Genomic DNA, 144,179 nt, shown 5'->3' on the forward strand with positions numbered 1-144,179 from the left:
CAGAATTAAACAATGTAACACTGGCATTCTGTTGAAAGCTCAGGTTATTATCTCGTTGGCTGTATATAGCACTGAAGGATTAGCAGAGGGTGGATGAAAAAATTCTCTTCCTGTGTGTGTTACAATGTGTCCGGAATGGAAGCAACAGAAATCTCAATGTTAGTACTCAAGAACCATGGGTTCCTGACTCAGAAGCCTGCTAGGCCTCAGCTATAGGCCTCTTCATCAGCAGTCGTAGCTCACCTGAAGCCTGTGCCCCTGCAGACCCAATCTTATTCTATCTCCAGCTTTACTCTTTCTCCTGTTTGTTTCTTGTTGGCAACAAAATTACTCTATGCAGGTTTTGAATACTGTGTCTGATAGGGTAAATTACAACAAAAGGAAAAGAAAATCCACTCTACCACCAGGCCCCCAAAGGAAAAAAGATAAACTTGCAGAATCTACCTTCATCTTATTAAACCAAGTAAACCTTCATCTTCTCTAGATGTCCCCAAACAACATTCCCACATGTTAGATCAGAACTGAACATTGGTGTCATCCTCTACTGGGAAGTGGCCACAGAAGTATTTGAACATGCTTTATTTCACATCTGATACTTTATGCCAGAGTATCGTTATTTTCTGTCAAAGGCTCTGAGAACAATTTGCATGCATAGCTTACGATGTGTCCTCCTTTTCTATAGTTTCTCAAGTAATTCCCAAAGGAAAATTTCCTGACAGAAGTATTTGTATACAATTTGTAGGTACTCAGTAATAAAAGCTAACAGCAAAATGTGAGCTACAGTGGCAATTTCTTGGTGAACATCTCATTTTTCTGACATCCTGCAAATCAAATTACATGTCCATAACCCTCCCCTGTGCAGTAGCATGACTTACTGCTTGCAAATGGTTCACGTTCTTTCATCCTCTCTACATCATACCAGAAAGTTATCATGATTTCCTACAAAACTAAATGTAAACAAATGATTATCTGGTGATTTCTCATGAGGCCGTGTGGTTTCAATGACTGTTTCTTTAACCATTCCAAGACTTAAAAAAGAATGCACATCTCTTTTGATTGTGCAATCAGAAACAATGATGATATATATGCAAAATACCTACAAGTTCAAATGTTCAACCACTAAGAAGAGTTCGCATTTTTTTATTGTTAACTATGTGGCTTTGAGCAATGACTTTTGCAGTAAATACAGATATAATTAAAACTATAAAATATGGACCTATCCCACCGGCAAGTCTTCAGAAAAGTCCAAATAGGTAATATACCACCTTATCTTTTGATTGTTTAAGTTAGAAACTTTGTAAGCCTATGTTATTTTAACAAATAGGTTTCTGACTTTTACCTCTTGCTTTTCTGATTTGTTTGAAGAAGTCATAACTCTTAACTACATTAACTGGGAGACAGCCATTCACAAAATTCAGAAATTATTCAAGGATAACATTTTTGCATCAAGATACCAAGCACTCATTTCTTTTCAGAATGTGGGGAAATGTCTAAGTCAGCAATTCGCTCTATTTTCTGAAGTATTTAGGGAAAGTGCCCATAAAAATTGAGCAATAATTGAGCTGTGTGCTATGTTTTAGCCGATGTCTTCAGATCTTTATAGTTTATGAGCATACATCTATGGGAAAAGGCAAATGGACGAAGTTGCTACAGTCACTGTGACATCATTAAAATTCACTCTATATTTTTGAGTATCCAAAACGAAAGGATGAGTGTAGCACATTGTGGCAGTGAATAATGTCAGACTGACAAGGTCTAGGATCATCCAAGAGACATGCCTAGGACAAGCCTGTGAAATACTGTTTCAGTAAGGTTAAGCAAGAAGAGCTATCCTGAATGCAGCCAGCACCATTCCCCTATGTGATGAGTAAATGTTTGTTGTAAACTGACAAATTCTAGACCCAGACAGGAGGTGGACAACCAGCCTTTCCTTTGGGGAATTCTTTTGGTGACATTAATCGAAGTGGGGATATCTATCCACTGTACGCTGCACCATTTCTCACTAGGATCACAGACTCTATTGATGGGGAAAGAAACTGGGCAGAAGTATGAATTATTCTCTCTCTGCTTCCTGGTGGTAAACACAAGGAGACCAGCTGCTTTGAGCCTCAGCAAACTTGACCTCTGAGCCTCCGAGTGGTCAGAAAAAATCAACTTTTTTCCTTAGTTGGAGAACTTTATTACAGCAATAGGAAAATATAATGGGGTGTTCCTTGGATATATAGGAAAAGATGGGCATAAGCATTTATAATTTTTTTTTCCTTCTAGGCAATGCTCACAATGTGACCACCACCTCCTTCTCCTGCCACTGTGCCTCCTCCACTAAGCTGAATGGAAAATTCAACCATGTGCCAAAATAAAAACTTTTTTAACTTGATTATTCCAGTTATGTTTCATCACAGTGCCAAGTCAATAAACTAAGACACACAATCTATGTATTTCATTGTGCCTAATTTAATAGTTCAATTGAAACATATTAATCAAATGCTAAATTCTATAATTGATAGATCTCATATTTATTTGAACTAGAAACATATACAGAGACCTTGGAAACATAAAATATGAAGCATGAAATACTGGACTGACATAGAAAAGAAAGTCCATGAAGATTTATATAGTTTTTGACTATCCATATGGAACGAAGTTCTTATAACCGGCTAGACAGATTTTTTTTTTCTTCACATTTCATCAAATTCTTGAGTTATTTCTAATCAATAAAATTGTAGCTTGCCATCTGCTTTTAAAAGAAGCAACATAATTTTATTATTGTGCCTGCAAATAATATAAATATTGTCAAACACAATAAGAAAAGTAGCCTTGGAAAATCTCCTCTTAGTCTCTGAGGAATTGATCGTTTCCAACATTTGTTTGCCCAGACAAAGCACTCAGTTGGCCAAACGCCAACATTTGTCCTTTTTCCTTCTTCTCCTAGTGTGAATATTTCCCTTCTTAGCCATAAAAAGAAAAACAAACAGACAAACAAACAAAGCAAATCATCACACAACAGAGGTCTTTGATGGAATCATTTCTTCTTTATGGATAGTTGGTGTCTTCTTGCCTGGGTGCCTCAGAATGTATCTTTGCCTTCCTAGTCCACTGTCCAGTGATCCTCAATCAGATTACAAACTTTCAAAGGACATTTTATATGTTTCCTACCATTATGATATGTAGCACATCATGTATTTTTATATATTTTATATATTTCCTACCATTATGTTATGAAGCAAATGGGTATATTCGTACATAATTTCTGAAATTCAAAAATTACCCTATTCCTCTCATAAAATGTAAATTTAACCTGTATATTGGATACCTGGTCTCCAGGCTCATTTAGCAATTGTCAATGTTATGATTATATGTGTTCGAACTGGTTTGAGTTTATGTCAAGTGTGGCCTCTCCTTTCATTTTCCTGTGATTAGAGATGAACACTTTTTCATGTTCTTGGCTATTTGTGTTTCTCTATTTATTAACTGAATTGTTCACTTTTAACGGTATTTAGTTATAAGTTATAGATATTACTCCTTTTGGGAGAATGGCTTACAAATGTGCCCTATTCTACAGTTTGTCTCCATTCCTCGCTCATTATTTTTTTTTTTTTTTGCTGTGAAGTCGTTGTGTTTCCCATCATCCCATTTGTCCTACTCTTTTTTTTTCTTTTCAGGATACTAATATATTTTATACATTGAACTATCCTTGTATCATATGACCTGGTCATAATATACAATCACTTTACTTCACTGATAACTTAATTTGAGAGGCACTTTGAAGACATTTTCCTCAAATATTCATTGGATATATTGATCAAAAAAAAAAAGTTCATCTTCTGTACCTTGGTGTCAACTTTGATATATTTAGGTCCCATATGAGAACAGTTTATTCTTTTCCTGAAAATTTTGGGAAAATAGTGTTAATCGTTCCTTAAATGTGTGACAGACTTCACCAAGGATTTGACCAGACCCTGTACTTTTCTAGCTCCAATGTTTACCATCTGCTACTTTAAGAGCTCTGGGATAAGATTATCCTGATAATCCAGGAGGTTTTCCATTTTAAAGTGATTTAATAAAGAACATTGGCATTGGTTTTGTTGTGACTACTAATTTTCAAGTCTACCAACGAAAATAATCACAACTTTGACTCCAAAGGATATTTAATTTCACCTAGTTGGTGACTTTATTCTGTAGTATAGATTCTGTAGTAAACCGCATTCTAGAACAAGATTGCTACTGACATTCCTTGGTGCTCCTTGGATTCTGCAAACATCAGTTACACACATCATCTTCTCATAACTTTTGTTTTTGTCAATATGCCACTGTCACCTTTATGAAGATGATTTAGTGGATTTAATGCCCACTGTAACGCAGCAATACTCATACTTACCTTAACTACATATACAGACATTCATTTATAAATTAAGATCACATTTTAAGATCCTGTGTGGATGTGGATTTCTAATTTTTTTTTTTTGCCAATTTATTCAATCACAGAGTTTTAGAGGTGTACAACAAAGTATACCATAAAACTTAGCATATGTACATTTTCTGAGAATCAGGATGTGGACATCTTTGGTTGGCTTCCATGTTATGATTATGATGGGTTGTTGCTATGTTCACCTGATTGATAATAGAACTCTGCTCAAAATTATCTTCTAGGTGGCTACATAATCAGGTAGTCCAACCCAATGGAACCCAATTTCTTAGGATGTCTATTACCATGAAGAGACACCATGACCACACTAATTCTTATTAAAGAAAACATAATTGGGACTGGTCTACAGTTTCTGAGGTTTAGTGCAGTATCATCATAGTGAGAAGCATGATGGCTTGTAGGCAGACATGGTGTTGGAGAAGGAGCTGTGAGTTATTCATCTGGATCATCCAACAGCAGTCACATTGACTGGAGCATTCGACACCTCAAAGATTCCTAGTGATGCTCTTCCTCCAACAAAGCCATACCTTATCCAACAAGGCCATACTTCCTAATAGTGACAGTCCCTTTGAGCCTATAGTGGCCATTTTTACTCAAACCACAGCATTCTACTCCCTCGACCCCATAGGTTTGTAGCCATATCATGGTGCAAAATGCATTAATTCAATTTCAAAAGTCTACATAGTTTGTAACAGGCTCAAACTTGTTTAAAAGTCCAAAGTCTCCTCTGAGATTTGTGCAGTCTTATAACAGGAATTCCGTAAAATCAAAATAAAAAAAAAAAAAAAGCAGATCACATGCTTCTGGCATACAATGGCATGGGCTATACATTACCATTCAATGTACATTTATACATTCAAAAATGAGGAAATGGAGAATAATGAGGAATACCAAAGCAAGACGGAAAACTAGCTGGGTGAACTCTAAACTCTGCATCTTCACGTCTGATGTCAAGGTTCTTTTCAGATCTCCAACTCCTTTAGTTTTGTTGACCGAAAACCACTCCTCTCTGCTGGGATGTCTTCATGCTTCATTTGGGCAGCTTTCCTCAGCAGATGCCCCATGACTCTGGCATCCAGAACATCTTGGGGACTCCAACACAACCCAAGCTTCACCTGCACATCTTCGATGGCCTCTCTAGGTTTCCGTGAAGGGACACCCTTGATACATTCCTGGCCATTTCTTTTATTCCCGACTCTAGAGCCAGAATGATATGGTCAAGTCTGCCAAGTTCTGCTGCTTGCTAGGGCTGGAACATGGCCAGTTTATTCAGTGACATCTTCAGCAGCTGTCTGATTTCAATGCTTACCTTCATTGCTCAAGCATATTTGTCCTGTACTTGATCTGTAGACCAGGTTGGATGGTCTTGTCCTAGATCCGCCAGCCTCTGCCTTCCAACTGCTGGGATTAAAGGCGTGTGCCAGCACACCTGGCCCTAAACATTTTACTATTGTTTTCACTTTTCCTTAACTCCTTTTCACAGATTGAACCGCTTACCTGGGTGGAGTCTTTTACCTGGGTGGGGTCTTGCTCTATAGCCACTACTCCCTTTATTTCACTTAGCATCAGGGCTTTCTTTAATCTGTTTGCACTTCCTGGTGCTCATTCTTCCTCAAATTATATATTTTGTATTTTTCTTTGCTAAAATGTCTCCTTTTCATTTAAAATCTGGATATGATTGAACACTAATAGCCACAGGACAGAGTCAACACTAGGCTGTTTGGAGAGCTCTTAGGCCAGCAGAATTAATCCAAAACTCTTTAATTTAGCCTCAAGAAGACTTTTCAGACAAGGGCAAAAATCAGCTACCTTCTTTACCAAAACATCACAGGAAGAGTCTCTAGGCCACATACTAAACGTCTCTGAATCCTCTTGAGCCAGGCCCCTACAGTTCTAATACCCCTCAGCATTTCCCTCAGTCTTTCATGTTCCTACTAGAATGGCCCATTAAGCCCCACTAAAAACACTTAGCTGCTTTTCTCTTCAATACATATGAAATCCACATTCCTCCAAACAGAAGTATGGTCAGGCTTATCACAGCAATATCCAAGTCCCTGGTACCAACTTCTGTTTTAGGGTTTCTATTGCTTTGAAGAGACACCATGACAAAAATTCTTATAAAGGAAAATATTTCTTTGTGGAGGGATTACAGTTTCAGAAACTTAGTCTGTTATCATCATGGCAGGAAGTGTGGTAGCATTCTTGAAGACATGGTCTTCGAGAAAGACCTGAGAGTTCTACATCTTGATCAGCAGGCAGCTGAAAGTGAATGTTACAGTAGAAATGGCTTGAGCAACCACCACACCTGATACGACATAAGGCAACATTTGGAATATTTTTTTTTAATTTCCTCATTTTCTTTTCTCTATTAATACATTCTTTTATTCAACAATCGCCATGGTTTTCCTTTATAGGACCTCAAGAGATTTCTGTTTTTATTTCCCTTAAGTTGTCTTAAACCCTACATAGTATATTCCCCCCCCCCAGAAACATGTCATCACTATACATTTTATGCTATCATGCCATTTTGATAGGGTTACATATGCTTATTTGGTGTAATTCTGCCTCTAGTACACATTTCATTTCTTATTCATTTGGTATGATTAATTGATATCATTAGTATGGGGTACCAAATGTCATGTGAAATGGTCAGGTCATTCAGGTCCCAGCGTACTACATTATGACAGAGATTAAGGGAATCAATCTAACCCTTGTGCAAGCTAATAAATATAAACTTTTGCCATTACAGGTGAATAAGAACTATTTATAGCTTTCATTTTCTGCAGGCACAGAAGAGCAAATTCTTACCAGATCACTGCTTGTGCAAACAACCTAAACTTTGTCAATCTACTCAGGCAAGGAAATCGCACATGGCACAGGAGTTATATATAGGGACTTTCCAATTGTGTGCTTGGAGTTCATATGTAGTTTTACTCAATTAAGCAGAAAATTGCACTCCTATTTTAGCATGGCGGATGAGCGTTTGAGAGACAAGACTATCAGAAGAGAAACTTGTGGTGACAAAAGCAAGGGCTTTCCTGACTGCCTTGTCTGCGTCGGGCAGTTTAGCAGGTGCTACCTGCTCGATCCATTCCCCGTAGAGTGTGCATATCTTTATTATACTTTAGAGTTGTGGCTTCCAACTTTGTTCTGGCTTTCAATTATAGAGCTCAAAATACACTTCCCAGTGTTGGGCTCTCTATCAACCTAGTGGCATTACAACTTATAGGGATGGTACAGGCACCACAGGTCTTAGCCATTATGCAGGTATTAAGAGCCATAAGTCATAATATTACATTTTTGTATAAGACGGTACAAATTTTACATGCAAAAGTTGTATTTCATATCGTATAGCACAAAAGAAAAGTAAGATCAAATACTTGTTTCATTTAGACAGGTGTCTCCATCTTCCCAGAGACTGCTTAAGAATCATGAGGATTATTTTTGTGGGTGAAAATAATTCTAAAGATACCACTGGTCTCTGCGTATGCAATTATTACAATTACCCTTATGATTTTGACCCTGCCCGACAAAGACAGAAGGTTAAGCCTTTTATACAATTATCTCTGATGCAACCATACTCTCACAATTATGTTTGACAGGTTTTGAACTTCAAGAAAACCATGAATTGGCCAATATCTAAACAGACAAATCACCATTAAACAAACTATGAAAATGCTTTGTAGAACTAAAATGATCTGTGAATTAATTAGAAGTAGATGATATTTTATGTGTTGGGAGACCTAAATTAAGAGTAGTATTAACAGGATGAAATTTTATTGTTCTTTCATGTATGAATGTCCCCAAAAAAATCAGTTTTGGAATTATAGGTTAGTTCTTTGTTCTCACCAAAGATCCTGATTCCAGTGTGTTTTTCTTCTATTATTAATTTATTAATTCAAGATAACTTTTAGAGTTTTAGCCATTACCTTCAAACTATTTTTTTCTCTCTCTTATCTCATTACGTAGCCTAATCTGACCTTGAACTCATCATCCTCCTAAATTAGCTTGTCATAGGGTTTTCATCAGTTTCTCTCTTTTCATAAGACTTCCCAGTCTTTAGATTAAGATCTCCCTTGATCCAGGATAACCTTTTTTTAATTTAATTAAATTGTTAAAAGCTTTACTTCCAACCATAGTTATATTCAAAAGAACTGAATATTAAGACTTCAGTATAACTTTGGGAAAAAGACAATGCCAGGACTTGGTCTCTATGGGTTTTTTGAAACTATTTTTCAAGGAAATAGGACTTTACCTTCTGTTCACCTGATGGGATCAAACCTAGAGTCTTGAATATGCTAAACAAATATTCTAAGGCAGAGCTGTGTGCCTACCTAGATCTTATATTAAAGACTACTATGAATAAGATGAATGTATATTACAATTCTGCACGTTTAACACTTCTCTTTTCATAGGCAGAAAGGAGCTGAAATTATAGCTCAGGGATCAAGTGCCTCCCTAGCCTACATGAGAACATAGGTTCAATTCCATTCACTCTAAAAACACCAACGAAAAAGTGGAGAATTAGAATATGCTCTGATACTAAATACTGGGTGGCACCATGTATAAGAAGGTGGTTATACAACAAGAACTGAAGTGGTAGAAAGAGAGTGGAAAGACAAGGCAGATCAGGGACATGAGATTGTGACCAGTTGAAAGAAAATGTGACGCCACGAGCAGCGGAAGATCATCAGCACACAGGATGTGCATAACGATGTTCTAGGCAAAAGTTCAAGTGAGTTTTCACAGGCAGTATGTAAACTTGCATCCAAGGACTCATTTGCATGGCTAAATGAGTTTATTCATCACTGAAATTAATGTGCTCATTCATAGATTAGACTTCTGGGGTACAACACCTGCTGGATATTTAGCAGACATTTTAACATTGTTGATATGCATGCCAAAGGTGTATTAACATCTATTCTGACATATTTTTGGAAAATGAATACAAAATATTTTCTATCTCTGAAGATTTTGAGCATTCCAAGCTTCAGCTTTGGCAGGCAATGTTAATAATTACATTTTTAAAATCCACGTGCCCTTCTGGAAGCCAAGTGTACATCTAAATCAACCTCGGTCAAATGGATTGAAAAGTGGGTGAGGTGCTTCCTAAGAATTCCACGACCAGAGGACTGAAATGGTTCAGGAATTCATGTGTTCTTTCTTCCCATCACTCTCTTCATCTTCATCCCTCTCTCCCTTCTTTCTTGTTCTCCTGTTCCTTCTCCACTCTTTCTCCTCTCTCTTTCTCTCCTTGTCTCTATTGCATTCTTTGATTCATTTAGTTCTAGTAACTGGCCATGTTCTAAAAACGGGAGAATGCCTCAGATAAAATCAAATGAGCAAAATCAGTCCGTGTCTTGTAGAGTATTATCTAATGCAAGATACAGACCCAAGCAAAATGATTTAAGAGAATGTAAAAGCATTCAGTCTGTAAGGATAGCAATGAAGAGGAAGGTTAAGCTTTCTGTATATAGTGTCTGGGTGGCTTTCCAGAAAAAGATATTAAATATATAACATGAAAATTACATAGGAAATAGCCAGGATGAAAAATTTATGAAGAGTTTAATCAAAAGGCAGACTAGAATGTTCAGGAATCATTAGGAGACCACAGCAGTCAAAGAAGAAGCAAATGATTTGCTATGGCTTCTCTCTCTCTGAGTTACTACTAAAGTAAAGTGGGAACTGGATTTCTGGGCATAAGCAGCATCTGCTATGAGTTTAGATTTAGTATTAATGGCAATTGTAAAGTCAATAAGCAAGAGGAAATAAATGGATCTTGTAAAACTACCATAGCAAAGGCAAAAAGCAAGCATTTAAAGTTTTGGGGCATCTCAGTGGTAAAACACTTGCTTAGTGTGCCTGAAGTCCTATGCTTTATAGTCAACACTGACAAAAAGTAATTCAGCAAAGCAGCCAAAAGACCTTACTTAGAAGATTTTTGAAGTAATCTGATAAGGTACTTCATCAATGTCAGGACAGTGGGGAGGAGAAAAGACAGGTAAAAGTTGAAAGAAGTCAGAGAAGATTCTGAAGAGAGACTAAGTATGACATCCTGGAATGAAAATGGCTTTGAGCAATCCTAGAGCCTTTAAAAATGATGCATTTGTACATGGGAATCATTGAGCTAGGACTTTTGAGTATAAAAAATGGATTGCTGAAGTGAGCCAAGCAGCTGATAGATGGGCACTGAAAACTGGTGGTCTTGGATTGTGAAAATACATACAATTCAGTAGCTGAGCAGAAAGAAGCTTGGAGTGACATGGAAAATAGCCAAAGTAGAGAGAAAGCTGAAAATCAGTAAGGCAGATAAGAAGGCCTGGGGTGTGTGTTGAGAGTTGACTTGATCTCAGATACTCATTCACTGTACACACACACACACACACACACACACACACACACACACACACACACACACACCGTCTCTCTTCTTTCCTTATTCTACTTGAAACCACAAGTTTACGTGTAGGAAAGACATTTTGTAAACTCTTTCAGGTATATGATATCAATAAACACTATGGCTTCTTAGTTCCGTCTTTTAGCCATACCATCCGCCAAATTGTGCCAAGAAACAGAAGCATTTGTGCAGACTCCAAATTTTCACCTCCTCTTGTCCTTCCTTATCCTGTCTCTTCCTACTCTCTCCAATTATCTATGTCTGTCTGTCTTTTGCCCTTTCCAACTTACTGCTTTCTTCTTTATAGTCCCTTAATAAAGCAGTTTCACTTTCGAACAAGGAGAAACAGCACCATAACCCTGAGGTGTGGCATTACCGAGGTAAGTAACAAGACATTGTTAACACCGTGTGCAATGACATTGCTGTCATAAAGTTCCTCATCTTGTCCTAGAGGAGAAAAAGAGGATACTGCATCCTGCGTCCTTAGGATCACAGTTGCAAAGACAAATGGGACTAGCAGCACGGGAGACAGATGATCTACATAGAGCATGTGATTTGATTTTTCTTTAATTTCTTTATGAGAAACGCAATTTGATAACAGCAGTGCTAGGAGGTGCAGATGGTGCGTTTCAGCATATCTTATTACCTGCAGCAACAGAGTCCAGCTTGCCTTGGGCAGCTGTAATTGGCCTCTTCCAGTCCCTTTGGAGCTGGAGGAAAAACATTACTTCTGAGTCCTCAGTGTTTCTGCAAGACAAATGGAATGGTTTGCTTTTCCTTTATTGCATGTGACAGGGAACTGAAGAAGAGCCCGCCTAAATTCATGGGAGACAGAAATTCTGAAAGAAGGTCTCACCTCCCAGGAGGACAAGCAGCCATGAAGGTGTGCATAATTCAAAGGTCATTTTGTAGTCATGCCAAGTGCTTGACAGGAGTCAAATGATAAAATTCGTCTAATTGGTCAGTTAAGTGTCTACACACTATGATTTTTTTTCAGATGGCTCTGTGAATACAGAACAGCCACAGGAACACATGGCACCTCTAAGGCCTGCTCTCCTCCATCCAAAGCTTTCGTTGCTGGCAGGGGGATTTAATTAAAATTGAATGTGCTGGCCGGTTCATTGCCTGTTAAGGCTTGTGGCCAGCCCCTGCTATCAGATCTCAGAGTTGTGACAGCTTTTCACCGATGGTGCTGGCTGCTCACATAAGGTCTGAACAAACAGGGATGGATTAGATTAATTCTTTCACCCTTCACTCACACTTCGTTATGCAAAACCTCAAACAGACTTTTTTTTTAAATGTAGATATGAAAAAAGCTAAGTTAGGTTTTGGGCTTCATGTCCACCTGGATTTTAAATAAGGGGATGCAGAAAGTGAAGCATTTAGAAATGGGTTTTATATTATGTTCGTTCGTTTGTTTGTTTGTTTGTTTATATTTGTCTGGTGGGAAATAAGGCCCCACCAACACTTTTTGAAAGAACATGGAGTTTGAATCGCAGAATGTAGATTCCCATGGGGGAAAACCCTTGCCGTCTTACATCAAAAACATCACTCAACTTTCTGTCTCCCATGCTAAAAGCTTTCTTTGCCCAACAGCCTTCCCGTAATTGCATATATAAAGTTGGAAGTTTAAAACTCTAGACCACCAAAGGATGACTCTGCTTATTGCAATTTTTCTGGAATCTGTTTAATGTTCAATTCCATTAATATCTGCTTAATATTTAATGAGGGACTCAGTAGGGTACATGACATTTATCAGCTTCTATCCCATTGGATATATAAATTTGGATCAAATCAGGAGAATAAATGGATCTCGAGAGAAAAGACAAAAGAATATTCCATTTGTCTAAATACAGCCTTCTCCCATCAGAAAGTTCTTTATTAGGAGCCCAACATCATTAGCAGAAACCTGAGAAGAGATTATTGGTGCCTGTGAGACCAAATAAATATAAAACTGTAATCTGTAATTAATTTGGACTTTTATCTTGTGATGAATTCCAGTTCAGTTTGGTTTACTTTAGTTAAATAAAGAGAGCACTTACTTTCTGCTATACATAGACAACCCATATATTATGGAGGTAAATTTAAAAAAAAATGTGTCAAATACAGTTCTTAGGAAGCACAGCTTGACTCATAAAACCTGACGTGGCATTATCAGGCAGCCAATTTACTAGCAGAATTTTTGAATTTCAAGGTCCACATGCATATTGACATGTGTGGCAGCTTAAAATTCTTTTGTACTATGGCTAACTAATAAATTCTTAGCTCAAAGGCCGCTGTAAATAGCTCTTCAGAAAATACAGGTGAAGAACACAGAGTATTGTTGGTCCGTATCATTCCAGCCATACTTTTCTGGGATGTCCTAGGAACAAGTTCCCAGAACACCGTTTATGTCCTTTGGCCTATTTCTAAAGTCTAGTATGGAATTGGCAATAAATGACGGCCGAATCGACCCATGGTTGGGAGAAAGCTGAATAAAGTTTTAGATATGGTATGGCAGGCAAGGTAGAAGATTCTAAACCAGACAATACTCCCGCGCCCAGTTCACATTTCTGTACATTTAGCACATTTCTTAATCTCTCTAAAGTACAAGTTGGCTCATCTGAATATGGAAATAAACTGTAGCGAAGAAGATTGCGTGTTTAAATCATAGAAACACACCCAGCACGGGACCTTGATGTTAGTCAACTGTGACTGTCTGATGGTGGCTGCTACAGGGGTTTTGGCTTGTTTGGTTGTTTTGCTTTTGCTTTATTTTTTTATCAGCAGAGACTGCCCCCCAAATTTTAAATGACTTGTTTTAAAGTGAAGTATATGGAACTCTAGCTTAAAGTGCTCAGGTGGACCAGGTGGTTTTTCATGCAGTCAGAAGAGAAGGCCAGGGAGACATGTTGACACATCTAACACAGTTTTTCCTTCAAAATGTAACCTCTTCAGTAAAGCCAGACAAGGCTTTCACGAGTTAGCTTTGGCCTATGCTTAACGTTTCCCTCCGCGGACTCTGGAGTGCCTCAGTTATATGGCCTTTTCTGGTGCAGACCCCACCCCACCCCCCCCACCCCACCCCCACCCCCACCTCCACCCATGCTTCCTGCCATGGCTTTGTTCACTATAAGTAGACAACACAGGCCGTCCTAAAATAACGGGCCATTTATTTTCCCCCCGAAGATCAATTCTGAGCAAGAACTGGGTCTTTTTATTATGGAATCAGAGTTCAACAATTCCCATTTGTTGACTCAGGTACCTAAAGACCCACTCTTCTCGCTCCTGTGTTTCGTTTCTGAAACTGGCAGTGAGACTTTCTGTCGTAGGTTGGTTCACTCTCTTAAGCTGTGTTCATTATAACAGTACTAAACAGTACTAAAATGACTGCTATTCAATCTGATCATTTATCTTCTCCCGATAATCATTTTATTTTATTATTCATTTTATCAAATCCTCTTATATCTGATATTTTATACCTGTCTGTTTTACTCTGAAACTTGTTTTCTAAGACATTAGCAAACAGAAGAGCCATCCTCTTTATCAGGGGCCACTTGTCCCCCAAGACCCCCTTTTCCATGAGGACATGCTGTCTTGAGGATATTTTGTCTTCTGCATACTACTGTAAGAATCATTTCAGTGCGACAGTCTCTGTTTTCGTCTCCAGACTATCTACTGTTATTAACATTATTTACCTATAGGCTGAACTGGTTAGAATTGGCTAGAACTGGTTAAGACTCTGGAAAGCAGCCTCATCCTCTACTTTCTAATTCTTGGAAAATCGGCACTGGCTTTACTTGCCCATCTGTAGACACATATTACACAGATTGATTTTCTGACTTGTAAGGGAATGTACACTTTGTGTCACTGAAATATGCATGTAAATGTGCACATACAGTGCCACAACCCCCACACAGGCATTAGTGTGAGCTATTACTTTGTGGCACTGTGAAAATTCTCTCCTCTGTTGGTAATATATCTAGTTTGGTATAGGGTTCTTTATTTCTCCCTTCTCCCTCCCTCTCTCCCTTCCTAGAATCCTCCTCCTCCTCCTTCTCTCTCTCTCTCTCTCTCTCTCTCTCAATTTTATTACATGTATCATGTACATTGCTTATAAACAGGATTCGTGAGACTAACTTTCTAACTCTAAATTTGTCACCTAGATTTTTCAACACTAATAACATTCACACATTTTCCCCCATCAGGTAAGATGTGTGGCTAGTCACTACAAAGGCCTATTACATGGCCCTGAAATTCAGGAGTAATATCTACTAGCATATTCCAGGTAATGGGTTGTCATTTCAGTTTATCATGGAAGACCTATTTACAGTACCAGTCTGGTGATCCCCATGAATCTTGTTGCTTCCTGTTCTCTTCTTAATGTGATGGTCATTTTAAAGCTTACTATAAACCAGGAACTGTGCTAGAAGCTTTCCATAAATTAACTCTAATCCTCTTATTAACCAGAGAAGAGAGGAATGTGTTGTTGTTCTGCTTTTTGCTATGTTATGTCCTAGTCTCCGTAAAACCAAAGATCATAGTCCTTACTATACCACGCTACCCTGAAATCCTTTCCTGAGAAGCATGCCAAATCCCCTTAAGGGTTTTGGATTTTAGTGAGCATTCAAAAAGAGAAAAAGAATTGTCCCATGCTCATCGAGACACAATGACAAAACAATTTTGGCGTTAGAATCAGATTAAATTTCTTCTCTTCTGTCGGTTTAGGTTTCTGTATTTTTGTTCACAAAATAAAGATAATTAGTCCTATTTTCTCCCCTCTTTCTACAGTAAGAGAATTTTTGAGAAGCAGATGCACTATGTGGAAAGCTTGCTAAAAATGCATAGCACTGATTTATACAGAATATGTACACACACTGACTCAGTTAGCTCTAATACAAAAATACACCACGGTATATAAGAATAACTCAGATGAGATCTCCATATTATATTGACACATACACACAACTGTGACATGTGGGAAAGTCTCAAATGAGAAACTCTGAAAATAGAAACAGCGGATAATAGAAGTCAACACTAGACGTCCAACATTCATTCACCAAAGCATAATGAATTGGACACATTTGACCAGGAAGAGACAGATTGATGTTTCACATTATTATTTCCGTTAAAAATGGTATTTCAAGTAATGTGATTAAAAATAACAGACTTTGAAAAATATACCAGTTAACACATGAATTTTTTAAACTCTATAATACAAAGAGAGGGATTAAAAATAAATACGAGTCATTTAAGAAAAATAAAACGCTTCAGTTGTTTTGGAAATCTTAGATTGGAAATTATCGAAACTCAAGTGAGTTCATTAGCAACAACCACTCAAGTCAAATAATTTCTCACAACATATATTCAAGCATTGGCTTATTGGATATTTTTCATTAAAAATATTAAAGTGTTACTAAAGTAAGTCTTTTTACCAAAATCTACTTTTATCCCTAAAAAGTACTTAAAGAATTTCAAGATATTAAAGTATTTCAAAAATTAAAGTTGATTGTTCTTTCATTCACCTTTTCTTCATAAAGACATTTTCCTCTATCATAGTGGTGAGTGTGTGTGTGTGTGTGTGTGTGTGTGTGTGTGTGTGTGTGTACAATTAGGAATTTGCATACAGTTCACTAAAAGAGTCCAGATTCAGTTATGGAAACATTTAGCTATGGCTCTGAAACGCCTTAGCTTGCGATCACGTGAGTTATGTGCAGACTACACTCACCTGCACTGGTCATTCTGTGCCAGCTTTGCTGCCTATTCTATACCTTTACTACCAGGTGGGAGTGGGGAGCACAAAAGGTTATCATTTAATTTCTTATATTTTAGCATGAAATGTCGAGTGATGGTGGTGAAATACTACTTATTTAATGAACAAAGGCCAGATTGCTAATATGAGGATGCTTGGTTAGGAAATGCCAATTAAAAGGTGCTCAGCACAATTAGAAGTGTATATACAACCGTTACATGAACACATGACAGGCTAACATAGACTTAGAATAGCATATGAATACTGTCATTAAGCTTTTAATTTGTTTGTGTTTTGACACAGGTTCTCATTATATATTTCTGGGTTACCGGAAATGACAGTATTGTCCTCAGACTCACAGACTCTGCCTCTCATGTGCTGGCTTGTATCACCACATCAAGTCTTATTGAAAATTTTAGTAATGATCATGTGAGCAGTGCTCAAAAGAATGGGCAAACTGGAAAGTTAAAAGGGAAGAAAGGAAGCTGCCAATTTATGACCACAGAAACTACTACAAGATTCGTACACTTGTTATTAAATACCAAAGAATCAAACTTCATAGGTCTACAGAATCTCAGAAGGCATGTGGCATGTCTCACATCTACAGTCTAATTTCTTTTCATTAATAAGACTGAGCCACGTAAAATTAAACATTTTACCAAAATTTATTCTTGAGACCTGAAAATCACTTAAAGCATTCCAAGACAGTAAGTCAGCCTAGACACTTGAGAATTGGAGGCATACTAATAAGTCACCATACAAAGATTGCCTAGGCAAGTAGAAACAGTAGTGAGCCCAGAGCCCATGATAAAACGGTTTATTAACCAAAAAGCACATATTTGCATAACTATATTAAGAGAAAAATAATTAAGTATAATATAGGGAAATTTTCAGTGCCATAAGCTTTCAGCCATTGAATAGGCACACGAGAAAACATTTCTCAGAGATTATGCTTCCTCCTAATTCTCCAAATTCCTTTTGAACACATCTCAGCTCAATGAATATTTCTGTTTTAAAACATTCGCCTATCTTCTCAGATTAGTTTAAATCACTAAGTTATAGGCTCTCCTAATGCCTCTGTGTTTAATCAATCCAATTACTATTTGAATAAGCTCTTTGTTAATTACCTACTTCTGTCACTATATCTTAATCTCCATATGATAGAAAACGTTTCCTAGTGTTGGTTAAGATTCACACCCCAGGGCATCTGATCAACAGACATTTTGCGTGCGCGTGCGCGCGCGCGCATGTGCACACACACTCACACACACACACACACACACACACACATACGAATGTTTTAATCAGTGATAATACAAAATACAAATTGTAGCTATACTGTTTTCTGTGTTTGTGGGGGTAGCAACTATGTTCAGTTGACATTAAATGGGTCAAGAAAAAATCTGCATTCCTTCTATTTCCACCTAAGCAAACTTTGAGCAGTTAAATGTCATTGGAAAGAAAACTAAATCTGTCATTAGAGCAAAATGTCTTTATGATTTCTGTAGAGGACCAAGTGATTTCACTTATGAAGATGACATGTCATAAGCCCAGGAAGAGAACTCGTGGCCTTGTACACTCTAGGCAAGTGCTCTAACAACCGAACTGTAGCCCATCCCCAGAAGCCGACTTTATATGTGGAGAAACGTAAGATAATGCACAATAGCTGTCTTACATCCACATAGTTTCAACTTTTAGACTTTTAACCTGGAGTAAGGCTGGGCATCAGAATTTTCTATGTCACACCGAAGATAGATGATTATTGTGTTTATGTGTGTAAATGAGCCTACCTTGTAGTAATATAGTCTAATATCATATTTATCAGTGCTTAATTGTTCTGTCGTTAATAATTTAATATTTACCTGTTTAAGTACTATTATCACATTACCAATTTCTGAGTTCAGTTCTATTGGCTTTTACTTTATGTATTTGGGGGGGCTCATGACTATGTATATATGAATATATATTTATAATCATTGTATATTACTAATAGAGTCTTTTATCTTTATCCTGTTTACTAAGATCCTCTGTGTTGAAGCTGACATCTTTGATTTTAGTGTAGCCACTCATGCTCTTTCCCTGTTTCTCTCTGCATGACAAGGCTCCCTTACCCATGCCATCACTTACCATACATTTGTGACTCATTCTGAAGCTAAATTGTGTTTCCTGTCTCTATTATATTATAGGAAAATTTAAAACGTAATCTCTCAATCACCCCATTACTATTAAGTGGCATTGTTAGACATAAATTGCTATCTATATATTTGGATTTATGCTTGCCACTTAACTTCTGTCTTCTAGTTGATGACTGTCCTTTTCTTCTTCATAGGCCATTCTGGTTTCCATTAACATTTTCTGATATGACATCTTAATCCATGGTGTTATGTTGTCATTATATTCCCTCACTATTTTTTCTTGGTATTTTTTTTTTCATCTTTTTTGCATTTCTGTTGTCATATATATGCTATAGCTGTGACAGTGGGCTGTTATAAGTTACTTTATGCAATTTCGTATCTTCGTAAAATGGGGAGTTAGAAAAGTTATTCACTATAGTTAGCTCCTGTTTGGCCTTTCTGACCCTTGTCAGTGTTTGTACAGACTCATGTCTTCTTCTGCTGTCACCTCGTCACTCTAAATCTTCCCCTCTTTGCACTAAACGTTTCACAAGTCAAACTGTATCAGCCCAAATTCAGTTACATATGCACTATTTCAGGCACCTGTTTTGTGATATCAGTTAAAAATTTGGAGGAAGAACAGTCCAGAGTTTGACTGTGCAGTCATGTGTTATGACAGGTTACAGAGTCCTCTTACATGATCTCTTTTCTTGATTCTTTTTTCATTAAACTACTGGCTTCTATTGGCAATGTGCCAGCCGATAGGCTACACTAATTGCCAGGTGATTGTTACACAGTTCTCAACAATGCCCTTAGGTATCAACTGCTCTTCAGTCAGATCCAATTAAATCTAGACCACTCTGCAGGGGCAGTTTTGAGTTCAGTCATTGACATTTATCCTAGTAGGGCTTTTAACTCTTCCTTTTCCCTGGATGTCTATTCAAAGACATATATCCTAAGGATTGTTAGCAGGTGGTGGACTGAGTCTTTCTTATCTAAGGTTCCTAGTACCAGTTTGGTCATCAGAATAGCAGGGATCTTTGCCAGGGTAGTGTACAATTCTGTACAATAAAAGAACTTCCAAAAGTATCATCCTCACTGATATCAAGCTCTACTCGAGAGATATTACAATAAAATACACATGATATTGGCATAAATGCAGAAATGTGGATCAGGAATTGAACCAAAGAACATGCAAATCTAGATACCTGATTTTTGACAAACAAGTGAAAAATGTACAATGAGTAAAAAAGCATCTTCAATAAATGACGCTGGTCTAACTGGATGCCAGAATGTAGAAGAATGCAAATAGATCCATATCTATCACCCCGCACAAAACTTAATCCCATGTGCATCAAAGACCTCAACATGAAACCTGATACACTGAACCTGACTGAAGAGAAAATGAGGACCAGCCTTGAATGCATTGGCACAGAGAACAACTTACTGAAAAGAACACCAGTAGCTCAGGTAGTAAGATCTACAACTAATAAGTGGGGCCTCACAAAGCTCAAAATCTTCTATAAGGCAAAGGACACCATCAATAGGATAAAACAAAAACCTACGTAACAGGAAAAGATCTGACAGATGATTAACTTTCAAAATGTACTTAAAATCTCAAGAAAATAGATATCAACAAACCAAATAATCAAAATTTAAAAATGGATCTAAATAAAGATCTAAACAAAGAATTCTCAACAGGGGACTCTCCAGTGTCTGAGAAGCACTTAAAGAAATGTTCAACATCCTTAGCTATCAGAGAAATGAAAATCAAACAACTGCTTGATTCTAGCTTATACCTGTCAGAATGGCTGAGACCCAAAACCAAAGTGACAGCTCATGCTAGTGATGATGTGGAACAAGGGGGACACACCTCCATTGCTGGTGGGAGTGCAAACTTGTACAGTCACTTTGTAAGTCAATATGGTATTTCCTCAGAAAATTGGGACTCCATCTACCTGAAGACCCAAGTATGTCACTCTTAGACATATACACAAAGTATCCTCCATCCTACCACAAGGGCACTTCCTCAATATGTTCATAGAAACTTTATTCTTAATAGCCAGAAACTGGAAACAACATAGATATCCACCAATCAAAGAATGATTAAAGATAACACAATGAAGTATTACTCAACTATTAAAAAAATAGCCTCATGAAATCTGCAGTCAAATAAATGGAATGAGAAAAAAATCCTCAGTGAGGAAACCCAGACCCAGAAAGACAAAGCATGTACTCACTTAAGATAAGATACTAGCTATATAGTAAAGGATAGCCATGCTACAGTCTACAGACCTAGAGAGGCTAAGAGGCAACAAGAGGCGCAGGCGCAAGGAGGGATGAATGAATCTCCCTTAGGAGAAATGGAATAGATACCAGGAATGGAGAAAGAGTCAGGGAAACAGGAGGGATCAGGTTGGGGGAGAGTGAAAGGAGAGAGTACTAGGAGACAATTGGAGTTGTGAACATCTTAGAGACAAACTAGAAACCTGGTGAAATGAAAACTCCCAGGAACCTCTGAGGGCGACCGGAGTCAAGATTCCTATCAATGGTGGATACCAAGTCTGAACTGGCTGTGTCCTATAATCAGGAAAACTTCTAATGGAAAACCTGGAACACCAATTCAACCACAAGATGTGGTAGAGTAAAGGTGGCACAGAAATCATGGGAGCCAAGCAATGACTGATTTAGCTTGAAAACCATGCCAGGAGAGGGAGCCTAACCCTGAAACAGCGTGGAGGGGCAGGAACCAGAGGCCACAGAGCCCAGAGACCTAGGGTAGAACCAAACTTGACTGGGGGAAAAAGTCAATGAAATGATTCTTAATCATACTCTGCTATACGCCTTATCATTAAAGAGGCTTCATGCAGCCACTGATGGAAGAGGATACATAGACCCACAGACAAACATCATGCAGTGCTGGGAGAATCCTGATGAGAAGAGTAGTGAATGGTTGGCAGGAGCCAGAGAGGTCAAGGGCATCACACAAACAAACAAACAACTCCACAGAATCAACTAACCTTGGCTCACAAGAGCTCACATAGACTAAACCTACAACCAGCAAACAGACATGGGATTGAGCTCGGCCCTCTGTACATCTGTCGTAGTTGCATAGCTAGGCCTTCCTGTGGTCCTACTAAATCAGTGGGATCGGCAGGTGTCTCTGACTCTTTTGGGAACCTTTCCTCCTACTGCCCTACCTTCTACAGCTTTAATACTGGGGAAGGCACTTAGTCTTACTGCAATTTTATATGCCTGGCAGGCCTGTCCTTTTCTGAAGAGAAATGGAGGAGGGGTTGGCAGGAGAGACCTCAAAGAGAGGAGAAAGAGGAAACTGTTGTTAGGGTGTAAAAAAACATAAATTAAAAAAAGAAAGTCATATCCTACATTTTCTAACTAATGAGTTAGTAGCCTTATTTTTATTACTTATTCTCAAAATCTCTGCTGTTTTTAAGAGTGATCTGATGACTAACCTTCCTTACAACTACTTCAACAAATTAAGAGTCGGGGAGGAAATTATGTAGCCAGGCTTCATTTACCTACTGACAAAATCTGTGAGCAGGGAGGTCGAGGTCTGCTTCTGGAAGAATGACAGGTTAAGATTATGAGTGAGAAGCTTCAGTGAGAACATTTGGATTCATTGGCTTGCCTCTACCAGGATGAAACTTTACTTAGTGAAAGAGCTGTGGTGGGGGTTATGAAGAAATTAGTATTCTCAGTGTGCCACACACCCTAAGATTGGAGGATAGCTGGAGGAAGAGCATTCCCACTGTCCTGGCCATACTTACAAAAGAAACATTTGTCATACTCGGGCAGGGCCGGGCATGGAGAGTTTGGAGTTCTTGTTTTAAAGACTCATTTTTCTTCCCAAGAAGAATGTTGTCTCTATTTTATTTATGACATAAAGACAATTTCTAGAGACTGAAATTGGTAATTTTCTTAAATAATTTGCCCCGTGAAGGAGCGTGTCCATGGCATTGCAAATGAGGGGGGTCACCTTCCATTAACTCTTCGTTTTAATAACTTTCAGTATTCTATCTTAGAGTTCCTCAGTCTTCTTTTTACAGCAGTGCCTACGTGCTACTCTCTCTGTTGGCATTTTGTTATCAGTTTTAAATTTTTCAAATTCTATAGTTTCCTTGTTGTCGCCATAACTTTTACTTCTCTGCAAATTGAAGTGTGTGGTTTCACTTAGTCTGATTTTATCCTGAAAATGTTTACTGCAGCTGTTAAAAATGTTTTATTCACAGGCTGATACAGAGAGTTAATCTCCATTTCTATTAACTAATTTATTATTTATTACCTTTTTGTTTCTTTTTTATATGAAAAAAATCTGTTACTTTAACTTTGGAGATTGTAGGTTGTGTGTGATTTCTGTGTGTTTCTTTCCATTTTCCTCCAGAATGTCAAAATAAAAGGTCATAAAAGTAAATATGACTTATATACCTTGTGCCTATGTAAGTTACATTCCATAGTTCCCGGGACAGGGACAGCACAGGGGTCACATGTGGGTTCTGGAGATGCTAAAGGAATGATGTTCAGTTACATGCAATTCATACTTGAACACATGCTCTCAGTACACTTTAAAGAAAATGATGTGATATTCTCCTGCAAAGAGGAAACTTGAATGTAGCCAGAACTCTTTGTAAAAGTGTGTTTGAGAATCCACTTTCTGACTGATCACTATTTGTAATCCATAGGGATTGTTTTTCAAACATCATTGTCAGCCAATTTACTACAACAAATTGTTGAGTCACTTAAGATACTCTTCTTTCATCAGCAACAAGTCTCCAAATCATCTCCAAATGTATCCTAATTCTACCTCTGTTTTCCATGTATATTGCCACTTTCCTATGTACCACCATTTCTCATATGGTCCATATGTTACGTCCCAGTTATTCTTGCTACTTTTTATCTTGTCTTATAATCCATTTACTGAAGAACAGACAGAACAATGTTTACATAATGTCATATCTGAAACTCTTTAGTATTTTTAATTCCACAGATATGAAGAGAAAGACCACTGACCTAAATCATCATAGCCAAATTAATTAAAACAAGCTTTTTTCTTTAACATTCATGTTCATGAGGTATCTCTCCCTAAAGGCATGGTTTAAAAGATCAGCATTAGACATGGGGGAAGGTAAATATTTCTTTAGTTCAGAAGTAGCAGGTTTCTAAATGGGGAATTTAATAGGCAAATAGGTGTGGTTACAGAACCAGAACATACATACAGCAAGTTGGTCATAACAACATTCTGAAAAAAAGACATGGTTTCACGGTCTTCATAACAAGATGGTCATAACAAAACAGTCATAGCAACATGGTGCAAAAGTGGTCATAACAAGCTAGTCATGATATATTTTGAAACAACGTCATGGTCGTCATTTCCTGGAATAGGTGGTACAGAACCATTTGGAGTTAAGTTAAAGGTGGAGCATATTACAATCCTTGACGAGCAGAAATTTAATCATAAACAGGAATAAATCTAGTTTGTTTTTATTATAAAATGGCTTTTCAGGCCTACGATGGAATCAGGTTAGTTTGTCAGTATCTTTGAATTACATTAAGAATGAATTATAAATTCAGATCTCATCCTTGAGCCGACAAAGGTCTAAGTCCCACCTCAGTCATCTCTTTGATTCTATTTCACTTCACTCTGGGCTTTCTCATCATGCTTTGGTTCTACTGAGTGTTCCTTTTCCAGTTTCTTTGATTATCAAACATGACAAATTCACTTCTACCTGAAATACCCCTCCTTAGAATTTGGATATATTTTTACTAAACTGCTTGAATTGATTTTCTTTTGCTGTCCTGACTCAATGGATAAAAACAAAGATGATAGTATTATCTTAAAGATCTATTTGTTATATATTTACCAGACCACAGGTCTGTTCTGACTACAGTTAAAGTGTCGGCAGGCAGGCTGTTTTTCTTTCTGAAGTACTGAGGGATAGACTGTTTTCTGGTTCTTTGGTGTGTTGGAAAATGGCAGCTGTTGAACTATTCCTGCTAGCCATGGAATGAGTGCTAATCTCAGCTTCTTCTTCCTCCCCCTCTCGTTCCCCTTCTCCCCTCCTTCTTCCCCTCTCCTCCTCCTCCTCCTCCTCCTCCTCCTCCTCCTCCTCCCCCTCCTCCTCCTCCTCCTCCTCCTCTTCTTCTTCTTCTCCCTCTCTCTGTCTCTCTCTCCCCCTCCCCCTCTCTCTCTGTCTCTCTCTCCCTCCCTCCTCCTCCTCCTCCTCCTCCTCCTCCTCCTCCTCCTCTTCTTCTTCTTCTTCTTCTTCTTCTTCTTCTTCTTCTTCTCCCACAGGAGGGACAAGCTCCAGTCAGAGACAGCAAAACCAACTAACACTAGAGATAACCAGATGGCGAGAGACAAGCACAAAAACCTAAGCAACAGAAACCAGGGCTACTCGGCATCATCAGAACCCGGTATTCCTACCACAGTAAGTCCTAGATACCCCAACACACAGGAAAAGCAAGATTCTGATTTAAAATTACATCTCACTGAAAGCTAGGGAGTGAAGGAGCTTAAAGAGTTTGCAACACCATGGGAAGAACAATATCAACCAACCAAACCACACCAGAGCTCCCAGGGACTAAACTATCAACCAATGAGTATGCATGGAGGGACTCATGACTCCAGCCATATATGTAGCAGAGGATGGCATTGTCCAGCATCAATAGAAGGAAAATCCCTTGGTCCTGTGAAGGCTTACTTCCCAACTGTAGGGTAATGCCTGGGCATTGAAGTTGGAGTGGGTGAGAGGGAGTGGGAGCATCCTCATAGAAGCAGGGGGAGGGGAGAGGTATGTAGGGGGGGGGGGGGATGGGGATACCATTTGAAATGTAAGTACATAAAGTATCCAAGAAAAATAAAAGTTAAAAAAGTGAAAAATGTATTTTAGCAACAACATATTTATAATATAAAAAATAAAATAGAATCACTTCTCATGATGATGATAGAAGACTTTAAGAAGGACATAAGTAACTCCCTTAAAGAAATATGGGATAATACAGATAAACAAGTAGATGTCCTTAAAGGGGAAACATTAAAGTCCCTTAAAGAATTATAGGAAAACACAACCAAGCAAGTTTAGAATTGAACAAAACCATCCAGGATCTAAAAATGGAAATAGAGACAATAAAAAATTACAAAAAGAGAAAACCCTGGAGATAGAAAACCTAGGGAAGAGATCAGGAGTCATAGATGCAAGCATCAGCAACAGAATACAAGAGATAGAAGAGAGAAAGAATCTCAGGTGCAGAAGATACCATAAAAAATATTGACAACTGTCAAAGATAATGCAAAATGCAAGAAGCTCCTAATGAAAAACATCCAGGAAATCCAGGATAAAATGAAAAGACCAAACCTAAGGATAATAGGTATAGAAGAGAACAAAGATTCCAAACATAAAGGGCCAGTAAATATCTTCAACAAAATGATAGAAGAAAACTTCCCTAAACCAAAGAAAGAGATGATCATGAACAAATAAGAAGCCTACAGAACTCCAAATAGATTGGACCAGAAAAGAAACTCCTCCTGTCACATAACAGTCAAAACCCCAAATGCACAAAACAAAGAAAGAATATTAAAAGCAGTAAGGGAAAAAGGTCAAGTAACATATAAAGGCAGACCTATCAGAATTATACCAGACTTCTCACCAGAGACTATGAAAGCCAGAAGATCCTGGACAGATGTCATACAGACCCTAAGAGAACACAAATGCCAGCCCAGGTTACTGTATCCTGCAAAACTCTCAAGTACCATAGATGGAGAAAGCAAGATATTCCACCACAAAACCAAATTTACACAGTATCTTTCCACAAATGCTGGACCTACAAGGATAACAGATGGAAAACTCCAACACAAGGAGGGAAACTATACCCTAGAAAAAGCAAGAAAATAATCTTCTTTCAACAAACCCAAAAGAAGACAGCCACACAAACATAATTCTACCTCTAACAACAAAAATGACAGGAAGCAACAATCACCTTTCTTTAATATCTCTTAGCATGATGGACTCAGTTCCCCAATAAAAGACATGATCTCAGCTTCTAAAGCTTGCTATAACACTGGCCCTGGTTATTTTCCTTAAATTATTAAATTATTTCCAGAAATGGCAGGAAGTTGCTGCTGCTGCCTTCTATCAATGTCCTGTTCTTCTTCTCTTTTCTAAGTTTAATTATCCCTAAGGAGACTGGGTCTCATGCAAATCCAGGTTAATCTCTGGTATTGAAAAGATTACATCCCATCGAGATGATGGAATAAAAAACGAAGTAAGTTAATGATAGAAGACATTTCAGAATTAATGACATTCCCATTCTCTTTTATTAATGGTTTGTAATGTATCCTCCAATTTCCAAGGTTGGGCCTGGGGAACATTACATTCACTATCACACTGTCTCATCCACGTTTTCTTTTGTTTGTTTTATCATCTAAAATATTTCATTCAATATATTTTGATTATGTATCTCCCTTCCCCCAACTCTTCCCAAATCTAATGAGCTACTTGTGTACTCTGTCTCTGTGAACAACCTTCCAAAATAAAATCAAAACATGTAAACAATATGACAGTTAATCAGAAAATGCCAAAACAGAACAAAAAAACTGCCACGCAACAAAATGAAATGAAACAAGAACAAAAATCATGAAGCTCATTCTTACTCTCTGAATACTGGTGGAAGATGTTATGCCCATAAAAATACCGTTTTACCCATTGCCACATTGTATCTCTTTCAAAGTGTTTTGCATTCGTGAAACACGTGTATTTTTTTTTTTTTACTTTTTTTTTCTTTTTTCTTTTTTTTAGGAGCTGGGGACAGAACCCAGGGCCTTGCGCTTGCTAGGCAAGCGCTCTACCACTGAGCTAAATCCCCAACCCGAAACACGTGTATTTTGAGCCATTGTTATCTCACTACATTAGGACAAGATATTTAGAATTATCATAGCAAAGTTTTTTTTTTTGCTTATTCCCACTCATATCTATTATCCCAAACAATGCAATCTATCGATTAGTAGGCCATTCTTATAGAAGAAGAACAAATCAATCTTTTGTTGCCAATTTGAAGAAACCTCAATGAGTGTGACACATACTTCCTACTTGTTTTTCCTTCTTTCTAAGTGTACACTTTTATTTCTTCTAGCTGGTTCAGTTTTTGTCTTTGCAAAAACAAAAAGAGAATTCCCATACTTAATCTGAAAGATAATATAGGTACAGGGAGGTTTACTGAATGACTTTTTTTAATCATTTGCATTGATTTATAAGAATTTTGCATTTCTGTGTATGTTTTATTTTAGTTCCTATTACCAAAAAAGAGCTGGAGGATTCTGTTCTTTGATTTCTGTGTCGTAATGTATAACAACTCTCTTAGCAGACTATTTCAAACCTGCTCCCCTGTCCACAACTTCCCATTGAGTTCTAAAATGATTTTAAGTTCTTGTGTTTAAAAGTCAGTAAGTCAATACACATTGCTATCTTTCACCCTGGCTTAGAAGCAGTCTTGCGATCTTCCTGCCTCTGCCTCCTTCAACAAATCCTACAGGCATGGGCTACCACAACTGACTGAAGAAGTCTCAAAATTGCTCTCACAGCTCATGAAAATAAGAGTAGAGCAAATCTCTGTGGAAATAATCGGTACCTGTTAGGGATAAAGGGTCGCATTATTTCTCTTTATAACTTAAAAATGCATTCTATCTTTGCATGAGAATAATTCTGCTTTTTATAAGTTTTTTATCATTGTTGCTGGATAAACTCAATCTCCCATTCACATTTGCAGTTCTAACTCTCAGTGTGAACACATTTGATAATAACATCTTTGGGAGGTAACTGGGTTCATATGAGGCCAGAAGTTGTTGAGGGTATCCTAAATTTTATAGAAGAATGTTATAGTGGGAAAGTGGCCATCAAATCAGAAAGAGCCCTCAGGAGACAGTGACACTGCTGGCTGCCTGATCCACTTTCATCTTTAAGAACATTAAGAAAGTGAGTATCAATTAATACCACTATATTCTATTTGTTTACATTAAAGGTACAATCTTTGAAATGCAATTTGAAAGTAAGGTCCATGTTCCTCATTTTGTCAATGAAGAATCCTAGGACTTCCAAATTTTAGGATAAGAGTTTAGTAGAAAATCTGAACTAGGACCCAGAAGAGCTGTCATACATTTCTGCCACGCTGCATGAATTCAAAGCAAATCTGTAACCACATGCCTAGCTACAGGCCTTGATTGTAAATAATTAAAAAACAAAAAGAGACTTCCCATACTTATCTGAAAGATAATACAGGTACAGGGAGGTTTACTGAATGACTTTTTTTAAAATCATACAATGACTTTGGCTTTTAAATGCAACCTGTTAAATGCTCAAAGGCCACAAGGTTTTGTTTTTGTTTTTGTTTTTTTGCTTTTTTTTTTAATTTCAGTTGTAATTATAACTTCAGGACTCGTTAGCATTTTCAGCAATAATTACAGGACCGGCTATCTCATGAATGTCATTATGCAAACTTGGATGTTCTGATTTGATGATCCAACATTCGTCACAGCAGGTGAGTATCACAGAGTGGCTGAGGCAGGAAGCCAGACTGTCTGTGTCCAGGTTTAGTTATGTTGGTTCTGTATTGTTAATGTCCTCAACATTTTCACTAGCATACAAACACAGCTTTACTTGTTCTATCCACACTGATAACTTACACGGAACATTCAAAGGGAATGGCAAAACTGGAAATTATTTCAGTGTTGAATTAATATCGTAGTTTTGCCGAACACAAAGTTTGCTATTTCTTTTTCTTTAACTGAAATGGGTATCACCAAAAATCCACTATATGTAAGAAGAAAAACTATTCTCAGTTTGAGATTTCCCTCCACACCAAACAAACAATTTAATAAAAGAATTAAGTTCTTTTGGAAGTGATTTTTTCATCCTTCGATGTACCCCTGCTAGTGTTCAGTTTCTCTTTTCAAGCTCAGTTCAATATTGTTGCCACACAGGACACCAACAACTTCCTATTCTGGATTATTTCTTTGCTCAAGCAGAATTCATATAGCTGTGAATAACACCTTTATATTATCAATTATTAACTCTTTAATCTCATTTCCACTTTCTCTGTTTAGTTCCTTAAAATCCTAAGTATCATGCATATATCCAAGATGTAAACTTTTAAATTATAAAAATTTATTGTAGATTAAATTATATCCTAATCTTCAAAAAATGTTAAATTCCTTACTTTTTTGTGTACAATATCTTGTCTTCTGCACATAGGGATAATTTGACTTCCTTACTTGGCTTTGTACCTGAGAATGGCTTTGAACCCGGATAAAAGGTGTTTATAAGTATTTATAAGAATAGACAAGTCAACATAGCAATCATAAGTGGGCTTCAAATCACAATGGCATCTGTGTAAAAAATGAAAGAAATGTAGACAGACATATCTAGGGTAACATCATCTAATCATTGATGATGCAGACATTGGCATAGGAGTGATAAAGCTTCTAGCAGGTCTGATAAAGATTGGCGACCAACCAATAGGAACAAGAAAAGAAGAAATCTGAAGTCTGAGATGGTTTAGAATGTAATGTCTCTTTTTGCATAGACGGTGGCCTGAGTTTGATATCCACAGCCACATGGCAGAAGGAGATACATGACTTGCATAAGCTATCTTATGAACTCCACATCTCAATCATACTGTGCATCCTCTCATGTTGGGTGTACTATGCACCATTCAACACACACACACACACACACACACACACACACACACACCACTAAATAAATAAAAACGTAAATGTAGAGAGAAAACTTAAAAAGGAAAAGGATTCCGAGTTTCTGAGATAGCCTAGCTTTTTTGATGCCTTGGGTTTAGATTTATAGAATCCAGAACGGAAAGAGAAGAACTTTTCATTATTTTCTTTTTTTTTTTTCGGAGCTGGGGACCGAACTCAGGGCCTTGTGCATGCTAGGCAAGCGCTCTACCACTGAGCTAAATCCCCAACCCTCATTATTTTCTAGGCACTCAGTTTATTGTCCTTCTTGCTGCAGTTTAGGACACTAATAAACTCTTCTTTATGCCATATTCTCCCTCCTACATACAGTCTCTCCACAGCTCCTAAACCATGCATTTTTCTCACAGTCCAACTATCAGCAAAGGTTGTCTCTAATTCCCATTTTCAACCACATTTTATGTCATTCAACTTCCAATTTTCATCCATTAATAAATTTAAATGTGTTATAATAAAAATGGAAGGGAAAAGATTGGAAAAGTTTCACAGTAGTAACGTTTTGTATTGTTTATAAACATTTCTCTCCTGTATTAACCAATGTTCAATTACAGGCCGAGGAGCAATTGTATCATGGTAATATTTTGAAATCACATTTGAAATCATTTATACTGGCTGGGGCAGTCATTTAATAGTTCACAGGAAGTAGACAGAAACTGTTGGATTCCTGAAAGAGCTTTCAAGTCTCAAAGGACAGATTTCTTGATATGAACGTACTACTTAACATTAAAATGTCTATAGATGGCTTATGTGATTATATTTCTTTATAGTTATAAAATTGTATAAGTGAGTCAGGAAAACCCAAATCCAGTTACAGTCTCCGAGTGATGAAAGCCATCAAAATGTGAACAAAACCTAAAGCAAACCCGGAAATGCAACCGGAGCTTCTGGCCATACCTATGCTGATGTCTGTCATCAATGGACTGCAATTGTCTCCATAATCAGATTTGAGATGTTGCTTAATGTTACGTAAATCAGGAAGATTTATTCTAATGGCTAACTCAAAGAAGTCGCAGTGAATGCATCATTTATTTTTAGCAGAATAATGTAACTTAGAGTTACCAGGTATAAAATAAGATTGTCAGCTAACCAAATGATATCCCGGCTGTCTTAAAAACTATATGTTAAGGGCACTATATGTTGAGACCTTCTCAAAAAGAGGTATGGTAGTCCGAAGAAATGGAAAGAAAAATGTATTATTTTTACCATTATGATTTTTTCCTTTTTATTTATTGGTTACTTTATTTATTTACATTTCAAATGTTATCCCTTTCCAGTTTCCCCTCCACAAGCCCCCATGCCCTCCCTCCTGCCTCTATGAGGGTGCTTTCCCACTTGCTTACCCACTGCTGCCTCAGAGCCCTAGCATTCCCCTTCCCTGGGTCATCACAAGCCTTCACAGGAACAAGGGGCTCCCCTCCCAGCGATGCTAGATAAGGCAATCCTTTGCTACATACGCAGCTGGAGCCATGCCCTATCCCTGTGTACACTTTGGGTGGTGGTTTAGTCCCTTGGAGTTTTGGGGGTCTGCTTGGTTGATATTGTTGTTCTTCCTATGGGGTTGCAAACCTCTTCAGCTCCTACAGTCCTTGCCCTAACTTCTCCCCTGGAGTCCCCACGCTCACTCCGACGTTAGGCTGTGCACATCTGTATTGGTTCATTTCTGGCAGAGCCTCTCAGAAGACAACTATACTGGGCTCCTGTCAGCAAGCGCTTCTTGGCATCAGCAATAGTGTCTGGGTTTGGTGTCTGCAGATGGGCTGGATCTCTAGGTGGGGCAGTCTCTAGATGGAATTTCCTTCAGTCTCCGCTCCTCTCTTTTTCCCTGCCTTTTCTTTTTTATTGGTTGGCTCCTGGGCATCTTTAGGGACTCAGCATCCCAAATGCAGAGATTGTTCTGAGTGATCCAGAAAGGATGGCAAAAAGAGTGGGAGTGTCCTGCAGCGGCAGTTCTCTCTCGTAAAGCTAAACCAGGGTATGATTTTTGCATTTCTTCTTATGTAAGGTTCATTGCCAAATGCATGTTAACATGTATTGTGTGGATGACCTGGTTCTTATACAGAAGCATTTCATTGAAAACAATTTAAGTGGCGCAACTCCCGTCCATCAAACACTTTTTAAAATCTTAAAGTATCTTTTGAGGACCTCATCATTTTGAATAATCAGCCTTACAGCTTTTTTCTTCTTACATGCTCAGATACAGTTTAATAGCTAAACATCGGCTGAAAAAGTCATAGAAATAAGAAAAGTAATTTCTGAATATGTAGCACTGCTTGTGCAAAGTTACACTGCCAGGCTGGTATCTGGTTCTCTGTTCAAACTTATACTAGCCTGGCACTGCCGCTGTACACGGCTGCCTCCTTCCCAATACTGTAGGAATTTGGAGAACAGTAGCTGAGTTAGCTCTCAACCCAGTTGAGCAGTGGTAACTTATGCACAGCAAATCTTACATGCAGGGGGATCTGCTTTAGTCAGAATCACAGGGTTGAAACAAATGTGCACAGATATATTCGTTCTACCTGCCTAAACAATTAGGACTTGGGATCCAGTTCTGCTCTGTGGGTTTTAAGTAATCTCCAGGTCATGCTTCAGAGGTTTATGTTAAGAAGAGGATGTGCACATTTACAGAATGCTTGTTCACTATGTGGGAAGGGCTTTCGAATTGAACAGATAAAATTCAACAAAACTAAGGGGCAGCAGATGTGCGAAGCAAATATATGCAACCAAAGTATAAATAGTGAGTACCGTGGATAGATTCCTATCAATATTTATCTTGCCGATCATGGGAGTAGTTTCATTTTAAAAGATTGGGTCAATACGGTAATTAACAATTTGAGTTTAGACCAGAGGAATTAGAAATTATTCTTCCAAATTAAGGCAAATGGAAGCTTCTGCAAAGCATGTCATCAATTTGTCAGATTTTAATACCTGTTCATATGGCTGTAATTCAAACAACTCCAGGTGCTTCTCACCCTGCATTTCCATATGATAAGATTCTATAGTAGTTTTTGCTGCATCTTCATAGTTCTAAGGCTCCAATTGACAAAGATAGGTTCTCTCACTCCTTTCTCCAACCCTCACAAATATACATCTGGAAATGTAAATTATAAAGAAGGTAAACTAACATAATCTGAAATTGGACATCATTCCTCAAGACCCCTTACATCTTGCACCATGGTTTCAAAAGTAGCTTTTAATAGATAGCCAGTCATAATGTTTAGTCCTGGCATCTCTCTTTAATATCCCAAGCCTTTTTGAGCTACTAAAGTTACTGTAAGACTATTTTCCCTTTTTATTAAAAGAATATATATTATAAATTCTTACATTATATAGTAAAAAGAATATATATATGTAAATATATATATACGTATATATATATATATATATATATATGCTTTCCTACATGAAGAGAGAAAAGATGGAAACTTATAAATCAAAAGCTGTGAGATAGCCAAATTTTACAGTGTGATGGTTTGTATCGATTGTCAGTGTAATAAAATACAGAATTTACTGGACAAAGATTTCTGGGCATATTTTTGTTGAATTGAGGTAGAAAGCCACACAATAAATGTGGTGTTATATGGGCTTGGATAACCACATTTTGTAAAAAGGAAAACGGGTGTTGGATACCAGTATTCGTTGATTTCCAAGTCACATCCTGATCGTGTATGCTGGGTGCCAGCAGAGTTACATTTCCGCCGCCATTTTCCTCCCCACGATGGGCTGTGAGCCCTTGATCTATAAGCCCAGATAAGCCTTTCCCTTCTCAGGTTGTCTTTGTTGGGTATTTTCATCACAACAATAATTCATATAGAAAATTAGTAGCCAGAAGTTGAGTTGATGCTGGGATACAACTCTTGATGTGATTCTCAAACAATTGGAACTGAATTGTGGGGCTGATGTGGAAGAGTTGAAGGCTTCAGGCGGGAAATGCCCTAGAGTTCTGTTAATAGAGCTTAATAGGACATTCTGGTGGGAGTTAGGAAGACGGAAATGCTGAGAAATTTTAATTGTGTGGCCGGTTCACAAAATTTCAGAGAAGAGCAAGGGGTCCTTCAGGAGATAAGATAAACTCGGTTTCATTTTCGGGTCTTCCATCTGTGTCACATCATGTCTATGTCCCGAGAGTTCAACTGTTGCAGAATTAGAAAGCAATAAAATGGTTTTGTTTAAGTGAGGAAAAAGTGAATAAGTTTAGAGTTGCAGACAAGTTTAGAATTTCAGGTTGGAAGGAAGCTATACTTGTTAAATAGATTAATGCACCGACTCAGCAGTACAAGACCCAACATGTACCAGACTCTCTCTGTGAAAACGCAAGTTCATTTGAAAGGAGAGAGCCAAACTGGAAGAGAGATTAACTGAAAATGTCATTGAGTAGTTCCTTGATGAAACAAATCAGCTATAAACATGGTCCTATGGGGTCAGTGAAGAAAAGAGAATGGGACTATGGCCCTCGGTGGCCAGCAACCATCCTAAGCTGACAGCCGTTCTAAGCTGGTTGTCCCATTCACTTGTGATTTTTATGTAGTCATGAGAAATACAAGATTTTAGGAATCGTGTAATCTGGCACCTTGGTTCCAGAGGCCTTCTGAAACAGGATTGTGTGACAAAGTCAGATTCTTTCCAAGAGTGCTCTGAGAAGCCACTGTGTGAAGCTCTGTTTAAGATGAAATACATCTCAAGGGAGATGCTAGAAACTCTGGATTTCTAGAGCCAAAGAAAATCTACTAAAGAATGACACACAATGAATAGCACCAGTCCAACAAGCAGGCGTGCTTCCTTTAGGCAGAGAAGTGAGTTTGGGGCTATCCAAGCCCTTTGAATCTCAGATAGGTCTATCACAGCTCCAGTTGACCAACATCTTTTGAATTCATTGTTTAACCCACTAGGCTTCAATATTCCTTTTTTCCCCAGTCCATTAACACTGTTCTGCCATTCCTCCCTTTTATACAAGACTGTTTCCTTTCTGCCATTATACATTGGAAGCATGTAACTTTTTTTTCCCATTTTATTTCTGTAGTTCACAATTAAGAGATTATCTGAGTCTAAAAATTCTTTAAAACAGTGTTGAAATGGTTAAAGACAGTAGGGTGTTTTGAAGTTGGACTGAAGGAATGCTTTTTGGTTATGAAAGGACTCTGAGTCTGTGGAGACAAAATGTGGAAAGCTCTGAACTAAAAGCAATGTGCTTGAGAGTCAGGTTGACAAGGGGAGGAGAAGGAATGGGCTATTCTTTTGTCAACCAGACAGAACGCAGAGCCACTTCGGAAACAAACCTTGGATCTTGTCTCTGAGGTAGTTTTGGACTGGGCTGATTGATGCAGGCAGCACCATCCCATGAGCTGGAGATGCTGGACTGGATTGAAAAGTCGAAAGTGGGTGGGATGTATGCTGTCATTAGTCTGTCCTTCCTCATTGGCAAGCTAAGTGAACTCTTCTTTTAGTTTCTTAAATGAGATATTTTGCCACAGTAATGAAAAACAGGGAGGGGTTCATCCAGTGATGAGAGTTCATGCCTCTCATGCAGGATGAGAAATGAAGAACTGTTGGCCTAACTCTTGCCTCTGCTTTTGGAGCGCTTGGAAGCAGACAATGGTTTTGCAGTTCTATCTTGTTCTATCTCATTGGTTCTCCCAGCCAGTGCTGTTCTGACACTGCGCAGCGAACCAGACTTCCTTCATCTCCTTTGCTACAGTCCTGTTAGAGCTGTTACAAAACCAGGTTGAAAGATAAACGTGGTTATAAAGTAGCTTAGCTCATGTTTTTTTCTCATTTCATGTTTATTATATGTCATAGTTCAAGATGCTATTTAAGTGCTTTCAGATACAAAAGTGATTTTGAAAAAAAAATGACAGTGAATATCCTAAAAAGTTCAAAGGCTTTTGTGAAACATGATAAACGGTGTTATAGCATCAAAATAATACGTAAGTGAAAAGAATGTGGCAAAATTTTGCTCTGATATAGCTTATGTTGCACATCATTGCACACATCATGGTTACCTACTAAACAATGTATCTAAGGGTCAGTGCCGAAGGCTCTGGGTTTTAGTGTGCAGGTAAGTGGTAAAAGCACAGATCTCAAAAGGAGAAAAACGAAGAGACACTTTGGAGATGCTGCATCTCACTTAAGAAACTTAATGCGCAAGTTATTACTGATGTAACCATCCCTATATGCATAAGAACCACTTCATGAATCAGAATAGGGACTGAAAGAGCTTAGTGCTTGTGACTCTGTACAACTGTTGCAGAAAAACCAAGTTCTGTGCTCAGTACCTACCTGGGGGGGGGGCAGTCCAAAGCTGCCTGTAGCGCATGCTCCAGCGAATCAATACTGTCTTCTGTAGGCACCTACACATGCGTGAACCAAACCAGATATATTTAAGCAGAAAATAATATAAATCTTAAAAATAATTTTAAAAGGATTGGCAAAATAATTTTAATTCATTAATTAAATATTAGACAACCTATTAATAAAAACAATTTAATATTTTATATTGGGATCAAAAGGCTCCAAAGTTATCATAGATTTTACTAAAAAAAAAAAAAACACGTTTGTTCGTCAATTGTACTAAGAATGCAGAATGTCTACAAATACTGTTAAAGAAACTGTGATTGACCAGGTACTATTGCCTTGTGCTCACAGTAGTGCATTCTCTCATGTGGTTTTCAGGAATAAAGAAAACTGGGGGGGGGTTATAGAATCTTATGCTACAATTATAGGGAGGTGATGAGGCCAGTCCATACATGATAGAGTTGGAATTTTTCAGCAAGTTTCTTGGTAAATACTGAATGCAGCTAAGGATGTGAAGTCTAAATTATAATGGAATCTCCAGGATGTTGTGGCCATCAGAACTGTGAAATATCCACAGAGCAAGGGAGTGGATATGGATTAGAGCTGTCCTAAGGGAAAACTTGTGTTCACCTTGGGTAGCACAGGTGGTAAATGGGAACACATTTCAATGAAAGGAATTGGATCTCTTTGGAATCAGTCTATCATGGGTATTGAACCACAGAAGAGAGATACAGAATTTTTATTTTTCCCTGCTGGATTTTATTCTTGCTTTTATGGAGGCATTGGCTGTTATGGCCCATATTCTCAATATCTCTATCCTGAAAATTAAATGTTTATTCTGCACCAGTGTGGGTTTTAGAGTCATAATCTGTTTTTTTATTGTACTGAGGCTTATAACTAATAGATCACTTGGGTCTTACAAAAGAGTCTGAAGTTACACCTTTAAACAGAGTTGAAATTGATAAAGACATTAGGGCATTTTGCGTTAAGAAATTGTTATGAATAGAGATATAGGGTAGCAGGTCCTGACACAAAAGTGTTATGTTCAAATGTCAAGATAAAGAAAGGAATCAAACTGATTGAATCTTCTCAACTTGATGGAGTTTACAATTACTTTCAGAACAAATCTCTGGGTGTGCCTATGAAAAAGTTTCTAGATTTACTTAATTGAAGTAATAAATCTTATACAAAATGTGGGTGGTCCCATAGCACAGCCTCAGGTCTCAGACTGAACAAAAAGGCGAAAGCAAGCTGATCACCAGCTTAAAACTTCTTTGCTTCCTAACTGAAAATATAACACGGACAGTTGATGTCCTGCCTTTTCTAACATAGTTGTTATACCCTAAAGTTGCGATCCAGAATAAACCTGTTCTTTCTTATGTTGGTTTTGTTAGTATATCCTCACAACATTGAGAAGTAAATGAGAGAGATGATGATTCTTTCCTTCATTTATATAACTCTTATTCATACTGCTTTCAAAGGGGTACAGGTGATATTAAAGTTGGCATTGGTTAGAATTTCATTCCAATTCATTTCTTCCTTCACTACACAGTCACATTTACTTTCCTGTGTTTTCTTCTATCAATATCATATTCTTTCCAAATCTCTTCATTCCTTCTAATATGTTTCCCAAGCAAAATTACATGCTATTTTAACAGAGTTGTTGTAGAAACTGTGCATTAAATGGAGTTGCAATTCTGAATTACATGCCCCCCTGGTTAGTATTGTATGTGTAGCTCCCACAATTGATAGTAGATGAAAAGAGATAAACCTTGAGTACAAGGTAGTAACCCAGTTCTTAAAATATTTATCGGTGGCCAACTGGATTGCATGCTATGAACTGACTTTTTTTAGGTAGTGCAATTAATTAGGTATCTGAGATATATAAAGTAAATAGTGACTGCCAGACTATTAGAACTTGATGTTATTGCTAAATTTGATGAACTTTGTGAATAAAGTTGTCAGATAAGAGTTACAAATAAGTCATAAAGCTGAGAGAGAATGGCAGAGTCCATCCTTGGTAGTATGCAGCTCTCAGCTTTTTCAGAAAGAGAACAACAGAGAAAGCCGAAAACCAGGCATAAAACTGATCCTCAAAGATAGTCAAGCTTCAGACAATGTTATGTTCCTAGCAATAACATGAGTTATGAAAGAGAAAGAGAGAAATAAAGGAGATCTTTCTTGGAATGCATGGGCAATTAACACATCTAAAAATCTTGAATCTCAAAATTCCCCAGACTCTGTCAAGTTGTAGTTGTCTAATTTGTTTATTAAGATTTACCAATCCATTTTTATGAACATGAATATCACTGCAAGGAGCATGGAAAGAAGAATTTATGAAATATGAGAATGGAACCTGAGTGTGCTCTTCAAAGGGCAAGTGTAGGAAATGTATTTGTTGGTGGTTCTCAGGAATCTATGGTTGAGCATTCTGCACAGAACTCTGGAAATGACCTGGGTTTAGAGTCAGAATGACCTCTACTGGCATGTTGCTCGCTTAGATGCAAATCCAGAGTGAAGACCTCTGTTGAAATTACCATGGAATACAATATAGAAAAACACAGATTTCAAAGATATGACTATGCTCCATGAGGTATATTACTTAGGGTCAGAAATCCAGTATACTGTTATGATTAACATAATATCATTTGCCATGATGTGAATTAACATAAGAATCAAGTCTAGGAGTAAAAGAAAATTCTCATACTAGAGTTACAGCGATGACAAAAATAACATGTTCCCCCAGGGACAATAAGTGAGTAACCTAAAGTATATTTATCTATAAAAATAATATCGAGTAATTAGGAGTTGTAGAATAGACTGCCATACAGATAAAACAATGGTAAAACAGAAAAGCCTACAATCTATCAAACAAAGAAGTACCTCAATCCCACTGAGGAACCCAAATAAAAAATATAAGTGGTGGCTAAAGAGATGGCTCAGTGATTAAGAAAGCGTTATTGTTCTGGCAATTTACCAGAATCTGATGACCCACTGTTCAGTTCCCAGAATCCACATCAAATAGTTCCCAATTAACATAACTCATGATGCTGGAATATGATGTTCTCTTCTTGTGTCTACAAGCACATGCACTCATGCACATAGACATACACATAATTAAAAGCAAATATCAAAATAATCTTTGAAATATATAGGCATATGCAATCAAAAGGATCAGTAGAACATAAAAAGATAAAAGAAAGGACCCAAATAATATGTCATATGTATATCTGATAATTGTCCTCATTGCAAGCATTGGGTTCTTGGCATAGGAGTTAGGGTAGCAACTGTTAATCTCTGGAATTAGTATCTCTTTGTACCTTTCTTAATATACTAAGTATAATATACCATTTATTGGAAGTGAAAATTTCATCTCATCTTTAATCACACAACAGATGTGGCAGTGGCAGTTATAATTTTGTTTCAACTTAATGAATAAGTCTTTCCCCTACAAAACAGCAAAACAGAATGGAGAAAATGAGAGGCTATAATATGGATTACTATAAACTCAAGATAAGAATAGTTCTCGTCATTGCTGTAGAACAGGATGTGGTGTATTTGTTGAATAAATTACGATGACCTCAGAAGCTTAGTAAGCGGCCACTGATTTGATTTGGTGGATTTTTCTTTGGTATCTTTATAGAATGAAAGGGACAGACAACAGAATGTATTTATAGTCTTACTCATGGGCTGTGATAGAGTACTGTCCTTTTTCATATTATGGTTTGAAGAAACCCAGGCCATCTGGACATCTCACAGAACATCAGAATGCACTACTATTGTACAAATGGCATCATTCTAATTAGAGCTGGAATAAATGAGGAAGGAGTGGCTGGCACGGGAAAGCCAAACATATTCTAGAGTATGGGAAATAGATTATTTGAATCCAACATAGTAACATATTTTAGAGATCCATTACTCTGGGCCATTCTTTCCATCTTGTGTTCCTTACCATGGGCAGTGAAACACAAGAGCCAGTTGGCTTGGGGTAGTGTGTTGGAGATTCCATTACTGTGATTAAAATACCAGGGCAGAAAATATCTTGGGGATTATTTCATATTACTATTCTAGATAACAGAACATCCTTGAGAAAAGTCAATGCAAGAACTCAAGGCAGGAACTGTAGAAGCAGTAGCAAGGTTCTCCTTAATAGTTTTTCCAGCCTTACTTCTTATATTTTTTGTTGTGAATCTAGTCTTTATCAGCTAATCCATCTCTCCAGCCCTCATTCTGCTTCCTTATGGAAGCAAGTGGGCTGGGCTACCACAAGTCAATATCAAGGGCATGACTAATAGACTTTATAAGCATTTTTCCATTGAGATTCCTCTTAGCAGATAACTCTGGCTTGGGTAAAATGAGGAAAAACTAACCAGTATAACTGATAGATGTTCAGTTTTACAGATAAACATATCACTTATTAAGTCACCATCTTCTTTCTTGTCCATTCTCAAGATTTCACATTAATATCACATCATCTTCCAAATGTTCCATAGTCTTAAAAAATTCAAAAACTATAAAAATTCAATCTCTTCAAAACATTCAAAGGATCTCTAAAATGTCCAATATTTCATTACTGTGAGAAGAAAACAAGGGAGGGGTCATGGGTGACATTTGAGAAGAGAAGGGCGGGATAAATTAACCCACCCTACTTTTTGTTTGTTGAAGAGAAGGTCTAGATATAAAGAGGCATAATAGATATTATTAAGATAAGTGCAAATATTATTAGATATTAATATTTAAAACTCATGACATAAATGATCATTCGGCCAGATCATTTGGATTAGTGTGATGGTTGTCAATAGGAAAGAAAGTATTTGATAATATTTAAGAAAACATTTTAGCTGAGTATTGGATATTAGGAATTACAGTATGTCAGGGTCTGATAGAAAACCTAGCATTTTGGCTAAAATATGGGATAGATACTCTACAGAAGTAAATCCAATGGGAAGGGAGTGGGATTTGGGGATTTTTCTTTTCTTTTTTTTTTTTTTTTTTTTTTTTTTCTTTTTTTTTTTTTTTTTTTTTTTTTTGGTCTGCTGACCTTTTTTTTTTTTCCTATTTGCGTTTTTCCTGAATATGGAATTGACAGTACAGTTTAATTCTGAACAAATTAAATGTCACCCTGATATGCTCAGTCTTACACAAGTCTTATTCCGTTAATCACAACAGAAACAATTTCATTTGTGTAAGATCTATGATGTGTCGTTGTGAGACTGATGTCATTTTCTTCACTTGTGTGGCCGAAGATGAATTGCGCCATTGAGTAACTTCTCCCCCATACTCTGGTAAGTAACACACTCAATGGCAACGCACAGAAAAGATTGGAAAGTAAGATTAGGACGGTAGTTTCATGACATCAGAAGGACAGAAGGGATGCAGGAGAAGAATAAGGGTGAAACGAACTCAAATGCAGTAGATAAATGTTCAAAACTCCCATCAAACAGCAAAAAATACTTAGAAAATTAAATATCAGTTGTATGGGTGGCATCTAGATAAGCGTACTTCATAGGTATGTGGGTACACAGGCTTCAAGCTTTCATTAAATTAAATCCACTGATATTGAATTGATGGGGTTTACCTTCTAGCGGTTTCAGTGGAAGGTTAAAATCATGGAGCTTAGAATTCCCAGCATCAAGGTATTCAAAAAGAAAGACTCACACTATCCCTGAGGCACTGAATACTGGAAGGACAAAGTCACTAGGTAACAAGGAGGTTGTGTCATATAGACAGCAGAAGGGGAGACATTTAGACTTCTCTTTCTGCCTCACTACTTCAGTTCAACCAGAGATGCAGAGTTGATTCCAGGAACTTGCTTCACCGTCATGAGAGAAGTCAGTTGAATTAAATATAAAAGACTATTCCATTTATGTTTGATATAGGAGCTTAAAATACACAGGATAGGGGTCACGGGGAGAAGTAGAGAACCAGGGTAATCATAAGACAAGGAGGCATGGGTGTTTAACTTGTCGAGTGAATAATGGAGCTGCTTTCCAGCCTCATGAAGTGGTTTTGCTTCAGGAGCAGCTGGTGTACTTCATCATAGACAACACAACCTTGTCTTGGAGTCAGAGAAAATGATCAGAAAACAAGGAGTGATCCCAAGGCTTCCCACTACATGAACCCTAGTGGTGTGAACTGCAAATGACAGACAAGCCTTGAGCTACAAACAAGTCTGTTTATTCTTAGAAAAAAACAAGAGTCTGCTGCAGTTTCCCTCAGACCCTTCAAATATCTTGTAAAAGTTTTTGATTCCCATGTCTCCAGTAATGTGCATAGAATTTTGCAAAATTTGAATTCAATTTAGCCAACCTGGTGTTTTAAAATTGTTTGAATTTGTGTTTTAAGTTGTTAGGTGCATATATGTGTGTGACAGTCCATATGTGTGTGTAAGGGGGCAATTGAAGGAGACTGAACTCTCAGGTCTCCTAGTTCACTAATAGCTGCCTCCATACACCTAGCCATCGATCCAGCCCAAACTTGGACTAGTAAACGCTATTCAAATGGAGTTATATCTTCTGGTCGATGTAAAAGTAGTTACTGTCTGGTTGCTCTTTATTATGTAGCCCATGGAATCTCCAGTCCTACTCTTTGGATGCTGTTTATCTATGCTTTTGCTGAAAAAAAGATATAGTTCCATTTGATGTTCCCCCATATCAGATTTCAATGCTAGGTTGCACCAATTCTAAGTGAAACAACTGTAGCAAGCACAGCACTCCTGAAGAATGTTGAATCCTAAATAGATAAATGGCCAAGTTGAGGTAAGACAAATTACAATGTGAGATTCTGATGATGGGGGGCTGCTATAAATGGTGGTAGAGTGGCAGGGCTTCTGAGTACCATCCTCCCCTCTCTGGGAATTTTGGTTCCACCACATTGGTCTTGTTAGAATACTTAAGTACTTTTGGAACAGTTGCTCTTTTGTGTCTTAACTTTGATCAGCAGTATTACAGTACACTGTGTCTGAGGGAATAAGAATGTCCATCAGCATGTTCATTATGTTCATTGCCTCGCAGTAAATCAACTGGTGGTAAAACTTCATTCTCAAAATCCAGTGGGGAACCTTTGACCTGCTTTCTTATTTGCAAGCTAACTGAAGGCCTGAGTCAGTTGGCTCATGAAGCACATTAAGGTGCTGAAGATGTTAGATAACCCCCTACACAGACACACAGACACACAGACACACACACAGACACATAGACACACAGGCACACAGACACACACAGACATACACAGACACATATAGACACATACAGACACATACAGACACACAGACACACACAGACACATACAGACACATATACAGAGATGCACACAGACACACACAGACACACTCTCTCTCCTCTCTCTCTCTCTCACCCACACACACACACACACACACACACACATCGTTACATTTTTGTACATTCCTCTGCCTTTTGCATTAAGATGTTTCCTTAAGCATTTCCCCCTTAAATGCTTACCACAGCATGGGAATATTGTCAGCAGGCAGATGAAGGTAAAATAAATAAATAAATAAATAAATAAATAAATAAATGTGGACTTCCAGTAAAAATTTAGTGTCATTCAATACTTACTATCAGGAGTCTCCCATCTATCAGGCACTATAAACTGGCACTGTTAAAAGTGCAGCTGGTGCAGGATCTGCTGGGAACAGTACACAGACAAAACAGGAAAATAGAGCAAGGCCACTAAGTGACCAAGAAATCAGCTGAAGAATTCTTATTCAGGGGTCTCAGTCAGTGAAGAGGCACCATGAGCAGAAATTTTGTTTGTTTATTTCTCTCATTCTTTACATCCCAACCTCAGCCTCCTTTCCCTCTACTCTGCCCAGTCATCGTCCCTGTCTCCTCTCCCCTCAGATCCACTCCTCCTTCACTTCTCTTCAGAGATAGCAACTGGATACAATATAACAAGTTACAATAAGACTGGGCATAAGCTTTTGTATCAAGGTTAGTTGAAGAAACTCAGTAGAAGGAGATGGTCCCAGGAAGAGACAAAGGAGCCAGAGGTGTGCCCTCTCACACTGTTAGAAGTCCCACACGAACACCAGGCTACACAACTATCACATGCAGGCAGAAAGTCTAGCTCAGACCCATCCAGGATCTGTGATTGTTGCTTTGGTTTCTGTCAGGTCTTACAAGCCCCTTTTAGTTGATTCTGTGAGCTGGACCACAGCAACTGTAATAAAAGGAAACTTTTTACTGGAGCTTGCTTAAGGTCCCAGAGATTCAGTTCATTATGATCATGGTGTAAAGCATGGCAGCGTGCAGGCAGGCATGGTGCTGGAGGAGTGGCAGAGGCTTCCACATTCAGATCTACAGGCAGTGGGAAGAGTCAGACCGTGGGCCTGGTGTGGTTTTTGAAACCGTATAGGTCACCCGAGGTGACACACTTCCCTGACAAGGGCATGCTTCCAGTCCTTTTCATGAAGTTTTACTCTCTGATGATTAAGTATTTTAATACAGGACCGTATTGGGGTCATTCTTTTTCAAAGGACTGCATCAGATAAAATCAGACCTGCTAGCATCTTATATATGATGTTAGCATATTAATAAGTTTACATTTCACATATTAATCATAATATTCAATGGTAATTTGTTCTGTGTTCCCAGTAACACCAACTGCCACTAAGTCAGAGTGTATTTCTATGCATTATATATGTCTTTATCTTTTTATTGCTCGTTCTACTCTATTTTCTAGGAGAATAGACACATCTCATATGCTTTTAGGTCTGAGAAGGGACCAAGATGCTCAAACTTTGTTCAAGTCTCCATTGCATTCCTTTATTGGTCTAAAAGATTTTGTAGACTTTTAGAATCTTCTGAACAGCTTCATCTAAGCACCAAGGGTTGCAAAAGAAGTAGCTAATATGAACAAAAATATTTTCTTAGCAATTTTAGTATTATTTATACCTAGCTGGATACATTTAACAATCAGCAATTTAAGTATTAATTCTGAAATTCCTCAAGTATAGCTTTTATTTTGTAGAACATTTATTTTAAATTATCATAATTTAAACTAATGACATTTCTTCTTGGGGCAACACACCACACACACACACACACAGTTTAAGAACTAACAAAATATCTTTAAAACAAGACTTGTTTCTCCATGTAAATATAAGAGTCCTGACTTATATCTTTGAAGCAAGTTCTTTGCCATGGCGAGTTTTACCTTAAAATATTGCTCCTCAGTTGTTACCCAAGGTGACACTAATGGCAGGTCATACTCTCCAGACCTGCCACCATGACAAGAAACAACCCAGTATGATGTATTTTATTACTCACAAAGCTGGCACATGAAGCCCAGGTCTTATATTCTTCCTAATAGACTCTGTGTCCATATAACGGTTATATTTCATTGAAAGAAAGAGGCAGAGACACTGAAATAAACACAAACAAGACAGAAACAGTCTGAGCACTCATTGTTTGATGTCTTAAAGACTTGGGAACCAAATGCTGCTTTGACTCATTGCTGGTGTCAGATTGACTCATTGCTGTGAGACTGGCTGAGTTCCAGACCCTTGGTTCTGGGACTCCTGTCTTGCTCTGAAGTGTTGAAGATGATCCCAGGTAAGGCTGATGAAACAGCTGTGTGAGCACAGAGTGTTATCTGTAGCAATTCCAAGTCTAGCATGTGTTTTTACAACAACAACTTCTGCAAATTAGTTCATGAAAGGTAATATTTGAAAGTCAATGACATTTGAAGAACGGGAAAACATGGTATAAACTGACATTTATTTAAGATGTTGTGAGGTACTATATACAGTCTTTCACTAAATAACATAAATGGCAATTTAGAAACTTCTAATTGAATAGAAGAAGAAATAATTTATATAAGGTTGATTTCCATAAAGCTTGACTTGAGATAAATTGTGGTTTAACCAAAGGCCTTATCGAACTTATCCTACCTCGGGGAAGCTGCCTACAAGTGATTTTAGGTTTCCCAGAGCAAAATAGGTCAGCTCCCAGCATTCTTTTGGCCCATTTAAAATCCAATACAGAGAGTGAGATGAGCAAAGCAGAATTGGCACCTTCTTTTCTCAATGGATTATTCACCTGCACATTTTGTGTTTCTTTCACCCATATTACAAAGAAAAATATAGTTTATATAAAACTATGAATAAATTGTTTCTCCATTCTAGGCCTGTCAGTCAACAACTCCACAATATTACATGTTGCCTGTACTGAAAACTGCTCTTAGCTCTCCAGAATCTTTGGAAACATTTTCATGTCAAAATATTGCTAAGAACTATGTAGAAATAAGACTGTAGAAGCCTAATATATTTGCGGGCATTTTTGTAGCTAGAAATCCTGGTAAAATGGCTTCTATTTGATTCTACTCAAACTGCACATAATACTTTCATAAAGGAGAAAAACTCCAGAACTATGGCGGACTTGCCTTGAAACAATCTTTGAGTTTGTTCATGGTAGTATTTTATCATAAGGACTCAATATTTATTTCATAATGTCAACATTTGCTGGATGTTTTATGATGTTTGAATAGAGATTCAGAATCATATGTATGTATTGTTTATGTATATGTATAATTTATGTATGTTTGTTTACATATGTGTGTCTTTTACATATGCTTATGCATTTGTGTGTTTGTGTATATGTGTATAAGTGGGTCTTTCACTGTATGTGTGTTTATGTGTATGTATTCATATATGTAGTTTGTGAATGCATTTGTGTGTATTTGTGCATATGTGTGTATGTTTTGTGTGTGAGAGAGAGAGAATCTGTTTGAGTCTTGTAGACTCACTTCAGCTAGGAAACCATTCTTAGAGTATACTTAGCACATGCCTCCCTCAAGGGACATAAATAGATAGATAGGTAGATAGATAGATAGATTCACAACCTGTAGAATTTTATTTTCACCAAAAAATAACCTAACTAGTTATCATTACTCTTTCTTAAAAGTACTTTTATGTAGATGCTAGGTAAATTTAAACTAAATTTTTCTTGTATTTTATCAAAAGGACTGAATCGTCATCCTAAGATGTTCCATTGTTCAGTTTTACTCATGTGACCTTCAAACTTTATGGAATTCCTGCATAGAGCTAAACGAATGCTCTGTATCAGATCTAATAATGCAGCTAGTTCAAAAGGAATGTAGTCCCAGCTCCGAAAAAAAGAACCAAAAAAAAAAAAGGAATGTAGTAATCTATTCTATCCCAACTGAGCCCCACCTCCAATCTCCATATCTAGCACTAATATACAGTGTCTCTAGTCTAATATGAAAATATTTTTCCTGATAATATTTTCCTGTGCTAACACTGTATACACATGAGAACAAGGACCCAAACAGAATATCTCATTCATAAGCATACCAAGCAATCTAGACCAGCACTTTTTCTTAGTTGTATATGCCAGCATGCAATATTCCTCTCCCTTAGTTTTCCTAGGGCCAAGGACTAAGATACTAGCAGTTATTCTATACACAAAAGCACACAGAATTTATTCAAACTAGGCATCTTAAGCTGATCACCCCTTTTAAGTTTCTAAGGAGAATGAGCAGAAATGGAAGTCACATAAGGCTTCTTGATCCTCTGTCTGATGACCCTACATTTTTACATGGCATGAGTTCCAGGCTCCTTACAATTGTAAGATGAGTATAATAAGCTCCTTCTTCTGGGACATTCTCTAATACATGTGCTTCCTTCAGAAAGTCCACCGGATAAAACCAGAGACTGGTTAAGTCATGCTGATCATTTCAAGGACCATGAAATAAGAATACATAGTAATTTATTTTCAGTTTGCTAGTTTATGTATATTTGGGGGACAAATTTGTCTATATATTATACATATATTTGGATTGGATGTGATGTCTTTCAATTCCCAAAGTATCTTTTCTTGGAATAACACACACACACACACACACACACACACACACACACACACACACACACAATCTTTCTTGAGAATTGAATTAGTTCAACCGTTAACACATTGGGGATAAATCTGGATTTATTTAACATAGAATGTATGAGTATTCACATGAGTTGACCTATCTAGTTAAATATTTTGCTGCTATTTATTCATAAACACTTCAGACATCCCTTCACTGTTTTGTTTATTTAAATATGTTCTAAAAATGAAGCAGCCAAGGGCTGGAGAGATGGCCTAGTGCTCTTGCAGAGGAACTGAACTTTGTACATAGAACCCATTACAGCCAACTCCAAACTTCCTATTCCAGCTCTTGATCTGATACCCTTCCTTTGGTTTTTTCAAGGTTAATTATTTTTATTATTAATTAATTTATTTCTTTTTACACTCCAGATTTACCAGTCCACCCCTGACTGTTCCACATCCCATACCTCCTTCCTCCATCTCCACAAGGCTATCCCCACCTTACCCACCACACCAGACCTCTTAACTCCTCAGTCTCTTGAGGGTTAAGTGCATCTTTTCAGACTGAATCAAGACCCAGAGTCCTCTGTTTTATACGTGTTGGAAGCCTCATCTCAGCTGGTGTATGCTTCCTGGTTGGTGATCCAGGGTCTGAGAGATCTTGAGAATCCAGGTTAATTGACGCTGCTGGTCCTCCTACAGGGTTGCCCTCCTCTTTAGCTTCCTCCAGCTTTTCCCTAAAACAACCACAGGGGTCAGCAGCTTCTGTTCATTGGTTGGGTGCACATATCTGCATCTTACTCTTTAAGCTGCTTGTTGGGTTTTTTTTGGAGGGCAGTCATGATAGATCCCCTTTTGTGAACACCCTATAGCCTTAGTAATAGTGTCAAGTTTGGGGCCTCTCCTTGAGCTAGATCCCACTTTGGACCTGTTGCTGGACTGTCTTTTCCTCAGGCTCTTCTCCTTTTCCATCCCTGACCAGGAAAAATTATGGTTCAAAACATTGACTGTGGGATAGCATACTCATCCCTCACTTGCTGCTCTGTCTTTCTGCTGGGAGTGGGTTCAATAAGTTCCCTCTCCCCACTGGAGGGCATTTCATCTAGGGTCCCCCCTTTAGATTCCTGAGGATCTCTCATTTCCTAGGTCTCTGATACATTTAGAGCATCCTCCCAACCTCCTTCCTCCCTAGGTTACCTGTTTCTATTCTTTTTGTTAGCTCTCGGTACTTTGCTCTCACCCAATACCAGATCATGCTCTTCTATCCCCCATTCCTGTCCCCTTCCCCTCCTTAATCCCTCCTTTGCTCTTCCCTTGTGTGTTGCTTTCTTCTCCCTCTCAAGTGGGACTGAGGCATCTGCACTGGGGCCCTTCAGCTTTTTGATCTTTTGAGTTCTGTGGACTGTATCTTGAGTATCCTGTCCATTTTGGCTAATATCCACTTAGTGAGAACATACCCTGCATGTCCTTTTGGGTATAAGTTACCTCACTCAGGATGATATTTTCTAGTTCCATCCATTTGCCTGCAAAACTCAAGATGTCCTCATTCTTAATATCTGAGTAGTATTCCATTGTGTAAATGAACCACATTTTCTGTATCCATTCTTTTTTCATGGCGCATCTAGGTAGTTTCCAGATTCTGGCTATCACAAATAAAGTTGTTATGCACATAGTGGAACATGTGCCCCTATGACATGGTAAGGCATCTTTTGGGTATATTCCCAAGAGTGGTGTTTCTGGGTCTTTAGGTAGGTTTATTTTCAATTTTCTGAGGAAGCTCCAGATTGATTTCCAGAGTGGTTGTACCAGTTTGCAATCCCACAAGCAATGGAGGAGTGTTCCTCTTTCTCTACATCCTCTCCGACATGTGTTGTCATCTGAGGTTTTGATCTTAGCCATTCTGACTCATGTAAGGTGAATCTCAGGGTCATTTTGATTTGCATTTCTTCTGATCACTAAGGACTTTGAACATTTCTGTAGGTGCTTCTCAGCCATTTGAGATTCCTCTGTTGTGAATTCTCGGTTTACTTCTATACCCCATTTTTTAATTGGGTTGTTTGTTTCAAGCATCTTTCCCACTTTCTCTTCTATTAGATTCAGTCTATCTGGTTTTATGTTGATGTCCTTGATCCACTTGAACTTAGCCTTTGTGCATGGTGACAAATATGGGTCCATTTTCACTTTTCTACATTCAAACAGCCAGTTAGATCAGCACCATTTATTGAAGATTCTTTCTTTATTCCATTGTATATTTTGGCTTCTTTTTCAAAGATCAAGTGTGCATAAGTGTGTGGTTTTATTTCTGAGTCTGAAATTCTATTTTATTGATCAACATGTCTGTCTCTATACCAATACCATGTTTTGTTTTGTTTTTTTATCACTATTGCTCTATAGTAGAACTTGAGATCAGTAATGTACAAAGGCAGATGTATCAGAATTACACAAGTCTTTTCAACAGAGATTATGAAAGACAGAAGAGCCTGGTCAGAGATCATGCAGACTCTAAGGAATACGAATGCTAGCCCAGGCTACTATCCTCAGTAAAACTCTCAATCAACATAGATAGAGAAACCAAAATATTCTAGGACAAAACCAAATTCAAATAATATATATCAACTAATCAAGCCCTACAAAGGATTCTAGAATGAAAACTCCAACACAAGGTGGGTACACACACCAAAGAAGAGAAAAGATAATAATCAGCTCATAACAAATTCAAAAAGAGAGAACTACATGAACATAAAATAAACATAACAGTAACTAACAAAAATCTACCCCTATAATATCTCTCAGTATTAATGGACTCAACTCACCTATAAAAAGACATAAACTAACAGACTGGATACACAAACAGGATCCAGCATTTTGCCACATACAACAAACACACCTCAATAACAAAGGCAGACACTACCTCAGAATAAAAGGCTGGAAAACAGTTTTCCATGTAAATGGTCCTAAGAAGCAAGCTGGAGTCACCAACCTAATATCCAATAAAATAGACTTTCAACCAAAAGTTATCAAGTGTGATGAGGAAGAACATTTCATATCCATCAAAGGGAAAATCCACCAAGAGAAATTCTCAATTGTGAGCATCTATGTCCCAATGCAAGGACACAGACATTCATAGAAGAAACTTTAGTGAAACTCAAAGCACACATTGAACCCCACGCAATAATAATGGGAGACTTCAACACCCCACTCTCACCAATGAACAGGTCATTGAAGCAGAAACTAAACAGCGACACAGTGAAACTAATAGAGGTTATGTACCTCTATGGATTTAACAGTTATCTACAGAACATTTCACCCTAAAACAAAGAATACATGTTTTTCTCAGTACATCATGATACCTTCTCTAAAACCGACCATATAATTGGTCACAAAACAACACTCAACTAATGCAAAAAGATTTAATTAATCCCATGCATCCTATCAGCCCACCATGGCCTAAAGGTGTTCTTCAATAACAGCAAAAGCAACATAAAACCCACATACATGTGGAAACTGAACAACTCTCTACTCATTGATAATTCGGTCAGGGATGAAATAAAGAAAAAAAATTAAAGACTTCCTGGAATTTAATGAAAATGTTGACACATCATACCCAAATTTATGGGATGCAATGAAAGCAGTGCTAAGAGGAAAATTCATAGCCTTTTTTCACTTTTGCATTGCACACACACACACACACACAATGTTCATTCATACACAGAGATACATATTCACATAAATAAAAGTATATTTAAAAGTTCTTAATAAATGTAGCAGCTGATTCAGAAACTGTGGTTCATTTACATAAGAGAATACTACTCAGCTATTAAGAACCAGGACATTGTGAGTTTTTCAGGCAAATGGATGGAACTAAAAAATATCATACTGAGTGAGATAACACAGATTCAAAAGGACATCCATGGTATGTACTCAGTATTCAATAGATATTAACCAAAAATGTAGAGAATGCCCAGGATACACCCCACAGGACTCAAGAATGTTAGCAAGCAGAATGGCCCAAGTGAGGATGCCAGGGACTCCTGTGGTTGAATTGGGGAAAAGCTGGAAGAAGCTAAGGGAGGGGGTGGCCCCATGGGAAGACCAGCAGTCTTAGTTGACCTGGATCTCAGAGATCTCTCAGACACTGAGCCACAAACTAGGCAGCATACACCAGCTGATATGAGACTCCTGACACATACACAGCAGAGGACTGCCTGATCTGGCCTCAGTGAAAGAAGAGGCACCCAAACCTAGAGAGACCTGAGGCCCCAGGGATTGGAGAGGTGACATTGAGCGTGAGCCTGGGGTGTAGACATCTTCTTGAGACAGGGATGGGCAAGGAGGTATGGGATGGGGCTCAGTTGGGTGCAGATTAGGAGGGAGGGGGTGAAATCTGGACTGTAAAAATAGGATTAAAGAATTAAAATAAACAAAGTTTAAAATATTGTATGCAGAAAATTAATGCAGCCGCCATATTTGCCTAACATGCATGAGATCATATGCCTGATCGCAGTACTGCATATGAATGAATGAACACTTAACTAAATATGTTAGATTGTTTTTCTCCTTGATTCTTCTGCTGTCTTTTGTGGAATAATTTTATACATATCTCATGAAAGGATATGGAATATATTTTGCACCTATATTCATATTTATATACATATATAACTACAGAAGTGTGAGGAATTATTCCTGGCTTCAGGCCCCCTCTATGTGTATTCACTTCACTTTAACTGTGCCCTTAACTCACTAGCAGCCACTCCTTTCAAAGGAGGCCCCACAACTCCAATTCCTCCTGCAGAGCTCTGGTCCCAGAGGAGTCTCTCTGGAAACATAGAAGCTCCACTACTACAATTTAATTACAGAAACAGCTCCTCTGCGTCCCCACCGTGCCTATTACACTTTTAAAACTGCTTCCTTAGTTTATAAACCCTGTCCAAATTATCATGGATTCTCTTTCTTTGGGACTTTGATTTATAAAATTACCCTCTGTTCCCCTGATAATGCACGTGTTCAGTTTGCTTCTAGTTTTGCTTTTGTTTCCTGTGGAAATAAACGTGATTCTACGTATACTCTCAAATACTAGCTCCTTCGTTTCTTCTCATTTTACCCTAAAGCATCAATGTTAGTTCAAATTTAAATGTGTTTTTAATATTCACGTTTTTTCTCTGTCATTCTCTAAAAGGTAATTCACACTTGCTGTAGCCATTTCATTATGCACTTAAATTTTAAAAATGAATTTCTTAAAGCAACCTTAAGGCTTACTGTGTGTCAGATATGAAGAACATAAGAAATATTATTTAATCTAATTTTATGTATGAGGTTTCTTATCTCCATTTATTCTTACTATTATTGTATGCTATTAATCTTTTATAATTCCTCTAGTCTAGGATTTATAAAATAATTTCTGGCCATTTAAATTTGCATTCCACGCTCATCTATTCACTAGGATGAATATTCATGTGTCTATCATGTATTTTGTCTAATTATGTTTCCGATTCAGTGAACTGTCTATTGGTATTCTTTGCTTTTCTAGAGGGCGTTCCTATTAATTAGACAAATTAGATTGGGAGGATTTGCGTGAGTGGATGAAATATACAGAACTTAATGGGCTTTAAAACATATCACAATTTCCAAATTAAATAATTCTGCACACACTGTCAAATTGTATGCTTATTCAACTGTACTAAGACATATGCTGCTTCCCACAGCCTGTACTTCTGCACTGGAGTGTGATTTAAAAAAAATACCATAGATTTCTCTGAGAGATCAGAGACTTTAGAGGACTCAGAAACCTCTAAACGAGTCACAGGTGTAAAAATGTAATGATGTGACTTGAAAGATAACTGGAATTTAAATGAAGACCTTGAATATTACAAATCAAAACTGCATCTCAAAGTAGCACACCATGACAGTGGTATTCATGTGGGGATTTTTGGAGACTGATGAAAGACGATCTTATCTGTTTCCACCCTTTGTTTCTAATATTTAAAACTGGGAGATCAAATTAAGTCTTGGGGGTTTTCAGTGTTAGAAGACACCAACTGTCACTTTGAGTCCATGACAGTGCTTTAGGGAAAATCTAGGTCTAGGAACCAGGTGCCCTGACTTGTGTGCCTCTGTGCTTCATAACTGCCAAGCTATCTCGCCGAAAGGCATTTTGTAGAATATGGACTACAGAGGAAAAGGAATGGAAAATAAGGTCTGAAAGAAGCCTGTAATTTCTACAAACTCACAATTTTTTTCTCTTTATTCAGGGTTCAGCAACAGAGGAAATAATGAAAACAAACCTCTAATATTTTTAGCTAAAACATGCAAGATGAGACATAACTCCTTTCATAAGAGAAACTTCAAGTCTGTGTGTTTACTCACACACCAAATGCATCACTCGGCCTCAGTACATGAAACATTTGGTGACGTCAGCACCAAAGCTCTAACTCTGCTAAGAATAAGTTGTGCTAGGCAAGTAACAGTGCTGAGGCCACATCAGGGGAGCATCTGCTGAGCGACTCCCAATGCTCTTCCCAATGCCAAACGAATCCTATCAATGGGATATCAGGAAATTCCTATTGTGTTTAGGTGTAAACTTTGAGCGAGTCAGCTTCTTGTTACACATGTACTCTAGCGCGTGTCTGTGTCTCCTTTTGCTATTGAGAAAATATGCTAAGGCAATTTTGGAGGTGGAGGCAGAGGCAGGAAGGTAAAATATCTCCTCAAACAATTCTATCATTTTGTGATTATAAATCTTCCTTGTCAATTTAATGGAATTTAAAATTACCTAGAAGACTGATTTCTGAGCATTTCTTGGAGGTGATTTCTACTGATGGTTACTTAAAGAGGGATACCCACCTTAACGAGACAGTACCAGTCAATGGACTGAGGCCCAGGACTGAACAGAAAAGAGGAAAAATGAGAAAAGCAGCTAAGTATTAGCTTCATCTTTTTCTTCTTACTGACTGTGGATGCTATGTGTGTTTCCTTATGTGTTTGCCACCATGCGTGATTGACTGTCCACTCAAACATGAAGAAAATCAATCTTTCTTTCCTCAAGTTCATTCTTGCTAAGTATTACAAAGCAACAAGAAAAGTAACTTAGATATGCATATGTCAAATTCCATCTTAAATTTTCAAAACAAATTAAAAATGAATTTAGCTCAAATATACAAAAAATATTCAGCTGTGGGAGATAAAAATTAATTTTAAAATGAAGCAATAGTGATAAGTATGTACTCTCCAAATGAAGAGGATTATTTCGTAGATACTATATTTAACTCAAATCTGTACCGGTTCTATTTCTAACTAAGATGGGTAAGTACAACCCCACTAAATGTGTCTATAAATCTCTGGATAGAATATGCGGTGATATTTCTGAGTCCATCCAAAGCAAATGTGGATAGGTAGATAAGAGGGGGAAAGTAAGAATTTGAGCGAGCATCCAACTGTAACAAGGTTCTCCCATCATTATTCTTCCATTAGGTCACAGAAAAGATTCAAATTAATCTTGAGATGAACAAAAAATTCATTTAGTGCATAAGAATAGGCATCAACACCACTTCCTTGTTTCTTATCTCCTCTATCAAAGCAATCACAGAAAGGTCAAAAAGAATTAAATTAATACATTAAGATTTTAACATGTACTCTCCAGATCAAGAGGATTATTTCCTATATTTCTTCATTCCTTGAAGTTTCTTTCATACACATGTAATCATACCTGTGCACAACCACCTTCCTTTATATTGTTTTTCCATGTATTTCCTCTTTTCTGTTCTGTTCTCAAGTCAGTGTGACCTCAAAGAAGGTAGATCTCTGACACAAACATAACTCTCAAAGAAGAAAAGCTTGGTCTTTTGTCCAGAGGAGCTTGAAAGAGCAAGGGAAGAAAGTGCATTGATTTTATAACTCACCACCCTCTCTTACTTTCTCTCAAAAGCAACCAGTAGTTAGTTGGTGACATATTTGAGAAGGTGGTGATATATTTGTTTATTAGTCTTCATCATTTTAATGGAGTTTAAAATCACCTCTTTTAAAGATTAAAATTCAAAAATTAAAATATGTCATTTCCTCCCTTCTTGTGTCTCCTCCCTCTATTGCTTCCAATGTTCCTCCCCCATCACTCTCTCTGAAATTGGCATCTTTTTATTTCTTATTATTGTTGTACACATAGGGGGCACAAAAATAAATAAATTCCATCTACTGAGTCTATTTAGTGTGTCTTGACTTATGTGTATATGATATTATGGCTAACTAGTCTGCATTGGATAACAAATTGTGAGCTCATCCTGGAACAGGAGAATTCTCCCCTTTTCATCAGTTATTAGATACTTCTAGATCTTTGCTGAAGGACGGGAGCTTGTTCAATATTCCCTTCTTCATCAGCATATCTATTAGTGTTGCTGTTGTTGGTGTTGGTGTTGTTGTTATTGTTGTTGTCATCAATGGTGGTGATGTTGGTGGTAGTGGTGGTTGTGGTGCTGGTGGTAGTGGTGATGCTGGTGGTGGTGGTGGTGCTGGTGCTGGTGCTGGTAGTGCTGGTGGTGGTGGTGTGTGTGTATGTGTGTGTGTTTGTGTTTGTGTGTGTGTGTGTGTGTTTGTGTGAATTTAATGTTGTTTCCATGTGTATTTAGGGCTTGTTCCCAAGAAAGATTGGTTCTTCTTGTCTCAGCAGTCATTAATTGGCTGTAGTTCTTTATCTAGGGCCTGATGAGTTTTCTCTCATCCGTGTTGAAGTAATAACTAGTATGGTAATTATACAGAACTTGTTGAGGCAATCATATTGTCGAGATTTAATGGGTACAGCCTCTCTGTCATGTATGAAAGTGACACCTCACAGCAGAAGTCCTAGTCTTCTAGTTCGTATAACTTTGTTTCCCTCTCTTCTGTGATGTTTTCTGAGTCATAGATGTAGGTATCGAGTTGTAGACGTATAGAGTAGTGCTGGGCAACACATGGTCACTTGTTCTCTGCATTTTGAAGAGGTGTGGATTTCTGTAATGGATTCCATCTGTTGGTTAAGGAAACTACATTGATGAGGAGAGTTATAATTACCTACAAGTATTAAAATATATGCAGAATGAAGTTAGAAATTATACTCACTTAAGAAAGTAGTAGTAGCATGTTCTCCTTCGGTGTCCATAATTTCATAAGGCAGGGAGAGTTAGCTAGATTTACAGTATCAAGTCACCAATTATCTCAAATGGAATATAACTTAAATCCAGGTGGCTGGTGGCTGTTTGTTATTCCTACGGTGTAACAGACACTACTACACTCTGGCAGATTCTCTGCAGTGATGGTCACTGTGATTCCCATAGCCTTCCCTACCTCACAGCATATTTATCCTACTATCCTCCTTTCTAGAGTACCCTCTCCCCAACACAGTACTGCTTTCATTTCCTGGTTTCTATGGAGATTATATGCTTACATGTGAAGATTTAGATTAAGAATCACCAACGAGAGAGAACATGCAGCATTGTCTGTTTTGAGTCTGGCTTATGTTACTCAGTGAAGTATTTTCTAGTTCTAGTCACATACCAGAAAGAGTCATGATTTCATTTTTCTTTACAGCTAAATATATTTAACTGCATGTATGTTTCACATTTTCATTGTCCATTAATCATTTAAAGTGCATGTGGTGGTATCAATTTCTTAACTGTTGTGTATAGAATGGCAGTGAACATAGCTGAGCAAGTATTGGTGAAGTAGGATGGCATCAAGGACCACTTCTAGCTTTTTGAGATTTCCTCACACTTATTTCTGGAGTGGCTGCACCAGGTTATAATCCCAACAAAAGTGAGGGGGAGTCCATTTCCCTCACATCCCTGTCAGTGTTGGTTGCCAGTTGCCAGTTCATAGCAACTCCGACCGCAGTAAGATGAAATCTCAAAGTAGTTTTACTTTGCATTCCCATAATTGTTAAGAACATAACTGAGAACTTTTAAAGATATTTCTTAGTCATAGAAGTTTTTATTTCCTCTTTCTAGAGTTCTCTGTTCAGATCCAAATCCAACTTCATAGTGAGGGAGCTTGATTTCTTTAAACTTTCCTCTTGGACTTCTTTGAAAGTTCTAGATAGTGTCCCTCTATTGCTTGCATAGCTGACAAATTCTCCCTCTCATTCTTGGAGTCTCCTTATCCCTAAATTGCTCATTTCATTTTATTTACAGAAGCTTTCTAGTTTCATGAGTTCCCATTTGTTAATCCATGGTCCTAATTCCTCAGCAAGTTGAATCCTATTCCAAAAGCTCTTTTCTACAGCTCTAGCTTACAGAATCCTGACTATGTTTGCTTGTTTTCTTCTAGCAGTTTCAGGATTTCACGTTTCACATTCAAATCTCTGATTTATTCTGAGTTAGTGTTTTGTATATTGGTAACTATAACTCTGATCTTACATCTAGCTTTGTGTGTGTGTGTGTGTGTGTGTGTGTGTGTGTGTGTGTGTGCAGTCAAGTCTCAGGTGGTTGTAGTTCAGGCATAGAAACTGAGGTCCTAAACAGCATTTTTGAGCAAAACACATTTATAAATTCTGGATAGCAGTGATTACATAATTGTATACACAATTTTAAATTACAGAAAATATTAGAAAAATGCGGCTCATTTTTATTAACATGAATACTATTTTTGATAAAAAAATTGACATAATCTTTAGTTATATTTATTTTATGCTGAGAACTATAACAAGAGACACATTCTAAGGTCTGATAAACCCAAGGGTTAAGCCAGCACTAAATGTGTGCCTCCCATTAATAAATACAGTAGAACACGAATTTCCAACTTGAAAATCTTCTGACCTCATCTTTAGTTACATTTATTTTATGTTGACAACTATAATAAAATACACCTTTTAAAGGCTGCTAATCTCAGGAGGGAAAGCCAGCACTAAATGTACACCTCTCATTCTTAAATATAGCAGATATTTCATGATATGTCGGCTAACTGGAATCTTTTCTGTTTATAATTCAAGATTTCTTAAAAATGAATCAAAGCACATGTAATTATTCTCCCTAATTCTGTATCAGTGTATCATTGCTTTCATATAAATAATATCAGTCATCCACTGCTAAAATTACTGTGTCTATAAATTTATCACATTTTCATCCTATGAATTTCTGAAAGTTGTGATAAAAGTTGTCCCCAGGAAGCTGTTCCAAAATTTCTCTTATTCTTTCACTTTAACACTTCTTTTCTTCAGGAAATCAGAATTTCTGAATTACAATTGCATAATTTTCAGAACTATATGGAATTTAGGAAAATCAACTAATACATATAAACTTACAACTTCTGTTACTAACTATAGTAATCTTTCTGCTGTTACATTTATTTTATTCTGTTCAAGTAAGTATTAATTACATGCTGTGATGACATCCTTCACATGATTAAAGTCCACAGTTGACTGAGTTGAAGCACGGAGATAACACCACCCAGGCAAACCTGACTTGGCCAGAAAGTGGTTCAAAGCAGAGTGGAACCACTAAATAAGTAACTTCCTAGACATCAACTTCACCCTGACCCTAGCAGCCCAGCTTGCCCATCTTTATGCCCTATGCTACGAGCCTCTACCATTATTTATCGCAAATTCATCCTAATGCAAACACGTTATTTCTAATAAGTATGTTACTTTGTAATTTCTAGTGATTCTATGTTTTTGGATTAATCTTCACAGAATAATGATATGATTACCTGGGTTTTTATAATAAAGAAGAGAATATAAGCAAATGATGTGAAATTTAAAGTAATAAAATTAAATTCCTACCTCTGTGAAGAGTAAGATAAACATCTTAGAAATTTATTGAACTAGGGGGTCATAAGTCATTACTACTTGAGAAACTTCTAGTTTGCGAATGTTCATCATATCTGCACTGAATTTTTTTTTCCTTAAGACTGTTTTGGCTTGTGGAGTCTTAATTTCATATTTGTTGTTTTAATGACTTTATAAAAGGTCATACCGTCAGTATAAGTTGTACGTAAATACAATACATTTTTAGATGGTTAATAGTTTTCCATCAGCAGAAAATAGAGACATGTTTTGTCCTCCAAAACAAAATCCAATACTCTTCACTTCTTTCTCTACCATACATATCACTGCCGAACATCTCTGGCAATATGCTAAGACTTGTTCATGGGGCTGGAGAGATGGCACAGTGGTTAAGAGCACTGACTGCTCTTCCAGAGGTCCTGAGTTCAATTCCCAGCAACCACATGGTGGCTCACAACCGTCTGTAATGGGGTCTGATGCCCTCTTCTGGTGTGTCTGAAGACAGCGATAGTGTATTCACATACAATAAACAAACAAAATATTTAAAAAATATATTAAAAAATGACTTGTTCGTGAAGTATCCCTTAGGATTTTAGCCAAGAGTATTCCAGGAGTCTCATGGGAGACTTCTGTTTTTATTTTATGTATGCACAGATCACACCGATGCCTCAGTGTTGACCATTTCAGATGTGACAACGCAGCTTGTTTTATCCATCCCTAACTCCTCAGCACTTAAAAGTTAATAATAGAACATTCTAGCAAATATCTCCCTTTTAGAACTTAAAATTATCCTTATTATCAGAACCTTTTTAATATCTGCCCTAAGTACATCTTTGAGAGTTATATTCTGTTGAAAATCATCCTATTTGATAGATATACGTTGATTCATTTCTCAGCATATTGGAAGCATGTGTCTCAAAAGGATAATTCCAATCTGTGCTGATAAACATAGGAGTAACGTGAGCCTCCTGACTTCTGAATTGTTTTTCCCCACGCTGATAGTATTTTTAGTAAGTTTCTAGGATGCAAGCTTCACACAGTTTCTCTCATCTTAATTTTCATGGACTCTGTGTCTAATGTGCTGGAGTAATGACATTTGATGAAGTTTTAAAAGTCTGGAGTTTTTGTTACAAAGTTCAAAATCATCACTGAGATCAATATTAGAGGGCACTGAGTGAGTTGTATGAATAAATCATGTGATGGTATTGACATTCTTAAAGCTACTGAATATAAGGATTAATATCAAGGTATTGTGTCTAGATTTTCAAATATTACGGCCCCACTGCCATCAATACTGGGTTTTACTGCTTTAGAAATGGAGACCTGCCATTTTACTAAGTTATTTTTTATTAAGTGGTATCTCTAGGTGACTATTTGTTTTCCTTTGGGGCTCAGACAGATGCTCTTACCAACATCAGGAAGAAGAAATCGATCAGTAGACTAGTGGAATTTGTCATGCAACCTTATAGCTTGAGGGATTTTAAGTATAGCCAAAAGCAGTTTCTTCAATTAAAGCTAGGAGATAAGTTTGCTCCCAGGAACAACAGACTTCAGAGTACAGGAGTTCAGGGGACATTAACTGTTTTTCACTTTCATTGTATCATTTTCAGAAAGTAGATGTAGGAAAGAACAGGAGAGACATGAAAATGCATATTACAATATTGTCAGAGAATTTTATCCTTCAAATACCATTAGCTTTCTTTCTCTCGTTTGTTAATGCACTATATAGCTATCAAGGCCTTTTAACATCCATTCTCAATTATAAATGATAGATAAAACTAGCAAGGATAAAAAGTGTTTCCTCTTCTGACCCCTTATACGTAAGCTACCTCAGACAATGGGTGTTTTTATTTCAAAACCCATGTGCTTCTTGTTGTTGAAGAAGGTGACAGAGAAGGACAACCAGACCAAGAAATGTATTGAAAGTAGACATAACGTTCATGTCAGGTTATGTTGATAGGAGCCATAGTTTAATTGAAGTTTAAAACTCTTATGAGAAATGTGTAGGCAGAATTGATGAAAAGTCATACTTTTCTTTGACATAGTGTTTACAAACACAATCTTTTATAATTTATTAAGATGTATATTTTATAGAGTAGGGATCAGTGAAATCTATAGATAACCATGGAGTAATTGCCTTCCTAATGACTCTTAAGATCAAAATGTAGATCTGGATTTGATGCTACTGCTTCAAAGTTAATAAGAGCTCCTTAGAAAATTCACACTGCTAATCTGGGTAAGTAAGGACACCAGATAAATCATAAAAAATACCATATTGTGGAAGGCAAGTGAGCGCAATAGATGGGAAGCAAACCAAGGAAACAAAAGCGCAGAGAAAATATTGCATGGTAAACCCAGGAATTTCAGTTGTCTTTCTCTGAGTATGATTCTGTGGGTTGTGTCCCCGAACAGATGATCTGTGTTGTTCCAAAAGTGAGAACTGTTGTGTTTTGATGCGTAAAACCCAACAGAAGTCTGAGGTTTCTCCCAGGGCTGTGGACTTATACTTCCAAACCCTTTACCAATTACCACCCTAAACGTGTATCTTAAATTACAGTTGGGCAAAGAAATTGGCTGAAGCACTGTTGTGACTTGCGTAGTTTAGGAATTGAGCCAACTGGGTGATGGGTGATGAGGAAACAACAGACGCATATACTGACCAACAATCAAGGAACAGGTTGACTGACTGTGTTCTCTGATGGAGATGTACAAATATTCCAGAAGCTCAACTGATTAGTTGGGGCTTATTATAAACAGCTGAATGAGGTAAGAGGGCAGACAACAAATCTAAATAGGAGGTCTCTGTAGGGAAACAGTCTTAGGTTACAGGAATCTATCCAGGAGGAGGAACTTGCAAGTGATAATTGCTCACACACTGGTTTTAGGTGAAGCTGCATCACTCATCACCATTCTTATTTGGAGCAGGAGAAAGCTTTGCCATTCTTCTGGGCTTCATACAGGGAATGCCTTGCCACTTCTGAGTGTCCGAAGCATTGCGGTGCTTGAGATGACTGTGCCCATATCAATAATACAGATTTGCTTAGGACTTCACTCCTCACAAAGAACCAAGAGACAGGTACTGGAAAATCAGGGCAGAAACACTGATGTTTGAAGAAATGGCCCTAAGGACACTTATTTCTGATGTATCTGAAGAGAGCATTAATTTGATCATGGCACTCAGCAAGATCTTTTTTTTTTCTCCCGGAAACATTTACCCATTAAAGTTATGACAAAATCTGATTTTGGCACTTGGTAGAGAGTTTTGGGAAATGGAGAAACAACAGAGATAGCACAGGCACACACATAGACTCCCTCTTGAGATATTTGCAAAACATGAGCGGCAGAGGACAAGGTCAAGCTGAAAATCTCCCAAGAAGCACACAGGCAATTCTACCTCCTGCCATCTCCCTGTAGGAGATAGAAAAGTTTTTCAAGCCTTTAATGAAAAGATGTTTTGATGCTACGTTTACCAGTAAAGGAAAGTATCCCACCAAATCTGGTGCAGTCTTGACTTGTCTCTATTTCTGAATGGATTAAAGTAAATGGCCCCTCTCTCATTTGCTTGGGACCTCTGTGGTATAAAGCCAACTCTAAATCTTGACCACATATAATATTTTAATTTTAATGTTATTTATTTATGCAGGTAGGCAGGTAAATATAATGGTGTAGGTATGGGTGGTCAGTAGACCTCTCTTTCCACCTTGGTTCTAAGGATCTACCTCAAGTTGTCAGGCTTGGTAACACTTACCCTTACCTGATGAGCCATCTCCCCAGTACAGGCTTTTTCAATGTTATGTGAAATGTTTACCATACAAATCACTAATCATGTGCAGACCCAGAACATAGGATCAGATTTTTGGGTGACCCGATGTTGGGATCAAAACAAGTAATCTTAAAGTAACTCTTCTCAATATTTTAAGATTTAAGAAATAGTGGAAGCAGAAAAATTGGCAGATGCATTCACTATGTAACAAGAATTGATATGTTAGAAATGAAACTGCAATAAAGAAATATGTGGGTAGCTCCACAGATCAATAGAAAATATTAAAAACATATCATCATAATTAATAAATTAGCATTAATAACAAAAACGAGAGAGACAAAATAGCTATGCCTTTGCCATGGAGTCTAGACTATGTCCCTTCAGCAAAAAGCATAAGAGTCCAGGAAGACAAAGGAGAATTTAAAATATATGGCTGGATACTTCAGTCATGTTGCTGAATGATGAAGAAAATAAGTGTTTCTAAGTGGATGGAGAATAAGGAGATATAATTTTTGAAATAACAATAATATAATACTGAATGATTTATCAAAATGAAAGTAAGTAGGATGACCGTATTCATTTAAAATGTTCAACAATTATTAATATGCAATTCTTTGCTAACCGAAATTTTTATATTTATATTTATACTTGAGATTCGCACCAGGCTGTCGAGTGGAGAGGAAGCACAGACATGTAGGTCTCGCCGAAGGATAGTTTGTGTCCTCCGCCGCCAAGGAGGATGGAGCAGGATATTCTTTGCCTAGCCATTGAGCTATCTGGTCAGTTTTAAAATAATAAAAATCTCTAGTGTTTTCCTACATGGGCTAAAGGGGTCAGGAGAAGAAAGAGGATGGTTGTTGGATGGCTTAGCAAGCTGGCAGGAGGAAGCCAGAGGAACAGGTTGAACCCTCAGGAAAATGCTACCCGTCAACATGGCGGCGGCTGTTTTCAGAGCATAAGCCAGGAATTAGGGAAAGCATTAGCTAGCCATGGGGGCTGAGTAGGCGACAGGCAAGCAACTGCTGATCTGAGAGCCTAGCCAGAGCAAGCGGGTTTGTTTAAAATTACACGCAACAAAAACCTAAGACATGAAGAGGATAATGAAAAAAGCAACAGCAAGTGACACTTGTAGCTTAAAGTGTGTAAGCATTATAAATAGATTAAGTACTGTAATTAAAATAGTTTACTTGCTTTATAGCTATAAAGAAATAACTTTGTTTTCTAAAACATACTTTGAATAAATGGAAATGTTGAAAATGACAAGGGTCTGGAGCACAGACACTGATAACTGTCGGTATCTTTCCATCGTCTACTTGGAGTGCACTTTGTCCATTTTACGCTGACGTGGCATGAGCCAGTATAGAATTGGAAGCCGCAAGCACACTAATGCTTCTGTGTGAAAAGAGAAAAGGTGCTTGCAGCTAACTCTGATTGGAGTTTGTTCCTGGCCCTAAATCATGGAAGGAGAGGACAAACTCCCTTAAGTGATCCTCTGACCTCCACAGACACATATGACCACCTGCCACATTTAAACATAAAAGCTTAATGAAAAGAAATAAAAGAGAGAGTTGGTGAATTTTAAATAATATGTCTTCAGCCCTGGGTGACTCCTAAGAACGCTGTAGGTTTGTATGTTCCATGACACCATTTTTCTCTCCAAGGCACTCTGAGGCAGAATACGTCCTTTCTTTTTATACAGTGGCAATTTTGCACATTTGATACAAGAATGGGAATCCAAAGAAAATAATTTGAACTTGACAGAAAAAAATTATGTTTTCTCTTAAGTGAGACAGACAAGGAATTTGATAGTTAACACAGATTCATCTTAAAAATTATCAAACTTATTTAAAATTTAAAATTAAAAGTCACTTTGCAATAGCACAGTTTATGAGAGTAATTAAAATTAAGTAGACTTAGAATTTTTTAAAAAGAGGATTATGTATAGAGAATTCTCTTACGTTGCTGGTGGAAGTGAAAGTTTGTTTATAATTTTTAAGAGTTATATTTTAGACACAGTCTTGCTAGGTAGCTCTTACTTCTCTGGAATTCATCTGTTATGTAGTTTTTGCTGTCCTCAGACTCCTACTGTAGCCTCCTTATAGGTGTTGAATCAAAATCAGGAAATTCTTCTTTGAGAAAATGACATTACATACTAGCTTTGAATACACACATAGTCTAGGACTGCACTTCAAGGTATGGAAATAATAACTGAAATATAGGCATGTATTCAATGCAAATGTGCCCCCAAAATAAAATAGCCCTATGCTTGATAGCCCTAACTGACAACTACAGAAATGCCTTATTGAAAAGATGGATACACTATAGCCTATCTGTGAATGAATTACGTAAAGAATGAGAATGAGCAGACCACATCGACAAGCACAATGGGGAATTAGTAGTGATTTAAAAATAAAAAAAAATATGAATGAGCACATGCCACACAAACATACAAATTTCAGCTTCAAACTACATCAACAAAAATGTTAAGTTGAAAGCTGGAGTGTTGCTTAACCTGGACAATAGGGATAGTATTAACAAGGAGGAGCATGAAGGTGATATCTGGAGGTTCTGTACCCCTGTGAACTGGAAGGATTTCGTTCTTATACACATGTGCCCTTATGATAATTTATTGCTCAGTAGACTTTCAACATGCATATATATATATATATATATATATATATATATAGCATTTGTTAATGGTTCAGTATATATGTATCCATATAATGTATTTACAGAAAAATGTATAAATATACATTGTAATTCAGAGATAGTCTATCTTCATTTATTTAAAAACAAAGGTTTGTTCAATACACCAATGACTCAATATTATTAGTTACTGTTGCATGACCCTTTTTTATAACTCAGTAGGTCTATTCTTTGCTATAGTTCTTGGTGTGGCTGCAGTTTTCTCTCAACCTAAGTGAATGTGTCAACCCCAAACCACAGTAAGAGCTTGTCTCACAGAGCGTGACGGGTCATTTTACAATCTCAAGGTGCTAGCATAATGTCATCTATGCATTTTATTTTATCTCTTTAAGTGAGAAATCTGACCTCCCAGGGCTCACTCGAGGCTTCTAATTATGGTGCTTTGAAAGTGAGTATTGTACGCACCGCCTTCAAAAATGTTCCAGCAAATTTCAATGTTGATACTTTTTAACTTCTCACTTTGTTATAGGACTCCAGGGTTACATAACATGGAATATACGTTGTGGTTGTTCCACCTGTGAAGGTTGTGATGGTTTTTCACCAGCTCTAATTCCTCGAGTCTTAATCTTACGTTGTGCTTTTTCAGTTAGAAGAGGCAACAGAAAGGGTGAGATCCCCTGGCCACACTGACTGACTTTCTAATGAAAAGAATCTACAACGCCTTCCCCCTGAACAATGAGTTCATAGCATCATGTTCCTTATTATTTCAGTCTGGAGATGATTTTAATAATCAGAAAGGATTTGTATATCTTGGACAATATATATTTACTGGGCATCCTGTTAAGGATTTTTAAACCTCCCAATTTTTCCTCTGAGAAGCTGTCTAGATCTTTAAATACCCAGAGAAAATTTTTATTACCTTGGATCATGACTGACTTTTTTGTATATGAAGAGGTTTTGGTACATGGTTTCCTCATTTGAAGCAAAGGTAGAGCAGATGTGTTCTTACCACAGCATTCCTTCACTGCCACATCACAAACAGAATTCACATTCCCGAGTCCGTGGGGAAGCTCATACCTGCTCATGGCAGCACTATCGAGTGTTTAACCTACTTTTGGCTGACTTTAAGAGTTTAAATAGAGTTCTCCTTCAGTAGTCTTCCTCCCACAGTACACTGTCGCTCTCGAGAACAGTATAATTAGCTTGTGTATCTGGTATGTGTGACTTTAGTATTAGTGTAGTTTATAAAAAACTAAAAAGTGGTTTGTCTCTAAACAACCAGATAGTCCCAGGATGCTATATTAGGCAAGATGCTCTGCCAAGAACACAAAGAAATGGAACACAAGAGCCAACAATACACCTGTTTCTTTCTAGAGTGAAGAAATGGGAAGTTAAGTAATTTGTCTCAGATCACAATGTCTGCCAGGGACAGAAGCTGCACTGGACCCAGGGGCATGCAGATCCACGATGATGTATTGCCTCACTAGGGTTCTGTTCACCACTAGCAATAAATATCAAATGGCTACTTGCTTTTGCCTCTCTCTTATTTAATTTTCTGTGCATATTATAAGCCCTTCTCCATATCTGTGAATGAAGTTGTAATATAATCCCTTTTAAACTTATCTCATAACTAGTTATAATGACCTAGTTTCATGTCATTATATAGTAATATATTTATATGAATGTGTATTAATGTATATTAATCGACAGTGAATTAATGTGTTTGTTGCCGATATTATACACACACACACACACACACACATATATATATATATTGCACACACATACACACACACATCTGACTTTAATTCAGTGATTATTTCAAATATATTACTAAAAATAGAGTCAGAGGAGCAAAGAGTAAAGTTAGAAATCTCTACAAATTGAAAATATAAGTGACAGTGGTAGAGAACAAGACATAAGTCATATAATAATCCCAGGAAGAAAGAGTATACTAACCCTGCCATAGATAATTCAAAAGGTAAACACTCATAGTTTTCTTTGAAGTAGGTAAATAATTTCATACATATCCAAAAATCTGTGCTGCTGTTTTACTGGGTGGTTGTTTCTCTGGCTTCAAACTTAAGGCTTATCTCAGAAACCCAAGTCCTGGAATTGGTAATACAACACTACCATGGTGCTTCAAATTCGTTACTTTACATATTAAAAATATCAGGGACACTACTTTGATTATAATCAATTTATGAGCTATTACTTTTAGAATTATGAGATTTATCATACTAGTGACATTTAGTCAACAACAATTGTGAATGAAATTCCATGAATTCACACTTTATCTTATGTTCCCAAGTAAAACTTTTATTGTAACTTTTTGTTTTATCTTATTATAAATTGGTGGTGATTTATATTTATTCTAAGTTAATTTCTATTTTTCTTGTTTACTAAATGAACTGAATTAAAAACTTCAAATACTTATATTTTTATCTTCAAATTGCAATATCTGAACCGTATTTTGGTTATACAAATTGTTTTCCAATTATATATGTATGTGTGTGTTTTAACGGCTCTAAATTTTCTTTCTATCTCTCTTGCGTCATAAACTATATTTGATGAGATAAGTAGATATTACAAATGTGGTGTTTATATAGCTCTGCCACCATTTCTCTAAGAAGTGGATGATAGAGAACAAAGAAAACTGGAATGGGAAGATGGAGAGGTGGGTAAATCTTTTTTGTTTGGTGGTAGCTGAATTGGGTACTGTAGTGTTGTCCCTTCTTCTTGAATTGCACAGACACCAAAAAAAAAAAATCTTTACATTTTCTTTATCCTTATACATAAACAGAAATTATAGTAATAATTAATAATTGTTACCCTCCATATTTGCACTTGTTACTTACATAAACCTTTCTAGAACAAAAGTATCCTCCTTAGAGCTCTGAAGTTAATCCCTATACTCCACTCTCCTCCAGCCCACACGGACACAGGTCTGGACTTCACAGCTCTGCCTGATAGTCACCAAACATGGATTTTTTTTCATGTTTGGAGCCTTTCTTCACTTTGGATAAAGGGTTTTCACGTCTTTATGACCTGTGAGTGGTAGAGTTTCCCTTCCGTGCATTAAGTCCATGACAAAACCACCCAGACTAAAATATTTGTTTCTTACACACAAACTTCAAAATGTTTATCTCATTAAGCATAGTTATTTTCTGTTCTCATTTAATTTAGAAGCTGTTTATATGAGCTCATTGAAAATTTTACTATACATTTAAGTAATTTTCCTTCCCTTTCTAGTATCTAATCTGTATTTTGGAATTATTCTCAAGAAATGACAATTGGGTTTATCATTCTGTGATAATAGTAATTTTTAATTTAAAATATCTTCTAATCTGGAAGTTGATTAAAGTAACAATTACCAATACATTCTTAATCATACTAGGCCATTAAACCTGGCAATTTTGCTTCAATTATCAGATACTCCCTAAAACCATTAAAGCAATGTCTATGTTCATTTGTTATTTGACTGACAATATGTTCAGGAATGACTCACTAGAGAGTAATGCAGCCTAAGTTCTTGTAGGCTTTCAGCTTGTGTATTCCTTGCAAGCCTAGGGAGTGTACTCCCTCTGGTTTCCTTCAAGCTCTGAAAACCAGCCTGGAATCTCAGGAGAATTGCAGAGGCTTTCTTAAATATGAAGACATGAGGATCACAATTATATCTCCATAGTTATCATCAAACACCGAAGTTAAGTTTATGCTGAAATTGAGAAAGCTTCCCTGATTTCTTTTACAAATCATAACGATCCATTTTTTAAATCATACCCATGCCTTCTTATGGGATAAAGATCTGTATAATTTCCCCTGTGTAATTCCTTTTTGGACTTGCCCAACACTTTTCTCAACAGAGATCAATATAAAAATATTTATAAATTATAAGTTGAATGAATTAAAAAATTAGTTCAACTTGAGTAGCATAACAACTTAGATTTAAAAATTTTTTTCCTGGGAGTTACAAATGTTTTTTCTTCTGTTCAAAAACATATTTATTTCGCCTCCAAATTCAATAACTTGGTTTATTGAAGCAAAAGAGGCTTGTAAAATGCAGTTAGAGTCAAGTGGTTAGGAACTACAATGATTACATTTCCAACGTGGTACAGTGATTATATCTCAAGAATCCCAGTAGCTTAGAGAAACTTGGAGATCAGGATGTGCTGTACTGTGTTTGGATTAGAGAAACATAGGGTTTTAGGGGTTTAATGTCATTTCCTTCACAAATGACTCCCTTTCTCATTCTGTCCACCTCACGAAAGTCCAGTTATGTTATAGTACGATTCTAAACCAGAGATCATTTTGTATTAATTAATTTATTTATTCACTTTACACCCTAACCACAGCCCCTCCTCTTTTCCTGGTCCCACCCTCACGTGTCCCTCCCCCACTACCCCTTCCCCTTCTGTGAAGAGAAGGGGAAGCATCCCATGGGGATCCTCCAGCCCTGCAACATCAAGTCACAGCAGGGATGAGTGCATACACTGAGTGAAACCATGCAGTCCAGCTAGGGAAAGGTGATCCAAACACAGGCAACAAAGTCAAAGACAGCCCCTCACCCAATTGCTAGAGAACCTAGATGAAATCCAAGCTGCAATCTGCTAAAAATAGGTAAGGGGCCGAGATCCAGCCCCGTATGCTCATTGGTTGGTGGTTCAGTCTCTGTGAGCCCCCATGGGCTCAGGTTAATTGACTTTGTAGGTCCTCTTGTGATGAGTTTGATTTCTCCAGCACACTCAATCCTATTCCCTACTCCTCCACACATCCTTCCAAGCTCCCCCTGATGTTTGGCCTGTCTGCAAACTTAGCAGAGTATCAATGGTAGTGTCAGGGGTTGACTGTCTCAAGCTAGACCGGGAACTGGTTGGCCATCCACTCAATTTCTGCTCCTTTTTTTTATCCCTGTTAATCTTGTAGACAGGACAGATTTTGAGTCAAAGGTTTTGTGGAAGGGGTGGGTATTGATGTTTCCCTCCCTCTACTGGAAGTCCCACCTGACTTCAGGAGCTTGTCACTTCAGTCTCCATATTCCCCAATGATAGGAGTCTCAGCTAGCATCACCTACATAGACTCCTGGGAGCATCTTCCATCCCAGATCTTAGGCTAGTCCCAGAGATGTCCCGGACCCAACCATTTCTGCTCTCTTTCATAGTTCGCTCCAGTGCCTGCTTCCGTGCACAGAGATCTTTTAAGAATCACCCCCCCCCCCGTTTAGGTATTCTACTAGACTTGTAGTTTTTTGCAGAGCAATGAAGTTACTTATATACAACACTTGGTATGACTACAGTGGTTAAAAACTTACTATGGGGATATGAAGATGTTATAATTAGGGCCACATAGATGCCAGGAGTGTTATAGCCTACATATAGAGACATAAAGGAGCCACATTGTCAGTAGATATTTATGTCACAGGAAGATTGGAAAAGAATTGAAAACAATCTTATTAATAAAGGAGTGATGAATATAAATTATTAATTTAAAGGGGGGTATTAAAAATGGCAGATAGGATAATTATTGTAAGTTTAAATTGCCATCAAATGACAAAGTAACTGTGTGGGTATTGCAAGTAATGTGGATAAATCACACAGAAATAGACATTGGTTCATGACCACAATCACAAATGTGCTTTAATGTGTGGTCTTTTATGGGCTTATCATTTTGGCTATTTTCCCTATGTTTTGGATTCATTGTAAAACTTTGATGAAAGTGGGTCCTATCTCACAATACGAATGTAGTCTGTCAAGTAGAAATACAGAATAAACATGAAGGAAAGAGTTTTAAGAAACTTGAAGATGCATGGCATAGAATCAGAACCGCTTAGGGAGCCTGCTGTTGTGTTAGAACGGGTGCTGATTAAAACATCATTTCACAAGATTCACCCTTCCAGTCTGACTTGCATTTTTTTTGTGTGTGAACATGAATATTCTTTACTCTGCAAAGTTGCAAGAGTTCCTAGGATAGCTAATCATTCATAGTTTCTTAGGAATTATAATTATTTGCATCACGAATACTTTGTTTGTATTTCAAATTATGTATCTTCTGCAGTACAAGTGGACTTTAAAACCATAAACACTCAAGTCTATGAAATAAAGGAAACTTCAATTAGCCACCTCTATCCCTCTGCAAACTTCTCCTCCGTTTGCATTTCTCAAGGTTTTTCCTTGTTAGGATCCTCAGTGATGATTATGAAACATGCCGTCTCTTTTCGTAAGGAACAATAACTTGGGGGTGTAAATTATCAGGCTTCTCCAGCACCAGGCATTTCTTCCGACTCTCTCACATATTTTTCAAGGATTCCTTTCTCACTGGAGACTGTCATGCCTGGGGATTTTTTCCATTTCACTATCCTTTCATCCTTAACTCCACAAAGATGAATGTTTAAAGCCCAGCCTTCCAATGGTTTAATTTTAATTCCAATAACCCTCATATTCACTTTGTTTTATCCAATACCTCTGGGACATTTCCCCATTCCTTTCCTTCTTCCTTATATCACAATCTTCTGGACAAATTGTGGTGAGTGAATTTCAACAACATTGCACAGACTTTAAATTTTATCATTAACTTCATTATCTGAGTTCTCGATGTAACTAGTAAGTTAATTTTTGCAAAGTATAATGTTTATTCTTTCTTAATATTTATGGCAATTTAGAAAGCCATGTCTAAATCTCCATGCCTGCTTACTGCAAGAACTTCAGTCTTAAATACTTAAGGGACATTGGTTTTATCAGTAGAAGAGATTGTATTCTGGTAGCTGTCACTAAAGGGACAGCTTTCCTGCACCATTTTCCTCTTTTGTGCCTTTTAAAGTGAATGTGGGGACTGGAAGGATGGTTCAGCCATTAAAGGAATTGACTTCTCTTCCAAAGTATGTGGGTTCACAGCACCCACATGGTGATTCACAACCATCAGTAATTCCAATTTCAGGACATGTGATTCCATTGTTTGGCCTCTATAGGTACCAGTGCTACAAAATGTGAACAAACATGTATGTAAGCAAAACACTTATACAAATACATACAACACAATAACACATATATCCATCATGGTAACACTTAATATACATACATGATAACACATACACATACAACATAACAATTGTACACATACAGCATAATAAAGACTAAATAAAAGCCATTTATTCCCATATAGTATGGTAACATTTATGCATATACAACTTGATAAAAATAAATAAAAACCACTAATACAAATGATAAAAGGAAAATACAAAACAATTATACACATATAACATGATAAACAGTAAATAAAAACACTCAGACACATACAAAAATATAAAAAGTAAATAAAAACCACTTTTAGACATATAACAAGATAGAAAACAAATAAAGTATATGCATACGTATTTTTGATTATGTGACAAGTTCTAGTGTTTGAGGAATTTTGTTATTTCTTGATATTTAGTCATACATTCTTCTCACTTTTATCTTGTTTTAGCTCTGTTTTTCCAATCTCAAATGACTTTATACTTTACTTTAAACATTTGATGTTGAGATTTTCCCAAGCCACAAAGTCATCCTCTTTCACCCTATTCACAGTACAGTGATTCACAGTTCATCTGTCATTAGTCTTTCATGTTCTATCTCTGCTCACTTAGCCATGTGTAACATCTTGACTTTATTATTAGTCTATTGAGAATGTTCTAATCAAGATATACAAGAACTCAGTTTAGCTCCTTACAGCAAATACTTCCCAGTGTCAGCTTCTTTGAGTCCATAGAGATATACACCACAAAATACTCCCTCTCCTGGCTTAGAAATTGGATTTTTTCTTTTACAATCACGCTGACACACTTCTCTAGTCTTTCTACTGACTCTTCTATTGATACATACTCCTGCACTCTCACACCTACTCACAGCAAAGGAAAAGATTAGTACAGACCAGAAAAATAAGCACATTCCATATTACTTGGGTGTTACAACTTCACTGAACACTGTCTCGTTTTGTCTCATTTCTAGCCATAGCCTGCATTTTAGTTACTGTTATTTCTGTGACGAAACACCATGGCAAGGCAACTTTTATAAAAGAAAGCATTTAACTGGGAGCTTGGTTACAATTTTAAGGGTTAATTCATCATCATCTGACTGAAAGCAGACAGGTATGGTTTTGGTTTTGAAATCTACTGAGAGCTTCTTTGCACCCTGATCATCAGAGAGCAAGAAAGCAGCGAGCGAGCGAGCGAGCGAGCGAGAGAGAGAGAGAGAGAGAGAGAGAGAGAGAGAGAGAGAGAGAGAATGGCCCCATATACACCACAAACCTCAGATATCACCCTGTCATTACATATATCCCCTCAAGCAAGCCACAACTCCCAATCCTTTCCAAACATTTCCATTAACTGGGGACCAAGCATTCAAACACAGAAGCCTGTGGAAGTTGTTCTCATTCAAAGGATAATAGCATCTTTATACCTTTCCCGACTTTAGTCTATTGTTCTCCTCTAATTTGATTTTATTTATAATAGTGAAAGTATATCTCTAGGATTTCAAAATAGGGCGACTTAGTCACACTGACTATTCATGTTTATTTGCTTATATCTAACTTCTAGTTATAGCTCATATTTCTACTGAGATATGAAGTCTGGGAAGCAGAATCTCAGTTAATATTTTGAGAGTAGCAGTACTCAACCAGTTAAGTTATTCAAGACTTTTTTGAAGGTCAAGTGGCCCTTTCACTGGTGTTGCCTAAGATCACGAGAAAACACAAACCTTTGAATTATGATTCAAAACTGTAGCAAAATTATAGCTATGAAGTCTCAATAAAAATAATTTTATGGTGGGGTCACCACAACTAAAGAAATTGTATTACAGTGTTGTAGTACTTGTCAGGTTGAGGACTACTGGCTTAGAGTGTTGTGCTGATTGGAGTCAGTGAACGTAGCACAGATCTAGATCCAGGTAAGGGAATCCTAACTGAGAAAAGTCTTCTATAAGATAAGCGTGTAGGCTAGTCTATAGGACATTGTCTTAATTAATGAGTGACATTGAAGTGCCCAGGCTTCTGGGGGGGTGTTGTCACCTCTGGGTAGGTGCTCCTGTGTGATATAGGAGAATATGACAAACAAGTCATAGGTAGCAAACAGTTAGCATTCCTCAGTGGCCTCTGCCTCCTCAGTTCCTGCCTCCAGGTTCCTGTCTTGAATTCATACCCTGACTTCTTCAAGTGACTGATTGTGACCTGACAGTTGTAAGAGGAAAGGAGCACTGTCCAAAATTGCTTGTAGGGATCATCTTTTAGTTCAACAATAGATGCCCTAGCTAGGACAAATATGCTTCTGAAGTCCATCTATTTCTGATTCCCTACTGTTAGAATCAGGGTTGTTGTAATCTATTTCCTTCTTTTTATTTTCTCACGGAAGTAGAGAGTACGTGTACCAATCCAGCTCTAAAACTGAGAGCCGTCCATGGTATACAGAGGTGTTTCGTAAATATTTGTCAGACCCAATGAATCAATAAATTATAACCTGAATCATGGAGAATTTAACAGTAAGACAGTTCTGAGCTATTCAAGAACTCGTTCTGAGTAAATTGTTGAGCAGATCACTTGTAAGCACTTTGCAAACAAATGGCAATGACTAGAATCTCTTACAGAGTCGCAGAACAAGTCACACCCCTGCTAATAGGCTTTTCTTTGGCAGATGTGAATGCCTTCCATAGAGTCATAGACTTTTCTATTTAGAAATAGCTTTTCTTCAGAAGTTCTAATAGTTTAGGTCTCATATAATCATGAACAAGGTGGTAAGATGAGCCCAAATATTAAAACATGAAGAAATATTTCTGACTGGTCTCTCATGCTACAGAGTTGGCATTTGATTTAGTTTCATTCAAGAATCTTTTTTAAAAAAAAAACATCTCTGATAGGGATGCAGAAGGAAAAAAATGTAGTAGAAGATATAAAATGAAATGCTTGCAGAACATTCAGACAGTCTGGGTGATAATTTCTGTCAGGGATATCCTTGTTAAGAAGGTATTTCTATGCTGAGTGGGAGTTGGCTATATAATTCCCAAAGTCTGTTTCCAAATTTAAAGTGTCATGATTCCTTCTAGCGGTATCCTCTCACGATGTGTTAGAGATTCCGGTATAATCTGAGAATGCTCTACTTTGAACAAATTATAGCGTGTATGATAAAGAGCGTGCAGTTATTTGCATCAGCTTGTGTACCTGCAAGAGTCTCTCAGCAAAGGGAAAATAGAAAGGACAAAAATAAAATGCCTATCTCATGGGTGAAGCTGCTGTGTTCAACTTTGACATATTTTAGGTGGCAATAGTTTAATCGTTAGACTAACATCTGTCTGGTTGTATGGAAAAAAATCAAGATTTGAGATGTGATTGTTTTCTCTTTGGGTTTTTATATGATTTCAGAACTTTCTGAATTCCTTTGTTTTTGCTGTGTCTGTGTCACATCAAAACTGATTTGTCTGTGTGCCACCACCTTAAATGCCACCAAGCTAAGCAGAGCTTTTATTTGGTCAAATTTATAACCTCTGTGTTTTCAAAATCCTTTTAAATTGTAATGAACCCGCATTGCTGTAGCATTTAATGTTATTTTTTTGGTCTGGAGTACAGACAAAAGGTTCTCTCCGTGTCAGATATGATAGGAAAGGACATGAGAGGCCACAGAACATTATTGTATTGGGTAAGTTCTGCAGATGAAAAGGCCTAATTGAGGGGACTGGCTAAATTTTGGAAGGCAGCATATGAGTGAAAGGCTGTTTCAAACGCAGCTCGGGTGATTTTTATCCCAAAGAGAAGCTTTCAGGTTTGACTTGTGTGACCTTTGGAGTAGTAAATTGCCAAACGTTCTACTGAGCTAATGCCTCACAAATCAACTCACTGCTGATTCTGATCAGAGTTGAATGGCAAAAATGCTAAAGTAAATAAGAAGCCATTGCCACACCTTCTGTGTTCTTGCTTTAGAAAGGCTCTTTGACTTTCCTTTCTGTTTCTGTGTCTGTGGCCTACATCCAGGCATTTTCCTTCATCACTGTACAGAGCAGCTCTTTAGCATCTCCCAAGTCTCTTCATTGCAATCTATTCTCCGTGAGCTGAAAGGCAGTTTTTTTTAAATGTTTTTGAACAGAGCTTACTACCCTCTATGCAAATCTTGTATAGCTCTTTATTGTAAGCATTGAGTTTTCAAAACCTACTCTAATTAGGGTTCTTAAACACTTCAACCTCCCTTCTAGCTCACAGGCCAGAGGTAGCAAAAGAAGATGGTCAGTATGACAAGGAGGATGTGGACCTGCTTAGAAGCATCTGCTTCAACAAAATATCCTCTTAGAAGGCAACTTCCATCGAAATTTTACATGACACAATGGAGTTTTCCAAGAAACCAGAAAATTTCACTTCAGTTTACATTTTAAAATAAAGTTCTATGTTATTCAACATTTTGTTGTTAAACAAACAAGTACCAACTAATTTGCCAAATCAAACAGCCAAACTAAACAAGGCTGTGTGGGGGTAGAGAATATTTTGGTACTTGGTTTCAAAAGCTTCAGGCTATCATAATGCAGAGGGCAGGGTAGTACATAGCTGCTCATATCAAGGTGTCCATGAAGTGGAGTGAGACCAGGCCTGCATCGGCAGCCTTTCCCCTCTACCTACTTTTCTTCCTTCTAGGCTCCTGAACTGTGGAAGGGAGCCACTTTCATTTAGGCTAAATCTTCTGTCCTTATTTAATACTTTCTGAGGATACCCTCGAACACAATCAGATGTGTGCTTTGCTGTTTTATAATTCTCAGTCCTGTCATGTTGATAATCATTAATGACCATCATAGCTCTTTGCACAGAATGTGTGTTCAAGTAGCTAACTCTTCTTTTCCTGGGGAAAATTTTTCTGCTACTAAATAAGCTATTAATTGGGAAAGTCCTAACATCCTGCCTTTCCTATTATAAAAAGCTTCTTTGCCCCTGGCCTTTTACTGTGTTCATATAACAAGTCACAATGTTTTCTTCCAAGGTGAGGTTACTGTGGATCATTGAGACCCATAAATGAGCATCATTATATGTGACTAGGTCTATTAAAACCAGTAGGAGCTGAATCACTTCTTGTACAATTAATCTATACTACTATGGAATATCTTCTATAGATGTTATTGGAATTTAATACTCGTCATAACCTTGTGGAGAGAAGACAATGCTTCAGCATTTTCAGTTATATAGCACAGGGTTGTCTTGGTCCTCTGTTTCTATAAACTACAAATAGGTGCAGGTAAAACTCCCATTTCCATTCTTACATGTTTTGATGGTAATTTTTGATATGATTCTTCATCTAGAAGATGGATTTTCAAATCAGGGCTTTAGGATTTTCAAATTATTTAGAAGGCTATCTATCTTCTTTCTCTGGTGATTGTGTTCCACTACATGGTAAAAAAAAAGCCAACCTAAACTCCCACTAAGAATATTCACTCCTTGCTCTCACAAAGCCACTAGGCACTGATAGTTCCTAATTCAATATTCATCTACTGTTCCCTTTTAGCATTCTTTGAATTGGACCAGTGGCCACGGAATTGGCTCAGTGGGAAAGCGCTTGGCCTGCAAACATAGGGAACTGAGTTTCATCTTAGCAACTCATGTACGGCTATGGACAGTAGAACATCTCTAATCCCAATGTTCTTATGGCAGGATGACTGGGAAATAGGACCTCATAGGACAGCTTGCCTAGAATACTCATGGTAAAACATGCTGTCACAGCAAGGAGATATGTGAGGATCCATACTCTAGACTGTCCTCCTACCTCTACATGCATGTAAATAATTGCACACATGTGTGCACACATACAAGGTTTATACAATAAACCTTTGCTCCCCAAACTTCATTCTAATAATGTAGTCCAAGTAACAATGTTCCATTCATATCAGTTTGTGTCATCAGATAGTGTGTTTTAGATGTTTCCTACCAAAACTAAGAGGCTCCTAGAAGGAAAAACCAACACATTCATTCATACATATGTAAGTAATCATAGTCAGACTTCTATATGGTCTGTTATTTGAAGCTGAGAAGCCAAAATAGAGCAAAAATCATAGTCAAATCTTCCAGATAATGTATGAGAATCACTTTTTATCAGATTTAAATTCTTGTTATCTGTTTCTATTTCTTGTTGAGTAGCTTTACTGTTTCTGCTCAGTGATTCTCTTCCTATTTTTTCCTCCAAGAGTACAGAGGATCCAGTGAGAAGGACATGTCTATGAAAGTCGTATGTGACATGAGTTTGCAGCTTTTAACTTCAAAGCAAATTGCTTTTGAAATCCACCAGCGTTGTGTATTATAATCAAACGTGAACTGGGCTTTTCTGATTGTAAACAATCAATTTCAAAAGTGACCTCATGTCTTTCTCCTCATGAAAGTCTTTAGTACTTTGACACTGTCTAATTGATGAAGGCATTAAAAATGAATATCCCACATAATTCTGTAAAAAGAATGCTTCAGACGTGATTCTAGGGCCAGAGAATAAACTGCTGGCTCCTTGTGTTGAGGTGTATCACGCTCGGTTGAGGATATTTTAAGATGACTTAATATCACCTGCTGTACTTTAATTAAGAGCTTCGGAGCTGAATAGATGGAGAGAGCTGAAGAGAGTGGAGTTTTTGCTACTCTTACAAGAGGACAAGGATTTGGTTTCTCGCCCCAACATGGTGGCTTCCTTGTAATTGCAGTCTTAGAACAGAATCCGACATGCACATGAGGTACTTACATACAAGATAGCAAAATATCTTACACATAAGATAATTTAAATCACTAAAAATAATAATTTGTGGAAATAGTACAATGGTAGGTATATTTATCTCTCTCTATCTCTTTGCTCCCATCTTTCTGATATATATGTGTGTGTGTGTGTGTGTGTGTGTGTGTGTGTGTGTGTCACTGTATTCAAGTGTGAAACCCAAGTTGAGAATTCATTACAAATTAATTCCAGTAAAATGTTTTATAATTAAAACTGAATCTGTGTATCTGTCAGTAATAATCTTCATCCCAATATGTCTGTAAATTTTATGAAAGTCTGCTCTTTGCATTTTAAATTAAGGTAACCATCTAAACCAAAATAGCACTGTAATTTTGGCAATCTTGAATGTTATTTATTTCCAATTGTAATAGCCTAGAAAAGTAACTTTAAAAAATTAAGTTGCCTTGTGTTGCTATAGAGAAAATTATTAAGAATATAGATATGACATGTATTGCTGTTCTCTAATATTAGAGGTGTTCTAGCTTGCTTTGTGTTGTGATAAATGTGATGACTAAAAATTTTGGAGGCATATGTACATTTCAAATTCCAGGTCATAGTCCATCACAGACTGGAGTCAAGGAAGGATCTTGGAAGGAGAAGTCAAATGAGGGAACATATGCTTACTGGCTTGTTTCTTCTTGTTCGGGCTCCCATAGTTTTCGTGAATTTCTCCCTAATATTTTAAAAATTAAATTATAATTACACTGGCAGCATCAATATGGGTAGTTTGCATGTATACATATATATGCAAACACAGATATAATTCAAATGAAATTGTCCCACTTACAGATAGGAGAAATCCTGCAGGGAGCAGATAATGTATTGTCTGACATGCATAGGCTCTAGAGAATGATGAAGACCTTCTTGGGTCACTCACAAGGAAATGGTAAATCCTTCCCCCTAGTCTGAGAATAAATGTTGACCATATGTGCCGAAAACATCTCCGAGAGCTTCTTTCTCCCAGATATTTATAGCCTCAGGCTGCTACCCTATAGAGACATTGGCTAACTCCTCCTTCTGCTATGTACAATAAACTCGCTGAGTCATGGGCAGTAGGGTTTCTCCATCACAGTTAACACAGCCCAGTGGATCTCAGCTTTTCTGTGCATGTGTGTCACTTTGTGGGTGTCTGGTCTTTCTTCATTCCCATGTCTACCTAATCTAGTTCCTAGGACTAAGCTGTACTGGATGTAGCCAAACACTGGTCCAGGGAAATCAAGAAACTCCTCAAACAATGTAGACTACTGTCCTTGGTCCCCTCCAAGATGTTGAAGGTAAGTCACTATTGCTGAAGGCAGTGTGCTATTCTGATGTAAGACTGGAAAGATCTGAAGCAGATCTGACTTTAAGACCTGTCCCCTAAGGACCATGCTTAAGAGCACTGGGATGTTCTATGAAAGCTTCTAGCGGAGGGAAGCAAGAAGTAGTTCTGCCCAGCTCTAATCTCTCTGAGTCAGCTCTGCTTTTGGATCCCTGAAAGCCCTCACAGAGAAAAGCACCTGTACTGCTTCAGCCTTCGCTGAGCTTTGTCCAGCTGTCCAAAACATAGGAGAAGCAGTGACTGGATACATCCTTCAGTAAGTTTATGTAAAGATCAGAAAGCCACGGTTTATAGCTGAAAAAGAGCTGTGAAGCTATACCAGCACAACATAAAGTTAAAAGGACCCCAGGGTCAGAATCCGCATGATGGATATAAACTGACTCGTAGGAGAGAGGAGAGCCCAAACACACATCTCTACACATAGAGATGCAAGGGTCTAAGGCAGAGAAAAGTATGGCTGAACTTAGGAATGTTGGAGAGAAACAGGGGGTAATGGAAGAAATAACAGAAGGGCCAGATGTGCTGGCTCCAGACTTCGGTGCCAGTATTTTACAGGCTGAAGAGGATTATCCTGTGTTTGAGGATCTTGAAATCTGTCTTGAAAACAACCAATCATAAAAACAAAGCAAAACAGCAAGAGTTGTATCCAAGGGAAAAAGGAGCCCTATGTCGTCAGCAACTGTCTTCTTCCTAAGGGGATTGAGCACAGGAAAGTTGAATCTGGAAGAAGGTTGTACTCTAACAAACGAGAGAACTAGATAGAAGTCATAATTCGATTATCAGGTTTAAATCACCACCCATTCGAACTATGTGTGACTTCAAAATAGCTTTTCACAGAACTCTCTACCCCTTACAAAGTAGCCATTTTATGTGGTTTCTCACTGTGTTTATTACTATTTTGTCAATTAAAACTTATAAAACAGGCCTCCAGGTACCAACCTTCCATTCATTCATTGAGTCACCCAAGGAAGGAGTTTATAGGAATCAGAATTTCTTTACCTTTGCAATGTATAATAATGCCATTGCAGAAGAGAGATAGTTTAGGTAGCTGTATATAAGCTAGTGCATTAGGTAAGGTAATGCATTTTCTAAGTATATATAGCTATAAGGTAATGTATGTTCTAAGAGCATTAACTGAGATAATATATATTCCACAAATAATCCTGGCTTAGAACATTAAGGCAGTGGCTATGAGATAGCTGTTAGGGTTGTTTGACCATTATTTGTCTCATAGTGTCTCTAAATAAACGGTAATGGGCTTATAAAATAAACCTATTGACAAACGAAAGAATAGGAGGGGGATTTAAAAATCAACAGCCATTGAAAATAGGGAGCTTGTGGTAATATTCATGCTACTACTCAGATTTTAATGTTATGTGAAACAGACCATCGAGCAAAATGTCCTGGGCGAAAAAAGTGACTTTCATCTGTGAGGCTAAGAGTACTACATTGTGCACTCCAGGTTTTATTCCATTCATTTGTTCAAAGATAAGCAGCAAGCTATTACACTCTTGTAGGGCTGTCTTCAGAGACTATTTCCGGCTACTACTGTTGGGAATGCTTTATGAGATGTCAGCATGTGTGAGAAGAGATAGTTTAGTTTGCCATGGGCAGATAGGCCATATTCTGCAGCAGACTGATGGCTTTGTCCTTTATCATTGTCACAGGCTTATTTAACAAGCTGTGATTCTGGAGTTCGTCACAAAGGAAGCTGTCATTCTCATGACACGTGGCCTGAACATCCTGTCATCTCTGAGCCAAGATGATTTGTCATGTGACATCAAGCAGACCAGCAACTCCAGAGTACAGTCTGTGACCTTAGAGCTAGGAAGCTCGCTCTGGTAAGGATCCAGGGATTATACTTTTGATTAGATTATATGGAGAAGAAAAACATACATAAGCATTTAAATCGTGTACGCTGATAATATGTTGTGATAACAACACTTGAAAGGAAGTACTAAAACCTTGTTCTGCTCATGTGAAAATTACCATGGTGTTATCTTATCCTGAGTTACAGATAAATCAATTAGGAGTCATTAGCTCTAGTATGCCTCCATTTTAACAAACTCTTTTTATCTCTACATATTAATGACATGTAATCTTCTGAAATAGCTTTGTAGCTTTAATCATAAAAGTTCCTTGGAGACTGTTGACAAATACTTTGGCTTTATGTGAGTGTGCAGTATATGAAAATATGGTCCTTTCCATTCTGGGATATATCAGTGATGTACGCAGGCCATGAAGTGAACTTTCTTCAATATTTCTAAGGGAGTTCTTCAGCTATGAGTTTACAGTCTTTAAGATGACTTTTTTTTTTTTTTAACCATAGTAGGACACATATTGGCTGTGGAAACTGGGCCGGACCTGCTGAGAACAGCACATTGCCTGACCCTGGAAGAGTGCTCTGCTATAACTGTGACTTGGCAGATCGCATTAAACTACTTTGGAGACATTAAAGTATAAATATTTCATTTGTCCCCTTGTGAGACTGAATTTAAACTATAGCATTTCAAAGATTTAGTAGTTTGGATTCTCTGGTGATTTCTGCCTTTTTGTTCTCTTTAAATTCTATGTTTTGCAAAGTCATCTCAAATTTTGTTTTTTTTTTTTGCCTGTTACCACTTTCTTAATATATCGGAGGATGATTAAAGAATTAGAATAAGAGCTATAAAGTTTTAAATCTAAAAAATAAAGTAGTCCTTTGGTTACCAAGTGTCTCTTATAAAGGGACAGAATCCTAAAATTAAAAATATTTTGTTTTGTTTGTTTTGTTATCTAATTGAGAATGCAGATGGTTGTCACAGCTGGCTTCTGAATGAGGACCAGGCTTGACCAGGGCTCTGCTAACTTGGCAGAATGATCTGGAAATATATGTGCAAAAGAGTCAGTATGTTCTTAATCACTTGTTCTAGATACCCAAACAGAAACGCAAGAGTCTAGAAGTGACAGCAAGTAAATTAAAGGAAGATGTTTAGCAAGTGAAAAACCTGCTTGCATGAGAGAGTTAACCCACACTTATTGGAATAAGAGATCTTTCCAAATTTGCAGGAAAATCAACTGTAAATAGTATATGAGTATTCAAAAATACAGGTGAAATTTTTGTATTTCTGATAACTAAAAAAATAACAGTTTGCATAGTTGGACACTGGAGAGCACATCTCTAATCCCAGCACTTGGAAGGCAGAAGCAGGTAGATTTCTGAGTTCAGGCTAGCCTAGTCTAAAGTGAGTTCAAATCTAGACCCTGTATCCCCCAAATAAATATCATCAACAGGAAAAACAAACAAAAACTAAACAAACCAAAAACAGTTTGCATGACAGAGCTGAACCATCTCTGCTTTGTGGTCATTATTTAAATTCCAAAGTAGAAATGAGAAAGAGAAATAAAATTTAAAAATATCTCTTCTGTCTTTTAATAAGTTGTCTTTTCTCAAGAGATAGTATTGTTGAAAAGACTTATATTAGTTTCTCATTGCTGTAAAAACCACCAGACAAAATCAACTTAAGGAAAAAAGGGTGTATTTTGGGTCACAGTTCCAGGGCACTGTCTATTAAAGTAAAAGAGTCATGACTGTAGGAGTTTAGGGGAGCTCGTTACCTTTTATCCATAATCAAGAAGTGAGAAATACTGGAGTATACCTTACTTTTTCCTGTTTTTACAATTTGGGAACCTAACCTACAAAATGATGCTACCCACATTCAAAATGGATCCTCACACCTAAATTAATCTGATCTAAAACATTTCTCACTGACAAGCCCATAGATTGTCTCCTTGAAAATTTAGGATCTTATGTGGGGCAGTGAGTTGTAAAAGGTACCCTGATTTCTGGTTGAGACAGGTTGAATCCCCAGGGACCCTAAAAGGGACAGCAGGTGCACTCCCAGCTTCCCAGATCAGGGTCTCTCTAGCTGCAGCGCCTCCACAAACCCTTGTCAAGAGGTTTGAGCTAAACCAAGCCACATAGAGTAATGCCCCAAGCCCCTCCTCCACAGGAGAGGATGTGATCACAGGTTACATAGGCTCAAGACAGATCAGTCAGAGAGGACAATGCCCCAGACGCCCCCTCCAAAGGTGAGGACAGATCAGTCATAGACAAGATTATGCCCCCGAATATGTAGATGAGGTCTGACTCATCCAAAAAACTGTATTTAAGGGTCGTGTTCAGAATTAAAGGTGTGCAAGAATCACTCTATCGTCTGACAGCATCTGTCCTAAGATCTGCAGAGAAAGGACTGAAAGAACTTGAAGGGGCTTGAGACCCCATATGAATAACATTGCCAACCAACCAGAGCTTCCAGGGACTAAGCCACTACTTAAAGACTATACATGGACTGACCCTGGGCTCCAACTGCATAGGTAGCAATGAATAGCCTAGTAAGAGCACCAGTGGAAGGGGAAGCCCTTGGTCCTGCCAAGACTGAACCCCCAGTGAACAGGATTGTTGGGGGGAGGGCGGTAATGGGGAGAGGATGGGGAGGGGGAGGAGTTAGGGGGATGTTTGCTTGTAAACCGGGAAAAGTAATAACAAGTGAAATGTAAATAAGAAATAACCAATTTAATAAAGATGGAGAAAAGGAAAAAAAATAAGATCTGTAACATTGCCTCTTGGGAATGAGATCTCTCTCAAAATCGCCTCCAGAAGCCTTACTGCACCCCTAGCTGACAGTCAGTCTCCTGCTGGCCAAGCCCAGCCTGAAACGGAGGAGGAACAACTCCTGCCCCAGTTCTCCTCCTTTCTCCTGGACCCGCCAACCTAGCCAGACCAGAGATCTTCGTGGAAAACCTCCGGTAGGGACGCCCACAATCTTACCTAGTAAACAATCAACATTAATCATTGCAATCACTGAAATGTCAATTTTAAGCGAACTGTTCGATTCCTGGTCTCATGCCCATCTCATAATATAAAATGACTCCAGTCTGAGTGCAAACGTCTGCAAGTATTTCAAAATTCCGGCCCCTTCAGAAGTGTAAATACTGAATTTTTAGGAGACTTGGGCATCTTTTTTCTTTTTTTTTGAAACGGAAACTGTATATCATCAGAGACAAATTATTTATTTCCAACATAAAAATGGCACAGAGTTAATATGCCCATTCCAAAAGGAGAAGAGTGGGCGTAGAAAACAGTGACCTAGCCAAAGCAAGACTGAATCCCTGAAGGACGTCAACTCCTGAAGCTCCATGTTAGGCATCTTGGCCTCACGATAGAATTATCTGGGATCCAATGAGCCTCAGTAGCAGTCCTCCATCTGCAGCACACAAAGTGCCTATTTGGGCTAGTTCCACTTCATGACTGTAGCTTTCTACAACAATGTGCTGTGGTCCTAGCATTTCCAACATGCAGCAGGGAGGGCAGGTGGGCATGCAGATGGAGGTCAAGTCTCTGTTTCTTAGATTTCACATTTACATGTTTATTCAATAGCTTTTCTAATCCTTCTTGCATAGATTCTGACACTAACACATATTGAGTGGCATTAGACAGGAACCTGTGTGCAAGGTTCCATGACCCCTTTTCTCTTGCATCTATCGTGCTTGCAAATACAGTAACATGTGAGTGGCATTTCCAAGTTCTGCTGTCAGACCAGATGTCGTTCTGTTAGGCCTGGACTCCTTGGAATCCATTTGTATCAACGTCTGAATGCTGACCATTTAAAATATTTCCTAGGCATTATTTTGGGGAAAATAATACCTTGCATGACTCGTATCGTAGTCTGCCTTTCCACAAGATGGAGCCTCAGGGTGCCTTTCCTCTAGTCCCAGTGAGGAGTTCAAGGCATCTCTTAGGTAACTCTTATCTTCTTAACAATTACAGCTGCATTCTCCTTGCCTGGCAACTGTAAATTTGCTCTCACCTCTTCCTTGTCATATTTCACCTTGTCAGCTCTCTCACTCTAGATCCAAACAGGAAGATAGACAGCACCCATCCAAATGCTCACCTCTCTTCAAAGTTTCTCCAGCAAACAAATCAGTGCACTCCCTTCTCTTTTCTTCTTTAACACACATTTATTGTAGAATTATCCTCTTTAAATTTAAATTTATTTTTTAATTAAGTAATCGATCATTGGACTTGGGTCAGGAAGCCCCATGGAAGAGTTAGGGAAAAATTGAACACATTCCTTTGATTATTTGCCAGACTTTAACCCTAAGCCTGTATCCCAGTTGCCAACAAAATCATTATTACCCTTTGGAATCTCGGAAGTTGGGTCTCCTCTTCCTGTTTCACTTGGCAATATAGTCTTTCAGATTAATCTGGAGTCGTCTGTTAAGCTATACTTTCACTAGTTAAGGCTTCTGTAGCCCACATATGAAAGTTTACGCATCCACCCCGCAAGTCATTTCCAGAGTTCAGAACCATCCACATTCCTGTCCATCACAGCAAAATCATTCAATATCAGCTCTCTGTGTTAATTAACTTTCTCACTGATTCAACAAAACACCTGACAACAACTTACTGAAAGGAGGGTTTATTTAGGCTCAGAAGTTTCTTCTCTTTTACTTTTTGTATGTGTCTGCATGTGTGTGTGTGCCTCTGTGTGTGTGTGTGTGTGTGTGTGTGTGTGTGTGTGTGTGTGTGTGCATATGGAGGACCAAAGCAAATATTGAGAGTCTTTCTCAAGCATTCCCCACTTTTTGAACTGAGGTAGTAGTGTCTCTCAATGGAGCTCAGAGTTTGTCATTCTGTCTAGTCCAGCTAATTAGATTGCTCCAAGTATCCCTTGTCTCTGCTTTTGAAGTTCTGAAATTACAAACAGGCCGCCATACTCATCTGGCATTAACATACAGCCCAAGGACCAAAACTCTGGTCCTCTTGTTTGTGTGTCCTGCGGATTGTCAGCGGGGACAGCTCTAGAGCAGTTGGTCACAGTTTGAGGCTATCCACCATATCGACATAGGAGTCACAGAAGCAAGAGTATGAGGATGCTAGTCACAGGGAACCAGTAGTCAAGAAACAAAGATAGATGTTACTGGTGCTCACTTCACTTTCTCCTTTTAAAGGTTTCCAAGAAAAACATCTCATATCATGGTAGGATGCATCTCCCCAAGTTAACCCAATCTAGAATAAAACTTTTCAGCCATAGTTCCAAACTCCTATATGTTCTAAAAACATCTACATAGCTGATCACAAGTTGGTGTGCTCTTCTCTGGGGAAGATTATTTCTACTTTGCTTAGCATTCCTTAGTCGTTTGTGATCTTTGTGTATGGTTGAGGTTTCCCGGACCTCCCCCAGTTCACTTTAATATGTCTGTTGTTGTCCTTGCTCAATGCATATGCATGTACATAGATGAGCTGGTAAAACTTTATGGTAGCTTCTGATATTAGTAAGAGACACAATCTCACAGCAAACTCCCTGATTCTCTCTGGCTCTTACAATCTTTCCTTCTCTGCTACGATGTTCCCAGAGGTGTGGGGATAATTTTGTAGATGTTTCTGTTAGGACTGGCAGGGACTAAACCATTATACATGGACTGACTCAGAGCTCCAACTGCATATGAAGCAGAGAAGAGCCTTGTTGGGCACCAGTGGAAGGGGAAGCCCTTGATCCTGCCAAGGTTGGACGCCCCCGGTGCAGGGGAATGTCATGGAGCATGGGCAGTGGATGGAGGGGAACACCCGTATGGGGGAAGGGGAGGGAATAGGGAGCTTATGGACAGGAAACCAGGAAAGGGAATAACATTTGAAATGTAAATAAAGAAATATATCAAATAAATAAATAAATAAATAGGACTGGCATCCACACTCTGCATTTTCATTAGCTGTGGTTTTCTGTGATGGTCTCTGTCTGTTACAAAGAGAAGTTTCCTTGACTGAGTGGTGAGAACTAAGCTTGTCCTGTGTACGAGGACACAGTTGTCAGTCCTCCTTTTGCTTTTCATATATGTGTAATGTGTGCATACATATATACATGCTTGAAAAGTGAGGCCAGGAATTCGAAAGCACATAAAGAGGAAGGTTTAGAGAGTTGAAAAGGAAGGAAATGGCTCAGGTTAAGAGCACTGACTGCTCTTCCAGAGGTCCTGAGTTCAATTCCCAGCAACCACATAGTGGCTCACAACCATCTGTAACAGGATCTGCTGTCCTCTTCTGGAGTGCCTGGAGACAGCAACAGTGTACTCACATACATAAAATAAATATTAAAAAAAGAAAGAAAGAAAATGAAGGGGAGGAAGGGGAAACTAATATAAGTATGTTATAATCTGAGAAAAATAAAACAATTTCAAAAAGTTCTATGTAGTTGCTAATGTAAGGTTTTCAGTTTTCTGATTTCTTAGAATACTTGAATTTCAAATATATTAGATGTGTCTAATCTGACAAGCTTAAACATTTCTCATAGTACATTTGTCTAGTTAAATTATAATCTCAATGATTGAAGTGTGGTTAAATTTTTTCATAACTATGATTCAGGTATAACATCCTGTCTTTGTCAACGTTGGCTTCCAGTGTTTAAATGGTCAAACAATTTTAAATATGATACTACTTTTCTGTCACTATGATAAAACACTATGACTAAAAATAGTTTAGGGAAGGGAGTTTATCTCCCCTTACGTTTACAGTTCATCATCAGGGAATCCATGACAAGAGCTGAAATGCTGTTTACTGGCTTGTTTCCAGGCACACGGTCAGCTACCTTTCCTTCTGCCTCTGGCCCATATGGCCCTGTGTGTCAGGTTTGTCTACATCAATTAGTAATCAGGAAAACTTCCCACAAATACATTCACAGGTCAATCTAATGGAGACAATTCTACAGTTGAGGTTTTCTCTTCCCAGGTGTATTAATTTGAGGACTAAAGTTAAATATGACAATGGTTAATATATTTTCACCACAGAGCAAAGAGGTCACGAACAGTTTCTGGCTTTTGAGATCTCTTATCAGCCAGACTTGGTTAACGATCTCCTTTAGCTTAGGCAAATAATTTACCTTCTCAATAAAGGAGCCATGACTGAAATAATGGCCTTTTGCATTTTTCTATTATGTAGTACATTTATGTAACATTTTCTGTTGTTTCTTTAAAATTATGTGTGTTCAAATATCAATATCTATATTTTATAAGGCTTTTATCAGCTAAACATATCATCAAAATATTTTAAATATTTAAAATTGCTTCCTGGAAAGGTTAAATATTCTGTATCTTGGTAGATTGTGTCTTTAAGAAAAATGACATATAGAAGTAGAGGAGAAATATCAAGAGTTTATGCACACAAGGACTCCATATTTAAGTTTCACAGGTTTAATAAAAGCATGGTCAGGTAAGGTCAAATAATTCAATAAAAATTATTTACAGATTTTTCTATTTAATTGACCAAAATGCAATCTTTAAATTTAAACTGAGCAGCAAATATCAGATTTTAAGACAGTATTGATAATTGCAAAGTCTACATCATATTCTTTAGCCCAAGTTGGCCTGGAACTTACCATGTAGCTTAGGTGGTCTCTAAGTCTTGTCAACTCTCTTGGCTCAACACCTAGGGCTTGACTCACAGGCTTTTGCTCCATAATCTTGACAATGGAAATTCAAGAATCGTACATGCTAACTGAGATACACCCTCACCCCTAATATTTACATTCTTTGCACATTCAGGATACTCTTATATCAGATGTAAATTGAACCACAACGATCTCTTTCTTTTGGAATACTTGTTAAAATGAAAAATCATACCTGGTGTAAATGGCTTCCACTTCGGTTTTCTGCCAGAGTACAAATGGTGCATGTGGTGGATGAGCTAAATATCAAATAACAAAGCAGTAGAGCTCCCCGGTGAGAACCAGGAATTCTATCGTATGTTACAGGACTGGCTCCCAGGTTGCTATAGTACAGATGACACATCCTGGCCCGTCAGAATGTGTGCCTCTGCCTCCTGCAGCTCAGGCTGAGTATGATCTGGCAACCCTGAGATCCTAACCACTGTAGGTAGGACGACTTTTCCTCCCTTTGTGTTTTATTTTTCATGATTCCATAAAGTAAAGAGAAATTTTGCTGTTTCCCAGGGCTTAACATAAAATAGTGTATAGAAAGCTTCGCCAAATAGGGCCATCGGGAGTTAGGATATTCACAAAGAACATTTCAGTCTCCCAGATTCTCAAACTGCAGCAATTTTTCAAACAAGGTTTTTCATTTCACCCGTGACTGCCTTGGGACTGACTCTGTAGACCAGGGTGGCCTTAGAGTCCCAATGATTCATCCTGCCTCTGCTTCTTGGTTGCTTAAAGACATGTGCTAGTTAGTATATTTGGTTATAGTAAATTTTAATTCCATACTTTCTTATACTGGAAACACATTTAAGAACACTGACTGAGACACTATTCGATGAAGGCTCCTCCTTTTCCCTCACACATTTCATTAAAAGCCACTGCTGAAGTTTCACTACTGTGTTCATATTTGTCACATTTTCATTGGAAGTAATACTTTATACGCATTAAAATTGGGTAGCTTATGGCTTATCTCCAGAAAGGAAGTTGTCACACCATAGTGACCTGATTTTTATGACCCCCAGTAAATTCAAGTCATTAAAAAGTAAATCAGATAAGGGCAAAAATGATGAGGAAAAACTGTCTTGTAAAATGTCTTTATGAACATTCGATATTCCCAGTTGGGGTGTTCAGTATCATTAAAGATGGACATTTATGTTTTAAGAGAGAGATCGGGCAAGCATTTGCAGATCACTAATACTAATCAGTCATAGTGACCACGTTAAAACTGGGGAAATGTGATTACACTTTTATACAGACAAAATACATTCTAGAAATTTTATAAAATGTGACTTTTAGTATTTATTTTTACTTTACAATTTTTATGTGTGTATATAGATACGAGTATAATCATTGCTAGTTTCTACAGACAGCATACGAGGGTGTTAGATTTCCTGAAACTGGAGGTCTATGTCCTTTTGAACCACTTGATGTGAGGGCTGGGAACAGATCTCAGATCCTCAGCAAGAAAAGGGAGTACTCTTAACAGCGAGACATCTCTTCAGCCCATAGGGTTCTATTTTTATTAAAATATTATCCACATGACTAACCTAAACCCAATTTATTCTATTCTGTGTATGTATGTTCAGTTGCACATGGAGGCCAGAGGTGAACCCAAGTGTCCTTCCTCAGGTGCCTTCCACCTTTCATTTCTTTGAGGTAGAGTGTCTTACTTGGCGTGGGGATTTCCCAGTAAGTTAGGATGGCTGGGTAGAGAGAGATCCAAGTCCTAAGGATCGTTTCTATTTCTGCACCTTCAGGTTGGGATTACAATGCATGTTATCACCTAGTGTTTATGTGTGTGTGTGTGTGTGTGTGTGTGTGTGTGTGTGTGTGTGTGTGTGTGTGTGTGTGTGTGTTCTGAAGTTTGAACTTAGGTACTTGTGTTTTCAAACCCAAGGTTAGTCGCTTACACAATAGCCATTAGCATATTAATCCAGTTGGTAACGGATATTTTTCTGATATATACTATGAGGCTCAAGGAAACTTGGATGCTAACAGGACATCTCTAATCCCTGTGCTCAGGCTTTACAAATGAAGTCTCACTAGAAAAGAGTTCAAGAAGCAAGTAGTGTAGCTTGATTAGCAGCAGGTTTCTTCTCCTTGTCCTTTGTCTTTAACAGTCTCACAATGGAGCCAATGATTCCCTCAAAAGCATGATCCTTTTGGCTCAGCCTGCCAGTTTGGAATTGCAGGAAGATGCCTTTGTTTCTAGCTGACGTTTTGATTTTGCAGGTTGTAAAATTAGCATGAGAGGATCAGAGACATTTTACTTGAGCTTCAAGTATGTTCAGTAAATTATATATTTGTTCTCATCACGTGCAACTAAACATCTATATGTGAAGCTTCATTTTAAACTGAACTTTTTGTCCTTTTTCATTGAGATTCACATTTCAAATAGTACCATCGGTTTTTTTTTTCTTTTGGTCCTAGTATAGAGCAAAACTTTCCAATTTGTGTAGAAAGCACCATTTTACAATCTGTTATGCATGGGTTTGTGATTGCTTTCCTCACACAATGCTTTTTTGAATATTTCATAGCTATTCCTGAGTTAAGTCGATTCCCTGACATCTGTCTCAGAATAGCAAGCATCTGTGTTCACCTTGTTTGTGTTGTCTGAAGTCACACATCTTTTATTTTTATTTTTCCTTGAGGAAGATTAGAAATGCAAAGATGAATAATTAGATCTCCTGTCTACCTGCTTCGTCACAGCCATCCTCGAACCACCCTCCTGTTTGTAAAGAGCTTTGGTGAGAACATTAACAACAACGTTTACAAAGTACTCCACTTAAACACAGAATCTGGGACACAGGACTTAAGGATAAACAAAAATAAATGTGTGGATACACAGGTATACACACACACACACACGCATCGCGCACACACACACACACACACACACACGCACACACACACACACACACACACACACACACACACACACACACAAACGCACCCCACTGAGAAACCCGGGGTCACAGGGAAGAGTATGTATGTCTAGAGAGTGCAATGACAAAACAAAAAAGGAGGCAGAGTACATTAATACCCTCCGTTGTGTTCTGATACTAAAAGCAAATTTATATGCTTTTTTGTTTCTTGTAAGCATAGGCACAAAAACAATTTGAGCGACTATTTCTTTATGTTACATGGAGTTATGCTATTGTGTATACAACCTCTGAGTTTGAGAAAATATTTTCCCCCAGAAGGGTTAAAATACTCCACAAATAAATAAATAAATTGAACAGATATGGTAGACACTGACTATGTGATCTTAGGTGAGAGAATTCATCAAGCTATGGGAAGTTTTCTTTTTGTTAGTTTGTTTCTTCTTTCCGCTTTCCTTCTTCAGAGCTCTTGTTTCCTGGGGTTTGCTATGTAGACCAGATTGGCCTCAGCCACCTAAATGCTGGGATTAAAGACATGTAGCACTAAACCTATCTTAGTTTTCTTTGTTAGTAAATGATGAAAAGTACTGCAAGACTAATATAAAAGGTACTTTATTATTTTAGTGGCTTGAATGGGAATGAGTACCATAGGTGGATATATTCAAATGCTGGCCCTGGTTGGTGCAATTCCTTCTGAAGATGCAGTCTTCTTGGAAATGAGTATCTCTGTGGTTTCAAAATCCCATCTTATTTCCCAGTTAGCTTTCTTTGCTTCTTAAACATGTCTGATGTGCAAGCTCTCAGCTACTACATGAATGTGTGCCTGATCTATGCTCCACTTGTGCTGGTTCAGTACTCAAACCTTCTGGAATTGTAAGCCTCACTAAAACTTTTCATTTATAAGTTGCTTTCCTCATATCTCTTCAAATTGAAAAATCAAATAAGACAACAGTATATAAAAACATTAAAAATTACATGTTCAGATACCTATTCATTGATGGGTAAAAGGCATAAACTCGTAACACATTTTCCTCATGTTTCTTATGCATATTTGTGTTGGTATATATTGTAGTTCATGTAAGTCTTATATTTCAACACTCATAATTGAATTTATTCTCTTGATTTAACGTTAATAGATAAGTCTAAGACTATTCCCGTCTAAGTTGTTATTAAATTTATGATAAACATTCTGGAAAATTTTGTTTTTAGTTTCAGAAAAAAACATTTTAAAGTGAGAAAAGAAATCCTAGCCTGGTGGTGTCTGTTTGTAGAAGTTGTATTAAGAAAGTTCAGAATGAAAGATAGACGTGAGTTCAAAGCCAACCTAGACTACATAGTGAGTTAGATCAGCTAGGGATGCAGAACATTTTTATTTCAAGACCTCAGTAGACAGAAAAATCTCAACTTCTAAACATATAGGAAAATGAGGCAAAACCATCCATCTTTTAAGCCTCATATAAAGAGTAAAAAGACTTAAGGTCCCAGAACATAGTCGGGGAGTGAATATAAGGTCACTACTAAATGAAAACAGTGAAATGGTAAAAGGCAGAGCAAACATGTTGTTCAAATAAGTAAGACGGAAGCTTGTTTTGATTCACACAGTAAACTCTTGTACGCTAATCTTCTTTCTTAAAGCAATTAAAACAAAATTTTAATAAGTATTAAAAAGCTAAAATATATTTTAATCTGTCTTTAGGAACAGGAGAACAGATGAGGTTTAGGGCTTACTGTATTTATGTGTAGGCTTACGCCTATAAACAAGAATATAAACAAGAATGGGTCAGAAGCCAGGGGAGGTTCCTGTCTTTCTGCTGTGTATTTTGAAAGAAAGAATAGGAACCATGGTAAGAAAAAAGCAGAGAAAGATTCAAATCACTTGTACTAGTTTTGAATGATACAAGGTGTGTGCGTATTCAAATATCTTAGCCTAATTTTGAGATATATCTTTTATTTTGTTGCGGACAATGTCAAAATTACTGATGTTACCAATGAAGTCAGTTGTTTCATAGAAGTAGTTAGGCCAATCCTACCCCATTGCTTATGAGTGTTTCCCCAATACCTGCAGCAGCTGCCCATATTCAGTGCATGTTTGTTGCATGTGGGATGGATGGAAGGTGCACAGATAGAACAGAAGGCAGGCAGGAGACTGTATGGAAGGAACGAGTGGAGGAAGACAGACAGAAAGGAGGAAGGACAATAGGAATCTTTAATTCAATGCACCCTACTACTTTCCTTACTAGTCATAAAAAGGAGACTCTACAAATATTTCAGGATTCTCTATTGGGAAGAAATATCTCTGGTTGATTTACTTAAAATATGAAAATGAATAAATACATATTAACAGCATGCTTCCCTAGCTATTTTGTTTTTCAGTATTTATAGTAAGCCAGGCAATTTGAGTAATAGTCCTTAGTTCTACAGCCTGCCGCTTAATCCATTTTCGTCATTCCTCTTCAGACTCACATCATAGTATTGCAAAGGTTCTGCTCCGCACACACCATTCATTATATAGAATAATATTTAAAATTCTAAAGCATCCATTGTTACTTCAACATCTCAATATTTTATTTATAGTTTCAGTTGCATGTTCCATAAAATTGAAGGTTAATGTCATTCTACATAGGCAGCTGTTTCACCAGTCTCCCAAACTACAATGAGATGATTTAATGGTCCTTTCCTATAATGGTAATTCATTTCTCTCATTAAGGAACATTATTTTTGAAGAATCAAGCATAATCTCTCTTTCAACAGTTAATTCTATGAAGTAGCCTAGGAGATAAATGCGCGGTGCTGTGTAGAAACAGTGAATTCAATTCATTTTAGCTAGTCCTTTCCCCTTAACTGGGCCACCAGTGTGTTCCACTGTGTTTTGTTTTCCCTCCCACTTCTGACTTCTTTTTAAGTTGTGGTTGCCAGAAGAGACAGGTGGTGCGTGAAGGTTACTTAAAACACTGCCAATTTTAGCACCGTCGCAAACATGGGTCAAATCAAGTGGAAATGGATGCCAGGGTTGGAGAAAAGTCAGAAAGTTTGAAATTGGCAAAAACTTCCCTCGTCCTTTGAATGCATTTTAACACCTTCTTCCCCATTATGACTATAAACCAGAGACAACTCTGAACTTTAATTAGTAGATAAGTGGTACTATTGCTGTGCTTTGTGATATATACCACAATCTCATATATACAGTATCTCATTTAGTCATCATAGCATTTATTTGTAGTGGTTAAAATTATCTATATTTCACAAATGAGGAACTTGAGGCCGGAGCATACTGAGGTGGCTTGCCTGAGATCAAATGCCGATAAAAATATAATCACACAGCTCAAATGTCAGTGGATCAGTCGTGCTTAACTGGTGACACCTGTGCTCTTCAAGAGACATTTGATAATGTCTGGAGGGAGCATGATGGATTCTCTCTACTAGAAAAGGAACATTACTGAAATCTGCTGTATTGAGATAGTGATTCTGCTAAATATCCCAGGTTACACATGACAATCTTCTAATATTCTTCTAGTTCAAATTTCCCAAACCCTGAAGTTGACATATTCAAACTTTAGGCTCAAGTTTCTCTCTATTATAACACTGCCTCCCCCAGAATTAATAATGAACCTATCAAACTAATAACATAAGTGATAATTTGGGACATAACTTGGTTGTATTAATGGGAGGTCATGGTTACATCATCCACATCAGAAATTATTAATATAGAAAATTAAATTAAAACTTCCTGTCCAATAGTGTGGGGATAAATGATCTGAAACAAGATTCAGTATTACTTTTTTATTTAAGAAGAGAATGTATATGCACATATTAGTATGTATACATATGTACAGATAGATAGAGATTGATGAAATATAACTATAAAATTAGCATTGCTGAGTACAAGAAAGGAATGGGTGATAAATAATACTTGCTAACATTAATGGTATATATGTACTGATGAAAAAGATCCTTTGATTAGTTCTAACTCACAATGGAAACCTTTAACTTTAAAATCTTAACTGTTAGACATCAACAAATTATACTCTAGGTCTTTTAAAAATCCAAGCATCTTGCTACAGAAGCTATGTCCTTAAACAGCACCAAAGGCTTACTCTTATGCAGGCTGCCATTGGAGTCCTAGAAAACAGATATTTGCAAAACCATTAACTGACTTGAGCTGGGTCTCGTGAATTGGGGAGGGGGGGCTAATTGTATTTGCAAGAGAGAAAAAGTATGTAAATATGGAAAAGATATAAGATGGAGAGATGCTTCATATGTTTGAGACATAATGACTAGTGTGAGCTTTGTCCTAACCTACTATAAGCCACAACTGCAGAAGGTTCAAAGCAGGTGGCATGTACTCAACGGGTGACTTTTCTACCACTCCATTGAAAAGTTGTCTTTGGTGTGTCATACCATCTGTATACATCAGAAGAACTTAAATGTAGTTCCTATGTTTTCTTGCTTACTGACCCTGGGGCCTTTATGTGTCCTCTCCATATGTGGTCCTCCAACATCAGCAGCCCAGGATAATCATTAAGGAGCATGTGTGTTCAAATTTAAAGATGATTGAGCAGCATATATATGCAAAACAGTACATGTTCTCTATAACCATGCTATTCTCAACGCATGTGCTTAGATCCTTTTATGTTCTCCTGCCTTCTTCCAGAGGTTTGATCTGTCAGAGTCTACAGTGTAGAGGCAGCATGAGACCTGAAATCCTGCTGAATTTGTTGCAATAAACTCAGCCTGGCATGAAGCGAAGTGATTGTGTACATGCCTATCTGTAAATGTGTTTGTGAATTATATATGTTCTATTTTATGCAGATAATATATCGTCCTGCCAGTCAATAAGCAGAAGATTTACTTTAATATTTTTAGCACACTAAGTTCTTGGGCTAAAAAGATTGAGGTTGTTATTTTTCCTCTTTTTTAGTCAGTGACTTAATTAAAACATTTAATCTTAGACTTTTGTAGTATAAAACTATGAGCCTGTACAAAGAGCTGAAGGAAAAACATAGGAAGCAGAGGAAAAACAATAATATCAACCAACTGGACCTCACCAGACTTCTGGGGACTAAACCACCAACCAATGAGTACACATAGAGAGACCCATGACTCCAGCCCCATATGTAGCAGATGATGGCACTGTTCAGCATCAATAGGAAGAAAAACCCTTGGTCCTGTGAAGGCTCCTTTCCCCAGTGTAGAATAATGGTGTTAAAGTCGGAGTGGGTGGGTGAGAGTGGGAGCTTCCTCATAGAAGCAGGGGGAGGGGAGAGGTATGGGAGAGGGGAGAAGGGATAACATTTAAAATGTAAATACATAAAATATCTGAGAAAAACAAAATTAAAAAATTCAATAAAAATGCAAAAACCAAAAACAAACAAACAAAAAAACCCAAAGAACTACTTAGTATTTTTGACAAGTTTCAATCTGTCTACTATTTGTATATTATTTATGAAGGAAGAATATATACTAATATAACTTTCATGGGAATATGATGAGAAAGAATGGCATGATGTTTGAAACAGTTGAGCAGAGAAGATATGCAGGACAGAGCACATGCTCTGTGTAATCATGCTAAAGAGGAAGCTTGGCTGGTGTCCATTCTCCTGGGTTCTCCACAGAGCCATCCTATCTGAACCATTGCAATTGTGGCCTCACTGGTAGATTGTGTGTTTTTGATGCTTTATCACAGCAAGACAAACAGTTCTAAGAATAGTAGCCTCTTTGTATAAAAATGACAAAAATTGGCCTGAAGAAATGGCTCAGAGATTAAGAGCAAAGACTGCTCCTCCAGAGATCCTGAGTTCAATTCCCAGCAACCACATGGTGGCTCACAACCATCTGTAATGTACTCTGATGCCCTTTTCTGGTGTGTCTGAAAACAGCTACACTGTTCTCATATACATAAAATAAATAAACAATTCTTTTTTAAAAAGACACAAAATTAAGCAAATAATAGAACACTAATTTATTTATTCAAATTACCTTTACATCACAGCAAATGTGTATCTCAGACATAAAGAGACAGTTCAAACACCTGTATTGTCTACCATTTTAGGTGAAATATTCTGATAGTGTTTTCAAAGTTTTTAGTAATTAAAAACATTTACTGTTTTAACAACCTGTATGTAAACTAGCCAAGGATACATAACAATATGATAAACATTTACAGTGTATTGATGGAGCTTGAATCCTAAAGGGGTAAGCACTCAAAGAGTAAGTAAAATAGCTTTCAAAAGTGAAGATTTCAGGAAGAAAACAACAAGATTCCCTGATGCGTGCAGCGAGAGAAGACTGTGAATTGTTTTCAACAATCGCAGTATTTTAAATGCTCCCAGCAATATATTATGTGCTTATCGAACTAACAAAGGCCAGGTGAGTCAGTCAGGTCAGTGTGAAAGACTGAGTTATTGATACAAAGTCTGCATCCTTTCACTCTGATCACTTGCTATATCATAAGACATTTGTTTTCTAGAAAGGCAGAATATAGTTCTATACATTTTAAATTTGTTGTTTCAAGTTTGTAGCTTTCTTTGATCAAGGCAATATATAAAGAAATGTCAGGAAGCAAACTATAAAATATTGTACAAACGTTTTATTGCTTTAGCTTCCTCTTGCCATTTGTCATCTCTGTGAGAATGGCCGGCTACACTTAGCTGATACTCCAAAAAAGAACGTGAGATATATGAAACAGAGCTCCCCAGCTGACAGACTGGGCGTCACTTTGAAATTAAGCTGCCCAACTGCGTCTAACTGGTGTTGTACCAGCTCCTATTCTGTGGATGCCTGAAGAAAGATCAATCAAGCACTCCTTCCATTTCACTGACAACCAATAAATAAAATATAATACTTCTCTAAGAATGTATAGGTTTTTAATTTTAGTGGACAATAGCTCACCAATATAGTTGGCAATATCGACAAAACCAGGTTAAGCTTCAATAAAAACAAACAAACAAACCCTGCGGCATGTTTTGATGAACCAAAAATAGCAATCAAGTTATAGTCCCTACAGATACAAGAAAAAGAAACAGTTGCCTATGGCATCCTGAAGAACAGAGTAGAAAACAGAGTCGTAAATAGGCGTGTTCAATTAAGGTGTGGCAGCTCAAGTACACCAATAAATGTCTGTGGGATGTGAAGATCTTTGTGGCCATTAGAACAGCAAAACTGATCAATAACCAAAGCTCAGGAAGGGATGGGGTAGCGTGAGAATAAGTAGTAAATAAGAGATGACTCAATGAAGAATTTATCAGCAGACAACTCTGCTTCTGTCCTAGGCAATATTAAGGTTTTTCTTTAACACATAAGGTACCAATAAACTTCTAGCCATACTTCTTGAATTGAAATTCAGCACTACTTAGAGATTTATAGAGGGGCCTGAGCATTTTCTTAAGAGTATCTCTTGCAGACATTTGATAGGCAACAGCTGTGTTCCCAGCAACTCAGGAGCCAACAGCAGGATGAGTTCTTGAACCTAGGAGTTTGAGGACAACCTGTGAAGGAACATGCTAAAATCCTACACACATCCACCAAAGTCCAAAGTCCAAACAGCTGCTCAGTATTGAACATGTAGTCCAAGGTTTCGAATACATATTCAGAGAAAGTTGTTCTGAAATATCAAATTATATGAAAAACATTTAATAAAAACCTTAAAATATGTATAACTTGGTCTTTGTAATTACATTTTATGAAACAATGAAGAAAGGTTTACTTACATTACCACATCTAATCTTTTTTTTGTAATTTCTTTGTTCATTTAGTATTGGAATTTTTATTTACAATTTAAATGTTATCACCTTTTCCATTTTCCTGTCCATAAGCCCCCTATCCTATGCCCCCTCCCCTTCTTCTATGAGGGTGTTCCCCTACCCAACTACTCACCCTTTCCCACCTCTCTGTCCTGACTTTTCCCTACACTGGGAAGACTGGGGGGGTGGGGAGGTCCAGCCATGGCAGGACCAAGGGCTTTTCCTCTCATTAGTGCTCAAAAGGGCCATCCTCTGCTACATATGTAGCTGGAGCCATGGGTCAGTCCATGTGTATTCTTTGGATGGTGGTTTAGTCCCAGGAAGCTCTGGTTGGTTAGTATTGTTGTTCTTGTGGGGTTGCAAACCCCTTCAGCTCCTTCAATCCTTTTTCTAACTGCTTCAATGGGGACCACATTCTTAGGTCAATGGTTGGCTGTAAGCATTCACCAATGTATTTGTCATGTTCTGGCAGAGCCTCTCAGGAGACAGCTATATCAGGCTCCTGGCAGCAAGCAATTCTTAGCATCAGCAGTATGGTCTGGGTTTAGTGGCTATATGTGTATGGCCTGGCTCCCAGGTGGGGCAGGCTCTGAGTAGTCATTTCTCAGGTCTCTGCTCCAAACTTTGTCTCCATATCTCCTCCTGTGATATTGTTTGTTCCCCCTTCTAAGAAAGACTGAAGTATTTGCATGTTGATCATCCTTCTTGAGCTTCATGTGGTCTGTGGATTGTATCTTGGATAAGTCAAGCTTTTGGGCTAATATACACTTATCAGTGAATATATACTATGTGTGCTTTTTTTATGATTGGGTTACCCCACTCGGGTTGATATTTTCTAATTCCATCCATTTACCTATCAATTTCATGAAGTAATTGTTTTTAATAGCTAAATGGTACTCCATTGTGTAGATGTTCCACATTTTCTGTATCCATTCCTCTGTTGAGGGACATCTGGGTTCTTTCCAGCTTCTGGCTATTATAAATAAGGCTGCTGTGAACATAGTGGAGCATGTGTCTTTGTTGTTTGTTGGAGAATCTTTTGAGTATATGCCCAGGAGAGGTATAGCTGGGTCCTCAGGTAGTTCAATGTCCAATTTTCTGAGGAACCTCCAGACTGATTTCCAAAGTGGTTGTACCAGTTTGCAATCCCACCAACATCTATATCTTAAATAAACTATTTCAACTACCTTTAAACTATCACAAAGTTTTTCCCCTGATAAAAACAAGGAAAAACTAAGGTTTTCACATGGAATAGCATAATATATAGAAGAAAGAATGAATAATAAAGCATCTTATAGAAACACTTGGAAATTCATTTAAAGCCAAAAGATGTGAGAAGTCATTTAAACATAGAATGACAATGAATGCCTAATTAAAACAACAACAGTTTACACTGTTCTATCATATAGAACTGAATGATAGCAAAGTTAAGGAGAATTTTTATTTTACACTTAAATGGTCATTATTATTCTATGAATTTAACTTAGAGCACAACATAACAAAGCATATCCTGTGTTTGTTTAGTAGTATCTACTTATGCAACTACAAAAATATATATAATAGTCATAAATATTTTTGATTGGAAAATACATAAATTAAGTTGTGAAAGCACACTCAGGCAGTTTTTTGATACTTTTTGATTTGAAGCACAACATATATATATATATATATATATATATATATATATATATATATATATATACCTTTGTAGAATGGCACATCTTCAATATCTTCAGTTTGACAATTATTTTGTCAGCAACTATCCTAAAATGGTAGATTTTAAAAAATACTGGAAATCAGATATAAACCTTTAACATGATAAATCCATGCATGCATTCACACATAAAAATTAACTTATTCAACATCTGGCATTCATGAGAACACAAGACTTCCCAGAAGTCAATGAAAGGAGATAGAAATAAATTAGGTTAGATTGTAAATACCTTAGACAGAACAGTAACTTTATATTCCTTAAAACTTAGAAGTTTTGGATGTGTGATTCAAATGTATTTAAGAAGATCAGAATTTAGGATGAATATCTGAGAGAACTGTCTTACTGGTTGATATATTTATTTCTTGCCTACAGGAATTGTGGAACAGAAATAGTGAAACTCATTCAAACTTATCAATCTACAAAGGCAGGCAGGAGACAGAAGGTATTAGGTTTTGCTAAATGTGCTTTTATGTTTATTTTGATTGAAGCGTCCTTCAATAAAATTGTACCCAAAAGTCATAGATTATGAAATAAATATCTCTATTTGTTTTGGGTCATGTAGGTTGTGCTGAAGCCATCACACAGCTTGGTTATGGTCCATAAAAAAATCAAGGTGGAACCAAGCTGGAAGGTCACACATTGCTGGCTTGCATTCTTAGTGTGAGGATGTCTTCAGCAAACTGTTTGGGAGGAAACTCCATCAATGGCCTTACAAATTTGTGGATACTGCAAGCTATAATACTGACATGCCTGGCAAGACTTACCTATTACTGCAATAATGCCATGACTTTTGTTGGGGGAATCAACCATTTCCTGGTAGAATATGAAGCTTGTACCACAGAATCAATCCATGACTGGCACAGTAAACCTGATCAAAAACCCATGGCTAGGTATATCAAACACCCAACAGAAGCCTACTAATGTAATAGTTCTCTATTGATAGTATTACACACTGCAAATCACCTTTAGTATGTTTCACTGCTAATGACTTGAAAACTGTCACCACATTAAAAAGCCCCTTTACTATGTCTCATCAGTGATTCCATTGTGGCTTTAAGTATATGATTCCACATATGTCTCAATTATTAAATATTACACAGATTAAAAATGGGCTGTAGTCTATAATGTATAATAAATGGCAGAGGATTAAGCTACTAAACTTCGTGGTCAAGCCAGCTGTATCTTGAAGCTAAAATTAAAAGTAATGCAGTTATAGTCTCTCCTATGATCTTTGGCATTTATTTGAAGTACAAGGGCATTTTCAGTTCTCTGGAATTTCAAAACTATTGATTTTTTTCTTTCTAAAATGTTTATTGATTTAGATATTTTGCACAGCATAAAGCATTAATGTGTGAGTTGAGCCTGTCTTCACTCTAAAATACTCACATTCTTCTAAGCCACAGCTGTTAAAAAAAATCCTGAAAATAAGAAACACTAGTCACACCACAGGGTGTGACTCAAGGATATTTCGAGTATAATAAATAGCAAAAGATTAGATTTCCTTTATAGAAATAGCTATTGCAATCCAAGCAAATTATTCAAGCTTTAGAGCTATTCAATGTGTACTTTGAGAAGGGACAGGCCAATTTTAGGTGAAAACCATCAGTTCCTTAGTTTTTGTCCTCATTTCCTGTCAACTCTATTCAAATAAATGATTATATGGATGCAAGAGGGAAAAGCAGTCCTAGATAGCAGAAGACCGGAATGTCTATAAACTAAGTTTTCAAGATTTATGTCCTTCTTTTACTCCTCATGAAATCATCTTGAACCTAGTGTTAGTAAGTGAAAAGGCCCACTTAGTTGTCTTATTGGAATACAGTGGTGCTTACCAGTACATCACCAATGCCATTATTATTGTAATGTTTTCTTAATCAAGTCACATAAAACCTATTGCCCTCACGAGGCCAGACCAGGAAGTCCTGTGCTATATATATATATATATATATATATATATATATTGATTATCTCATTCAGCTGGTATATTTGCCTGGTTGCAGGCTCAGTGTCTGAGAGATCTTTAGGGTCTGGGTTGGTTGAGACTGCTGATCTACCCATGAGGCCAGCCTCCTACTCCAGATTCTTCAGCTTTTCCCTAATTCAACACAGGCAACATGACTAACCTCAAGAAACTTCAGGCCCCCAGAGAGTGGGGGGAGGCCTGGTGGACAGTTGATGGGGTGGGGACATCCTTTTGGAGACAGGGAGGAGGAATGGGATGTGGAACTGTAGGAAGGCAGACCAGGAGGAGTGTAATGATTGGACCATAAAAAAATAAAAGTAATAATAATAAAAAGACTATTATCTCATATAGTACATCTTGCAATAACTCTGAAAATTCTAGTTTACCATCGAGATGGACATTTGTCTGGGAAACAGTTTTTGGGATTTATTATCTATGTATAGAATGATGCACAAAGGTAAATATTACATGGTCTCTGATTTCAATGGAAAGGTAAGTAGTAAAATTCAGAACAAGGCGGCAAAACCAGACAGATGCATGGATGTGATAACAAGGTGAAACACACATTTGATAGAAACTTGTCAAAGTGGGAAAGAAAGATATGGTAAATACAAAACAATGGGAATGTGCCTTAGATAAGTGTGGACTTTGGAAAAAAATTAATCCGGTTACATAGCTGCTCTGGCAAAGGATCATATCCAAAGACCTTCTGGGTCTGTGTGATCCTACTGGAATGTAGACACAGCCTGGATTTCAGTATGATCTGGCTGGAATATTGATATGCCCTTCCTATACACCTTTAATTTCAAACAATAAAAGTAAGGTTAGTTTGTTTAATGAAGTAGCCATATTTGAAAGTTATATCTAATTGAGGGGCATACAAAGTGACAAACTAGAGAAAGATTTTGTTGTTTTTGTTTGTTGTGCCATCACTGCAGTAAGTGCTGTTCAGTTTCAGAGTTCAGAGCAGTCTTTTCAAGTGGAACAATTCAGTCAGGAGCTGAGAGAAGTCAATTTGATTAAGTCAGCTTGGAGGGGAGTTTGAGTCAGAACAGTTGAGTTGTAGCATCCAGCCAGAGTTCAAAAGGAGCTAGAAAGGGTGAGACCTAAAGCTGAAGCCTTCCAGAGGATTAGATTGTATGGAATGTGGAAGCTCTCATATCTAGGCATAGGAATAATTAGAGAAACTCTTCTCAGCCCAAGCCATGTACTTGTAAAGCTTGGGTATAGCGACTCTCATCTCATTACTTCTGAGGAAATAAATGGTCATTTACAAGGACAAAAGCACTACATTTGTTATTAGATATTTTTTGCTTATCAACTTTAGAAGGAAATACCTAGAAAAGTCTTTTCAAATGTATCAGGTCTCCAAGCTTCCTATGGACCATAAGGGATCCAGGTTGTCCTGGGTCATTTAGGTGTAAGGCCACAGGGAAACTGAGAATGTAATTGTTTTTACACAGTCTAGATCAGGACATAGCAGCCATCACAAGTGAGAATGCAGTGACCAAGGACAGATACTCATAGGGTATTTTAATGACAGCCAGGAGTTATCTCTCAATATAGAGGGTATTCCAAACTCATCACAATGTCTAAGAACATTCAAAGTATTTATTCTCCACTTTATTTAACTGTAATATCTTATAACACCCAATATTCATATTATCTAAGATATATAGCAAAACTATAAGGAAGAGAATTAATTGTGTTATATTTAATATTTGTTTTGTGAGACAAAAATTAAAACATATATTGATTTTTACATAATTGAAATACTTTTAGTTGATATAATTTGGTGATGTTGCAATGGTGGAATAATTATAAGGAGGGGCAAGATGATTATGTTAACTGACATAGTTACTACCTTTCAAACATTTAAGTCCATACTTAATTAAAAATGTTATTCCAGCCCTCTTAGTAATTTTACAAACACTTGCTATTACATTGAAACTAGTTAGATAAATTAGGAAATAGGGTAAATTAATTTGGTCTCTCTACTGTTTTTAGAGAAATTTCAAAGTTAGCATTAATTCACTGTCAGTAAGCCCAATATGAACTCTGTTAACAGGTGTGATGATTCCAGGAGAAGCCAGAACAGTGTGAGTAAGGAGATCGTGAGTCCCATTACAGTCTTTCTTGTATCCTTTCCTTTCTGAGTATTTTAAAAACCACTTTCCTGTCTTCTTGTTAAAAGTACACATATCTACTCAGAATATAAATAGCTTGTTGTGTTCTATGGAAAATGATTCAATTTAGTTTTAATCTGGGCAAACTTGAATAAGTTTCAGAGACTTTTCAAGACTCGGGTTCCTGGGTTTTGAATTAGGAAAAGAGTATGTATTGCATTGGACTACTGTGAGTATGGGGCAGAAGACACAGAAAGTATATCTGATGACCTGCAGACCCATGGTGATATCATTTCTCTTGACAGGCCTTTCCTTACATTTCTTTTGTTTATTATTGAAAAGATAAGTTAGGTTTGGGGAGTTCTGTCTATAAAATTCTAATTGTGTGACTTGTTCACAATCGTCACAAGAATTCTAAAGATTGTATTTAATTGTCTTTGTTGTGAAGAATGATAATGACTTAAGTTATGGTTATCACCACTCTCATTATTGTTAACGTCAATATCAAAGTCATCATCACCACTATTTGTTGAGAACAGAGGCCTTAGAGAGCCCATAATCCCCCCAGGTGCTCTATGTAACATGTATACACATTATAATTTTTGATATGCTTTTATCTCTTTAGATGTTCATTGGTTCTCTCTTTCTCTTTAAATTTATTCTTTAATCATTTTTACAGTCCAGACTTTATCCACTTCCTGGTCTGTCCTCTGACCGTTCCACATCCCATAACTCTTCCCTCTCCCCATCTCCATGAGGATGTCCTGACCGCCCATACCCCACCAGACCTTCCCACTCTGTGGGGCCCCAAATTTTTTAGGGTTAGGAGCATCTTCCCTGAGTCCAGACCAGGAAGTCCTCCGCTATATATGTGTTGGGGGCCCCATATCAGCTGGTGCATGCTGCCTGGTTGGCGGTTCAGGCTCTGAGAGATCCTTGGGGTCCAGGTTAGTTGAGACTGCTGGTCTTCCTATAGCGTTGCTTTCCTCCTCAGATTCTTCCAAATTTTCTCAGTTCTCTCTCTTTTTAAACACTCCATTTCCGTTACTGAAAAAGACACTAGAGCAACAACTGCAGTGGTATATTATGGCCACCTGAACACATAACATATGTTTAAATGAACTTCCCTCTTCCACCGCGTGTTCTTTTATATATAGGTCATAACTGTAAGAATACAGTCTGCTCCTTTAGAAAGTTAACCACTTTAAGGAGACATGGTCCACAGCCTAAAGAGATCAGACCACCACTACCTGCGGCTCCCTCTGGGAAAGATAGTTAAGAAACGATCTGTATCTGGTGCCCTGACAACTCTTAATCTGTGACAAATGGACCCCCAGGAATGTTTGCATATATCCTGCAGTAACTAAATTATTTTGTGTAAGGTTTTCCATAATTCCCTAAAAGTTTATAAACATCTTACATCTCCATTGTTCTGGGAATTTTCTATTAAGGTACTTTTCTGACCAATTTTTCTTTGTGTGGAAGTTGTCTTTCTATTTCCTTCTCTGTTATCACCACTCTTATTTTTCAAGGTTTGATCATTTATTTATTACGCATTTTACTATTATATTTTTATTATTTAAAACAATTTTAAATTTCAATATATTTTGATCATATTCTTATCTCCCCAAGTTCTTCCAGATCCTCTTCTTCACTCTACCCACCCAACTTTAAGTTCTTTATTATAAAACAAACTAATAAAATTATGAAACCCTCAAAACTAAAAGAAAGATCTGATTTCTACTGGACTCAGATTTAGAAGTAAAGGCGCTCACCAAGGACCACCTACGTATTTCAGTAATCTCTATTCCTGGTATTTGTTTTTGTCTTCCTTCCTTCTCTTGGCCAAAGTTTAGCATATTTTGCAACCTCCTGTTCATTTTTCTTAGTGTGTGGTTTCTTTTGAGAAATACTGTGGAACTGGTATTGCAGGATACATAAGGTAACAGGATGCTAAATCTAGGATGTTTTGTTAATAGGCTTCTTACATTTTTTATTTAGGGTATTTCTGACAACATATTGGCAGATATTAATATGTTTGTATATTTTGGTAGCTCCTTTGGACCCTATCTGTGAGTCCAGGAGTATACTTCTCTCCTCTTTTATATTTTAATTTGTTTTATTCTTCTTTCATACATTACTTCTTAACTACACCTTACCCTTCTTCGACTCTTTCCACCCACAAACCTGCCCTTTCCCTGCAGTTCTACAACTCTCTGTTTCTCTTCAAAAACAAACAGGTCTCCCAGGGAAATCAACTGAACACGGCATAACATGTTACGAAAAGACTAGGCACAAACACTCATATCAAGACTGAATGAGGCAATTCAGTAGGAAGAAAAGAGAGCCAAAAGGAGGCAGAAGAGTCAGAGACGTTTCTAACTCCCACTGGTAGGAGTCCCACAAGAGCATCTAGCTAAGCTGCCATGACATAGATGCAGAGGAAAGAGCTCAGACTCAAACAAGGTCCATCTTTGTTGCTTCAGTTTCTGTGAGGTACTATGAACCATAGTTGATTCTGTATGCCTTGTTGTTCCGGTGTTCTTGACGCTTTGAGTTCCCTCTCTTTAAAAGGGTGTTTTTCTGTTGTCTGTGTATCTGCTCCCATCAGTTGTTGGGTGATATTGCTCTGATGACAATTAAGTGAGGCACCAATCTATGAGTATAAGCAGTATGCCATTATAAATCATTTAGTTAACTTCCCCCCCCCACTAGTGTTTACTTCTATTTTGGGTATCTGGGTCATGGCCATATAGGCCATGCCAGTTTTGGTTTCCCTATGGAAGCAAGGGTCTTTAGTTGGACCAATCATTGGTTGACCACTCCACAAGTCCTGAACTACATAACCCCTAGCCCCATGTTGTAGCGAGGAATACCAAATTGTAAAATGGGTTTCTGGCTGGGTTGGTGTCCCTGGTCCTACTGTTAGAAGCCTAATTATAGGGATGGCCAGTTCAGGTTCCTTGTCCCCTGAATGAATGAGTCTTCACTAGGTTCCAGGGAGTTTCCACTGCTCTAAGTTTCTACATCAACCTAAATGCCTCTCAATTCCAATAGTCTCTCACATTATTTTCTCTCTCTATCCTCATTCCTGTCTGATCCCTTCAGTTTCATTCCCCAGTTCACCACAAAATCTATTTCATTTTCTCTTCCCTGGGAGATCCATATGTCCCCCATTGAGACCTTATGTTTACTTAGCCTGTCTGTGTCTATGGATTCTAGCATGATTATTTTTTATTTAACAGGGAATGTCTAGTTATAAATTATCACATGTCATGTTTGTCTTTCTGCGTATGGGTTATCTCACTCAGAATGAGTTTTTTCTTAGTTATATCTGTTTTTCTGCAAATTTCGTGATGTCATTGTTTTAATAGCGAAGCAATATCCCAATGTGTAAATGTATTACAATTTCTTTATCCATTCTAGGTTGTTTCTAACTTCTGGATATTATGAATAAAACTGCTATGAACATGGGTGAGAAAATATCCTGTGGGAGGATGGAACATCTATTGTGTACATGCCCAAGAGTGATATAGCTGGGTTTTGAGGTACACCAATTCCCAATTTTCTGAGGAAGCACCATTTTGATTTCCATACTGGCTGTACAAGTTGGCACTCACACCAGTAATAGAGATGTTGACCACTTACTTCTCATCCTGGCAAGCAAGAGCTGTCATGTGTGGTTTTTATCTTCTCCATTTTGACGGGTTTAAAGTGTATTCTCAGAGTCATTTTGGTTTGCATTTCTCTACTGGCTAAGGACGTTGAACGCTTTTCTAAGTGTTTCTCAGACATTTGAAATTCCTCTGTTGAGAATCCTCTGTTGAAATCTGTACTCTATTTTTATTGCCTTAATTGGTTCATTAATATCTAGTTTCTTGATTTCTTTATATACTTTGGATATTAGTCCTCTCTCAGATGTGAATTTTGTGAAACTTTTTCCATTCTACAGGCTGCCATTTTTTTATTGTTGGTGTCTACTGACTTACAAAGAGATTTTTAGTTTTATGAGATTCCATTTATTAATTGCTGATCTTAGTAGCTGTGCTATTCTTGTTCTATTCAATAAGTTGTCTCCAATGTTAATGCGTTCCAGACTGTTCCCCACATTCTCCTCTATTCGTTTCAGTGTATTTGATTTATGTTGAAGTCTTAGATGCATTTGCATTTGTTTTGTGCAGGGTGATAGACACGGATATAATACATCTTATTAGATCAGCATCATTTATTGAATATGCCTTTTTCCTGTTGTGTTTCTGGTTTCCTTATAAAAATCTAGTTTAGTATTATCTGTAAAGAATTGTGTTAGAATTTTCATGAAGATTTCCTTGAATATTGGTAGAATGCTTATTTTTACTATGTTGATTCTATCTACAAGCATGACAGATCTTTTTATCTCTTGATACCTTCTTCAATTTATTTTTTCAAACACGTGAAGTCTTTGTTTTATAAGTTCACTTGTTTGGCTAAAGTTACCCTAAGATATTGCATACTACTTGTGCCTATTATAATGGTTGTTCTTCCTCTGATTTCTATGTTAGGAGCATGGTTTCATTAAGATTGATTAGCATTCTGGGCTACTAGTGAGAGAAATTACAATCCTTACAGTACACATCTTCAAATATTGACATGCCATAATTTACCCTAAGTTTCATTCCCATCCAGGGATATTCCTTTAGATTTCCCTTATAAGACCATTAGTAGTTTCCCCTAGTTAGTACAATTGCATCCTTTTTCTAGTTTTTAAAATGTCATATTCTTATCATCTATTCTTAAATTATTTCTAAAGTTGCTTTCTTCAATTTTTTTCTTCTTTTATCTTCCCTCTGGTTGTTTCTTACATGAACATTATCATGATCTGTATTTCTTTTTCTTACTTTTGACTTATTTTTGTAATTATTTAATCAATTATGGTTTTGTTCTAAATTAAGACCAGTGTTTCATAAGGACAGAAGAGATTTATTTGTCCATGTTACTGTCTGAAGTTCTGGCCTGAAAAAATAATCTCAGAAATATGTGGTTTAGTGAGAGATGATTCTCAGAAGCATATTTGAGAAAGTGCATTTAGGGACACAGGAGAGAAAAGCTAATTTACACTTATGTTAATGATGTAAAATCTTTTAATTGCTATGCTTCCAATTGCTTCATTGAGGTTCAACTCCTCTGAGATACTTCTGACAAACAATGGAGAAAGTACACACTGTTCTGCTATGATAGGGCAATAGTATTCTATAAAATATTACAGAAAAAATCATAGGGCATATTGAAAAGAATTATGTACACATCACTCAAATTACATTTTTCCCACAGAAAAATGACTCAATCTTTACAAATGATAGCACAGATTCACTTATGATAATCATTTAAAATGTATAACACCTGTAATGATGGTTCTTTGCCCTGAAAATGGCTTGCTTATGTTAGTAATACTGTACACAATCCATTATGGGGCTTACTGGAATATAGAGAAAGAGTTAGATGAAAACTGATAGGCAATTGTCATACCACTTCTGTGCTTCTCATAATGGGCACAGTGCCCTGAGGTCACTAGTAAATATTTGAGGTGTGTGCAAATGTACTATTTTCATATTTTATGTGATTTCCATCAACAACTAAATGCTTGTCTATGTACCCATCCACATCAGAAATTATCACACATTGCTTTAAGTGTTAGATAGTAAGTATATTCCATAAACATATGGCTCTGTCACTGTACTAAAAGAGAGGTTAAAAGTGAAGAGAATAAATGACAATAGGGTGCCCTTGCCATATATACATCTACAAAACAACCACTACATCTATAGCCCAGGGAACATCACAGAAATGGTAGAAAAATTATAAAATCCTGAAGACCACGGATTCTGCTTCTTAGATACATAACAAGGAAGCTGCTTCCATGAAATCTCAACAGTACTGTGGCCTTAACAAGACCAACACAATGACTAAATAGGTTGCCGTACCAAGGTGGACTGGAGAAAAATCTCACATGATTCCACCCCTTGATAAAGAGCCACAGATGATAATAACTGCTGAGAGATGAATAAATCTGTCTTCTTTAAGCACAAGCCCTCTGATAGATTTCTCATTTCAAGTGGTCAGCCCTAACCACACATATAAATGACACAAATCGTTTCAATGGTCTCAGCAAATAATACATATACATAACATAATACATATACATATATAACACAATATTTTACTGTAATACAAGTACACACACACATAAGAACAGGTTATAAATACAAGAGAGATTAGGATTAGGGAACATAAGAAGCATTGGAAGGGAGAGAATAGGTGTAAATAAAAAACTGTGGTACTCATGAATGAGCCACCCCAAAATTTATATAAAGATACATTTATGCTAAAAAATCATATTTACAAAGGAGTGAGAGAGGTTTTGAACTGACTGATAATTTATTATTTCTTTAGCATAGAAAATGAATGATAATTAGACCCATAACTTTATTTTCTTTATTTCTTTCATTTTCTTAATATATCTACTATGTGGGAACTAACTCACAGATCAATATAAGCATACTAGGAATGTTGAGTTTATATAATACCTTTCCCATTGAGGCAATTTATCATGGACAAATCCCCAACACTCCTGAGTTGCCTATTAGGGGCAGTGTACAATTTTGAAACTCTGATACAGTTCAAAGTTCAAGAATAGAATTTCTTGAGTGGAAACAATCTCTCTTTCTGAAAGTGTTTTATGCTACCATTGATTGAGACAATAAGGAATGGGGGGGCTCAGATGCATATCTTAGGTAATTTCCTGAAGTATTTAAAGTAGGGAGGCCCTAGATGCAAATAAAAATATCATTCTAGAACTTAGAGTAGAGGTTACCATTCTAATAATATCACAAAAATCTTGGCTAAATAATATCCATAATAACTTTATGGAAAGTTAAGCTTATACGTGATGATCATGGGTAATTATCAGAGACTTGTAAATGAAATATTGTTGTAGTCTGATTTTTTTCTTGACTGCTGAAAGTAAGAAGAAAGAAAAGAGAAATAAACATAACCTGTTAAGTTAACTATCGCCAGTATGTGGAAAGTTGGGAAGGACTCAGGACATCTATACTATACAAAATGAGACAAACAGTTCTGGAGCAAAGGCAAAAGGCATGTGTGCACCATCACCCCATGAACAGATTTCATAGGCTTTAATCAGCCATCCCAACTTAAGTTAGAAATGGTGATAGCATTGTATCAGAAGAATACATAGGAAAAAACGGACAGAGGAAATGAAACACAATGAGGACGATCTGGTTAACTCCTGGAACTACAGAATAGAACACCAGAAATGTTCATCAGTGTACTTTGAGAACATAGTAGAATGACCCTAAAGGCAACTGACAAATCCTTGCACATACTGTTCTCTTCACAGAAGTGTGGAGCAAGGATTTTTTCCTGTTTCAATTAGCCAGAAGTAAAATCAACTCAGTAATTTGAGAAGAAGATAAAAATGTAAGGACAAAGGGGCAGACTAGGTGTTGAGGGCTATAAGGAGATCATCCAACCTTAGGTGAGAAGGAGTACAGAATACCCAAGGTCAGAGATTCATTTTTAAGCCTTAAAGCAAAGGCAAATTCTCTTCATTCATTCTTGATTTCTGTGTTTCTTCATATTTACATTTTGAACTCTCCATCTCCCAATTGGATAATTTTTGGACCTTTGATCTGTAGATAAACTTAAATTATATTATAAAATTGAGGCCTAAATCAAATATGAATGAACTCTTTATAATAAGAGGAAAGTGAAGACATATTTTGTCTCATCTAGACATATATATCACACTAAATAAAACTCATACAACACATTGGGAGAGGGAGAGAGACAGAAAGAGAAAGACAGAGGCAGAGAGGAGAAGGAGTGAGAGATGGAGAGAGAGAGAGATGGAGAGAGAGAGAGAGAGATTCACAGACAGAGACAGAAACAGAAGAGGGAGAGGGAGGGAGGGAGAGGGAAAAGGAAGGAAGGGGAGGGGGAGAGAGCGAGAAAGAGAGAGAGAGAGAGACAGAGAGAGACAGAGAGAGAGAGACAGACAGAGGAGAGAGAGAGAGAGAGAGAGAGAGGAGAGAGGAAAAGAGGAGGACTAGGATGCCATCAGAAGCCAGACTGTTTTACCAATTATGCTTACATTTTTATCCTTGACTTTAGTCTTACTAGTTTGGAAATTGTGTTTGTTTAAACCCAGGAATGGCAATCTGAGGAGACTTATAGAAAGGGTAATTACTAACAAGCAGAAAAATAAAAACAGGTAATGAATGCCTTCTAAACTAAGGTATCATTTTGCAAAACAAGAAAGGCTAGAATCCACTATAAATGTAAGCAAAATAGTTCACTAGACAATTATTAAGCTGCATGGTGCAGAATTTTTAAGTGTTAAACTAACAGCCCTGACTCTCTCTCATCCTCTGCTATTTCTGCTTTAGTCCTATAATAACAGACCTCCTACCCAAGTGATATTGCATTATGAAAGAATTGAGAAGTTGAAAATATTGTGTTTGGTTTCCTCACATTAGCCATTATAGAGGGAATATACAACAATATACACTTGCATAGAGGCGTTTCACTTTCAAGGAGAAAGAGAAGAAAATGAAGACCTGAAAGTAATAATATCTGTTGGGAATAGGCCTTCTGGAAGCATAGACACTTCATATGGTATTTTTCTGGGTAAAGCATTTATTTTATACCTTTCAGCTTAAGCTAATGCCATTAGAGAACTAAAAGATAAATTATTTTGGATAATAATCAAGTAATAACCAAGTGTAACCTAGGCTATTATTGAGTTCTCATTAGACATTCTGAAGTAAACATAATTGTCCAAATCTGTTAAGAAAAATCTGATTTAGGGCAGTTGCTTGAAAGATACAAAAAGATCTGATTGAATTGATTGCTAGATATGGGAAATGTGTCAGGCTCAAGGCAGTCAAGAACTTTATACCATTCAACAAAGAAAAGGTATAGAAGACATCCAAGTTGTTTTCTAGGTCTTTTTTCATAGCAAGAAGCTTAGTCATCTACCATGAATGTGACATGTTCAATCTTGATGCAAATTGGGCTCCAGCAAGAAGCGACCTGCCATAATGTCATAACTTGTTTCAGCACATAGCCCATTTATGCTATAGTCCTGTTGTTTAGTGGAGAAATTGGCTTCGTGTAAAACTGAGCTTTTATCATGTAGATTGGTCATCAAGGCTTATCTGACCAATGATGCAGATGTGCAGAAGATGCTTACAGTGAACTGGAGAACACTGGATTCCTATTGACTTGTTATCCAGGTGAAGTCTAAGAAGGACTTCACTTGAAATCATGTGTGCTGAAACTGTTAATTCTATACTGCAAACTACCTCACCCTATAGCATATTATGGGCCTTACCTGGAACTAATGTTGTAAATTCTTCCTGATTTTTTTCCTTTTTATATTTGTTTGTCCAACCTCAGGCTGGTATTTAAATGTAATTACAATGTGTGCTTGTGCACACATGCATGTGTGCGTGCGTGCGTGAGTTTTTGTGTGTGTGTGTGTGTGTGCGTGTGTGTGTGTTTGAGGAGAACTAATTTACTTTTTATTGTGGCAAAATATGCCAAGCACAAAAATAACAATTTTTAAAAGTGCAATCTTATGGCATTTATTATATTCACAATAGTATATAATCATCACTTTTATCTAATTCCAAATATATTTCATCAGCCCAAAGTAAACCTTATACCTATTATGCAACCACTGTCTCAACCCCTTTTCTATATCACTAAATTCCTTTCTGTCTCTATGTATATATTATTCTAAATTCCCGTAATAGATATTTTTCATTGGTTTATGTTCTCCCAAAGATAAATATGATCATTCAATAAAATCGTGAAAGCTGAAAACTGTGGAGTCAAAACTTATTACTTAGCACAAAATGTTTTAACCATTGTATGTCTTACAATAAATTAGTGTTGAGTTAAATAAATTATAAGTAGCACTATTATTTTCCAGTTTCTTAACCAATCATTACTAAGGAGTTCCCAGGAAAATAAACATAATAAAACTACAGTGTGGTCACAATGTGTCTGTGTGTGTGCATGCCTGTGTGTGTCTCTCTGGTACACATGTGCATCTCTTCTTGCTCTCTCTCTCTCTCTCTCTCTCTCTCTCTCTCTGTCTCTCTCTGTCTCTCTCTTTCTCTCTCTCTCTCTGTCTCTCTCTGTCTCTCTCTGTCTCTCTCTCTATCTCTCTATCTCTCTCTCTCTCTGTAAGAGTGTGTGTGTGTGTGTGTGTGTGTGTGTGTGCGCATGTGTGTGTTATCTATTCTTTTCTCATATAACACACCTGCACTTCCACTTCTGTTCTCTCCTTCTAGGCTCTTCCTCTACCTATCCTTTCCTCCAGATCCACTCCTCCCCATTTCCCCTCTTAAAAAGACAGGTCTCCCAGGAAAATCAATGAAACATGGCATACCAAGTTGTAATAAAACTTGATACATTCTCTTATATTAAGGCTAGACTAGGCAACCCTGTAGGAAGAAAAAAATCCTAAGAACAGGCAAAAGAGTGAAAAACAACATCTGTTAGAACTGGAATATCAAACTACACAACTATAACATGCCTATAACCTAGGTCAAACACATGCAGGATCCTCAATTTGTCAATTCAGTCTCTGTGAGGCCCTGTGAACCATGTTTAGTTGAATCTGTGGTTTACTTATTTGTTTGTTCTTCTTGTGTCTTTGACCTCTATGTCCCCTACAGTCTTTCCTTCTTCTCTTCCACAGGATTCTCTGATGTTCCACCTAATGTTTTGCTGGGAGTCTCTGCATCTGCTGCCATCTGCTGCCATCAGTTGCTGAATGAAGCTTCTCTGATAAAGATTATGCTAGGCTTCAACCCACAAGTACAAGAAATTAGCATTAGGAACCATTTCAATGGTTTATTTTCCAAGTAATGTTAGGATCTTTCTATCCAGACTCTGGGTCCTAACTGTCCAGGCAGTGTCAGGTATGAGCAGGGTCACTCTTACATCAAGGATCTCAAGCCAGGACAGTCAGTGGTTCATCACTCTCCAATTCCTGTTTCACCTATACCACACAGCATTTAGCAGACAGAGCAAATTGTAGCTCAAAGTTTGGTAGCTGGACTGGTGCTCCAGTCCCTGTTCTGAAAGTCTTGCCTTGTTATAGAAGATGGCCAGATTAGATTCCACATTCCCATTACTAGGAGAATTATCGAGGGATATTCTTCTGGATTTCTGGAAGTTTTATCCCGAAATGCCCCCACTCCAATTCCAGTGGTCTCATCCCGATTTCTCTCCCTCTATTCTCACCTGATTCTTCTTGTGCTTACCCTCACCTCCCCCAGATCACCTGGGAAATCTATTCTATTTTCCCTTCTCACAAAGATGAGCCCTGCTTGTTACTTAGCCTCTCTAGATCTGTGGGTGATACCATAATTATCCTTTATTTTACAGTTAATAACCACCTATACATTAGTACATACCATGTTTGCCTTTGTAAATCCAGATTACGTGCCTGAGGATGATTTTTTTCCCTAGTTCATTCCATTTTCCTGCAAATTTCATGATGTTATATTTTTAACAACTGAGTGATTTTCCAATTGTATAAAAGTACCACATTTCTTTATTCACGAAGAATAGAACTTGAATTTGAAAGAGAGATCCATTATGTAGGCAGAAGTCAGAGAGAGATTAAAAAAAGAGAGAAAGGGCTTAATTATATTTTAGTTGAAAAACATTAAAGCAAATGAAAAGAATATGGCATGGTTTTGTGGAATCTTAAACAAATAAACAAACAAACAAATAAATAAAATGTATAGTGACAGTTAAAAAAGGAGTTATTATTAATGATTGAAGGAACAGAATTTGTGGAGATATCTGTCAGTAGGTGCATGAATCCAGATTATAAAAGGAACATGAAGACTGTAGTAATGATATTATCTCATCATGGGGTTGAATCCACATGACAAGCCCTTAACTTTTCTTAGATTCAAAATAGAAGACAATGGTTAATTATGCGAGACTGTGGTAATATCAAATTATTTCACTCTACTCCTTTTCAGTCTCCATACTATACTAATGTGCTATATAGTTTAAATATACACAGCGGAAACAAAACATGTTAATTAGAACTCATCTTTTCCCCATAAAAGTAAGACAAATATTCTTTATGCTTTGTAAAATTATATATTCTAAGGAAGATGTCAATTGATGTATACATGTATAAATAAATTATACATTTGAAATATATTTATTCTAGTGAGTGCATTTGAAAGTCAGGAAGTGAGAGCAGACCCAGTGTCACAGTTTTCTGTATCCAGATTCTGTGGGGAGAGAGTGGGACTCTCAGAAGTGCAGACAATCCTGAGAGCATAGGGGAGACCACCACGTTTGCTCACATTCCTGTCCCAAGAGAAAACCACCTGGAGTCCTGTGGACAGGAACTGAGGAGCAATCTGGGACAGGATCCTTCCAGTTTCCATCTGCACCCAGAGCTGATCCTGTGACACAGCTCTCTGTACCCAGATACTGCTAGGAGAAAGCCAGTCTTCCGGAGTGCTGACACACAGGGTTACAGGAGAGTCAAGCCACTATCAGAGACAGCAAAACAAGCTAACACCAGAGATAATCAGATGGGGAGGGGCAAAGGCAAGAACCTAAGCAACAGAAACTAAGGCCAGTTGGCATCATCAGAACCCAGTTCCCCCACCACAGCAAGAGGAGAAATTAGAGAAAGAATTGAAGGAGCTGAAGGGGTTTGCAACCTCCTAAGAACAACAATACCAAGCAACCAGAGCTCCCAGGGACTAAACCACCATCCAAAGACTATACATGGACAGACCCATGGCTTTAGCTGCAAATGTAGCAGAGGATGGCCTTGTTTTGGGCACCAATGGGAGGAGAAGCCTTTGGTCCTGCCAAGGCTTGACTCCTTAATGTAAGGGAATGTCAGGATGCAGAGGTGGTAATGTGTGGGTTGATGGTTGGGAGAACACCCTCATACGAGGTGGAAGAGGCATGGGATAGGGGATTTATGGACAGGAAACTGAGAAAGGTGATAACATTTGAAATATAAATTTTTAAAAATTCAATAAAAAATGTATCAGGATCCTGAGTTGTAATAGAGCAAAAATAAAAAACGAAAGAAAAGAAAAGAAAAAGTCAGGAAGTAGTTGGTTTCATGGCAATCTGTTTATTTAGCTAGATTCATAGTTAGAAGATTGACTTTGCATCACATGTATATTAACTTAGTATTATATGTTTGTTATCTTAGCAGCATGTGTCTGTTAACAAACCATGTCTATTCTTATTCATAAAATAAACAGCTCATTATAAGTAGCTCAATATATTTTGTGTAGGAAAATAATTAACCATTGATGGATGACCACAGAGACACAGGGACATAGGACCACAGTGGCAATGCCAGGCACTTTCTGTGGATTCATAGATTCTGGGGCCTCCTTCTGCAAGAATTTAAAAAACTGAAGAAGAAAATAGCTCGACTGGGGCAGCAATAGTATCAAATCATATGCATTCAGCTTCTCTGTTGCTCCTTTCTGAGTAAAACCTGTGGGGAATTTGAGATGCTTTGGAGCTTCAGTAACCTTGCTCAGTATATTTTACCATACAGCATAGATGAAAATTAATTTCATTATTTTACTCTTAGATTCCATAAGAAAAACATTGTTTCCACTACTCTGCCCAGATTTCTGTCATTAGATTGCTGAGAGGAAATTTCTGATGGGAAGTATTGACAGATGGGCAAACCTCCACTGCTTCTGGCAAGCAAGCTCATGGCTGTAGGTATCGCATTCCTTTGTTGCTTCAGGTATGCTTACTGTAATGTGGAGGAATGGACCATTTATCTGGGCAGATGACCTGCCACATAAATCTGTCTACTGGGGGAAAAAAGAAACTATGAACATGCTATAATGTGTTCACTACTAAGAAAGGAGGAATGTATTCTGTTGATGAAAGAAATGTTCAAGTCTTTAGTTATTAGGGAAATACAAACCTAAACAACTCTATGGTTCCATCTTACTCAAATCAGAATGGCTAAGATCAAGAACTCAGGAGACAGCACGTGCTGTTGGGGATGTAGAGCAAGAGTTCTACATTGCTGGTCAGAGTACAAACTTGTACAACCTCTGTGGAAACCAATTTGGCTGTTTCTCTGAAAATTGAGAATAGTTCTACCTCCAGACATAGCTACACCACTCCTGGGCATATACCCAAAAGTGTTCCAACACCCTACAAAAGACACTTGCTCAACTATGTTCATAGCATTTTTATTTATAATATCTGGAAACTGGAAACAACTTAGATGTCCTTCAACTGAAGATGGATAAAGAAAATGTAGTACATCTACAAAATAGAATGTTATCCAGCTATTAAAAACAAAGACATCTGAATTTTTCAAGCAATGGAAAGAACTCAAAAGTATCCTGAGTGAGGTAACCCAGTCCCAAAAGGACACGCATGGTATGTGGATATTAGCCATAAAAAAACAAGTACCATACTATACTATACAGTCCCAAAGAAGGTAAAGTAGAAGGAAGGCCCAAGTGAAGAATCTTGAATCTCACTTAGAAGGTGAGCTAAGATAGTCCCAAGATGCAGATGGTGGGAGGGAACTGGGAAGGAGGGAAATAGAGAAGGGAATGGGGAGGTCAGGATCCAGTGTGGGGAAGGACAGGATAGATGGATAGATGGCAATAGAAATGAATGAATGGGAATCTGTAAGTGACAGGGTGGAGAGGTAGGGGATATCTCCAGGATGAGACAGAAACCTGGGATAAGGGAGGCATCCAAGAATCAGTGGGTGGATTTGTGGCCCACAACATTGGGGTTAAGTTATAGAACCTGAAAAGGCCACCTTCTGTAGAAAGGCAGGAACCTCAGTGGAGAGACAGACACCAACCCATCCACAGACTTTCAACCCAAAATGTATCTTCAAGAAGAAGAACCTGTCTTCAAGAAGAGAAGATGGAGCAGAGACTGAGGGAATGGCCAACCAATAATTGGTCCAACTTGAGACCCATCCCATGTGCAAGCACCAATCCCAGACACTATTATTCATACTCTTTTATGCTTGCAGACAGAAGCATGTTGTCCTCTGAGAGGCTCCACTCAGCAGCTGACTCACACAGACACAGAGATCCACAGCCAAACAGTCGATAGAACTTTGGTATTCTGGTGGAAGAATGGGAGGAAGAATGCAGACCCAGAAGGGGATAGGAACTCCATAGGAAGATCAACAAGTCAACTAACCTGGACCCTTGGAGCTCTTAGAGTTTGAACCACCAACCAAAGAACATACAGAGGCTGGACCTAGGCTTTCTTGCCCATACGTAGCACTTGTACAGCTTGTTCTTCATGTGGGTCCCAAACAACTAGAATAGGAGCTTCCCCAAAAGCTGTTGCCTGTCTGTAGGATATGTTCTTGTGTGTCTGTCCTCACTGGGAGAGGAAGTGCCTAGCTTCACAGAGACTTGAAGTGCCAGGGTAATAGCACACCTAGAGGGACCCCACAAGCACAGAGAAGAGGACTGGGATGGAAGAAGGTTTGTGGGAGGGGCTGACCGGGAGGGGCAATGAGCAGGATGTAAAGTGAATAAGTACAAACATTAAATCAAAAAAAGGGGGACTGATTTCCCCTCGACTGTGAATTTTTATACTGCTAACATGACAGACTCTAGATTCAGATAAGACATATACTTTACGTTTTCCCTAAAGAATCTTCTGGGGTTGCTTACAGGGGCTATGAGTCATGTACTCTAAACATTGCTGCACAATTGCATGGACTTGGGTCCTAAACTAAATGGAAGAAAGTGAGTTAAGCCCCTTAATTTTTCTTTGCTTCCTAATGGCGAACACAAGGAGATCGGCTACTTCATTCTCCTTTCTCCATGCCATCCCAGCCATGATAGATTTTATCCCTGAAATGAAAGCTAAAGTAAACCCGTATTTCCTTAATTTTTTTTTTATTTTTCGTGTATTTTGATGCAATGATGAAAAAAATCACTAATGACTCATCGCATCGCTCTCTGCTTTTCTTTGGCAGATCGCTGACGGCATAGGAAATGATGGTGGCTCTAGGAAACAAAATTAATTTTCATACTATGCTTGGACCCACAATTTAAATGTCACCTCATCATCTGTCAAAAAAGAGGTCCAAAAAATAACTGAGGGAGGAAGATGCCTATGTTAGTAAAGTGTGCAAGCACAAAAGCTTAAGTTCAGATTCACATAAAAGCTGACATGACAATAGATTTTAACTTATTGCCGAGGAGGAAAAGACGGGATACGTCTTAGAGCTCTTTGGACAGCCTTCCTAGGTAACAACTTTAGGCTAATTAAGAAACCTTGTCTCAAAAAAGCAATATGGAAAGAAAATAGAAGAAGATGCCAGAAATATACCTCTGGTGGGTACGTAAAACCCTCACACACCTACATAAATACTTACCTACATCCCTCTACTCCAACCCCTGCCTCACCATCCCCTTTATGCACATATTAAAAGACAGTAAAAAGTAAAATAATTAAACTAAACTAAACTGGCTTTACGAATATTCTCTCAAATGAGGTTTGGTTTACTTTGAGAATGCTAATACATTTTAGAACTATCTCCAAACACAGTTAATAAAAAACACTGGCATTTAACATTCTTATGTAGTAAAGGAACAGGAGTTGTGAAGATTTCTACCATAAGAAATGTCACCTGTGCATGAATATTGGCAGTAAAGAAGTACAGTGCTTGTAAACATGTGGGTAACCACAATATCAATCTGAAAGAAGAAAGTGTAGCTTCACCTTAAATTTAAACTGAGCCCAAGATGAATAAAATAGAAAAGCCATAGGCAAATCACCCATTTCCTTTCACACTGAGTGTCATATCACTGTTATCATGGTGCTGGCAACAGAGGAGACCTTTAATCTTCAACAAAAATAACTAATAAAATATTTATTAACAGGCCAAATTTTCTTTTTTTTTGTTAGATATATTTCTTTACTTACATTTCAAATGTTATTCCGTTTCCCGGTTTACTGTCCACAAGCCCTATCTCCTCCCCATCCCCCATATGGGTATTCCCCCCATCCATCCCCCTTACTGCTCCCTCCCCCACATTCCCTTGTACTGGGACCAAGGAGTTCCCCTTCCACTGGTGCCAAAACAAGGCTATTCTCTTCTACCTATGCAGTTGGAGCCCTGGGTCAGTCCATGTATAGTCTTTCGGTAGTGGTTTAGTCCCTGGAAGCTCTGGTTGGTTGGCATTGTTGTTTTTATGGGGTTGCAAACTCCTTCAGCTCTTTTAATCCTTCCTCTGATTCCTCCCAAGGGCATTCTGTTCTCAGTTTAGTGGTTTGCTGCTAGCATTGACCTCTGTATTGTTCATGCTCTGGATGTGTCTCATAATCCATTATATAAACAAACTCAAAGATAAGAACCAAATGATCATTTCATTAGATGCCGAGAAAGCATTTGACAAAATTCAACACCTCTTCATGATAAAAGTCCTTGAAAGATCAGGAATTCAAGGCCCATATCTAAACATAGTAAAAGGAATATACAGTAAACCAATAGCTAAATGGAGAGAAACTTGAAGCAATCCCACTAAATTCAGGGACTAGACAAGGCTGCCCACTCTCTCCCTACTTATTCAATATAGTTCTTGCAGTTCTAGCCAGAGCAATCAGACAAGAAAAGGAGATTAAAGGGATACAGATTGGAAAAGAAGAAGTCAAAATATCACTATTTGCAAATGATATGATAGTATATTTAAGTGATCCCAAAAGTTCCACCAGAGAACTACTAAACCTGCTAATAGGCCAAATTTTCAACCTGCCCTTTGCCTTTATTTCTCACAAGTGTACACATGTAGGGAATGCTTTAGAAAGCTATATTGGTTAATTATTTTTAAGTGGTAACTGCCGGTGTCTAAGAAGGGCTTAGAAATAGTTATAAGAGGATGAGTTTCTCTTCATTGCAGGAGATCTCTAGAAGCTGAATTGTATTTGGTTTGCAGGGAGGAGAGCTCCCAACATTTGCAAACCAATGTTCAATAGACTTGCTAAGTTCTGTCTAGTGTAACTATTCTTAAATTTTGAATTCACAGAGATTTTATCAATGTTTCCTTAATCAATGCCTAATTAATTGCTAAGGCAATCCAAAGTGGCACCATTTCATCATTTCCTTTCGAGCAAATAAATTCTTTTTAAAAAAAGATAATTTCTATTGTTAGAAAATTCCTAATGTTCTTATCTTTTGGATTTTAGTTTATATAAAAGATGGTAAATTTTACTTTACTTAAGATCATTGTTCCTTTTCCTGGCTGCCATTCTCATGTTTATAAGATAGCTGAATTGTTAGGTATATTTATGTTAAAATATTATGGTCATGAATGCATGGTCTCATACTCTAAAAAACTGAACAAAATTTTTGAATCAATAACACTACTTCCGCATGGGAAAATGTACAACAAAATGTTGCCAAACCTCCTTTCTTCAACACCAGCTCATTACACATTCATCTTGAAATAGAGCTGGCCCTTGACATTCTACTCAGCATAGCAGAGTCAGGAAGAAATGCCAACTGACTTGACTTGGCTTTTCATCAAGAGATTTTGAAATCCAATTGCAATGTAGAGTATACATCATGCCAAACATCTAGTAGCATAAATTTTTTAATTGGAATATTATTGACATTTTCTCTAACATATAGCCTTTTGGATATTTAAAGGAATTTAGAGGATTTAACTAAGTAAGATAATGGATGTGTCTATAACTCATATAATTATTGTGTTAGTCACTGCATCTCCACATATTTCACTCAACATTTTGTGCCCAATAAATATGAGTTTAATGGACTGCAATTTATCTTCTTCTTTCCTTGGAAACTACAGCTTAGTGGCTTCATGTTTCCAATGGTGTGTGAGAAATGTTTGTATATGACTATTATGGTAGTAGTAATAACTTAGACACTTAATGCATTGTTCTTGTTTACTTTTTATTGTTATTGCAACTATTGAAGCACCATAATTCATATGGGGCTTTGAATATGCTTGACCCAGGGAGTAGCACTGTTAGGAGATGTGCCCTTGTTGAAGAAAGTGTGTCATTGTGGGCATGGGCTTTGAGACCCTCTTCTCAGACACATAGCAGACCTTTGTTCCTGGCTTCCTTTGGATGAAGATGTAGAAGCTTCAGCAACTTCTCCAGCACCTTTCCTGCTTGGACACTACTGTGCTTCTTGCTATGATGATAATGGACTGAACTGCTGAACCTGTAAGCCAGTTCCAATTAAATGTTGTCCCTTATAAGAGTTGTCTTGGTCATAGTGTCTTTTTGCAGCAAAGGAAACCTAACTAAGACAACATGGTTTTGGTTTTCAGATAAAACATGCTTCAGTAATAAAAAATAGAGCTATGCAATAAGTCACAAAATAGCACAAATCAGAGGCCAGATATAACTTCAAAACTGTATGCAAAATATTGCTGTCAGGATTCAGTGAGATTTACCTCAGTAGTAATTTTAAGTGAATTTCAGTAGAAGTAACAGATGAAGTAAATATTAAGAAGAACAAAAGACTTAGTTTTTCTCCCATTGAAACTAGCAGCAGATTCTGTATATTTTTCTTCAATGGATTTTACTTCTTTTCTAGTATCTGATAAACTGTAAAGTTTTGTTTAAAATAATGAAATAATTCAGATTTATCCAGGAGGGTATAAAAGCTTAACCACATTCTGTGTCATGTTATTTAATGGTTACCTTTGAAGTAAGTGTTTACTTGTGTAAAATGAATATTGCATTTTAATCCATCCAGAGTTAGGCTTTCTCTTCATTTGCAAACACAAGTAAAAGCAAGATTACAAACAAAACGTTTGTCTTATAGAAATGAAAAGACTTGGTGAAAGTAAAAGGGAAGCTGGAAGCTTAGGCTAAGCAGCCCTGAATTCATTCTCTGAACGTAGTTATGTTTTTAATTAACTAGCTTTGCTAAATTCAATTTCACAGACATATCTGTAAGGGGATTTGTGGCTAATTTCTGCAGTTATGTAAGGGAGCAGATGAAAGAAAAGTGTTCTAAAATTCTAAAGTCAGCCCTTCAAATCTGCAAAATCATAGCTCTTCAGTCTGAACCCACTGGTTCCTCTGCGTCAGTTAAAGTTGTCTGAACGATCGTGACGGAGTAAAAATGCCATCTGTGACCATCAGTCTTTCCTCATGAACATGCCACACACACTCTTTGGAAGTATGGCTGCAAACAGCGATTGCCCCCTGATGCTTTATTGTGGATGGAATAGTTCTATCAGCCATAAGGAAAACACCTTCTCCCCCACTGAATCTGATAAAACATTTAACAGCTTTATTATTTATTATTCCTTACAAGTCTTAGACTCAGTAACTGAAGTGGCACATGTTGAATTTAGACTTAGGTTTAAATTACATTTCAGCACAGTGCTTTGGAGAAAAAAGTCTGTATTTACTTGCAGTTTTAAAAAACGCATCTCTCCACTTAGTTTACCTTAAACTATTTGTCAGGTGAAGTGAAATCAGTTTACTATAATTCAAAACTCCCCTGGTGACACTGCTCATACGTTGTTGAAGAATGTGCAAGTCACTATTTGTTTTCTCCAGTCATGCTGTTGGTCTTTGCTGGAAAATTGACTTTTGCTTGCAGATATAAATTGAGAGAGGTTTGATCTGCATATGGCAGAGTAATGTTTATCAATCTAACCAAACATACATAACCATTTAATGCCTCTCCCGGTAGCAGTGATGTATTCAAGCAAAAAGCTGCTACCTCTCTACCTGGAAACCTCCAAGGATAGAGCAGAAATCTGAGTAGCTGGAACTTAGGAGTTCAAATTCTGGAAAGTAGACAGACACACAAAAGAGTGCAATTATCCTCATTTCCTTGGCTGTTTCTTATGCTGTGCCTGAAGGAAGACCATACTAATAATAGCATGAAATACCAAATAGGAGACAGAGTTCTATGGGTAGATATCTCCGTTTATCCACAGAAAATTAAATAGAGAACTGGGTGTGGGTTCTTCTCAATGAAGCACAAGAAGGTGGATTACAAATAACGAGTCAGCATTCAGGCCTCCCTCAAAGAACAAATCCAAGTAACGCAGTCACTGTGAGGTTGAACTGGAAGTTCCCATGCTTCAAAACTAACAACTACAGCTTTCACTGTCTGAGAAACAGCACTCGATATTCTTCTTAGAAAGTGAACAGAACCCAGAGTGCCCACAAAATATTACCATTGTTTAACATACAATAAAAATTACAGCAAGAAAAAAATAGAAATAAAATTCAGACTTGAAATGGACACAAATGTTAGAATGCCTACAGAGAAATTTTCATGGTAACTGTGTTTGAAAATATTTGAAAATAAAAAAAAACAGTAAAGTTAATGGATGTAGAGACAGTTTTGGAATTGAAATGGGAAATATAAAAATAAACCAAATGGAAAATCAAGAGTGCACGTGTTGCTTTTCAGAAAAATACAGAAATCAGTAAATAGAAAATTGTAAATAATAATAATAATAATAATAATAATAATAATAATAATAATAATAACACAAATTGACAAGAATTTACTTGTATGAGAAGGTGGAGATTTAAGATAAGGAAACAAAAGTGAGCATTTGTAAAGAATAAGAAAACCGAGTGCAATGTCTTATGCAATCAGAATTCCAAAGACTAAGAGAAACGGAGTATGATAAAACACATTTTAGGGCTTAAGGGCTTAAATCTTTAAAATTTTGCAAAGAACATAGCTGAAAAGTGGCTGTTAGGCAAGAGCATGTATTCAGAAATTAAAACATATGTAAATATCAGTTGAAAATAAAGTCAAGACAAGATTCATAAAGTTCTCATAGTATTCACTGAAAAATAATTAAAAGAAATTGGTCTAAATGATTATGTACTAGAAAGGGAGACATAACTTTTCAAAGTTTACTGACAATTCACAGCCTGCCAGGTAGTTCAAATGCTTGTGATAAGTTTTGTTTCTGAGTAGATAGTGCAAACTTTTGTCTGTTTTACCTTCTCACTAAAACTAAGTATGCAAAATTTTTATAACTGTGGGTAGAGTCTATAAAGTTAGCTATTGATATAGCAAGAAATAAAGTCACCAGAGAAGTTTTGTTCTTTTTCCAAAATTCATATTGAAGACTCAATCCACAGTACCTCAAAATGTGACAGCTTTTGAAAGCAGAGAGTATTGGAACAGGTGGCTGAGATAAAATGAAAACATCAGAGGCCCTTAATCGAATGTAATTATTTTATAAATGAAAAAGAAAATGAAATGCACAATTATCATCATATACTACCATTAATATAAGCAGTTACAAAAACAAACCAAAACCCCACTAACTATAAGGGAGAGGTTTACAGAAAGAAGAAAATGAAAATATATTAGACTCATATGCACAGATTAAAAATAAAGGAGGGTAAAGTGGCATTGTACAACTAATCATGGGAAATGGAGTAATCAACACAATGAGATATAAATTGAAATTCAGAAAAGTAAAAATTATGAAGTGTAAATATAACACAACTCAATGATGTCACATTTACTTAGCTATAAAAACATGAAAATGGAAGATGGCAGATTTAAGTTGCCTCCAAGAACAAAATTCCAGTGGACTCCAAGGAGATAAAGAGAGACTGAGCATTAGACCTCATACAGGAATTGATACAATAACTGGGCAGTACAAAGAAATAGATAACAAAAGAAGTCACTCAGAGCTGCAGACATTGTAGGAAAAGCAGATGCTTCATCTAAATGGCAAGCAAGGTGCACTTAGTGAAAGGAAACTGGCAGTTCTACTCACAAAACAAGTCCACAATTCTCTCAAGTCTGAAAATCTAGTTGTAGATTAGGCAGACAGTGACTCATTCTGCAGGTGAGATATCTGGTATTATAAGGCAGCAGTGCTGAGGAGCTCTAGTTTGCTGTTTCCCATGACTTGAAAGACTGTGGCTCATGCCATCTTAAAATCATGACCTAAAACTAAAACATGCTGGTGATTTGACTGTTGTAATGTATCAAACATGAATCTAACCATCCATAGTCATAGTGTGATAGACAGTGAAAGGTCTAGAAAGGAAGAAGAATGGAAAAGCAAAAGCAGAGTATCAAGAGGATCAGCTCAAGCAGTAATAAGTGGGGGATAGCCAGGCCCTTGATGGCAAGATTTTGACATTATCTCCTGAGAATGTTAGCGATGTCAATTTTTGGTCATGCTCTACAGTCAGCCGACTGTCATATAACACTGCAATGTTCAAACTGCTAGAAGAATATATAGGAAATACATTTTAATAATATGATAAGTAAAGTCATTTTAGAAAGGATTTCAATAGCTCAGAAGTGCTGCAGCGATGGAAGAAAAGCTTTACAACTGGATAGCCAGAAGGAGGCTAATACTTAGTATGTACAAAAACTTGAAAGCTCTTACCCAGATCTTGTGTAACAGAGAGCTGGACTCTCATAATTGTAGACAATCCTGAGAAGAAAGGGGAGACCACCACTTCTGCTCACATTCCTGTCCAAAGGAGAGCCTGCCTGGAGACCTCTGGACAGAGGAACCTAGGAGCAGTCAAGAACAGGATCCTTCTGGTCTCTGACTGACCCTGAAGCAGAAAGTCAGTCTCCAAGAGCACTAACACACATGAGAGCACAGGTAAGACCCCTATTTCTGCTCTGAGGGACCTGACTGGAACCCTCAGAACACAGGAAATCAGGAACAGTCTGGGACAGGAACCTACTGGATTCCACCTGCATCCAGAGCTGAACCAGAGCCAGAGCTCTCTGTATCCAGATCCTGTTGAGAGAGAGAGAGAGAGCTGGGCTCTCAGAAGTGCAGACAATCCTGAGAGCACAGTGGAGACCATCATTTCTGTTCACATTCCTGGTACAAGAGCAACTTGCCGGAAGATCTTTGGACACAGGAACCAAGGATCAGACTGGGTTAGGAAACTTCCAGTTTTCACCTGTACTTGGGGCTGGTTCTGTGACACAGCTCTCTGTATGCAGGTCTATTAGGAAAAAGCCAGTCTCCAGGAGTGCTGACATACAGGTTTACAGGAGGGTGAAGCCTCCATCAGAGACAGCAAGATCAGCTAACATCAGAGATAGCCAGACGACAAGAGGCAAGCACAGGAACCTAAGCAACAGAAAACAAGACTACCTGGCATCAATAGAGTCCAGTTCTTCCACCAAAGCAAATACTGGATATTCCAACACACTAGAAGAAGAAGATTTGAATTTAAAACGACATCTCATGATGATGATAGAGACTTCAAGAAGGGCATAAATAACTAAGAGAAACACAGGACAACACAGGTAAACAAGGAGAAGCTGTTAAAGAGGAAACATAAAAATCTATTAAAGAACTATAGGAAAACACAATCAAACAGGTGAAGGAATTGAACAAAACCATCCTGGATCTAAAAATGGAAATAGAAACAATAAAGAAATCACAGAGGGAGACAACCCTAGAGATAGAAAACCTAAGAAAGTGATCAGGAATCATAGACACATACATCACCAACAGAATACGAGAGGTAGAAGTGAGACTCTCTGGGGCAGAAGATACCATAGAAAACATTGACACAACTGTCAAAGAAAAATGCAAAACTCAAAAAGTTTCTAACCCAAAACATCCAGGAAATCCAGGACCCAATGTGAAGATCAAACCTAAAGATAATAGGAATAGAAGAGAGTGAAGATTCCCAACTGAAAGGGCCAGTAAATATCTTCAACAAAATTATAGAAGAAAACTTCCCTAACCTAAAGAAAGAGATGCCCATAAACATACAAGAAATCTACAGAGCTCCAAAGATATTAGACCAGAAAAGAAATTCCTCCTGTCACATAATAGTTAAAACACCAAATGCACAAAACAAATGAAGACTATTAAAAAACAGTAAGGGAAAATGTTCGAGTAACATATGAAGGCAGATCTATCAGAATTACAGCAGACTTCTCAACAGAGACTATGAAAGCCAGAGGATCCTGGGTAGATGTCATGCTAGCCCAGGTTTGCATATCCAGCAAAACTCTCAATAATAAACATAAATGGAAAAACCAAGATGTTCCATGACAAAACAAATTTATACTATATCTTTTCACAAATCCAGCCCTACAAAGGATAATGGATATAAAACTCCAACACAAGGAGGAGAAATACACCATAGAAAAAGCAAGAAATTAATCTTCTTCCAAAGAACCCAATAAAAGAGAGACACAGAGATATAATTCCACCTCTAACAACAGAAATAATAGGAAACAACAATCACTATTCTTTAATATCTCTTAACATCAATGGACTTAATTCCTCAATAAAAAGATATAGACTAACAAACTGGATACATAAAGAAAACCCAGCATTTTGCTGCATACAGGAAACACACCTCAGTGACAAAGACAGATACTACCTTAGAGTAAAAGGCTGGAAAACAATTTCCCAAGGAAATGGTCCTGAGAAACAAGCCGGAGTAGCCACTCTAATATTGGATAAAATCGACTTTCAAACAAAAGTTATCAAAAAAAAAAAAAAGATAAGGAAGACACTTCATATTCATCAAAGGAAAAATCCAAGATGAACTCTCAATCCTGAATATCTATGTTCCAAATGCAAGGGCACCTAAATTCATAAAAGAAACCTTACTAAAGCTCAAAGCACACATTGCAACTCAAACAATAATACTGGGAAACTTCAACACTCCACTCTCAGCAATGGACAGATCATGGAAACAGAAACTAAACACAGACACAGAGAAACTAACAGAAGTTATGAACCAAACGGACTTAGCAGATATTTTTTAGAACAATTCATCCTAAAACAAAAGAATACATCCTCTTCATATCACCTCACATTACTTTCTCCAAAATTGACCACATAATTGGTCACAAAACAGGCCTCAACATATACAAGAACTTTGAAATAATCCTTTGTATCCTATCAGATCACTACAGACTAAGGCTGGTCTTCAATAACAATAGAAATGAGATAAAGCCCATATACACATAGAAGTCGAATAATCCTCTACTCAATGATAACTTTGTCAAGGAAGAAATAAAGAAAGATAATAAAGACTTTTTAGAATTTAATGAAAATGAAGGCACAACATATCCAAACTTCCAGGAAACAGTGAAAGCAGTGCTTAGAGAGAAACTTCTAGCTCTGAGAGCATCCAAAAATAAATTGGAGAGATCATACACTAGCAGCTTGATAGTATATCTAAAAGATCTAGAACAACAATAACAAAAAAATAACCACAGTAGACAGCAGGAAATAATCAAACTCAGTGCTGAAATCTACCAAATAGAAACAAATAGAACTATACAAAGAATCAACAAAACCAGGAACTGGATTTTTGAGAAAATCAACAAGGTAGATAAACCCTTAGCAACACTAACCAGAGGCCAAAGAGAGAGTATCCAAATGACCAAAATCAGAAATGAAAATGGAGACATAACAGCAGACTCTGAGGAAATTCAAATCATCATCAAATCTTACTACAAAAGCCTATACAAAACTAGAAAATATGCATGGAATGAAAAAATTGCTAGACAGATATTAGGTACCAAAGTTATATTAGGATCAGATAAACCATCTAAACAGTCCTATAACTCCTAAAGAAATAGAGGCAGTTATTAAAAGTCTCCCAACCAAAACAAGCCCAGGACCAGATGGGTTTAGTGCAGAATTCTACCAGAACTACATAGAAAACCTAATACCAATACTCTTCAAACTAAATAGAAACTCTTCCACAAAATATAAACAGAAAGAACACTACCCAATTCCTTATATGAGGCCAAAATTATGCATAAATCTAAACCACTCAAAGACCACTCAAAGACCACTCAAAGGATTGGTAAAGATCTTTTCCCAATCTGTTGGTTGCCGTTTGTCCTAACCACAGTGTCCTTTGCCTTACAGAAGCTTTGTAGTTTTTGAGATCCCATTTGTCGATTCTTGATCTTAGAGCATAAGCCATTGGTGTTTTGTTCAGGAAATTTTTCCAGTGCCCATGTGTTCCAGATGCTTCCCTAGTTTTTCTTCTATTAGTTTGAGTGTGTCTGGTTTGATGTGGAGGTCCTTGATCCACTTGGACTTAAGCTTTGTACAGGGTGATAAGCATGGATCGATCTGCATTCTTCTACATGTTGACCTCCAGTTGAACCAGCACCATTTGCTGAAAATGCTATCTTTTTTCCATTGGATGGTTTTGGCTCCTTTGTCAAAAATCAAGTGACCATAGGTGTGTGGGTTCATTTCTGGGTCTTCAATTCTATTCCATTGGTCTATCTGTCTGTCTCTGTACCAATACCATGCAGTTTTTATCACTATTGCTCTGTAATACTGCTTGAGTTCAGGATAGTGATTCCCCCCTGAAGTCCTTTTTTATTGTTGAGGATAGTTTTAGCTATCCTGGGTTTTTGTTATTCCAGATGAATTTGCAAATTGTTCTGTCTAACTCTTTGAAGAATTGGATTGGTATTTTGATGGGGATTGCATTGAATCTGTAGATCACTTCTGGTAAAATGGCCATTTTTACTATATTAATCCTGCCAATCCATGAGCATGGGAGATCTTTCCATCTTCTGAGGTCTTCTTCAATTTCTTTCTTCAGAGTCTTGAAGTTCTTGTTGTACAAATCTTTTACTTGCTCGGTTAAAGTCACACCGAGGTACTTTATATTATTTGGGTCTATTATGAAGGGTGTCGTTTCCTAATTTCTTTCTCGGCTTGTTTCTCTTTTGTGTAGAGGAAGGCTACTGATTTATTTGAGTTAATTTTATACCCAGCCACTTTGCTGAAGTTGTTTATCAGCTTTAGTAGTTCTCTGGTGGAACTTTTGGGATCACTTAAATATACTATCATATCATCTGCAAATAGTGATATTTTGACTTCTTCTTTTCCGATCTGTATCCCCTTGATCTCCTTTTGTTGTCTGATTGCTCTGGCTAGAACTTCAAGAACTATATTGAATAAGTAGGGAGAGAGTGGGCAGCCTTGTCTAGTCCCTGATTTTAGTGGGATTGCCTCAAGTTTCTCTCCATTTAGTTTAATGTTAGCAACTGGTTTGCTATATATGGCTTTTACTATGTTTAGGTATGGGCCTTGAATTCCTATTCTTTCCAGGACTTTTATCATGAAGGGGTGTTGAATTTTGTCAAATGCTTTCTCAGCATCTAATGAAATGATCATGTGGTTTTGTTCTTTCAGTTTGTTTATATAATGGATCACGTTGATGGTTTTCCGTACATTAAACCATCCCTGCATGACTGGGATGAAGCCTACTTGATCATGGTGGATGATTGTTTTGATGTGCTCTTGGATTCGGTTTGCCAGAATTTTGTTGAGTATTTTTGCGTCGATATTCATAAGGGAAATTGGTCTGAAGTTCTCTTTCTTTGTTGGGTCTTTGTGTGGTTTAGGTATAAGAGTAATTGTGGCTTCATAGAAGGAGTTCGGTAGTGCTCCATCTGTTTCAATTTTGTGGAATAGTTTGGATAATATTGGTATGAGGTCTTCTATGAAGGTCTGATAGAATTCTGCACTAAACCTGTCTGGACCTGAGCTCTTTTTGGTTGGGAGACCTTTAATGACTGCTTCTATTTCCTTAGGAGTTATGGGGTTGTTTAACTGGTTTATCTGTTCCTGATTTAACTTCGGTACCTGGTATCTGTCTAGGAAATTGTCCATTTCCTGCAGATTTTCAAGTTTTGTTGAATATAGGCCTTTATAGAACATTCAAAATGTAAATAAGAAATACTCAAGTTAATAAAAAAAAATAAAATAAATAAATTAAAAAAGAAAGTTGTATATGTCACTGCATGTAAATTTAGCAATTTTATTTGAAAAAAGGACCTCAAAAATTAGTCAATCAATAATCAATCCAAACTCATCAATAATAAGCAAATCAATTGTATAAACAACTCTTGAAAGAAAAAATAATGGTCAGGAAATATGTGGAAGAACATTCAACATCTGAGTTGCAAAGTGGGCAAGAGAAATACTTAGACTCTGCTTAAATAAATGTGAACTGTTTCAGTCACTGGAAATCTGTATTGATATAAGCTAGACGAGTAAAACAAGAAGTAATATATCATGCAAATATCCCTACTTGATGCATAACTGAAGAAATCTTAAGTCAGCATACCACAGTGATACTTGCCTACTGGTGATGATTGCTGCATTTTTCACAGTAGCCATATTATGGGCACTACCCTGAGTCCCATCAACTAATGAATAAATACAAAGAAGGTAATATATACTCAGTATGAATATTTAATCTGTTCTAAAGAAGAACAGATTAATTAATACTACTTGAAGAAAAGTAGATAAAACTGGAGATCATAGTGCTAAGCAGACAATGCCAGACTCAGAATGACAGACATCACATAGAGATATAAGTGAATCTGCATATAACATGAAAGTGAAATGGGAATAATTTTATGAGAAAATTGCAAACATTGAGACGTGGGAGACAGCTTTTGAGGAGAGAATTTTACACCCAGTAGGCTGAACTTTCTTTTTTTTTTTTTTTTTTTTTTGGTTCTTTTTTCGGAGCTGGGGACCCAACCCAGGGCCTTTGCGCTTCCTAGGCAAGCGCTCTACTGCTGAGCTAAATCCCCAACCCCTAGGCTGAACTTTCTTTAAAGTAGTAAGTGTATGTATATGCATATATTTATATGTGTTACAGGTAATTTGAGGTAAATAAAAAATATGACTCCCTGAGACTTATTCAAACAGCTTTAGTGTTTCTTTTGCCTCCTAAATCCCTCTCCTTCTTGTATTGATCTCTCTTTCTTTTTGTTTTAATTAAAAAGTTACATATTCATTTACATTTCTGTCACTGTGCCCCCTCCCATCTACCCCTCCCTCTGAGCAGGAGGGGGCTCCACTTGTCATACCCCCACCCTAGTACATCAAATACTCTGCAAAGATAGGCATTTCTTCTACCACTGTGGGTAGACAAGGCAGTCCAGCTAGAGGAATACTTCCCACAGACAGGCAACAGCTTTTGGGATAGACTCTGCTATAGTTGTTCAGAACCCAGATGAAGAACAAGCCATTTACTACTTATATGCAGGGAGGCCTATGTCTAACCCATGTATAATCTTTGGTTGGTGTTTCAGTCTCTAAGGGCTCCAAGGTTTCAAGTTAGTTGACTCTGCTGGTCTTCCTGTGGAGTTCCTATCCCATTCCGGAACACAATCCTATTCTTTTATAAGAGTCCCCAAGCCACATCCACTGTTTGGCTGTGGGCGTCTTTATCTGTGTGAGTCAGCTGCTGGACAGAACCTCTCAGAGGACAGCCATGCTTGACTCCTGCCTGAAAGCACAATAGAGTATCAATGTCAGGGATTGGTTTTTGCCCATGAGATGAGTCTCAATTGGCCTGGTTATTGGTTGGTCATTCCCTCAGTCTCTGCTCCATCCCCCTTCCCTACTTTTCCTTTACAGGAGAGATGGCAAGAAGGCCATGAGAATGAGTGTATATCTGTAACTGATAGGGGTGGGAAGGTAAGCGTCATCTCCAGGATGAGAGAGTAACCTCCAAAAATCAGTAGGGGTGACCTTAGCTGTTATAGCATTTGAAATGGTATAACATTTGGAACTAGAAGAGACCAGTAGATAGCAACTTACTAACAAAACTTTTGACTCAACGTGTATCCTCTCTACAAGACTCTCCTTCAAAATAAAGCCCTTCACAAATTTCCCATTATCCCCTAGATGCAGGGATTTTTATTGATTGATTAAATTATTTAAAATATTTTTGGTTGTGAGCCTAGCCTTTAATGGCTGAGCCAAAGCGCAAGGCCCTGGGTTCAGTCCCCAGCTCCGGAAAAAAAAATTATTTAAAATATATTAGTATTTATATTCAAATAATCACCAATCACAGCAATATCTTATAGTTTGAACTAATTTTCTAGCTATAAATTGTTTCAAAAGTACTTCCTGGTCTTGTTAGCTATTCATGTAGGTGTTATCTTAGTTTTTCAAAATTTATTATTTTCCCTCTTTTCATATGGTCCCTTCCATGCCCCTCTTCTATTCACCAACTTAAAGTATATCCTTTGATTGTTGCTATATATATATGTAAGATACACACACACACACACACACACACACACACACACACACACTTAAACAAAAGCACAATGCACTGAGTCTGCTTCTGTTATTTGTGTGCATAATTTTAGACATGACCATTTTATATTGGGTAACCAATAGTTGGCTTGTCCCAGGAAGAGACTACCCCTCTCTCTCAGTAACCAATATTTGCTTTAATTCTTTGTCTGGGTGTAGGATCCAGTGATGTTTTTATAGTTATGAACTAGCATGCCTATTGATAGTGTCAATGTGTATGTCTTGCTTATGTACCCATTTCGTAGAGACAGTTTCATAGCAGAATTCCTGGTATTCTGGCCTTTACACTTTTCTGTACAACATGGTAATTCCCCTGAGCCTCAGATGTACAAGCTGCATTGCACATGTATTCACTGGGGCTATGATTCCATTGATCTCTTCTCTGCATTGTATACAAAAGTGGTTTTCTGCAGTGTTTTCCCTTTGTCCTAAAGAGAAGTTTCTTTAATGATGAGAGACAACTCCAATTAACTATTGCTATAATGATAAGATTTAGATTATAGTTGGCCTTATGCTGGTCTGATAAAGTGGTGGTAACAGATTCTCTCCTGAGGTCCTTGACCTTAAACTCTCATCAATATGTTTGCAAACAAACCATTTCAGGGTGGAGAGTCCAATGTTTGTTCATGGAGAGGGTCTCTGTGGGTTGCTGGTTTTGGTGTACTGTAGCTATGAGATCTATTTCCTAGGTGAACTTAGGTCTCATTAGATTGAAAACAAATTAAACACTGCACATTTTAAAAGCATGTCTGGTAAGATCTTGGCATTGATTTAAACATAGAGTCAAACTGGCACATACTTCTAGTGATTTTTTTTTTAAAATTTTATTTTAGAATCCTGCACTAACTTAAAATTTTTCTTTATTAACATACTGTCATTGGAAATGTATTATGAGCTGAAGCTTTAAATAAATAATTAATTCATTATCAGTCCAATCTAATTCCTCTTAGGGCTCATGGTCTTTCACAGAAATTACCTCCTGAGAAAATTTTAAGATGACTTATCAATATATCTGACGAAGTCTGCCTCAAATGGTATGAGTCTTACTGTCATCTAACTAATTATCTGTAAGTAATGCCAGCTTTAATGAAAATCCAATAGTTATTATGGATATTAAAAATACATTTCCAAAATATGTTGACTATCATGAGGGCATTATTTTTTGCTACTTGGTGCCAAATTAACACTTTTTTATGTACCGAATATTGTTAAGCAAATTATTACTAACCAACGTCTGTGAAATATGAGATATGGGATTAAATATGAAATTAAAAGTATTCAAAGTGAACCTACATTTATTGCATAGCTCAAATTGAAATGGGTTTTGAACTGAAGGAGTCTTTTAAGAAGAGCCATTAACTCTCTTCAGAGAGTCACATAAAATTTTAGATTTGCATGTATTCATGATTTATGGCACTATTGCTTTGTCTGCTTTTCCAGTAATTATTAAGAATGCATGTAAATTTATCATTTAAAAACTTGCAATAAGGCAGAGATTTATTGCATTTAAAAATCCGCATTACCAAACTCAACAATTTGTGATAGTGTGCCCCTTTTCTAGATTAGAATACTGTTTTAGCTGCTCTTGGGACTACATTCCTCCCATTGGTTTGCCAAGTTCATCCTCTATGGGAAAGCTTTGGCTTCTTTTATTGTATTTTGTTTTGTCCTGTTTGTGCTTGCTTCTTATTTCTGTAGCATGTTCCTTCAGGAAGGAAAATGAAGTGGTGGGAATATGGTGGAGAAAAAAGGTAGGGGGAACTGGGATTTATGGAGGAAGGGGAAACTGTGATGGAGTTATATTGTGTAAGAGAACAATCTATTTTCAATTTTTAAAATATACTTTATGAGCTACCTATTTTTAGAAGACACATCATTTCTAACTTTCTTATTTTAAGTAGATTCCATTAATCTGAAATTCATAAGTCTATTTCTAGTTGCTTTATAGTTTTTTTTGATCTACTAGTAAATATTTTAGTCATCACATGTACTGTTACCACTGTACTCATTATCCATGCATAATTGGGAAACTTTTCTAGTAGCAACAATATCTTATTCTCTAAGATAAAGTTATGTAGAAAATAAGGGCTCATGAAGATGTCATGGTAGGCACTAGAGTTTTCTCAACAGACAACTTCTCCATATTTCAAGTGTTTTATACCTTTATATAACTCATTGTATTATTCATCAAGTGTTCTAACCCTAACTCTCATGCTCTTCCTGGTTTTCTTTAAAGGAATTGGCATATAATTCTATGAATCGTTAGGTATGGAGAGAGTATCCTGTTAGTATAACCATGTCTTAACAACTTATCAAGATTCATAGTGACACAATTGTATCAAATTATAATATAGCACAATGAGTTAGACTTGAAAAGAGATTTACCCACACATCATGTCTTATTTTGGGTGCTAGTGGTAATTTAGCATATAAAAGGAGAACCTGAAGAAATGTCACATTTTATTACTGTTTTTACAGATGGCTATCACACAGATTTCTGATATTCGATCAATGCACAAGGTATAATACATTAAAATGATGATTTTGATTAATATTATCTTGCAGGCCATAGCATTTTACCCTGGTAATTCTGAAGTATTAGTTAATAAAATATAAAATACTTGTAGGTGTCTGAGCAAAATCTAAAAATGAAAATGGCTTTGGGCTGCTTTTCCTTATGAATAATTTCTTTGTTAACTTCTTTACTGAAGGCTATTGTTTCTACTTATTTTGACCCGAGCTATCTGTTCCCAGCCCCCGTATGCTTCAGATATACCAACTATGTTGACAATTTCTAGATGAAACAGCAGCTCTGTGAGTGAGTTCTTCTCCTCCACTCATCCCCACATCGGATTTAGGTTTAAAATGTATACGTGTTTATTTTACTATCCACTCACTAACAAAGCCTTTGGCATTGCTGATACCAATTTTTCTTCATTATATTTTGGAGACAAATGGTTAATACATAATGATTTAGAACTTTTATAATGAATTTGAAGATTTTTTTTAGCAGTGTGTGTGTGTGTGTGTGTGTGTGTGTGTGTGTGTGTGTCTATGTTTGGGTCTATGCACATGAGTACAGGCATGTACTGAGTCCACAAGTGTGTACTGTTTTTCCTGGAGCTGGCGGTATAGATAGACAAGTCACCAGATCTGAATACTGGGAAACAAGGTTGGGCTTGCTGAATCCATTTGCAACACACTGAGCCATCTCTCAATCTGCACCATTTAGGATTATAATTTTCATTAACTGACTATTGATATTACTTCCTATATTTATTTACTTGCATTTGTTAAGTCATCCTGCATCTTTAGAATGTTATAAATCTAACTTGATTGTGGCTAATGATCTTTTTGAAATAAGTCGGCATACAGTTTATCAGTGTTTTGCTGAGAATTTTTAAATCTATGTTAAGAATGTTAGCCTGTAGTTCTTCTTGATTGTATTTTTACCTGAATTTAATATTATTGTAATACTTTGTAGAAGGAGTTTAGAAGGCCTTCTGTTTCTCATTTATGAGATAATTTGAGGATCAGTAGTTTTAGTTCTCAAAAAGTTTAAAATAATTTGTAGTACATTTAATTGGACCCAAGCAGTCCTCAGTCATGAGGTGTTTTTATTGCTATTTCAATATACTTAGTTTTGCAGGTCTCCTTATTTATCTCTTCTTGTTTTAATTTTAGCAAGACTTGGCATTCTCCTTTTCCAGTTCTCTTTTAGTACAGTTTTGAGTCCCTAAGGACATCAATAAGACAAAAGATGGAACACTACAGAGAGGTAAAGAAATCACATTATCTTTATTTGCAGGCAATGTGATATATATAAGAGATCTCAACAACTCCACTAGAAACCTTGAAATGATGAAAACTACAGAAAAGTGTCAGTGTATAAAATCATCTTACAAAAATTAATAGCCTTTTTAAAACCAATAACAAAAATGCTGAGCACATGATCATGATAGCCTGAAAATTCCTAGGTGTATACACAACCAAGGTAGTGAATGACTCCAAAATTGAAAACTTACACCTCTGAAGAAAGAACTCGAGGAAGACACTGAAAGAAAGAAATATATCCCTTAATTCATGGATTGATAGAATTAACAAGGTGAAAATTACCATCCCACAGAAAGTAATGTATAACTTCAATGCAATTCCTATCAAAATCTCCATAACATTTATTTTTTAAAAATGCAGAAAAGAAAAGCTATTCTAAGATTCATATGGATCTTGAGTGCTAAAACAGTTCTGAGAAAAATGAATGAAGCTGAAGGGACTTCCAATGATATTTCAAGTTACATCACAGAGTTATAATGATAAGCAGATCATGAAATTTGCACAAAATCATGCATGCTAATTGGAACATAACAGAAGGTCTAACCTAAGCACAAGTAATTAAAACATGCTATATTTCACATAGATGTCAGAAATATACACTGAAAAACCATCGTCAACAAACACAGCCTGGAAAATTGACTGCCTACATGTAGAACAATTAAAACAGACAAATATATGCCTTCCTCTTAGAAATAAACTCAGAATGTATGAGAGAACTCAGTGTTGTTGAACACAGAAACATTGAAACTGCAATAAGAAAATGCAAAGCATACCCAACAAGACACAGATGCAGAAAAGGACTTCTCCATTTTCTCAGGAATTACAGTCCTCAAATGACAAATGGGTCCCCAGAATTCCGAACACCAGCTGTCAAACCTTGACAAGAATGGCTCGTGATGAGAAGGTCCATGGTGTAAGGGCAAATCTTTGACAACTAAATAAATACATTAATATCTTGAACACAGAGATAACTCAAAATAAGAACCAATACATTATCCAATCAGGAAAATGCATAGCATATCTGAACAGAGTTCTGATCAAGTTTCCAGGTCTCAGCACTTCCTGCGGTTATGCCTTTGTTCTGCCCTTGCTCTGCCACTGTGGACTCTCACCTACTGAAACTGTAAGCCTAAAGCTAAATATTTTCATTTGTAAGTTGCAGGTGTGAGTGCAATGATCTTTCAACGGTAAATCAATGTAATTCTAGGAAGTTTGGGTTGAGAGGCTAGTGCATCTATATTTTTTTAAAGGGGGGACTGCCACAAGAGATCTAACATCTCTCAAAGTAGACAGGATTCCTGAAAAACAAACAAGCAAACAAAATCATTGCCCACAATTAGACATTTGTTCATTTAAGGACAGTAGCATTTCAATACCTATTTTTGTATAAAGGTGTTCTGTTCACTAAATTGGAGAGGATTTCTGTCAAGACTATATAATCTCCCTGAACTTTATAGAGTCCTTTTAGTTTATAT

Source organism: Rattus rattus, chromosome 5, assembly GCF_011064425.1.
Source record: "Rattus rattus isolate New Zealand chromosome 5, Rrattus_CSIRO_v1, whole genome shotgun sequence".
Taxonomy (NCBI): domain Eukaryota; kingdom Metazoa; phylum Chordata; class Mammalia; order Rodentia; family Muridae; genus Rattus; species Rattus rattus.